Source organism: Channa argus, chromosome 1 (assembly GCF_033026475.1).
Source record: "Channa argus isolate prfri chromosome 1, Channa argus male v1.0, whole genome shotgun sequence".
Classification (NCBI taxonomy): Eukaryota; Metazoa; Chordata; class Actinopteri; order Anabantiformes; family Channidae; genus Channa; species Channa argus.
Window position 1 is genome coordinate 27,316,615 of NC_090197.1, and position 140,513 is coordinate 27,457,127.

General features: G+C 40.1%; 10 protein-coding genes, 1 long non-coding RNA gene and 1 pseudogene across 18 annotated transcripts in view; 4 read left to right on the forward strand and 8 right to left on the reverse strand.

The window, feature by feature from the left end:
• Positions 1 to 1,286, reverse strand: part of LOC137127718 (ubiquitin-like protein 7 pseudogene) — a 2,086-nt pseudogene extending 800 nt beyond the window's left edge.
• Positions 1,287 to 4,677: 3,391 nt separating this feature from the next.
• Positions 4,678 to 7,352, forward strand: wu:fj16a03 (uncharacterized protein LOC335475 homolog). The gene is made up of 3 exons (XM_067510749.1): positions 4,678 to 4,837; positions 6,840 to 6,941; positions 7,131 to 7,352. Exons 1-3 carry the CDS (start codon positions 4,792 to 4,794, stop codon positions 7,214 to 7,216), a joined length of 234 nt encoding a protein of 77 aa, XP_067366850.1. The 5' UTR covers positions 4,678 to 4,791; the 3' UTR covers positions 7,217 to 7,352.
• A 743-nt stretch (positions 7,353 to 8,095) lies between these two features.
• Positions 8,096 to 36,600, reverse strand: LOC137130479 (echinoderm microtubule-associated protein-like 4). Of its 3 annotated transcripts, XM_067510708.1 has the most exons (24): positions 36,237 to 36,599; positions 26,906 to 27,091; positions 26,666 to 26,786; positions 24,312 to 24,518; positions 22,757 to 22,897; positions 22,073 to 22,098; positions 21,817 to 21,852; positions 20,938 to 21,061; positions 19,389 to 19,538; positions 19,232 to 19,301; positions 18,826 to 18,936; positions 18,547 to 18,642; positions 17,998 to 18,132; positions 17,133 to 17,268; positions 14,260 to 14,408; positions 13,998 to 14,123; positions 13,712 to 13,843; positions 13,574 to 13,641; positions 13,382 to 13,470; positions 13,193 to 13,290; positions 12,630 to 12,717; positions 12,464 to 12,562; positions 11,542 to 11,672; positions 8,096 to 11,194 (listed from the first exon to the last, which is right to left on the reverse strand). In XM_067510708.1, the coding sequence occupies exons 1-24, from the start codon at positions 36,259 to 36,261 to the stop codon at positions 10,745 to 10,747; spliced, it is 2,994 nt and encodes a 997-aa protein (XP_067366809.1). In that variant the 5' UTR covers positions 36,262 to 36,599; the 3' UTR covers positions 8,096 to 10,744. The 3 variants fall into 3 exon arrangements, with proteins under 3 accessions (XP_067366809.1, XP_067366823.1, XP_067366816.1); XM_067510722.1 differs by lacking the exon at positions 24,312 to 24,518 and having other exon boundaries at positions 36,237 to 36,600; XM_067510715.1 differs by lacking the exon at positions 21,817 to 21,852 and having other exon boundaries at positions 36,237 to 36,600.
• On the forward strand, positions 19,237 to 20,855 carry LOC137130507 (uncharacterized). Its single transcript, XR_010914857.1, has 2 exons — positions 19,237 to 19,374; positions 20,738 to 20,855. It is a non-coding gene; the product is annotated as an uncharacterized lncRNA (long non-coding RNA).
• An 862-nt stretch (positions 36,601 to 37,462) lies between the features above and the next one.
• Positions 37,463 to 43,373, reverse strand: tspan14 (tetraspanin 14). Its single transcript, XM_067510735.1, has 9 exons — positions 43,223 to 43,373; positions 40,957 to 41,037; positions 39,497 to 39,547; positions 39,274 to 39,420; positions 38,886 to 39,056; positions 38,615 to 38,740; positions 38,473 to 38,523; positions 38,264 to 38,377; positions 37,463 to 38,158 (listed from the first exon to the last, which is right to left on the reverse strand). The coding sequence occupies exons 2-9, from the start codon at positions 41,035 to 41,037 to the stop codon at positions 38,093 to 38,095; spliced, it is 807 nt and encodes a 268-aa protein (XP_067366836.1). The 5' UTR covers positions 43,223 to 43,373; the 3' UTR covers positions 37,463 to 38,092.
• A 10,495-nt stretch (positions 43,374 to 53,868) lies between these two features.
• LOC137130509 (potassium voltage-gated channel subfamily G member 3-like) lies at positions 53,869 to 58,887 on the reverse strand. Its single transcript, XM_067510771.1, has 2 exons — positions 57,452 to 58,887; positions 53,869 to 55,329 (listed from the first exon to the last, which is right to left on the reverse strand). Exons 1-2 carry the CDS (start codon positions 58,024 to 58,026, stop codon positions 54,684 to 54,686), a joined length of 1,221 nt encoding a protein of 406 aa, XP_067366872.1. The 5' UTR covers positions 58,027 to 58,887; the 3' UTR covers positions 53,869 to 54,683.
• A 3,630-nt stretch (positions 58,888 to 62,517) lies between these two features.
• On the reverse strand, positions 62,518 to 67,661 carry prph2b (peripherin 2b (retinal degeneration, slow)). The gene is made up of 3 exons (XM_067481986.1): positions 67,049 to 67,661; positions 65,218 to 65,464; positions 62,518 to 63,782 (listed from the first exon to the last, which is right to left on the reverse strand). Exons 1-3 carry the CDS (start codon positions 67,627 to 67,629, stop codon positions 63,579 to 63,581), a joined length of 1,032 nt encoding a protein of 343 aa, XP_067338087.1. The 5' UTR covers positions 67,630 to 67,661; the 3' UTR covers positions 62,518 to 63,578.
• A 4,623-nt stretch (positions 67,662 to 72,284) lies between these two features.
• Positions 72,285 to 86,043, reverse strand: LOC137130513 (alpha-synuclein-like). Of its 2 annotated transcripts, XR_010914858.1 has the most exons (8): positions 85,747 to 86,028; positions 82,132 to 82,173; positions 81,870 to 81,997; positions 79,840 to 79,908; positions 77,793 to 79,352; positions 74,588 to 74,858; positions 73,271 to 73,484; positions 72,285 to 72,725 (listed from the first exon to the last, which is right to left on the reverse strand). XR_010914858.1 is itself a non-coding variant. In XM_067510791.1 (4 exons), exons 1-4 carry the CDS (start codon positions 85,865 to 85,867, stop codon positions 81,295 to 81,297), a joined length of 345 nt encoding a protein of 114 aa, XP_067366892.1. In that variant the 5' UTR covers positions 85,868 to 86,043; the 3' UTR covers positions 79,942 to 81,294. The 2 variants fall into 2 exon arrangements, 1 of the variants encoding a protein (XP_067366892.1); XM_067510791.1 differs by lacking the exons at positions 72,285 to 72,725; positions 73,271 to 73,484; positions 74,588 to 74,858; positions 77,793 to 79,352; positions 79,840 to 79,908 and adding an exon at positions 79,942 to 81,348 and having other exon boundaries at positions 85,747 to 86,043.
• An 11,468-nt stretch (positions 86,044 to 97,511) lies between these two features.
• LOC137130651 (very long chain fatty acid elongase 6-like) lies at positions 97,512 to 102,528 on the forward strand. Its single transcript, XM_067511063.1, has 4 exons — positions 97,512 to 97,682; positions 98,849 to 98,980; positions 99,761 to 99,912; positions 100,282 to 102,528. The coding sequence occupies exons 1-4, from the start codon at positions 97,579 to 97,581 to the stop codon at positions 100,692 to 100,694; spliced, it is 801 nt and encodes a 266-aa protein (XP_067367164.1). The 5' UTR covers positions 97,512 to 97,578; the 3' UTR covers positions 100,695 to 102,528.
• Positions 102,472 to 109,229, reverse strand: aifm2 (apoptosis inducing factor mitochondria associated 2). 2 transcript variants are annotated; one of them, XM_067511043.1, is made up of 9 exons: positions 108,897 to 109,229; positions 107,719 to 107,895; positions 107,061 to 107,176; positions 106,497 to 106,616; positions 106,268 to 106,360; positions 104,143 to 104,251; positions 103,913 to 104,065; positions 103,245 to 103,448; positions 102,472 to 103,159 (listed from the first exon to the last, which is right to left on the reverse strand). In XM_067511043.1, the coding sequence occupies exons 2-9, from the start codon at positions 107,891 to 107,893 to the stop codon at positions 103,008 to 103,010; spliced, it is 1,122 nt and encodes a 373-aa protein (XP_067367144.1). In that variant the 5' UTR covers positions 107,894 to 107,895; positions 108,897 to 109,229; the 3' UTR covers positions 102,472 to 103,007. The 2 variants fall into 2 exon arrangements, with proteins under 2 accessions (XP_067367144.1, XP_067367152.1); XM_067511051.1 differs by having other exon boundaries at positions 103,245 to 103,445; positions 107,719 to 109,220.
• Positions 109,230 to 111,684: 2,455 nt separating this feature from the next.
• ninl (ninein-like) lies at positions 111,685 to 139,024 on the forward strand. Of its 4 annotated transcripts, none has more exons than XM_067511002.1 (31): positions 111,685 to 112,190; positions 114,096 to 114,307; positions 114,917 to 115,013; positions 115,389 to 115,591; positions 118,548 to 118,614; positions 120,074 to 120,168; positions 120,655 to 120,801; positions 122,659 to 122,835; positions 124,528 to 124,664; positions 125,374 to 125,514; positions 126,577 to 126,751; positions 127,102 to 127,212; positions 128,378 to 128,464; positions 129,109 to 129,235; positions 130,061 to 130,129; positions 130,256 to 130,380; positions 130,678 to 130,758; positions 130,858 to 130,994; positions 131,156 to 131,293; positions 132,083 to 133,582; positions 134,129 to 134,233; positions 134,669 to 134,738; positions 134,840 to 135,007; positions 135,500 to 135,604; positions 135,729 to 135,833; positions 135,952 to 136,098; positions 136,375 to 136,524; positions 136,624 to 136,737; positions 136,835 to 137,008; positions 137,183 to 137,296; positions 137,535 to 138,941. In XM_067511002.1, the coding sequence occupies exons 2-31, from the start codon at positions 114,125 to 114,127 to the stop codon at positions 137,724 to 137,726; spliced, it is 5,241 nt and encodes a 1,746-aa protein (XP_067367103.1). In that variant the 5' UTR covers positions 111,685 to 112,190; positions 114,096 to 114,124; the 3' UTR covers positions 137,727 to 138,941. The 4 variants fall into 4 exon arrangements, with proteins under 4 accessions (XP_067367103.1, XP_067367094.1, XP_067367119.1 ...); XM_067510993.1 differs by having other exon boundaries at positions 111,690 to 112,190; positions 136,835 to 137,044; XM_067511018.1 differs by lacking the exon at positions 132,083 to 133,582 and having other exon boundaries at positions 111,975 to 112,190; positions 136,835 to 137,044; positions 137,535 to 139,024.
• A 48-nt stretch (positions 139,025 to 139,072) lies between these two features.
• The window catches only part of gins1 (GINS complex subunit 1 (Psf1 homolog)), a 3,599-nt gene continuing 2,158 nt past the window's right edge, over positions 139,073 to 140,513 (reverse strand). The window contains exons 6-7 of the mRNA XM_067511075.1: positions 140,499 to 140,513; positions 139,073 to 139,269 (exon numbers count right to left, since the gene is read on the reverse strand). The exon at positions 140,499 to 140,513 is cut by the window's right edge and continues 60 nt beyond it. Coding sequence (XP_067367176.1) covers positions 139,201 to 139,269; positions 140,499 to 140,513 — 84 coding nt within the window. The 3' untranslated portion in view covers positions 139,073 to 139,200. The remainder of the gene's footprint in view (positions 139,270 to 140,498) is intronic.

A 140,513-nucleotide genomic window follows, 5' to 3' on the forward strand; every position in this document is an offset into this window, starting at 1 on the left:
TGTGCTTTGACTTAAAGAACACTACGTTTCTTTCTTTGATAATTTTCACAAAGAAAATATGTTGATTCCATTTGCATAAAAGCAGGCTGGGATTAACCTTTCCCTTGAGTCCTTCCATTGTCCTTTTGTATGAATTCAGCTGCTGGGCTGAGTGGTTAAAACACACCCATAACCTGTGAAAAAGACACCCATAACCTGTCAGTCTGATTGACCCACTCGAGTGTTGTTCTGTTCTGCAGTGTGGGTTTCTCCTTCTTGCTGATTAAACTCACGATAACCAAGACTGTGAGCTGCCTTTTGCCTCCTAAACTTGCCTTACAGTCTTTGCCACAACATAATATGGTGTCAGAAGTGGGATGGATGCATGCCTGGCCTCAGGACAAATAGTAGCGGTGCGCACCAGGTAACAGCTGAGTCCTTCCTATGGTGTAGAAGCTGTCCTCCCAGACCACCAATCTAATCCGGGAGTGATAAGGACCATAATAGCAGTGGAGAAACACTAGCAGAACAGAAGAAGTTGTTTTTTGTCTATGTGCCCGAGGGAGTATAACATTCATGGAAGGCTTTCCAGGGGGAGAAGAAATCCTCTCCACCCCAGTATTGCCACCAATAGATGTAATCGCCTGTCCAGGATTACTCACTTGTGAAGGGAAGGGAGAAATGGAATCCAACCCCAAAACTCCCACATCTGACCAAATCTGGCCATTTATAATGACCTAATTCCTTTCCAGTTTTTGTAAAATCTTTCAGCTTGAATCCTCCAACTTAGTGTATGTTGTAGAGTGTGGAGTGTGTTGTAAATTGTAGGTAGGACAGACTAAACTCACACTGATACAACACTTGAAACAACACCTATACTATATTAAGCGAGCAAACAAAAGAACTGAGTTCTATGTTCACTATGGTAGTCATGGCAAAGACAGTTTGGTGATTTCAGGTTTAGACCTCTACAGCTCAACAACTGGCAGCAGAAACATGTTGGAATAAAAAATTACAAACTGATAAACCTATTGAATTGAATGAAGCTTAAGGAGAATCTGCAGGTGATCTTTATTTTTGGTGCAGATTTAAGCCAGAGACTTGAGTTGTGGAAGGCTGAGTGAGCATAGTCCAGACTACCATCGATGGTATTCTGGACCCTCCTCCTTTTTTAAAACTGAGTCACTGTTAAATGTGGTAATTTTTATAAAAGTGGAAGGAGAGAGCCTGCAAGCCCGTGCTATAGACTTGTCCATTTGACAGTCCCTTTTTTAAGCTATTATCTTTCCTAACTCCTAACCTGCCATGCTACAGGATTCTCTGCTGTTTCAGATGTTTTGTTTTTAATGAATCATCTGATCACAAGACTTGAAGGCCTATATGCTATGTGTTTTCCATCAATTGATCTTGGACATACTAATAGAAAGCCTTGTGGATCAGGTGCTTATTTTTGGTTGGCTTGTGATATGCTTAAACAGGTGTGGTAATTGTCTCCTTTTGTTGGCCTACCCTTTATATAGGGACGTTTGTCTGTTCATTTCCTCTTGTTTGCCTCTGAAGAAGTGACGTAGTCACAAAACATTAGGATGTCTTGCTTCCTTTCTCTTTCCTTTCCCTTTTGTGGGAGACTAATGAATTTTAACAAAGTGAGTTTGTTCTATTATTTATTATTACTAGTTATTTTTAATAGATTTTTTTTCAGAAAATGTTTAGCGGAATGGTTTGTTTGGTTTCTCTTTTTATCAAGGGGAATTGATTTGATTTTTTAAACAAGAACCAAAATCACTCTGACATTTATTGAATCACTACATGAACTTGGTAGATAAAACTACATTTGGAGTGTTTTTTTAAAACCCTGTGAGTGTTTGTTTTTTAATCTGGGCTTGGCATGCAATTCCCAGTTGTTTTTTGAAATTCCACTGTTTGTTTGAGTGAATTGGTATCTTAGTGATTTTTTTCTACCCCTCAATAACGATTCTATAAGATACAAACAATTCATTATTTTAAATAATGGTGAACATTCAGACAGAATTTCTTTTTAATTGTTTTCAAATAGAAAATTTAAAAAGGGATTATTGAACATGACATATTTACCTATTTTAGAAAATGGATTCTCTCGTTTATGGTTTTTCTTTGTAGCTCGCTCTTGTATTGATGTTTCATCCATTTTTATATGATAATCATGAAATTAGAAAAATTATATTTCAAAATATTACAGGCCATTCATCATGCAGAAATTGTAGAAAACAGCCATAAATCAGGGGAGTTTACTCCAGGTTTGTCTAGGCAGTTTCGCAAATTAACTGCTTTTATTAAACTTCATCTCCAAATGAAGACACTTATGCAAAAGTTCAACTCAATACTGAATCATGGATGCAGACCAATATGTCTATTTTGAAGCAACATTACAATGAAGTGATTACAAAAGGCCTCCAAGCTCGTCCACCTTTTGAACAGTTGGACAAGGCAATTGGCTATGCAAAAACGAGATATAAGAGTAATTTCACTGCTTCATGTATTATAAGTTTTACAAGGTTGACTAGGGAGATGATGCCTACTCAGATGAATCAACTAACATGTTTTGACCCTGCAAGGAGAGATGAGGCCTAAGTTGGTGCCAACAACTTGATTGCAATCCAATTTTGTGTGGCGCTCTGGAAATTCTGTTTCCATAAACCATCAGCATTGCCTCGCTTTCCTGACCCTAACTCTAACCTGCCCCGCTTTCCTATCCCTACCCCTAACCCTTAAACTGCAACTAGCCCTAGGGGCGACTGTGGCGCAGGAAGGTAGAGTGGTTGTCCACCAATCTCACAATTGTTGGTTCAATCCCCGGCTCCTCCGGTCACATGTCGAAGTGTCCTTGAGCAAGACACTGAACCCCAACTTAGTTGCTCCCGGTGAGTGTTGGCCTCCCCCATCGGTGTATGAGTGTGTGCGTGATTGTGAGTGTGAATGGGTAAATAAGAAGCAGTGTAAAGCGCTTTGAGTGCCAATAGGTAGAAAAGCGCTATATAAGTGCAGAAAATTTACATAACATTTACATTTGCCCTGATGTTGCTTGGCGCAGTGCTAACATTCACCAGTATCTTTTCCAATCCCTAACCAGTCGAAAACAATGCTTAACCCTAGTGCTAACTTTAACCATTATCCTTCCTAACCCTAACCAGGAGACATCTTGCTTAACCCTAACAATTATCAACATACCATCACCATCTAGCAATACAAAACCAAAGACCAGGTGCAACCGAATACAAAAAGCCCTGACCCACCTAAAAACTACTCTGTCAAATACAAGGTCAGAAATCAATTGTTTACTTAAAGATCCAATATCACACAGTATCAGGGAACCAGAGTGACATGCATCGGCTCGTGCCATGCCTTTGACTCTCTACTCCAAACCGCCCAGTCGTTGGACAAAGCGGGGAGAGTCATCAAGATAATTTCATTTCACGTAACCCTCTCCATACAGCTGCTCTATCGGTTTCCCTTGGGCAGTTGTTATTAGTGGGGTATTCTCTGGAAACTCACGAGTGTGAAAATACCATGACTTTGGTTTTAATTGTATTTAAAACCAATTTCAGTGTCTGCAGATGAGACTGAACAATATTAAAAGCCGACTGTAAAAATTCTAAGGCCTGTGCAAGTGAAGAAGAGCAGCAATAAAGTATTGTGTCATCAGCATAAAATGATACAATGATAGGTTGTCAAACACACATTATTAATATAAACAGAGAATAGAATGGGTCCTAAGCCCTGCGGCACTCCTTTAGAGACTCCTAGGAAGGAGGAGGTAGAACCAGCCATTTGAACACACTGTGTTCTATTTGAAAGAGGCGGCTTGGTCCGACCAATAGGTAATAAAGATTTGGTTAAAAGTGTGTGATCAACTGTGTGAAATGCCTTAGAAAGATCAATGAAAAGGGCAACACAATATTTTTTATAATCCAGCATCTGAATACGATCACTCAAAACCTTTAGCGTGGCATTAACAGTGCTGTGCTTGTAGTAACACCTTATGTGGTTCACTAACTAACTTTTCAAAGATTCTTGCTAGGACAAATTGACACAGAATTTATGACCATGATTCTGCGTAAGTGCAACACTGTAAGTAACTAAATAAATTCTCTGCTAAATAATGTCTGTGTGGAAGGGAATTTACCTGGTTACTTATTACTTGAGCCAGTCAGCTACAAGGTAAGCTGACAGCCTATAATTGGTAGACAGATCTTTGTTGGTGAATGAAAATAAAATGTTAAACAGAAAGGTTTAGGGTTTTAATTAGATCTAAACTACCAACATTTATATGAATAATACCAAGGACATAATACCAGCACATCACTGTGTGCGGCACCACAATGTTAGGGTAAAGATCCAGTGGACCAGAAGGAAAGAACCAGGAAAAGATGCGAAAATGAGTTTCATTCTTACTGTCGCAAAGGATTATTTGATGAGTTGACAGTGATGGAAGATCAACGAGAAGAGGCCCACACGGACCCAACACTTTGCCAGCAACTTCAGCAAACTGGCAGATTTTCAGGAAGTAGCCTGGTGTAGCTGTAGTAGTCACTTATTACTTCATCAACATTTATGACTCAGCTAAAACTCCAGCTAAATACCCTGACTTCAACTCATGAATCAGCAAAAATCCCCACAGTTCACAGTGAACAAAGTTTAGACAAATATCACAGTTACATGTTTTGTGATGTTGCACAAGTTTAGCCATGGGTCAATGAAACCTGGGGGTGTTTTAGGAAAACATAAAAGCCCAGCTTCATCCACCTTTTCTCACATCAACACAAAACCTGAAACATGAAGATTTATCTGCTGCTGCTGCTGCTTCTGCCACTGTGCTCAGGTATGACAAATTCTAACTTTTTAAACTACAATTACATAATCACAATAACACTGTCTGCATGTCAGCTCTGTTGGTTACATTCTTACAGTTTCTTTTACATGGACGACATATTACCAACTTGTACAAATACTATATAATATGTCTTTAATAGTAAGTGCATTAAAACGTAGCACATTTCATTGGGCATGTCATTGGTTATTTGTGGATCTATTACAGTGCATCCGGTATTCACAGTGCTAAACCTTTTCCACATTTTGTTATGTTAAATAAAATTTATCATATAATTTTCCTCAAAATACTACAAACAACACCCCATAATGACAACGTGAAAGAAGTTTGTTTGAAATCTTTGCAAATTTATTAAAAATAAAAAAACAAAAAACTCACATATATAAGTATTCACCGCCTTTGCTTAATATCATCAATATTTTACTGAGGAGTGGGTGCCATCTGGCCACTCTACCATACAGGCCTGATTGGTGGAGTGCTACAGAGATGGTTGTTCTTCTGGAAGGTTCTCCTCTCTCCACAGAGAAATGCTGGAGCTCTTTCAGTGTTACCATAGAGTTCTTGGTCCCCTCCCCGACTAAAGCCCTTCTCTCTCGATTGCTCAGTTTGCCTAGCCGGCCCACTTTAGGATTCCTGGTGGTTCCAAACTTCTTCCATTTAGGGATGATGAAGGCCACTGTGCTCACTGGGACCTTCAATGCTGCAGACATTTTTCTGTACACTTCCCAAGATCTGTGCCTCAATACAATCCTGTCTCAGATATCTACAGGCAAGTCCTTGGACTTCATGGCTTGGTTTGTGCTCTGACATGCACCATTAACTGTGGGACAGATGTATGCTTTTCCAAGTCATGTCCAATCAACTGAATTTGCCACAGCTGGACTCCAGTCAAGTAATAGAAACATCTCAAGGATGATCAGTGGAAACAGGATGCACCAGAGCTTAATTTTGAGTGTCATGGTAAAGGTGGTGACTACTTATGTAAATGTGATTTTTTTATTGGTTTTAATTTTTAATAACTTTGCAAATATTTTAAAGAAACATCATTCTTTGTCATTATGGGATATTGTTTGTAGAACTGTGATGAAAATAATGAATTTGATCCATTTTGGGATAAGGCTGTAACATAAAATGTGGAAAAAGTTAAGTGCTGTGAATACTTTCTGGATGTACTGTAAATGTTTTTGTTTTTGTTTTTTTGTTCTTCCATTCTTAAGTAAGAAAATAATGATTAAACTCACACAAGCTGGGTGTTTATTAGCATTAGCAAAATTGTATTGACTGTGAAAGAAATTTCAAAGTGTAGGTAACATTGTTTCACAATTTCACACTTCTGGCAGACCCAATGGCTTACACCAGTCACTCCTCACCTTTTGTTGCCCAGCAAGACATCCTGTCTCTAGTTCCACAAAGAAGTGTCTTAGCTAGATCATAAAACTACCTACATCTGAACGTTTGCAGGGAAACCATGGGAACCAGTACAGATGATCACTCTCAAGGACTTAAACAACATTGAAGACAAAAGGACAAAGTGACAAGAACTTGTTAATTAGACTCCTCACCACATTTTATGATGGTTGATTTGCATTTACTCATCCCTTTGTTCTTTGTGTGAACCCGGCTGTTAAGCTAAATGTTTAAAACAACCTACACGGTGGCGTCAAATCTGATTTGGCCCACTTTTGAGTTCAGTTCTGTTCTGTTGCATGTTTTCTCCATTTTTTAAATTAAAGTCACTAAAAACATTTACTTGTGAGTTGCCTTTTGCCAATTAATTTGCCTTACAGTTTTTTCAATTCAATTACATTATTCAAAATGTTTGATTAAACTAAATAATTTGGGTGTTAAAATGGTAGTGTTTTGTTGCTGTATGTGTTTTGTTGCTGTATGTGTTTTGATGCATGGTGCAGATGCACAACATGTAGTAAGCCTGTAGAATGACCTGGCCAAGGTTGTTTCTGGTATTAACTGACCAGGTATTTTTGTGTTGTAGGGGAGCAGTCTCACATCAAGTGTTACGGTCAAGACTTCCTGATGGTCAACAATGTGGTCCTGGATTGCTCTAGCAAAGTGAAACAGGCCTGCTACACCAGAGGTGAGTTCCCTACTTGCTCTGTCAGGCGTAACCCCTCCTGAAGTATTTGCCCATTTAGCAGTGCAGGTGTGTCCTCTATGTGACTTCCATTTAAGTTTGGAGTTTTCATCTTTCTGTAAAAAAAACACTGAACAAGAAGTGAAACTTCAGGTTAGTGTGAAGGCTCTAATAATGCGTTTTCTGTTTCAGATAATGGAGAGAAAGGCTGTGCGCTTCCGAGGTTATGCTCTCGAACAGGTTGGACCTGCTGTTACACAGACCTCTGTAACATCTAAGCCAATTACAGCCCAGGAAACTGACATTCTGTCAAAACGAACATTTACAGTATGTGACATTGACACCGAATTTATGACCATGATTCTGTGTATGTGCAACACTGTAAGTGGTAAATAAATTCTCTGCTAAATAATATGTTTGTGTGGAACAGAACTTACCTGGTTACCTGGTTGCCAGTCAACTACAAGTTGACGGCCTATAATTGGTAGACAGATCTTTGTTGGTAAATAAAACGTTCAACAGAAATATAAATATTCAGATAAAAACAATATAGATTACAGATGTTTGATCTACTATATGAAGACAATTTACATGTAAAAATTGTTTTCTTTGCGATACAAATTCTTACACCAATTTCTGGGCTTCCTAGAATAAAACATCAGGTCATCTGTGAGGAAGATGAAACTTGTGCCTCTATAAGACCTTTTAAAAGACTAATGATTCCAGTCATACCTCAAAGTCCACCAACAAGGGTTAGTTACAGAAGTAGTCCTGGAACATTCTTGAGTGCAGTCATCACACTTGGTCAACATGGAATATCTCTTGTAGGACTCTTGTAAGGTGGTTGCAGTGTACAAAATTAAGCATATTATTAAGTTGGAAGCCATGCTACATGAGGAATAGGACAAACTCATCAGGAACACTGCTTGCATATGACTAGGCATCAAGTTTGCCAGCAGGTTAAAATAGCAAAGGGGTGATGCACAAATACTGAGGATTCTTGTCAGGAAGGTGTTAAATTATATTAAGAATCAAATATTCATTATAAGTATACTAAACTATGGTTATGAAATGTAGCAAGCAGTATACTTTTCATAGCCTACACCTAACAGTAACCCTGGACTGTGAAAGAGAAGGAAGAATAAAAAAAAAAAACATTCAGTTTTCAATACATTTATTTGCATTTTTTTGTTGAAATCATCTGTACAGTCTGTCATCTGACAGGAATGCAAGAGAGAAGACATGATTGGCTCAAAACATTCACATGATCTTAAGTATTAATGTTGCTAATGAAGGCTGAAAAATACTCCCACTAGATGCGCCCCGATTCCTCCCATAAATCAATAACTGCAGCCATTTGACATGAGATGTCTCAATCTAATTCACCTGATGACTTTCAATAGAAATAAAATGTCACAGTTTTACTCTGGAGGTTGACTTCCTGTTTACATTGTTATCACTTGCCGTTTTACTGTCAGATTATGCTCGGTTCACCTTGAACTCTCTGAACTGGGGTTCACCTGTCTCAGGTAAGATGCTTTCTATAAGAACAGATTGGACTGAACTGGACTGGTTCTGACAGTATTGACATAATGTTAATAAATGTATTAATAGATTTAAGATCATGTTTCCAGTATGCTTCACATTTAAATCTGCTTACAGTGGAGGGCTTTTATTGTGAAACGTTGCAATTGGTGTTTTGACAAATAACAGAAGAGTACATTAATGAATCCATTGGTCTGTGTCTACAAAAAGTTTAAATTTTGGGGAATTTACAATTTGATGGTCGTTATGTTTGACTTAATCAATTACTGATCATTGCCATGAGAAATCCATCACTGTTAAAAGGATGTTTCATTATAGCCAATAAAAGCATGATTTCAGGAGCCTTATGTCTCCAAATACATTTAAAAATTTTAAAAAGATGCATAAGACTCATCCTACTCTGCTCATATAGTTGGAGGATCTGTTGCCTAAGACAAACCTGTCTCACCTGTACTGCATTTTCTCTGGTCTATGCTGCCCCCTGTGTCAGACTGAGAAAACACCGGGACCAAGTGAGATTTTAAAGCCATTTAAAACACACAGTTCATCTGTTCTGCTCCAAATCTTTGAATCAGTTATTAAACTTGTGCTTTTCAATTGGTTCAGTTTCAAGTTTTGGAAAAATAAAAATAAAAAGAACAAATAATCAGATATAGCAGTGGAGAGCAGTGCGAGAGCAAGTATGACACACAGCAAAGGTTGCTGAGCCAGATTTAAACCCAGGACATTGCGTTTATACATTAGTCATTAGGGCCATCAGGGCACACCAAAAGATCCTGTTTCTGATCCTGATGCATATTCATATAATATAAGAAGTTGTCTTTCTGTAGTTCATAAATCAACAAGCTCTGCTGTTAATGGTGAAAACACAAAAACTGCCTAACAGTCTGGAGAGGACATGTTGACTATAGACAATTCTGGATCTTATTCTCACCAAAGGGTTGTTAGGACTGTAAAGAGATCACCTCCTATAAAAGGGTCTTAGCACATTTGTTTGAATCTGAACCAGGAATGGTGTGTTTAAACACAAACAAACCAGAGTCTGAAACAAAGCGGCTTTGAGAAAACATAAAACCAAACAGTGAATCTCCAGGTAGCATCCCCTTTGTGGGAAGTCAGTCTCCAGGTGTTTCAAGCTAGGACATAACACGTTTCCTATTAACTGCTTGAAGGGAAATACTATGTCAATCTGCAGTTGCAGGTTTGGTTCCAAAGACAAATTTGTATCTGTTTATTTATTAGGTCCTCTATATTAAATCATCACCTGCCGCCCCCCCTCAACTAACACTAAATCAAACCGGCAACAATATTTAATTCTGTCTGTAGATTTTGTTAAATGTGTACAGACAACTGTCACTAGAATACTCCAATTCTGGGGCTGTCAATTAATTTAAATTGTTAACTGTATTGTCAATAGTCAATCACAATAACCTGAAATGAATTTAAAATTTGTCTCCTCAAATTTTGCTGTAGAGGATAATTTTTCAAAATGTTATACCCTTACCAGCATAGGAGTGGACACATACTGCTACTTTTATTCGTTTAATACTCGCTGAGTTGTACTTGCGTGTAACAATACAGTAAAAGAGTTGTCCACCTGAGTGTCTCACTTCAACTGGGATCTGTCTCCTCATTGCTTCTGCTGTTGCGGTGTGTGTGTGTGTAAGTGGAGGAGCTGCGCTGCTCTCTGATACACAGAGAGCAGACAAATTGCATGAGAAACAACTATAACTTCACATGTCTTAATCTCCCTCAGTGCACACTTTAATAGCAAATGCTGAGAATCGGTCAGTTTTCCTACTCTGATTCGCTTGCACTGTCAAGTTCAGCACTGGTGAGGCAAGAAGTCATCATAACAGAACTTATGTTAACAGCATAAAAAAAAAAATTAGTGGCATTAAAAGGAATTTGCGTTAACACATCACATTAACGTTGACAGCTGAGAAAAAAAAACTTAAAAAAAAAACAAAACATCAAGATTCTGAGTGAAATTCTGCAGCCTCCATTTTCTCTAAATGAAATATAGAGGCTTATTCTGGTTGGATATGAGCGAGAATGATATCCTGACTGAATCATTTCAACATGTTTCATGCCTGCGTCTTCACAGGTCAGTGTTATTTGATTGTACTTAACTCTATCTCACCCTTTCATAACCACCACTGCTTCATGCAGAATGACATTTGCTATGTTGTAAAAATGTCCTCACAAAATGTGTAACTTAGCCTGGTCCTCACAAAGATAGCTGTACCAACACTCACTGTCTATGAGGGGGGGGTCAGGGGGGGCAGCCCCTCATCGCTAGGTGTGGCCGTGTCATCGCTCGGGTCCAGGCTGTCCTTTAGACTCATGGTGCTGTCTGAGGGAGGGGGAGTAGACTCAGAGCATGGCGGGGTTAGCTCTGACACAGGTGGGACTAGCTCTACAGGGGGTGGGGTCTCTGGTGAGGGGTCTTGGGTCCCATTGGTCGTTGGCAGAGAGTTAGGTTCCTGTGAAGATGTGGTCGTGGCTGGTGGGGGTGGGATGGGTGCCGAGTCTGCACGTCGAGGAGTGGAGTTGGAGAGGAGGCCATCGACTAGCAAAGATCTCTCCACCAAACGCCACTGCATTATGCTGGTATCTTTTCCCCCTGTCGAGATCAGGTGACGGTCGTTGTACAGGAAACTAACGTTGGTCACATGACTGCTGTGGGCACTGTACTTATGACTGGGAGCCTGCACACAGATGAGTTAGAACACAGTTTCACTGATGACGTGCTTTTTTTAATGCTCAGTCTATTGTTCAACGTATGTCAATTTTAGGACAAAATTTGTGTTTTTACTGCAAACTGTCTCAATCGCCTGATAGAAACATTATCAACACGGCCACCAGTTTGTTTTGAACGGACCAGACAATTCACACTTGGACATTTACCTGACTAATAAGAGCCTAATATGATCAAGTCTAGGCCACCTGACTTGGGACATTTGTGGGACATGGAACTACTCCAAGTAATCTCTAGTGATCTTAGGGTTACAGTGCATATGTGAAAGCACTTTGTGTGTGTCTGTCTGTTTCTCACCTTAGGGGTGGAGCATGGGTAAGCAAACAGGTGAACTTTGCAGAAGTCGTCAGCCAAAGCAATCACCTTCCTGTTGTGAGACCTGACCAGAGCGTTGATGTCAGTGCCGTCGGAGCCTTCAGGCCACACACCTGCAATACAAGAGACACACAGATTAATGTGGACTGAAACTCATCCATTTGAGGATCTTCCGTGAGAAAAGATCGCCACTATCAACACTGTTCAGTCTTCTCAAATAAAGCTACAGCTGATCCCAGGTCAGACGAATCATTTCAACATTCAGATGAAGTCATTTTATCTTAGTTTGCTAAAGTTAGCTTACTAGTTAATGGAAGTTAGAGAGAACAATTTACCGAAAACATAAAAAAGACACAATCGTTCAGAGTTTCTGTGAAAACAGTTCACTTCAGCAGCAGTTACATTTTCTCAGTTTTCAATATTTGAACATAGTAAAAACTAAATTATAATTATTACTATTATCGCTAGCTCCTCTGCAGCTCTGCTCGGTCCACTGCAATGTTGGAGCAACTTTGATTGACAGGCTACAGGTCACAGACCATCAATCAAAGCTGTCAATTACACTGAGACAACTTTTTTTATTTCATGTAGTAACCTCTTAGTAAGTAATGTGTCAGAAAGATTACAACTTTTGCATCAAGCAGCATATCTGGTGAAAATGAAAAACCACCTTTGGAAAATGTTTACTTAATTTTTACTTTTCAAATTTAAATTTGACTCATCCCATATACTATCATGGAGTGCGTGGGGTTTATGACTTGTTGTGCAATCAGCCACCAGGGGCCACTCAACTTCTATCTTTAGCATCTTCAGTTTAGAGAGACTCATGTTGTATAGTCTATGAAAAACAAACAAAACAAACAAACACACACACACACACACACACACACACAGTTGTACTGACCGAACACATGATATCCCAGTACGCAGGTGTATGTTGCCCAGTCAATGTCTTTACACTCTGATCGATTTCGGATCAGTTTACAGCCGTTTGGAACATCCCCTGAAAATACACAACTTTTAATACACAGTACTACAATACTACATTAGTAAAGTATCAGAGTACTCACAATAGAGGATCTCGTAGTCTCCAGAGTTGGACATAATAAAGTTGTTGTCAGGTGACCAGTCCAGGTGAGTGATGTAACTGGAATGCCCCTGTAAGAAATCATCATCATCACCACCACCACCACCACCACCAACATACAGACTGCGTCAGCAGGGATGAAGTTTGGAATGTGTGGTTCCACGTGTGCAAGGTCTCACTGAAGATGTGAACCAGCTGATTTCTTATGTTACTGTCTGTCTCTCTGTCTGTCAATAAACCATCAAAGCCTTACAGCAGTTGCTGAAGGCACTTGAAAGAAGTCTTAAAAATAAAACACTGCTTCACATTTCTAAAGAAGCTGAACCTTTGACTTACTACTTAGCTAAAATATGCTTCTTCGGACAATATCAAGGTCTGATCGCATTCTCACCACAAACCACTCCAGAGTTCATTTGGGACAGGACTGACACCTACAGAGTTAAACTGGACTAAAGGTAGGTTTAAAAACACACTCAGTGAGGAGCAGCTCAGTCCCTATACTTGTAATGTTTGAAAAACTACTTAACCAGCAAAGTCCAGGCTCACCGTGCACTTTCCATATCGGTTGTACTTCCGTCCTCGCTCTGAGACGGTGTAGAGGTAAATGAAGTTGTCGTGAGACCCAACAGCCAACAGACCACCATCTGACACATAGAGGGAGATGGGCATTCTGGGACATGTAGTTAAAATTCGCACACTGTGTCATTATGGAAACAGTCTGTAAACACCACCCACCTACTGAGAAACGCATCACTGACAGCTGCTCATTCCCATCCGTGTGGATCCCAACCAGGTCTGTGGTCTCTGCATCCAGAACGTACCACCTAAGACCAGTAGGCCAGTTAGACACCAGTTGGTTTACAAACTATGATATGTAGATCTATATACATACTGGATGTGGGGGGGATGTAAATAAAAACCACTGACTTTCCTGAGTGCGTTCCTATAGCAACCACAGCTCCACTGGGATGGAAGTCTGCACAGTGTCCGTGTTCCTAAGTGAGAGACACAGCTGTCAGTCACCTGCCAATCACCTGTGTGTCAGTGTCTCCTCCTTCGTCCCACCTCTAGTGTGCGGCTCCACTGTAGACTGTGATCCACAGAATTCCAGAGACAGACAAGCCGGTCCTGAGCACATGTCAGAAACACTTGTCTGGACGGGTGAGACGCCAAACCCCACAGTTCATCTGTGTGACCCTGAATGAATCAAAAGAAAATATTACAGGGATCCTGAACACATCATAACAGTGTAAAACAGGAAGCAAGATGAAATGGCATCCTCTAGAAGATCCTGTAACAAGTTCAACTGAGTAGCACCTTTAGGATGACATCAGATGTCATGTGGACTCACCTGGACCAGGACCTGGAAGCCATCGTTAAAGGTTCCTCTCAGGATGAAGTTACGAGATGTCCCAACCAGAAACTCATCCCCCTTACCCTCAGACACAGCTCGGATGGTTCCGTACTGATCCGGGACCTGCAGACACACACGGCCCGAAACATACGTTTCTCAATACCCACTAGACCTGCTATGAGACACAGCTCTCAGGAAACAACAGGAGAGAAAAAGTTAAAGGTTGGTGGTGTTTGTATGGTACAGGTGTATCTTTCACCTCAATGTCCCGGTCAGCTCTCAGCTCGTGGTCCCACAGGATGATTTTTCGGTCTTTCCCTCCTCCAGTCAGTAGGGTGCCACTCCTCATCTCACACATACAGAAAATGCTGCCCTCATGAGCTTTGACCTGACGACTGATCTGAAATGCTGTGTCGTGCACAAACATACACAGGTAGTGAATACATCTGGACCTCACCTGCTCCACACACCATCACATGGATGTGGGAGCAGTTTTAATTTTATATTAATACATCTTGGTATTAATTAGGGATATTTTCCTTTGAAGCCATTTTAGTAGCCTAAAGGTTAAAGAAGCAAGCTTGTGACCAGATGGTTGTTGTTTTTATCTAGAAACCAGAAACATAAAATCTGTGTCAAACAGGGAAATTTTCTCCTTTATCAATACATTTGAGGTGACTTTGGACAAGACCCTTAATATTAACTGCTGCTGAGTGGCTACAGGTCAGACTGTGATTGTATTAGGCACTTTCCCTTTATGACTGTCTGTGACTGAGTGTTCTTGAGAAAGTGGAAGAGGCCTCTAAATGAATCTACACTGAATAAATGAAGGGCAAAAAAATATGAGAACCTTCTGGTTTACATTAAAACTGGTATAATTTTACATCTGTATTTAAACAATTTTATCTACATTTACACATTAAACATTTTTACTCTTGTTTTCAGGATTTTTCAGGTGCAGTTCCTGTGACCATCACCAAGAGGCAGTGTCTCACAAAGAAACTCTTCCACTTCCTTTTTGAACAAATCTGCAGCAGAGATTATTTGTTCAACATGAGTTGGTTTGATCTGTGTAACACTGATACTGTTTCATTTTCTCTAAACAGTTTATCTAATTTAATGCCAAACTCTAATTAGAGGTCAGCCCTTTTACACATCTGATTCAAACTTTTAAAAACTTTTCAGAGACTGAGGTATGCTCAGATTAACTCAGGATTCTAATGCAGATCTTCAGATCTGTATATTTATAGACTGGGAGGTTGTGAAGGTTCAGTAACTGCACCTCATTTACACAGAAAAATGTTTAAGTCTTGGCTTAAAATCTCATTAAACCGGTTTAACAACACAACACTAAAACCATTACTGTAACTGGGCCAACACACACACACACCCCTCCACTCCCCTGTGGTAAACTGCACCAGGATCAGTTGTAACACAGTGTTTATGTTCAGTCAGAACTGAAATATCAAGTTGCAGCATGCTTTTCTTTCCCCGTGAGCAAGAACAGTTTAACTGAATAACAATCTTCCAACACAAACACCTGATCTGCAGAACAATCACATAATATTAAAAGATGTTAAACTGAGACATAACTCTCAGATTACTTGACAGAAAAATTTAAAGTAGTCCCAGTAGTGATTTCAGGAGGAACTGAGTAAACGCCTTGAATCCATCAAGTATTGATTTCTCTGATTTGTTGTTCATTATTAAATCAACACGAGTCCAGACCTGCTCTGAGCTGATCACCAAGCTGAAAAATGACTAGAAATTGTAGAAATTCTGGTGTGATAGGAAGGACAGAGACTTGTGTGATAAAACCACAGCAGTGGATTCATCTCATGACCTTAGCATGTCAAGATCACCTCTGTATATGCAGAACAAACCATTCATTGGTTTCTCTGAAGTCAGGAAGTCCAGACCCAGATCAGTGGCAGCAGACCCACATTCACACCTCTGAGCCAGCAGAGCCTTCCCATAGGACACATTACTAATTTTTAGTTTTACACAAACCCTGAGTTCATTTTACATTCCTGAAAGAATTTCATCCTATGAGTGGACATTTTCTGGAGATATCTTAAACATTAAATGTCATGCAATTTCAAGTAAAGTTCTGGTACATATGTTGTGGTGAGCTACAGTAAATCCTAAAAATCATATGGGTTAGAGCCTAAACTTCTGAAAACAGTCTATGTATTGTTTTCTGAAAAACTGGCTCCAAGTAATTCTGCACATGAAAAGAAAATTGATGAACTGTTAAAACAAGGTGATGGAAGTATGCAAACACTGTCTTAATCGATAACTGTAGCAGATGATGTGTCATGTGAATGTTTTTATGTTTTATGTTTTTATATTATAACTGTCTGACATAATTTTGGTAAAGAAATGACAGTTTGTACAGAGAATAACAAAGAAATATTGCACATCTATGGCTTAGGGTTGGATTTCTAATCTGGACTCTCATGAACATGATAAAAACTTTTTTAACACAGCTGAATTATTTCAACTGATGGGGTCTATTCTAATAATTCTATAAAATACAATCTCACTGATTAATATATTTCACTAACTTTTACTCGCTTCACGTTTTTCTATGGAGTTCTACTGTTCTCCCCCTGATGACGATGGTGAGTTAAAATAAATGTTTTAAACATCATTACTTGCCACATTGCCTGACACTGAACGTTTCTCCTCATTTTCAACCCAAGCGCTCTCTAAAGCCTGCACTCCTGAAATTCTCCGGACTTTTTCCAGAGATGCTGTATGTGAGAATGCAACTGTCCAAGTAAGATGCTCCACAGATTATCCAGAGTTTATTCTTCAAGCCTCCTTATTAAAAAGTCCACATTATGTGCATGGGGCATGCTGCTCTGTCTCAAATTGTTGGATGATGGGTGTGTCAAGGACACTTTATTTTGTTTAGATGAATAGATGTTTAGGTCCCACAGCTTAAATTTTCTATTTTTGTTCTTCCTATGTGCGCTGATCCCACATTGAAATTAAACAGAGTTTCTCCCAAAAAACTCTCCAGTGTGTTACATGTGTGAAACGCAAATCCAAGCGAATTTCTCCAGACTCCATCAAGATTTCATATGTGCAAGAGGCTTGACTGGTTTCAAAAGGTTTTGTTCTCACCTCTAGGTCCCTTTGAGTTTGGGGTCTCTGTAGAACTCCTGGTCCAGACCAGCATGACCCCTCCAGAATCTCCAGTCAGGATGTCTCCAGTGCTCAAGAAAGCCAGACACTGAACAAACTTCGGCTTCTCATATTTCTGAAATCACAATGAGAAAGAGGTCAGAGGTAGACCAGGATTGCAGAATTGGAACAGGACATCATTTTAAAATAAAACAAAATTTTTATTTATAAAAACTATTTCAAAAAATCTTAACAAAAATGTTACATTAGGTTCCAGCAGAAGTTCTGTTTGACATGAAGTGATTTGAGGTCTGAAGGACCTGAAATGGTCCGACAGCATTACTCTGTGACAATTTCATCTTCTACATCGAATTCTTTAAAGATCAAATAAAAATGACAGATTTAATTTTCAGATAATTTTTTACATCAGAGAGTTCTGTCTAAAACCATCACAACTGTGTGAACGTTTCATATTTTATCCTACTTTATTTTAAAGGCAGACACGTTAATTGACAAAAACAGGCTAAAGAGTTTATATGTTGTGTCACAAAGGAGGAGCAAAAACCTAATGCCGATTTCGACTTATTATTAAACAATAATTGATCTTGTTCTTTCTACTTCAATTTAACTTTATATAGCGCTAATTCAGAATTAAATAATTTCATTTCTTAGCAAAAACCTCATCCTAACCGTGAAGAGTTGAGTGAGAGATATCCTAGAATTCTATTTGAATTTGAATTCTATTTGAATTAATTAAAATTTTTCTGTTGAATTAAACAGAAAAATCATAATGTGATGTTATGGAAACAAATAAAATAAACCATATATTGATTAGTATTACAATGAAACTAAAACACGTTCTCACCCCAAAGATTCCCTGTTTACGAGCCAGTGAATTCCCAGACCAGGTCCAGAAAAAGATGTGGGACTTTCCACAGGTAACAATGGTGTTTGGATCAGTGGGGTGAAACTCCACAGCTAGGACCACCTCGTTAGTGGTCTGTAAGATACCAGAGACCAGTTAGAATCACTGAGAAGCACCTAAAGACTAGTTAGAACCAGCTAGAGATAGATAAATTCAGTCAGAAACTAGTCGAAACCAGTCATGCCCTTTCTCCACCAAGCCAATTGCAGGGCTGGTTCGGGCCTGGGACCTAGTTTAGAACCAGTTCTTATTAGATTTGTATAACTGCAATGTGATTGATACACTGTATATACACAGCTAATGGCTAAAGTGAAGATAAAGGCTAATACTATAAGGTCAGTGTTGTTAGACAGCATTATAACAGTTTGTATCAAACTCATGCCACTTATGCCTCACGTCGGGTGTTTGGATGCAAAAGTCGGCTCCAGTCTGTGTTTAAGCAAAGCAGTTCTTAATGGGTTTGCAAGTTGAACCAGCCTTCGCCTTCACCTTGATTTCAGCAATCTTTGATTTCTTCTGCCAGTCCCAAACTGTCAACATGTGGTCGTTACAGTCGTCAATCACACTTAGGTGCTGACCAGAGTCCTGACAGGGAAAGACAGGATGTAAGATACCCAAAAAGACAAAGGCAGAGATCTAAAGGACATAAACAGTTGTGTATATGAACAATAATTGTCCTTCCTGGTTTGAGACTCTCACCATGGCCTAAAAATAAAGCAGTGTTTCTCCATGTGGACTACTTCCCATGAATCCACTGGGGATACTCACAGCTTTAGAGAATGCCAGAGAGCCAACACCTCGCTCAAAGGTCCCCAATCCAACAACCTGCAGAGTCGACAGACTGACGCTGTCCCAGATACGGACGTGAGGCTGCAGAGCCTGGAAAAGGGGACAGACAAGTTGGTTTATAGCAACAGTTAATATCATAATTAGACATAAATAATCTTGGTCTTAGTCCTGGATAGTGCTGTTTTTAGTTTTTTAATAGTTCAGGAATAGGATTCTTCTGCTCTTAAGCTTAATTAGTTCTGGTCTTAGCCATGGATAAAGTCTTGGACAGTTCTGATCTTGTTTAGACCTGGTTTTAGTCTTAGATTGTTCTGAACTTGATGAAAAGCATTCTCATTGTCTGAAACATTAACGGTCTGGTCAGAAATGTAATGTTCAGTCTTACCCGTCCATCTTTGTCCACTCCCGCAATCTGTCCTGTAGCGATCCGGATCTTATCAGGGTGGATGGCCAGACTGTCAAAGAAAGATAGAGGACATCACTCGTTTGTCACCAGAGACCAGCATGTGTGAGCAGCAGGAAAGATTGGTATGTTTTCTCACCATTTGACACAGTCAGTGTGTCCCAGGTAATGTCTCTGAGTCCGTTCCTCATAGTTAAACAGAACGACAACGGAAGCAATGAAGTAAACAATCTCTCCAGTGGGAAGGAGGTAGACATTTGCTCTGCAGTCTCTGCCACGGTAACCATACCTGAGTGTAGTCAAGGAAACACCTTGATAACAGCTGGAAGTCAACTCCAGAGGACCACATACAGACTTACTGATGATCTAGGAAGAGCATATTGCTCCTTTATTAGGGATCTACTTAGTTATTTGGGGATCTACTGAGGATTAAATTCAAACTAGTAAAGGTCACTTATTGACGTACTGACAGGGTGTCTACAACTACAACTCAGGTTTTACTAAATTAATCCGGAGAATTAGTTGAACAAAATAAAATAAGACCCAGTTCTGTCTTAGACCTGAAATAACCACACAGTGTCTGAATATGTGTAATGCATCTATCCATTTTATGCAAATTTTCAACATTCCAGTAACAGTGGCAGCAAGTAGTTCAGATGTCACTATTTGCATCAGCATTTTGCAGCTCTCCTCAGAACAGAAGTGATATACAGTCACTGCAATCCAACCTAGCACCTCCGTCATGAATGCTACTTTTAGGTTAGGGGGTTAGGTTATAATGTGTTTATGTTAAAACTGTCAGAAAGGTGATAATTCTACTCTGTTTTGCATTGAGGTCAAAGTGGGTGGTGGAGTCGTACTGGAGGGAATTCTGAGAAGAGAAAAGTGAATGAGGAGAAATTCTAACCTTGTAAAAGTAGAATTCATGGCAGAGCTGCCGTATAAGATTGCATTAGATTGCACAGGTGTACCTAATAAAGTGGCCAGCTAGTGTGGAGATTAGCTGATCACGGACGAGTTACCCACTATTAGAAACCACTAGCAAAATGATGTCTGAGAGCCTTTTGGGACAGATGTAGGAAACTCTTTAAACTTAGCTAAGCAAACATTTAAACCTATACAAAGAATTCAAGGTGACAGAGGTTCAGTTAATTTTTTACAAAAAATGTACATACCTTTAAACATTATTTGTTACAATTATTGTTGGTAAATTGTAAAGCTTGAATCTGTTGTAGCAGTTCTCTACACTAAATGTTCGGTTAACTTGTTTAGGCTAACAAAGCCATAGTTTATAACATAACACTACATCCACTCTTTCCTTATCTGAGCTCTGGTGAACCTGCAAGTCCATGTTTCATGCTGAGGCTGTAATTCACATCCTCTACTTTGACAGGATGCTTGTTGTTTGATTTATACACCAGCTTCAGATACACCAACATTGGCTTTGATTTTGGGTTAAAATCTAATCTACCATATGTCCTTCCTCAGGTCATAATGCAGCTGGTGTGTCCTGGAGAAACTTCCTCACACTGAGAACCAAACAAATGAATATCATTTTGTTCTCCCTCTGAAAACAGAAACACCAACTGAGGATTTTAAACTTTTACCCACAGTTGGTACTTAAAGCAACAGAGTCTCTGAGGAATCAATTTACCAGACCACCCCCCCATGGACAGAGTGAAGGATACACCCATTCTAGCTTGAGTCTTTCTGAAGGAAGTTCTGTCCGTACATCATCGTAGTTCTCCACATCTGAAGGAATAAACATGGTGATTGGTCGTCCACGCATGAACATCTTGATGTGGTTCCCCTCTGCAACAGCAGAAACAAAGACAATGTTAATTAAAGCCTGTTTCATATTAGTCTCGGTAGTGGTTAGACGTCTCTTTATGCAGGTTTCATGTCTCTCTTTGTGATATTTTTTTGTCTGTAGTTGTTGTGTAAACAAATACTTGATCAGATGTTTTGCTAATAATCAACTGAAAGACTTCAATCAGGATCTAAAGCTCAACAAAATCCAACACATTAGATCACGAGCTTGGTGGAAGACCTGAAATTCAGATCTGCTTTACAGACACCAAATCCCTCTTACAGGGATTTACCTATCACACAAAGAAGCTCAGGTTCAGGTGAGCTGTGGCAATTCTATCCAATCAGTTTAAACAGCTAACATCAGCGGTCTCAGTGTGTCTCAGAATAGGGTGAACCCTAATCCTCAACTGACAAGAACCACTTTCAGATGATGTGCAACACAACAGACACACAGGGAATTTACCTCCACGCTATTACAGTTGTTAAAGGTCAATTTGTGTGTGTGTGACATCATTATCCAATTGTGGTGCGTGTGTTTGTATTACTGATTATTCTGTTAATAAAACAATCTGTTTAACTTTACATGGAGGTAAATGATGTCATACAGGTAAGACATCACTGGAATAGAAGAGCAGGGCAGCAAGGCTTAAAACACACAAAGATATGACTGGTTCAAAGCAAGAAGCAGGAAGCGTATATTCAGCTGTTAGCATGTTAGCTTGTTGTTAGCCTGCCAGCTTGCTCCAACCACTTACCTGCTTGGCTGTTTTTCTCTCGGGTTGATATTTTGGCTGTTTAAGACAAAGACATCATGACTAAACAACAACGACACAAACATTACAAATAAAGACAACACCACAAACAATACAAGCAGTCACAGCCTCCAACACTAACAAAACATTTTAAAAATCTGACATGGATCCTATAGCAGCTCTGGCTTCCTTTTAACCATTATACACGGTGATGCTGATGATGATGACTATGGTTCTGTAATGAGAAAGACGTGTTTACCTTGACTGACGACAGGATCTTTGTGTCTGAAAAGAGAACAAAAACAATGTCACAGCCCACGTTACTCATGTTATCTCAGAACATCCAGTGATGATTTCAAATTTATGTTTATTCTATTCCACACGTTTCATTTTTATGAGATCTGACAAAAATGTGATGTTTGGAAAAGTGTGACCTTATCAGTTGATAAAGGTGAACACGGTATCTCTCTGTAATATCTATATATTTTCATTAGATTATTACTTTAGGTTCTTTACTACTTGTTGGTGAAATCAGTCTGAGCTGGCAACATGAATGTAAACACAGGATGAAGGTCCTGTTCTGCAACAGCAAAAAAACTGTTGGAAAACTGCATGGATTCACAGCACAGTTGGTGCTACCACAAAGAGATGCTTCAGACTTTGTTTCAGACTAAACCAGGCAAGTTTGAAAACATCCATAAACACATCAACTAGATGCATCAGAAAAAGGATATTTTAATTATGACTCTGTTAACCTCTGACCCTGGGTTCATTGTTAACACTGTGGACAGAATAAAACCAATGACTGAAATTATTTCTTAAAGCAGAAGAAGCTGTTTTCCTCCTAAGAACAGTATTGCTGAATTAAATGTTAGTGACTCAGATCAGCTGCTGTTGAATATGAAATCCTCAAGTGTAGCTTCATGTGTGTCACTGTGTGTACCTATCAGCTGTCTTCACCACTTTCGCCAACAGTTTGGATGTGGATGCAGCTTTCACCAGTTTGTTCCTGTTTTCCTCTGAACTGTCCCAGGTGCTACTCTGAGAACGCTCCATACCTGAAGACCGCTTCACACTGGGGCCCCTGAAATCACACACACACACACAAACACCCACACACACACAGAGTAAGCAGTGATGATAATGATGATGAGAAGGAGGAGCAGCAGCAGCAAGTCATTGTGAATCACTGAGCTTTTATCTGCAGATAAAATTTGTGTTTGTCCAATCATTTCACTGTTGAAGCTTCTGACAATGACAATTACACCTCCAACTGTCAGAATTCATATTTATGAAAATCATAAAGTTAATGTACATGATCATGTTTAGTTCTATAGCAAAGTTCTTACCCCAAGTGCAAATCAAAGTGCTATACATCAATACAGAAAGAAAACTAGATTAAAACAACTGTATGATTCACTGTGTGTATGTGTGTTACCATATGCGTCCCTAGAATAACATCTAATGTTGCATCTTTGTTTTAAAAACAGCCCCAGTGAATGATATTTGAACTATGAAAAAAAGTTTTACTAACAAAATGCTGTTATTGTGGATCAGATTATTTATGTATTATAGTATTCTAACATTGTTCTTATGTGTTTGGGTTGAGATGTGTTTTAAATTTACATTGACATTTATTAACATTAGACAAGTACAGAAATATGACTCTTTATTTCCTACACCTCTTTTTTGCCGTAAGAGAAAAAAAACTCAGTAAAACATATGACCCATTGTTAGTAGGCTGGAAACTGATAAACTTAAGGACCAGGATGCAGGAGGCCTGTTAAAGAAGGATGACAAGCGGAAAACAGGAGGAGAGAGAGAGAGAGAAAAAGAAGAGGAGGAAGCTTGAAAGGTAGAAGAAAAGCACAAGTATGAAAGAGGAAGAAGTGACAGGCCCTCAGGTAAAGCTGGGAGGAAGTGGTCAGTAAAACACAGCCCTGAGCAAAGACCATTCCAAAGGTTCCAGGATCTTAAGGAGGTCTCAGGGGGTTCCAGGGTCTGGAAAAACAGTAATAAACTCCAGAATGTGAAGGATATCTCTGTAGAACTCCTGGATCCCTAAATACCTGAAAATAATCTCCTGGAGGTTCTAGAATCTTAAGATTTTCCAGTTAGAACAGAGGAGAAGGTCCTTAAGTGAAGCTGTTAGACAAAGTTAGTAATAAAATAGCAACAGTTTTCTACCAGCAAAGAACATAGAGGAGCCACAAGAGACCCCAGAGTACTTCAGGACTCAAAGGAGACCCCAGAGTACTCCAGGAGCCAGAAGGTCACTCAGATCTGCTCCTGAGGAACCACAGTCCTCATACTGCCCACGCTTGATTGGCTGGATCGGTATCAAAGCCAATCAGGAACACCTGTACCTCTAGACCAAGTGTGGGCAGGGCAGAGGACTGAGTCCTCAGGGGCAAGGTTAGTAATCAAAGAGTGATGTCAGAACAGGATCAGTAGGAAGTGAGATCAAAAAGCAGACGATAAATCTGACAAAGTGAAACCTTTTTGGAGGGGCGTGGCCTTTACTGCTGTCGGCTGACTGTGCCGGCCTCTGTGGCTGGTGTGTTTGAGGGATCTGGGGTGTTTGAGGGGGGTGGGGGGAGGAGGAAGATGGGGAAAGGTCTTTTGGGTGAGGAGGCTCCTCACGTTCCTGGATTTCTTCCATCTGAGACTTCTGGCTGCAGACTTCCTTTTTCCTGTCAGCTCCACTGTGGAGAAAACCAGGACCGTGAGACCATAAACAACTGATTCTACTGGTTCTACTCTATGTCCTCTGAGTCTACTTTAAAAGAGTTGATTCAACCAAAATTCATCTGAGATCTCTTCCTGTTGGAATGCATCTGTCGGTCTGCTTCACTGTTGACAAAACCAGGCCTGAGAGTTACAAAATCACCACTGTAGCTCTAAAAATGCTTTTGTTTTATTTAAAACACAAGACATGAAAGAGAACATTATTTACACCCTACAGGTGAGGGCATAACATGGGTATGGGGTCTGTGAGTTGTGTGTTCTGAGGGAGAAGCGTTAGCAACTAAGAAAATAATTCAATAAAACTATATTTTAAAAAGCTTCAGAAATCTTCATTATCATCACTGTCGGTGGCTCCATCACCATCAATATTGCTGCAATTTTGACAAAAAAAGAGTAGTAAATAAAAGAACAATAATTATACTGAAAGCAGTTGTAAATGGGGGGCTGCCAGTGGTGCATCCACCCTGAGCCACAGACCGGGTGTAAAGTGGTTTGAACTGTATTTAGTGCTATTTAAAGTCTTTTTTTTTTTTTTTTGTGACCATAGTGGAAGCTGATCTGGTTTGTGGTGTTTTGATTTCTCAGGGTTGTCAGATGGTTGTTTAGGAATTTCAGATAACATCAGAATGCCACATGCCAATGCTGCAGGTTTTAATGTATAGTTGTTGTTTTTTTATACTGTTGTGTTGTTTTATTTCAGTTCATTGTTTCATTGTTTTTAATAGTGGTTTTGAGCAGTGGTTACATTGTTACAACCTTTGTGTAGTTGTGCAAAAACTCCAAGCTTGAAAAAAACACTTCTGTCACTGTGGAGTGTGACCAGTAAATATAATTTTTACTGATAAAACATTTAAAAGATGAATCTAACACAATGTCAACTTCCAATAGGATTAAGATCAGATAGGAATAAGTCATTCAAATTTGACACAACTATATGAGCAAAATAACACTTCTTGGATGCCCTTCTTAATCAGCAATGCGTACACCTAAAATAAAAAAAAATACGTTTAATTTAACATTAGGCAGACATTTATTGTATGTTACCACCCAATTCAAGAAATTCTACTCTAGCTTTATTGACCTTTTACAAAAATTATTCCAGTTTGAGGTTCTGGAAGACATTACATCTCAAAGGCTTCATAGGTTCTGAATGACTGGACAGGAGTCCCAGGCATTTACCCTCTATGGTGTCAACATCTGGATCATTTGCTGTTAAGACTTTGCTGTTAAGACTGGCTGTTAATCAAGATGTAGAGTGGCTTGTCTTCTGACTATTCATACTGGCACACACTTTATTCATACTACAGCTGGGGGTGTTGAAACAGGGAGACACATTACACATGCACTACAAAACATGGACAGCAGCAAAAAGAAAAAAAAAGGTCCTCTCTTGTATTTGACTGAAAAACATGAAAAAGTAAAAAAATGTAATCTACTTTTCTGGCACATGTGGCACTGTGGACAGATTGTCCATAAAGGGTACGCCCAAACTTATTAGTTCATAGAGGAAAAGCTGACACGAAGAAGACTTTTTACACTACAGATAACTTAGCAGGCATGGAGATAGTATGAATTGGCCTTTAAGGTCAAGTCAAATTGTGAAAGTGTCCCTAGTGATGGAGGTCAGTACTATATACTGAATCATAAAGGACCTGTGTTTAATGAGGATAGGTCCCGTTTATCCTTTACTTCTCTGTAAATAAAACACGAACATTGAGGCCACTGTGGCTCAGGGTGTACAGGAGTCAGCCACCAATCCCAGGGTTGTTGGTTCGATCCTGGGCTCATCCGGTCACATGTCAAAGTTTCCTTGTGAAAGACCTTGAAGCTCAACTTAGTTGATCCTGGTGAGTGTTGGCCAGCTCCCCCATTGGTGTGTGTGAGTGTGAATGGTTTAATGAGAAGCAGTGTAAAGCACTTTAGGTACCAATACGTAGAAAAGTGCTATTTAAGTACAAACCATCTTCTAAAATCACCACTAATTCCAGTTACCGCTGAGTAGTGCCTCAGGGACAAACAGGACTTGGATGAGAGAATCTGCACAGAAATTAAAATAGAATCTCTGACTAGTGGATGTGTCTGTGGATAACTGGACAGTTTTTACCTCTTAGCAGCAGATGACACAGTCTCCTTTCTGGTGACAGATGTGGAATCCCTTTTTCTTCCAGATGTTCCTCCATTAGCAATACAGGACATTGAGTAGGCTTCACGCAGGGCAGCACCACCTGCAGGGGACAGCACATTGTTCAAACCAACTGTAACCATTTACAGACCATCTGAAACCAGCTAATATGGCCTTTGATCTGTTGGTTCATACATATGGTAAAGAAATATCTAATGTTACCTTTTCCTGCATGCTGCTTCTTGGTTGCTGAGGCTACAGAGTCTTCAGAGACCGCAAGACGCCGAAGTACATCAGCAAGAGCAGCTTTCATCACCATCAACTCATCTTCCTGCTGCTGAACACGAAGCTCCAGAGCAGAAAGACGATCAGTGACATCCGAGACACTCGCTCCAGACATGCTGTCGTCTATAAAGAGACATGAATATGGATCTGATTATTCTGTCCTCTACAGAGTAACAGGGTGTGAATACACCTTTCTCTATGAAGACACTGAATTGAATTACCGTGTACCTTACAGAAAAATATCACAATCCCCCAGTAAAACACTAAGCAGCTGATGAAGATGAGACAGAAACTTTTTCAATTTTAAACAAAATGGAAGAAATCTGATCACCACAATGTCTGGTCTCTTGTCAGCGGAGAATGGAAATATCTGTCCAATCACAATAGAGGATAAAACAGTAAATGTAGTTCATCAGTCTGCTTGTATTACTATTTATAAACTATAATTGTGTTTAGATGCAGAGATAAATGTTCCACCCACACATTACCTATTAAGCTACATTCACTCAATCAGTATTTCCCCTACATTAGAACAAGCATTTTGGCCCGCCATGCTTGCACAACAGACAAAACAATAATTTGCCTATTTTATCTAGTGTTGTTACATTAACGACCAATCTGCTTCTTTTTAACTAGGTATGAAGGGATTTGTGAGCCGTTCTTGTTAATGTTGTGCCCAAATTTCACTGCTGTCCTACATCCACTCATCTCTTTTTTACTTGAAGTATGAGAACCAGCCACTGCAGACAGGCAGACGTTGTTGACTTACTAAAGGCCATAGGATTTGTCCATTGTTGTCCTTTAACGCACCATTTAATTGTCCCCTCCTCCCTAGCTTGGTGAGAATGACAGCAGCGCAATCGTGTCAGTGAGTGAATGAAGAGAGGGAGCGGCGTTGGCGAGAACAAATGCGTAAATCAGAGAAATCAAACGGTCCCTGATTAGATAATAAAGATCACAAAATAAAAGACATTGTTGTATAAACTCTATAAAATTATATCAAACAAAGACTACATAATAACAGTCCCAATAAAAAAAAATGGAAAAAAGATCTTACTCTCTCCCCCAACTCTGACTTTTGGATAGTAATCTGTAACAACACCTTCTCCATGACTAGCAACACAAATTGACAACTAATACAATACAAGACCATTCACAGAACCCACATCACTCAAAGCAAAATGTTTAAAATTGGCTTAACAACCGGGGAGTTCTTTCTGAGTAGCGTCGACAGAGACACTCTCCGCTATCGATAGCTGCAGAATGCCCACGTCTTTATCCCTCTGTTTACTTGGAAACATCTCAGAAGTTAATCATCTCCCAAGTTAAATATAGAAACCAAGTATTCATCTGTCTAACAAACACCCAGGAATTAATTTTTCAAAACTGGAAACCACTTTGATGAAGCTGGGAAGCCATTTCTAGAACATTTCAATTTAAACAAAATGCCTGGGACCTAAGCCATACACATATCCAGTCATGACTAGTCATGATCTTTTTTTTTTTTTAAATAAATACTATCACTCCAATTAATATCCATCATCATTTTTATTTGCAGTATTAATTATGATTATTGTTATTATTATTACTATTATTAGTGCTAGTAGTAGCAGCTTTCATTTTCCCCTAAATACTATCTTATACTATATTCTTATCTTATTTTTCTATGTCTTGTTTTATATCCTTTCTATTATTGCTAATTTTGTTATCAATCTGTTGGTTAATATTGTTATTACTATTATTAATGATTATTTTATTATTTTTTGCTATCATACTATAACTATTATTATTATTATAATTATTATATCTGCATGTGAAAATATGTATATGTGTATGTATGTACGCCATTGTATCTATGGACATGTACAAGCTATACTATTTTCTCTTCCATTTCTTTTACTCCTTTCTCAACAACTGCTTTTGTCAATCATTTATTTTTATTATATTGAAGTCAGAGTTTTTCCCCCCCCAAAAAAAGAGAAAGAAATCCAACTGTCTTTTGTGATCATTACACAGCGGTTATGTTCTAAAAGACAAACATGGTCCTGCACGAAGGATTTCGTATGAACACAACTGAAGCACACACGACCTGAAACTGAATGCATGTAATATTTACAATGCAGAGCAGTGACATTAGGTACGACAATATGATTTTGTGCTGTTAAACCAAATTCACACATAACCGTAAATAAATTATAGATGGAATGTTTAAGGTTGAATCTGATATATCAGACTATATCAGAAAAGTGTTGATGATTTTTTTAACTGAATTATAAAAATGTTTATTTATGAAAGTTAAATATTGTCTTTAATAACTGGCGGGATTGGCAGCAATATTTTGTTGTATATGTCATAAGCATAAACAGCCTGTTTTTACCTTGTTTACTTGACCATTACATCCAATTTACAAACCAAAGGTGCTGCATGAGAAATAAATACCTCGAATTGCTATGTGCGCGCAAACCCCTATTATGCTTTTGCCACTGTGCCTAAACAAATTTCTAGGGGAAAAAAATCAAATTATTTTCAAATATTTAGCAACAACTGATTTAGAAGCTGTTAGATTGAAAAATAATTTAAAAAAAAACTAAAACATTTCCATTATTGTGTGATCAGGTTTCCAGCTCTTCCTAATCTCCCACACCGCTGGTTACCATCAGCCACAACCTCAAGTCTCTCCTGAGCAGTTTCCTTCCCTGGTCTTTTTGGTCCTGTCCTCATCATGGGCTTTTTCCAACCTTGACACAGACAAATCCTTGGTTCAAACCCCTGGTTCAATGGCAGGTGGCCACAAATACCCTGTAGGGATGTTTTGAGGCTATGGATTGGAAAACAGTCTGAGACACATGGTGACGACATTGATAGATTTACAGCATTACAGACTACATACTTCTTTCTGTATTGACATCTGTATACCAACAAAAACTGTCTACTGCTTCCCAAACAACAAGCCACAGGTTACCAAGAGCATTAAAACAATCCTGAATGAGAAGAAAGCCGAATTTAGGTCAAGTGACAGGGAAGCACGGAGGTCCAGAGATGGCTGTCAGTGAAGATCAAAGAGAGGAAGGAGGCTTACAGGAGGAAACTGGAACAGAGGTTCCAACAGAAAGATACCAGAGCAGTAAAAATGGTTACCTGGTTTTTGGACTACCTCACTGACCAACCCTAGTATGTCCATCTGCAGAACTATTTGACACTGTTACCTGCAGCACAGGTGCTCCCCAAGGGAGAGTCCTATCTACCTTTCTCGTCACCCTGTATACCTGACTTCAGGTACAACTCAGTCCTGCCACTTTCAGAACTTTTCTGATGACTCTACAGTTGTAGGTTGTATCCAGGATGGAGATATCACAAACTATCGATCAGTGGTGGTGGACAGTTTCGTTAACTAATGGGAACACAGTCATCTCCAGCTCAACATCAGCTAAACAAAAGGAACTGGTGGTAAAAGTCTAGGACTCCTGTCAATCCTCTTTCTATACAGGGAGAGGGGGTGGAGATGGTTTTGGAGTACAAATACCTTGGTGTCTGTCAACTTAAAAAATAAATTGGACTGGATAGTTAATGCAGCATCAATGTACAGGAAAACACAGAGTGGGCTGTATTTACTGAGGAGACTAAGGTCTTTCAACATCTGCATCATCATGCTGTGGATGTTTTCTGGGTCTGTGTAGCCAGGCTACATCTTCTATGCTGTGGTGTGCTGGGGCTGCAATATGAAGGTGGCAGACAGTAACAGACTGGACACACTTATGAGGGCTGGTTCTGTTCGAGGGGAGAAGAGCCCTCTGCATGTTGTGGTTGAAGGAGAATGTTGTCCAAACCCCTCTCAATCTGCACGATACCTCCCACCCACTGTGTGCTGGCTGCACAGAGGAGCACATTTAGCCAAACCGCATTCAAGTGCTCCACAAAACACCACAGGAGATACTTTCTTCCAGTGGTCAAACGGTTCAACTCATCCCCCTTCTGTAAAAAGGAGGGGGACTAAATGGTCTAAAAAGACTTATTTACTTTCGTATTTTAAGTACATTTTTTATTTACCTTATCTGTCTTACTTTGGTTTTAGCTCTATATCAGTAGTATGTATTTGTTTATTAGTCTATGGGGTTTCTTTTTGGTTTGGTTAATATGCCTTTTCTTTATTTCCTACTTTTCTTGCAGACAGCAGCTGTAACAAGGCAACTTAAGTGATCAATAAGGTTGTTTGAATTTTGAATCTGGAATTGATCTCTGAATTAAAAGGAAGTGAAGCAAGGACAGAAATACTTGTGGTAGATTTGGTATGAAGGATAACAGTATTTTTAAGGGATATTTTTTTAATTACAAGAATTTAAATAAACTAGGTTAATGAGTTGTTTGGAACCACAGTCCAGTTCAAAAGGTAACAGTAATGAGCCACCAGTTGGTTGAAAACCACCAAACAAACTGGAGAAGAAGAAAAGGACAAAGGCTGTGGTGTCTAAAAATCATCCCCAACTCAATACATACTGTGTTTACCATTTTGTAGTAGTGTCTGAATGTGAATGTGCAACTATGTGGTGTACTCAAACATTTCCAAGGGGAAAGAACTATACATTCTGCTCCCAAAATGCAATGGTCCCCATTTTAGAGAATACAGTTGTGCAACTCAAGCAGCTATCATCATGTGATGACACAACATGACAACAGTTTGTCTGAAATCCCAACTGACTTTGAAATTAACTTAATTGTGTGTTATATAGGAGTGAATAGGGACTTTTTTGGACAGAAAAGTAGATTAAAAAAAAAAGACAAAAAGATAAAGAATATGGTTGGATTTATACAGCCATGATTCACTGACTCCAGTGAACGGAGGTAAGGATCGCTGCTTTGAAAGCCAGAGTAACTGTTATGGCTGCTTTGAAAGCCAGAGTAACTCTGGTCCCAGTGTGGAGGAAACTAAGAGGAAACGACAGGAGAACAAATCATGGTAAGAATTTATTCTGTGAACAGAGGCAGAGGAAAAGCTGAACAAGAACAAGAGAGCAGAGTCAGAGCAGCTATCGCTAACTGCTGCAGTAACCAGCAGACCTGTGTCAACAGCAGAGGTATTAGTGAGGAAAACAACTGTTTGTCCTGTCTGGGTGTCTTTTTCAACAGTATCATCAACAGAGCACCATCTTCAGCAAACTGAAGGAAGGGTACGATTGTGTAGAAATTTAGAATGAAGCGGCTTCATTCGGCTGGGTTCAATTACATTACTACACCATTTTCACAGACGGAGCTTAGTTTCAAATGCACATCATTGTGTTGGCTGACAATTGTGACACTGTAGCATTGGTAGCATTTGTATTGTCCCTGAAATAAACATACATTTAAAAAGTACCACAGGGCACCTACGATGACACATTATTACACTAGATCTTGTTTATGAAGCTTGTTTCTCAGTCTGATCTGAGTTTTGTTCAGTCTCTTTCAGTCTATAGTTGTGTCTGTTAACTGTGACCATCTAGGTTTTCAGTGTCTTACTGAACAAAATGCAAAGACAATCACAACTGGTTCTAAAATGTATTGTGGCAAGATAATTTTTGTCCAGTTAACATGTTGAATAACAGATATTTCATAAGTCCTGTCACAAAGCAGAGCGTTGTTTTGCTGGACCAATCAGTGTTTACTTTCATTAAATTATCTGCAAATTAGAGCAGGTTGGTCCAAAATAATGACACCTTGTTTCTCAGATACAAACTGCTCCTCATAATATTGGAGAGGTTAAATTTCTATGGCAAAATAATCTTCACTTCTTTCCAACTTTCCTTAGGCATTTACAAGTTGTATTTTTAAAATACAAAGTAAATCCTGCTGTTGTGATATGATGTTTCAACATTAGCCAGAATTAAGATAGAGTGGATCACACTCTGGAGATCACTGACTTGCACATACATCTGCACAGACACAGACTTACCTCATAGAGAGTGAGCCACCATGGAGTTTTGTTTTTAATACTTTTGCTATGCTAAATGATTTTCTTTCCCCAATAAATAAATGTACATGTATTTGATCATAGTGTAACTCAAGATAACAACATGAATATAAAAAACATGAATATACAGTCACTAACTACAGTATTTTGATATCAACTTAATAATTATATACAATAAAATACTAATATTTAAGTAGGAGAGGTTTACCAAAGCCTATATTATATTGGTCCATTGTGACCAACAGCACCAGTTCTACCAGCTAATCATGAGTGATTTTGCCTTTCAAAAGAGGCAGTTTATTCAAGCCTGAAGTGAGTCCAAGTGCTTTAACTGCTGCTAACATGATAATTACTTTCACACCTCTGCCATTTCACCACCACAGTTTATAATCGGGTAAACTGTCAAGAATTAATTAGCTTTTCAGAGGTTTGTGGGGACAAAAATGCCATTTTTCATGCAATAACAGTTTTTGCTCCACACTCTAAAGCTCTATAAATAGTTTCTGGACCTGTATTTCAGACCTACCTCACTCTCACCTAATCCCTGGCTGACTGATCCAATCTGAACAATACATTATGCTCACAATTGCGGTGGCACAAGTCCAAGCACGCACCTGTTCTGGCTGAATATCCATCTAGTCGCATCATTTTAAAGAACGTTGCACTGTGGCTATTATTGGCTATTAACCATTAATTTTCCCTTTGTACCATTGGACATACAGATAACTCACTGATTTCCTGATATCAATGAGGGAAACTTAAAAACGTAATGATTCTCAGGGAAGCATTCAAATTCCTGACTCAAAAGAAACACACAGCAATATACCATACGCTGCAAATTAAACCTTGCTTTATAGCCTATTTGTTGTCATTTCGAAAAGCTAAGTCCACCGAATTACCTATAGACAGTTCTACCATACTATAGTTTGTGAATCGACTAACGAAGGGGGAATTTGCTAAAGATGCCATTTTACACAACTTAATTCACAACTTCTCAGTTCTTGGTCCGCATCTTTTTTTAAATTTATCATTGCTTTGCCAATGACATCAACTTGTCTTGTCCTTTCCACTAGATGACTTCACTGTCTCACGAAACATTTCAGCCTCTATGAGGGACATCTTTAACTCAATCTCTCCAAGACAGAAGTTCTATACCAGGTGTAATCAAGTATGAAATAAGGAGGTCTGGATAGGGAAAATGACCCATGTACAGGTCAGCATCATCATCATATTTAAGTTTACTTATAATTTAGTTATACATTACATTTAATGGATATTTATTTGAAGTAGTATTGTCATTGTATTAACATCTGGACTGTGTGATTCAATGATTCAAATCAAACAAAGAAAGCTGTAATTCAATGCCATTTCAACAGTATTTTTCTGTGAAACTCTCGCTTTAAGATCACTTATTTTCTATAGCCGAATGTAATTTTGTGCTTTGTTTCACATTCCCACTTTTAACCACTGCCACCATATCATAGCAGATGAAGCACAGTCGTTTCAAAAATTTGGATGAACAGTCATTAGTCTATTCCGGATTAAAAAAAGCACAAGCCATGACACAAAATTTCTGTGCTTTTGTTTCACATCTCTTCTCAATTTATATTTTTCTCCTTTCACTGCTGCTGTTTAGACTCTGAATACAGGTTTTCCACACCTCTATATAGTGAAGGCCCGCCCTACTCTGCCAGTGATTGGCTGACTTTCTCACATTGACCAATCTCAGTCCTTGTGTTTAAACCAATGGCAATGAGAACTGGCCCATCAGAGACTAGTAGGATGTCACTGTTGCTGATTAGGGGTGTAGAAACAATGTAAAAAGAGTATTGCTGGTTGAAATGTAGTTTCTGCCAAAACTGAATGAAAACTCAATGATATGTCAGTTCTGGCTCTGTTCTGGATAGAGTCGGGGTCTGGACCAAGACCACGGTCCGCCTTTTAGTGTCCACTGTTCCATACTTTCCAGCCAGATCTTCAATACAATACATCAGCATCAACTTAGGATCTTCAGTGAGGGTTTAAAAAAAATCCAACAGAAATCATAAGTCCTTAATGAACCACTGAGCTTCACCAATCACATCTCCTCTGTAAGGCACCAGATTTTCCTTCTACACCATCAGAAAGATCTTGCCCAACTCGCCTTACCTACTGCAATGCCTAGTTGATAAGCCAACCATTAGCCAAACAGGGACAAACGTCCCACCACTTTTTAGCTTGCTGCACTGGCTTCATCAGGTTCAAAACTCTGACTCTCACTTACAGAGTGGTCGAATCAACAGCAGCTTCCAACCTGAACTAACTCATTCAGATCTTCAATCCCCCCCAACTTTGGTGCAGGAAGGTAGAGCGGTCATCCACCAATCTTGCAGTTTCTTGGTTCGATCCCTGGCTCCTCTGGTTCACATGTCGAAGTGTCATTGAGCAAGACACTGAACCCCAACTTAGTTGCTCCCAATGAGCATTAGCCACCTGCACAGGAACTCCCCCATCAGTGTATGAGTGTGAGTGTGTGTGATTGTGAGTGTGAATGGGTGAATAATAAGCAGTGTAAAGTGGTTTGAGTCCCAATAGGTAGAAAGCACTTCAGGTTTGCTTTGAACATCTAACAGTTCAGTTAGTTTAGTTTAGTTTTATTTTTAAATAATTGTATACATTTTAAACTGTTAAACATAAATGTTGAACATCTGAAAAAAAAAAATTGTAAAACTATTTTGAACTCAACCTAATTTTGTCAAAAATTCATGAAAGATTAAATTAATGCTTTCTGCGTTTGTATGAGCAGTAGGTGCAGTCACATGACCTCTGATCAGCGGAATTATTGATCTGATTGATTTAACATAAGCTGTTGGTTTAATAAAATTTTTTGGTTTCTCTTTTGCAGTGGGCTCAGAGTCCTTCCTGAAACGTGAGCACGGACACGCGCTTGGCCTGGATGAATAAATAAACCGTTTCCTGAGTCTTTGTTCTGCAGATCAGAGTCCACAGGAAGACTAGGGTGTCCAACTTGCGGATCGAGGACCTGCAAAGTCTCACCAACAACCAAATAAGATAAGATAGTTTCGGAGTCTAAATTTGGTTCCTGTTTGTCTGCATTGGTTCATAACAGATCCAGGTCTTTATGCCTGGGGGTCCAGGTCTCTGCAGTCTCCTTCATGATGAGCGCTTGGTATTATGGCCCAGCAGCCGCCAGAGGGGCGGTGCAGATAAATACAGCAGTGACACGTGTAAAGCCGCCAGCGGCGCGTGCGGCTCCTGCCATCCCGCCGCTGCACGGACAGGTGGCCATATGACGTGGGGGCGCAAGCAGAGGCCGGGACTCACCTAAACTGCCGGTGAATCCGTCCATTTTCGGGAAGTAGACCGGGATCCGGGCCGGAGGCCTGCGGGAGGCTGAGCGCACACTGCGGGCCTCCGTCCGGGTTTTTCCACCGCGGCGGGGGCAGGAGGAGGAGGAGGAGGAGGAGAAGGTGAGCCAAGCCAAGCCGGGTCTGTACCCGCCGCGCTGCCCGTCGGGTCCGTCTGTCCGTGAAGCTGAAAATCTTCCGCTTTGCTGCGTGTGGAGGAAGAAGCTGCTCCCGGAGGATCCGACAGTGAAGACCGAGACACAGAAGCTGCGGAGCCGCAGACACGACGGACCGACGCTGCTGCGTTTCCGACTCCGCCCGCCCTGGCAGCGCGCGCTTCCCCCGGAGGAGGAGGGAGGACTGGAGGAAGGGGGCAGGTCCGGTTTCAGATTCTCGGTAAATTCAGGTTAGCTGCCGCTTCGCGTTTTGTTTAGGTTGTGTGGCAGCGCCACCGTACGGACACCTACCGTCAACACCAGAGAGGAACTAAGGAAAACGGCTGAGTGAACAGAATAAATGTTGATTTATTTATTTATTTATTTTACAGTAACTACTCAGAAATCAGGTTTTTAAAGTTTGTTCTCTCCTTAAATTAGTACATGAATTAAATGGAACAAGACGTGAACATTTTAGATTTCTGCACAAACATTATGAGGCTCATGTCAAACAAATGTGGACCAAACTTGTACATTAACGTTATAAACAGTATCCAGTTCAACGGTCTTTACTTTTTAATAAGAAACGCAGAAATCACTTACTGCAGTACTGATAGTTTTGTACTTATTCTAGCAAAGACTTTCTCATAAAGGTATGTAGGCTATAACTTCAGCTGTTTTAAATACTGTTTAAATGTATGAAGTTGACTTGAGGTGAATTCACCAGCTGTCATCAGTTTCTGAGGAAACATCTGTAACATTTGACTGAGTTTGAAGCAGTTGCAGGAAACTGGTGTCAGTGTTATTCAGACTCTGTATCATGTCTTTGTGTGTATATGGATCTAAACAGCTGTTAATGATCCACTGCACTGAGTGCTAAATATCTCATCTACAGTCAGTGGATCACAATTTTAGTCTCATAAATAAATATATTGGATCTGATTCATTTACCTTTCCTTAAGCATTGTGTAATTTTTGTTGTATTTAATTTTTTTTATGATTTTTTTAAATTCATTTTTTTAGAAGCTGCACAAAGACAACTAAAATCAACTTTTAAAATAAAAATGAGAGCTTTATTTGTTGTATATAAAAAGATAAAAATTCATTCACTTTATTAAAAACAAAATCCCTTCAGAATAAAGTGGTCTGATTTTAATTAAACACAAACATTAAAATACTATGTTTAAACATCCTGAAATAGAAAGTTTAGAAACGTGTTAATGAGAGTCCAGTGTCAAAGTTTCCATCAAAACACATGACCTGCAGTAATTTAAAAAGGCAGAGGAAGTCTGGTTCTACTTCTGTGGTGTTTGACTCAGTGTGCAGTACCTGTACATACTTGTTCTAAACAGGATCAGTAATGCAGTACAGACTGATTATTAATGAGTCACAGGATTCTGATACCTGAGGTCAACTGGAAAATAAAGTCACGTGATGTTGATACTGATGAAGATGGAGGCACTGATCAGTAAATCAGGAGAGGCAGTGTTTTGTTAAATGCTAGAAAATTAAAAGGCAGTTTGGTGCAGAAATGAAGAAACATCTGGAACCTCTCAATTTATGTAAACAAACGGGATGCCACCTTGTTTTCAGTGACCACAAAGGAAGAATGCACAGTGACAAAAGAAGAAGGCACGTGTAGGACAGATATGGGCCCCGATCCCAACAGGCAGAGGCTTCAGTAGCTAAATTTCACCTTCTCAATGTCTGAGATCAGAGTCCTGGCCAGGTAGATCCCCACCATCTGTCCATAGACACACAGGGCAACAACAGGTGAGTTAGGTGGACAACAGGTAAGAGACTACACACAATCACAGTAATAGTACTGCGACAGAGAAAGTATTAGTACCTGCAGCAAAGAGATTACGATAAAGACAATGGCCACAGTGTAGAGATTTCCAGGTAACCAGTCTTCCAATGCTGTGATGCAGCCTTTAGTGTAGATATGGTTACTCCACTCAGTCTGTTGGAGAACATTAGAAAATGTTACAAAACATGTTGCCGTGGAAACATTATAGGATGTGTTCCAGTGAAACCTGTTGTTGGATAGGACCTCACATTTGGTTTCTTTCTGACATCATAGCCACACTGAGTGTTCACCACTAAATCCTGGAACAAACAAGGAAACAGGTTCAACCTTCATGTTGTAGAACTAGTTAGTACTGGTTAAATTCGTCTGTTACCACAGCAACAGACTCACAGCTGGGTCAGCGACACAACAGGAGAATGGAACCCCACACTTCTCTCTGCTGCGATGAGACTCGTTACAGCTGAAGTAAATGTTTGTATCCCAATCGGTTGGTCCCTGAGCTCCACAGCAGTAGCTCTGTTAAAAAAAAAAACACATCCTAAAGGGTCAAAGTTTCCAGATCCGTCAGAGCTCCACAGCAGTTGTTACACACACAGGACATTCACTTATTACAAAGTTTGAATTTTCCGCGAAAGTTTAACCAGTAGAAATAACACGTTACCGTCCTCTGCAGGGTGTCGATCAGATTCTGCAGGTCAATGTCTTCTCTGTACGCTTTGACGTTTGCCAGGAAAAATTCGTTGATCCACGCTCTGACCTGACTCTGAAAAACCACAGCCAGCACAGCTGCCGTCAGCTCCAGGAAGAAGATGAAGCAAATGATGCCTGAAAACTGATGTAAACACAAAACAACACCACAACCAAAGCTGTTAAAACATGTAAGGAGTTATATGGCCAACAGGTGTCATAAGAGAGTAGACAGGAAAAAAAATCAGAGATGACATGCAGCAAAGTTCCTTGATCTGATTCTAATTTGGGACAATGTTGGTAAGTGGCATGTACTGTAGCCATTCAGCTACCAAGTGACCGTAAAGACATTTTTAACGTACAAACTTGAGCAGACAGATGTTTTCTCTCAGAGCTCCCACACAGCCGGCAAAGCCAAGGATGAAGGTCACGCCACCGACAACCAGAACAAACCAGACAGGGTCAAAACCCCGCAGCCGAGTCACCTGGGTCAGGTCCAAAAGAATTCCCTGTGAAGCATAACGGACCATTGAACCATAACAGCATAAGACTATAAACCAGTTCACAGTTAGACCAGTCAAGTACCTTCTCACTCCAGGCCCAAAAACCTGCTGCTATGAAGGCAACTCCAGCCAGCTGCAACACAAAAACATCAGAGAATGAATGTACAAGTTTCTAAAGTTTTTCTCAGCAAATCATCAAAGGAGAAAATGTAGTTTTGATGTGTTCTCTCTCATAAACCTCAGTTTAACACAAGCTGTTGTCTGTTTTAACAAACATTATTTCATAAAAAGTGTTGAAAGAAAACAGAACAGCAACATTTCAACAGTAGCAGCAGGAAAAGAAATACACTTCCTGCAAACCACACAGGAAGTGACTGGTCTCTTCTCTGTTCTTGTGAAACATCATCAGGTTCAGTCTGAGAACTGATGCATTTCAAACAGGGTTGGGGGGCGCCTAAGCTAATTGTGTGGAGAAGCTTCTCAAGGACCAAAACTTAATTTCTGTTAACATGGCACTTTGCAATGTTTTCAGAAAGCAATTTTTATTGGCTTTTCACACTCTTTGTGTTCTGATGCATGTACAGTACCAATTAATATGTAGACAGAGAGAGGAGACTGTATCACAAACACAACTACAACACTACTAATGCTGGTCCACCCAAGAAATTTACACAAAACACACTATCACTCCCATATGCGAGTGAAATGCTGGCAGCGTAGGCTGCACGCATGTCTGCAGACATTTTTGGTAATAGGCAATTTGACCACAGACATCGGCCAATTCAGACAGATTAAAAATGTTAAAGACTGCTCTGATTAGTAGGCAGACAACTACTACAGAAAGACTTAATCCACTGGTTGTTTAAAGCTTTTACAGAGTTATACTCCTGTAGACAATTTTTGGCACAGATAGCAATGTTGTGTTGAAGCCTGTTTTTCGACTAACGTGCAGAAAACAAACACATTTGTCCTGTCTTTAATTTAACTCATGGGGTTACCAACAGGTGATCTGAGCTGCAGTTTGACACTTTAAGCAGCAAATAAGTAGTCTACAGGCCTGGTAGAGGGAAGGGAAATAATCCACTAGTTCACACATTCCCAACCCTCATCCTGAGGGAACAGTGCCCTGATTCTATTCTCTAGATAATTGGCAGTGGGTAGTGCAGTTATAGCTATTAAACTTTCAGGGCAGTGTTCCATGAAGATCAGGGCAGGGAATCCACTCTAATTGCCTAATCATGGATATCATTGTTCTCTCAGACAGTTTAAAGTGTTATTGAGACATTTGCTGTACATTGCAGTGAAAAACAAAATTAGAGGCACATCTGCACACTCAGCAGCCTCATTCACAATATGCCAAACAATGATAAACACTAAAATTCTTTTGCACTTAAATGATTAAATTTGTTTTTTTTTTAGGACTTTGCTTTAATGTCTTCTATTTGCTGCTTTGTACCTCACTGACAGTTGCTTTGGATAAAATCATTTGTCAAATGAGTAAATGTAACCAGGTTATTATCAGAAAATAACCATGCAACTTACCCAGAAAATGATGTTGTAGAAGAACATTAAATATTTATAGCAGCAGCTGACCTCTGGGTTCTCATAGCGATAGTAATACATCTGTAATAAAAAACACAGCAGATTTTCTTTGTCAATGATTTGTTGTTTGTTTGTTTTCATATTATATAGGCGATACTAACACACTGAACTTAATGCACAGGGTTATGCAGTGATTTATGATTTACACACACCAACAGTGCTTCTATATACAGAGAATGTGATATTACTTCAGGCCATATTAATGGTTGGGACACAGACACCATCTATGCAGTGGTTAACCGCAAAGCTTTGGTTTGTTTTACTAAAACGTTGGTCAAACAGAGAAGGGAAGAGATGGCTAAAGAGATTTTAAAATATTGGTATCAAATCAGAAAAAATCAAATCAATAATACAGCAAAATGTGAATTTTATACCTTTTCCTAATCACCTGTCATTCCATGTTGTCTGAGAAATACAGGCTTGTTTGATCCCTACATGCTAGGTCCTAAAGTAATTAGTAATCACCGAACAAAATGCACCAACATCTTTAATCATGTACAACATGTCAACCTTGAGAAACAATAAAACTACTGCTGTTCACATTATGAGTCGCAACAGTGCATTATGATTTGTATGGTCTTGATAATGATATGATATGATTATTTTTGTGTTCCAGTGTAGCAGTAATTCCACGGTGGATTAGGTATTGCCATCTTGACCTGGGAAAAACAAGCACACCTTTATCCGCCAGTAAGCCTGACAATATAACCTAGGAAATGAAACAGGCAGCTACTTGACAGCAACAACACACCGTTCTTCCATTTGAGCAGCTAGGAGATCAAATGCATTGTATAGGATGGCTGACAAAGACAAAAAAAATTTTTTTAAATCAAGATATTAAACTACAGGCTGTAACCCACCCACACAAAAAGGTGTTACTTAATGTAAATTATCAGGAACGGCAAAACTTGGGCTAACATTAAACCTATGAGTATCTGAGGAATGCATCAGTCACACTGCCCCTGCCAGCTTTATATGTTGAATCTGCTAATATGATGTGCATGAGAAAGACTTGCACTGGTTTTACTTATAGTCTAGAATATCTGAAAAAATAGCTCCGCTGTCATGACTCTGCTATAAAGGATTTAGAGCCAGGTTATTGGAGTTTATATGAAGACCTGTATGTTTATATAGAGATGCACAGAATGGCAGCATGTTTTATCAAGCATACTTTCGTATTTTTGACACTTTGCACTAGACTAAAAGCAACGGGATTGTTTTTTTTTTCTAGAGTGGCAAATGTGCAGATGCACATAGAATCCTAAATTCAATAATTCATTGAGTTGATTTTGGAGCATTTTTTTTTTTACTTTTTGAATCTCGAGAAATGACAAACTCTGTTGGTACCGTTCAACAATGGTAAAGTCATTAACATTCTGCTCGTTTCTATTTAAACATACGCAGCATAATTTATAGTTAATAATCTGAACTGTTGACAAAACTGCTTTAAGTAACACGAAACATTTGTCATTCACTTTGTAAAACTCCACCATGAATGAAATGTTGAATTATTAATACATGACTTTAGTTTATTATTATTTCTTTATCAGAGCAACAATCAGCGCGGCACTGACAAGAGATTTTGGATGCATTTAGATGACCCTGTGAACGCAGTAAGTGGTTTATTTTTCATAGTCAAATCCACTTTGTAAATTTATTAAAACAGTTTCAAAAGCCATTCTCTGTAAAACTCTTACATTGACCAAATCTTTACGGTAATTAAAGAGTAATTAAACCATATTAAACTATTGGCGTTAAAGTAGACTGAAGTCAGTATTTTTTGTTTAGTTTTACAACTCTACTCATATTCTGTCATTGCTGTTTATTAACTGATTAAAAACCCTAATAACCCTAAAAACGATACCTGACAATAAAAGAAATAAAAGCAAATATTTTAACCAGTATAACGTTGCTTAATTTCCTGTCAGAGTAGCATAAAGCTAACATGTCCACAGTTATCTGTGTTTACTGTAGATTACACTTTTCTCACGTATAAACCATCGAGCGCCTTGTTAACGGAACCGATACCGAGTGTTATAGACCGTTAACGTCCGTTACCGGAAAGTTTGTGAAGAGTTTTAGTTTGTTTGGAGCTAACCGGAAATGGCTTGTGCTAATTCTAACAGAAGAAACAATGAATGACGTGAGTAAACAAAAAGTTAAAACAGAAACTGGAGCCGTTTTATAGCAACACCATCACACTCACCTCAGATCCGTTTACTGACAGTTTTCTCGGTTCCTGGTGAATTAGAATCAAACTTTAATTAAACACAAACACACCCAGCTAACAGCTACCCCCTTTCGTCTGACAGCAACAACTTCCTGTTCTTCTTCTGTTTTGTTTACGAGTTCGTTGCCGCCATCTGCTGCAAAGCGTATGAACTGCAGGTGTAAATGGTTGAGTTTGCGCCAAAACAAAAAAGCTGAAAAGAAAAACACAAGAAATGTAACTGAAAAAGTCAAGAAGCTACAGGCTTATTCTAGGGAATTCTCAAACCTCTGATCGATTATAATCCAAGGCTCTCACAGAAAAAGAAATAAGTGATTTGGATTTAAATACTTAAATATATGTAAAAAATTATATATCCGTGTGTGTTTGTGTGTGTGTGTGTGTGTATATGTACATGTAGTACTTAATGGAAAAAGAGCAGCCAAGCTTGTGCTGTTATAACAAGAGAAAATATGGATAATATTATTATAGTGCTCGTCCTTCACCAGCCTCGACCGTTTGATTTCCACCTCCTCCTCCTCCACATTTTGAAGTTTCCTTGGGCACTTAAGCCCAAGTTTCTCTCGGTCGGCTTAGGTGAGCACCTTCCATGGCAGCCACCATCATCAGTGTGTAAGCGTGTATGTGTGTGTGTGTGTATGTAAATCGGTAAAATGCTTTGGGTACCAATAAGGTTAAAAAGTGATATGTAAATGCACTCATAGCTATGACCCTGCTCTTCAGAAAGGAGACCAGGAATACACAAGGATTAGGAGAATAAACATCAGTCAGGAGTCTGGGTGAGTGAGTGGTGTTAATATTAATCACAGCAGACCTGAGCTCAAATTAAAGGGATTGTTAAGTTCGTTATCACATGATATAATCTAACTATTGTTGGTCTTCTAATAGTGCCAGGAGGATTAATACTGGCCTGTAACATAAATTTTCAATATATGATGAAGTATTCAGCAGGTTTCTGAGCAGAGTCTGAGTTGGTATGAAATATCTGAGTGCAGTGGAGAAGCTGCAGCAGCTGTCACTCTGACATGATCGTGGCTTCAATATCTCATTGTAAACTTGTACAAGTAGTATACAAGTGTATCAAGTAGTTTGAACTTAATCCTCTCATCTTAAATGAGCAGTCTACAGAACTGCAGTGAGGTCCCATTTCTTCACCTGCTTCACACAGCTCCTGCAGCCATGAGCGGGTTATCTTCCAGGTAGCTTGTATTGATGGGTTTGTGAGCTATGCAGAACTCACCATAACAGTAAACAGTGGTAAGTTACATTACTTTACAGTAGGCTGTTGCAGAGTGATTTCCTTATGTTTGTAAGAAAAAGCAGTTTTATGGGCAGTGCTGAAAATCTCCACTTTCCTGTGAATGGAATATTTATGCATATCCAGATAACAAATTAGGTGGACATATCCAAATTATCCATGCAATTTAAAAACAATTTAACCCCCAATACGCACTTTAAACGTTTCATTAACCTGCTGGCTACAGCCAAGGTTTCTTCCCACAGTCTTAAGAGATGCATTCAGGTCAACTGGTGACTCCAAGCTGCCACCGTAGCTTTAAATGAGTGTCTGTCTCTATTTGTAACTCTGTGATACATTGATATATAGACTGGTGGCATCTCCACCACTTTACTGTTATGTTATTGTTGCTGTCATGGTAACATACACTTGACATTCGCAACAGCAAGTTAGAAATTGATTGTTGGTATGTGTAAAAAAAAAAAGGGCTATCTGTTAGTCTGAATTCTGCTGTTACCATGGAGATTGTGACCTGATGCTGTCTGTCACTGTAGAGAATGTGACCTGATGTTCTCCGTCACCATGGAGACAGTGAAGCAAGATTCTGGGTCAGACAGATACATGTGCTCCAGCTATCAAAGCAAAAGTATTTTTTCGGATTTCTACTGCAGTAATTTGTGCTGCTGTAATATGGTAAACAAATAATTTATTGCAGTTTTCTTAAAGATTTTCTTAAAGATTTAACTGTTTCATGTAAATCCATTAAAATATAAAACAGTACTAAAAGTACGCTACATGTGATACAGTACAAGGGGCAGGTCACACATGCAGCTTCAGCTGTTCCTAATAAACTGATCATTCATACTGTTCTATGTGTGATGTGATCTGTTACCGTGATGACTCGCTTTGAGCAATCCATGTTGGTCTCCATGGAAACAGAGCCAGTAATATGACACGCTTTAATGTTTGGATCATTTGGTATCATTGCTGGGAGAGTAGAATGTGTGTGTCTGTGTGTGTGTGTGAGAGATGAAACAGTGTAAATCTCTTCAGTTTCAAAGTGATTTCAATCCTTTCTGTGATTCTGTAAAACCAAACATGTCAGATGGAAGCTTTTCTCACCTTTGTTTTCTCTCACCAGACTCCATTTAAAGAGTGCTGTACTTAAAGGGTGAGGATGAGTTGAAAATACAGCAGCTCTGAGGAATCAGTGGGCGACAGAGTGAGGACTCTTCACTTCGATCTGCCACTTTCACAGGAACTTTCTCTTGTCTGCACACTCACGAGTTCTCAGAATTTCTTGGTTTACAGTTTCTTCGAAGGGACAGTTCAACATTGTAAGACAAAAGGTCTCACTTTGTCATTTATTCGACTCCAAACCCTTTCATATCACCAGGTTCCTTTCTCTATTTTGTGTTAACGTGATGTTTGTTAATGTGTTTTCTAAAACTGAAAGTGATGATATCCTGCAGAAATCTCTGAAATCTCTGCTTATAATTACAATCTCCGACCTGTGGACCACCATCTGACATCTGTGAATATTCTGATCTCCATCTTCCTTTTCTACCAAACCAACTTGAGACATAAAAAAAAACTGTACTCTGTACTCTGACACTGATACTAATCAGTGATACTGATACTTGGTGTCAAAACTCTGAACTCTAATAATTGTGATTCTGGAGAAATAACAACAAAAGCTTTAGAGCAAAACTGAATACAGCAGTCATTGTCCTGCCATCCACAGCCTGGTTTATGTGGCATCTTCCTGCTTCTCTGAGATTTAAATTTGGTAATTTGGCTTTTATCTAAAACGATTTGCACAAGGCAGCATAAACTTAAGGTGAAGAAGAAAACATTACAGCAAATTACAGCTATGAGAAGTGTTTCCATTTCATTAAATAAGATTTCCTGAGATGAGAATATTGGGAGTGAGGCTGCTGAGCATGCAGAGTTTAGTATAGTCCTTTCAATAGTTCTGCTTGGGCTTTTTCTCAGAAGAAACACAATTTCACACTGTAAAAAGGCCTTCACTATTTTAAAATGTAAATTAACAATCTTCTATATTTTAAGTTAAACATGATTAAATATTTACAAGTTACAATTTCAATACAGGAAATTATATTTCTTAAACTTGCCAAGAGTTGAATTTACAAAACTCCATGAAAGCATTTAATTTTAATTTAAACACTTACTAGTTTACAACCATGTTTGAACTGAAGGTGTACTGAAGTCTACTTCAAATGCAGATTATTTTGCTGTGGCCTATTTTAATCCAAGTTTTAGCCAAGTTGAAGAAACACTGCCGAGTAAAGCTGCATGAGTTATGTTGTTTCTTTAATATGCAGTCAACAAAATATGAGCAATTGTGACCCACGCAGAATGAAGTCACAGTTTGATCTAGGTATCTGCTGGGTACTTATGTAAAATGTATTTCAAACATTTGGATTTTATAGCTTTCCCCATGGTAAGCGGTCTGAGATTGGATCCTGGCCAGGCCAGTAGGGGGTAGCAAAGGAACATTTGTTACTGTGTCACTGCCTTCACGCAGAAACAGCTAGCTACTTGTCATTCTGCTGAGAGCGACCTCTCTGACAACAAGTGTTTCTCTCGTAATTTCTCATGTTAAACAGGACATTTATCTCTAGCTGCTGGTGGCAATGGTGAGTATGTCTTAGCTCACCTGAACTGTTCAGTATTATTAGAATATGACGATGAAGGGATGCCAATACTACAAAGACTGGAACACATCATCAGTGTGTATCAATGTGTATCACCCACGTGGGGTAGCGCTTCAGACATTACTTAGCCACACTGGAGAGGGCCTAGTTGCTCCGAGAGACCTCCCACTTCTGTCCTGGAAAGAGTTCAGGGTACATGGGGGCCAGATAAGCGACACTGCATCTGAGATTAGTTACAACAGTTTATGTAAACAGATTGATCAGGGTCTTGGGGAGAAACATGCTGAGAGCGAGTCGATTAGAGTGGTCCCCGTGCAATCAAACCTGGCAACTTCAGGGATATGTTGACAGACAAAGATGATTTGAAAGTGACAGCACTCAAAGCTTCCTCCAATCAAACCTGGGTAAACAAACTGGCACAGAGCTCTTTCAAGACTTGCTGTGTTCCAAACAGCATGAACATGAGACACCTCAACAATTCTTGTACAGATTGACTGGACTACTGTTCACCACTAAACAGACTGATTCAGTGGTCAAATATGATGCATGCAGGTATGAAGATGTCCGACGAGAGCTCAAACCTCTTCTGGCTGACCCTACAGTGTCTGAAGAGGCTTTGCTGCGACAAGTTATAAGAAGTACAACAGAGGAAAGTGAAAGGAAGCGCAGACTTGGCCACAGTTCTACCCGCAAATTAACTTACAGCACCCATGCAGAACCTAAAGAAAAGATGAAAGGTGATTTAAAGGTTAATACAATCAGTAAATATGACACAATACAGAGACCGAGTATCCAGGTTGAGGCACTGACAAAGGCAGTGGAGTCACTGAAACACCTGGTGATGCAGACTCGGACACCTGAGCATCACTGTCCATCCACCACCTACTATACCCCTGATAAACCTAAACCAGAAAGAAAGACACGAAAACCCACTGGCTGCCCAGATGCAATGCACAGAGCAAACTAGATTGCAATCATTTCTTTGCGTGTGGAGAAGAAGGGCATCATGCTGGTGGTTGCGGAAAAAAGAACAGGCTGTCGGGAAACATGATCCGGTCAATGCAGAGGGAAAACCCCAGACCGGTCCTGAGTAAATGTCTTGGGCTATGTGGCTGAAGTATCTCATGAGAAGAACCACAAAGACCAATTATGCCTGTGGAGTCGCCATTCACAAACAAGCAGACAAGACTGGCCTCTGTGACAGAAGAACCCAAAGGAGCTCCTCACTAAAGCCAAGTGAGGCTGGGTATGCTCCCTCTACACAGACTGATAACACAGCGCAGCCATGTAAATTCACAGCCCCACTCATTGGTCGAAATCTCTGGTCAAGTCCAACATGGCTGGCTATGCTGTCACTTTTCTTCTCGACACAGGGGCCAATGTAAGCTTACTTGGCTGAACCTGGAAGAGCAAGAACTTGCCTGAGCAAGCTGTCCGACCCCTTGGCGAACTTATGGATGATGACCTGAATGTATCTGTAGTCACAGGGGATAGGGTAGCATACAGTGGATGGGTTGAGGTTGTGGTAAACCTGCAAGGCAATGATGATCCAGATTTATCTATCCGTGTCCCCTTCCTGTTGAGCTGGCTGAAACTAGAGAGACCACTAGTTGGTTTCAGTGTAATTCAGGAACTTATTAAGAGTAATCAGAGTTGACCTAAGCTCGTAACGATGTTGTCCAATCTCCTCACTGGTGCTATGAAAATAGACGGTGCTAGTACAGAAGCAATAGTAAGTTTCAGCCAAACCCCAAAAAAATCCCAAGCAAGAGCCTGCTCCAATAAACGTTGGCTTTAAAGAGATCACAATTCCTCCAGGTCATGAAACTCACATCAAGTGTAGGGTACCAGCAGAAATAGACCCCTCTGAAACACTCTTGTTGTTTGAGCCCAAGATTGACAGTGTAAAGCTGGAGTCCCTGAGAATTGCTGCAGTACTGTTGGAGATTCAGCGGTCAGGGAAGCGCTTTGTTAAGGTGCAGTTGTCCTATCACTCCAGGCACCGTGTAACTTTGCCTGGCTTAACAGTCTTAGGCTGTATGGAACCAGTTGAAAAGATCATATACACAGACGGGTCAAGCAATGATAATAGAATCCATGTAGACACTGTTGACTCAGTATCATCTGTGTGCAATGACCAGAGCCTGCCCACTCCAAATTTGTGGCACCCACCTGTGGATGGTAACTACCTAAAATATGAACAACAGAAGGCGGTAAAATAGACATTTGAGGAATCAGGGGCCTTTGCATGTGATGATGGTGACATAGGTGACATCCCCAGTCTTCAAATGACTATTAACCTCAAAGACAACACCGGTCCAACACACATATGCCTGAATACCTAAACCACTCTACAAAGAAGTTAAGCAGTATATTCAAGACATGCTTGCTAAAGGCTGGATAGTCAAGTCCAAGTCAACTTTCTCTGGACCTTTAGTCTGTGTCAGGAAACGCGATGGAACTCTCAGACTTTGTATTGATTATAGACTTTTGAACCAGAAAACAGTATCAGACTGCCACCCATTGCCCCATATTCAGGATCTTTTGAACAACCTGGGCAGCCACAGTTGGTTTAGTAATCTGGACCAAGATAAAGCTTACCACCAGGGCTATGTGGCTGAAGTATCTCATGAGAAGAACCACAAAGACCAATTATGCCTGTGGAGTCGCCATTCACAAACAAGCAGACAAGACTGGCCTCCGTGACAGAAGAACCCAGAGCACAGCTTGGACCCAGAGGAACAGAGGAACACACACTAGGCCAAGAACAGTTTAGTGAACAGGACTGTGAACAGAGCGAACAGGAAGGACAAATAGAACAGGAAGGGAATGATCAGGAACAGAGCTGAACATGACCATGAACAGATAATGCAACAGGGACTTAACCAAGCCTCTGTCACTAACAACTGCAAACACACAGCTTCTCAGGGTGAGCCAGTAAGAAGATCAGCTCGACCTAAAAAAACTTTGTGATTCCAAAATGTTTACATTTCTCATCTTTGGTTGCACTTCAGGTTATAAAATATTGGGAGACCTGTGGGGTAAAGTTGGCCAAGGTTTGTTAACTAAAAATCTCAGCTAAAGAGCTGGCAAAACTAGAAGAAACAAGGGACTCAACAAGAGAACAAGTTGCATACGAACCGGAAAACTGGAGCTAAATAATTTTTAAAACAGGTAAGAGTCAAGTATGTAAACTCAGCAAGAAACAGAATCAGGTGGATAACTACTTTACAGAAAACCAGAAGGAAAGGGAATAACTTCTAATAGACAAAGTGGTAGGTAGGAATGACATGAAGGCAACCAGAAAGTCTTGAAGTAGTAAAAGTAGAAAGTCCTGCAAGTAGTGAAAGTGAGGAAAGTTACACAAAAAGGGAAACATAAATGAGCTGTGGAGGCCATTTTGTAGACAAGACAAACCAGCGTGGAGGGAGATTGAAAGCAGTTTAAATAGTGAAAGAGAGACTGAACAAGCTCAACTCCAGGTGAGGTTCGATAGGGCTAAATGAAAGGACAGAAAACAAAACAAAGGAACTGCAGAGGGAAGAGGGTGAGTCAGTGTGTGGTTGTGTGTGAGTAGACTGAGTGCTGTGTGTATGTATGCACAACAACAGTTTGTAATAAAAGTAAAAATAGCCTGAAGCATGTGACTATTTATGATATAAAGAGACAATGTGAAGGACAAGAGACACTGACACAAATATACACAGCAGTTAGTGTCCACACAGCAACCAGATCAGCTGCTCAGGAGGATGTCGCACTCATGATGATCCTAGTGTAGATTGAATGACTGTGACCTCAACTCAGCTGGACTATTAAGGAGTCGTGGTTAATAAACAGTAAAGAGGCAAATGGCAAAATTACACAGTATTGCACGTTAGTTACAAAATTATGTGTAGAAATAATTCTGCCTAATGTAACTTATATATTTATAAAGGCCACGACTAATAAGCCCGGAGATCACTGCTGTAGTAGAGCTTCAGTCACCTATGTTTATGATGTTAGTAAAACTGCTGTTAGCCACTTGTGTGTGTTTGTGTTCCCTGACATTATAACTTTCCTTTTTAAAACACCAGGGGCTCTAATTTTGAAGCAGCGCCATGGAAAAATGTAATTTCTTCTCATTGACCATGCAGGATGCAGAGAGGAATAAGCGTGGTCAGAAGGTGCCACCCACATTTTACATATGGCACCTTCAGGTTTAATTGCTTTTGCTGTTTGCTATCATCTAAGCATGCAGCTAATGTCCAACATTAGTAATAAGTTAGTTAATGCCGCGGGTAACTCTGAGCCAATGATCATCTTTTTTATTCTGTGGTGGATGTGGAGGCTCAGATTACATGATCTCCCATCAATGTTGACATGTTTACAGAGTCACCAAAGCTTTTAACAGGAGTTTAACATAGGCCAAATTATGAGAACAAAAACCAGAAATAAAATAAAGAAATTAGGGGTCAATGAAGCACATAAAACTATTAAAAAAAGTCATTTATGCTGAGCCTCCTGAAAACAATAATCAAAAACAAAATGTAAAAAAAAGATAAAAACAGGATTTTTTTGTATTGTCAACAAACATGCCCCACCCAGTTTGATCTGTCTGACCTCCTCCAGCATGTCTACATGATAAAGGAGGAACTGTATGTTGACAATCCTCCAAGAGAAACAGGAAACGTCAAAATACAAGCTGCAGTTTAATGAAGAAATACAAAGAGATTAATAGTCTATTAGTTCATACAACACAGCTCCAAAGGAAAAGAGAAAGAGAAGAGAAATAATAAACAGTTTAAAGGGACAGTTTGCCAATTTGTGCTTTGGTTTACACTCTGCAGTAATAAAATCCAAAGAAGAAGAATCATCTTTATCATTAAGACAGTATATTTCACAGTCGAGCAGCTTGTCAGTCCTCACTTCCTCTTTCTACTGTTGCCATGGAAACCATGGCCAAATCGGTCCTGGGCCCTGAACATTTGAAGTCCTGAGTCTAAAGGGAAGGTTTACCCTCTGAGGAGTATGAATCAGGTCAGCAGAGATCAGGATGGTCATACGTGATGAAAGCACGTTGAACATGTTTCCTGTGTTCAAATGGAATTTTTTTCAAGGAAAAGTTAAACACAGTTAAAGGTTGAGGAATTCCTATTGAGACACTGAAAAACTGGGGCTGTTACCCAACAGAGGTTTTGAATTGAATGGTAGATGCTACAGCTGCAGTTACATGATTCATGCACTAAAGCTTCATTTCACATGTCTTTGCTTCACTGAGAGTTCCTCTGAAATAAGGAGACGGTTTGTGACATAATCAGTTTAGCTCTTTTTTTTTTCTATTGACACGAAATGCACAGAATTAGATCTCTCTCTATAACTATAGAGAGAGAAGATTTTCTGTAGATTATGTAACATTCATTGCTTTTATTGTTGGTGTAATTCCAAATATTTTGTCAATTAGCGCTTGTGAGGATTGATCTAAAGTAAAAATGTCCTGTTCAGCAATACTGAAAGAAGGTTCCCTTACAGTCAGTTTGGCTCAATACAAGCTGTCTAACTGTGGGTTGGAGCTTTAACTGACGACTCTTGTTTTAGATGCCAAAAATTCTATTCAGTAGAAACTGAACTTGAAACACTTCCAGTTTCTTCCAGTCCAGTTTTATCTCATCTCATCACCATCTCATCTCTCCATCTCATCACCATTGTAAATTTTTCATCACTTCTTACTGAAAGTGGGATCACCTGCATTAGAGCCTGTTTTATTCTCCCTGCAGGAGCTGTAAAATATATTTATACACATAGAACGTAAAAGTTGCTGCCCTGTAGAACACTTCTTCAGTCACATCAGGTGATTTGTCCAGTAGAAACAAACATGGCCATAAAAAACCCTGCTAAATCACTGCAGGTAAAACAAAACGACGCCAGACATTCAACATTAATCTTATATAAACTCTTCATGAATAAATCCCAAGGGAGCCATGAATAAACTGGTCACAGTATGCTTCTGCCAACATCACAGTACAACAGCATTAATGGTACAGAAGCATTAAATCTGTTTACAGCTGCTCAGCTCATGTAGAGTCTGAAACAGCTGTTGTTGTGAATCTGAGTCCCACAGAGCATCATCAGAGTCATGACTCAAGGTGGAACCAGCTCTTAAACTGCCTGTTGAGGGAAGTCCGGACTGTAGGTGGCTCACTAACGGACTTTGAAGTAGATTGTGTAAAACATTGTGTAAAACGCAGTTACACAATGGACACTCTATCTTTTCTGTTCCATTATTTTATTCCTTTTTCCTTTAGCTACTTTCTTTATGTAATCGATTATCTTTAAAGGAATTACATATGCTGCTGTGAAAGGATTGCTTCAAAGAAAAATCTATTTTACACAAATGTGCAATGACAAGAAGGAATTATCTCAAATTATCTTATCTAAGTGTGAGTCCAAAATCAGTGTTCTCCCCCTGGTTCAGTCCTCCCTCTTCCTGCTCTGATAATGCTTTACTTTGCTTGTTACTGTCTGTTACTGCACAGCCATCAGGCAGTAAATTACAATAAATAACAAGCTAATACACCAACTAATGAAGCAGAAATTGCTGCTCATCTCTGATTGGTCAGTAGGTTGAGGCTTTCTCCAAACAAACTGTTTTGTGCTCCCGGAAGCTTTCACTGCAACTCTCATACACAATGTGACTTTAAATTTTTGTTGTCAATGAACAGGACTCTGAGAATCTTCACAGATGTTTATTTGGATATCGATTTTGGACCTTTGAAATCCATCTGCTGTGAGTGGCTCTTAAGTATGAAATGCATGATCCAGGAGTATGTAATAAATAAGACGTAGAAACAAAGACGAAGCAAAAACAGAAATTAAAGTACAGTACTGTACAATAATGTAAAACTAAATTTGACTTTACTAAGATCTGTTCATTGTACACACAGGATGAGAGAAAACTGATCACATGGGGTCACTGATATTGTTTTATTTACACTCTGTGCTCCCTAAGAACAAACTGAAATATTTGGTCTAGCCGTGGTTTATCCACTATTTGCCTGAAATGGTATATTTCATGTAGTTTTACAAACAAATATGGAGAAATAATTTTAAACAACTACATAATTTTTTGGTTGGGTTTAAATTAATCTAATTGTTGTCCAAATATTTAGACCTTACACAACTCATTTTTTATTCTTCCCTGGTGGTATTAGAAAAACTTCTCACTCTGTAACAACCCAAACATTTACCAAAAACTCCTGGAGGTTCTTTCTAAGAAACTTCCCTGGAAATTACCGATAATCTAAGCATTAATGATTGTACATAGACCAAATAGAAATTTCTAAAAACTGAGACAAAACAGAAAAGGCTAAATTGTTGTGGGGCTCATGATCAAATTCTAAAAAACTGCTGTAATATTTAAAGAATTTCCTGCCTGAGTTACTTTTGAAGTGGTAACTCCAGGAACAGTGCTTCATTCAGAATAGTTTGTAGTTGATAAAGTCAGTTGGAGACTTTGTATCAGCTGATGAAGTTGGCAGAGTTGGGGTCAGTTGATGAAGTCCCCTGACAGGCTGCGGCTGCAGCGACTGGACCGCACCTTGAGCTCATGGTAGCACTGGACAAAGCTGTGATAGATAAAGGTGATGGGCAGTGCCAGCAGCACGATCCCGCTCACCACGCAGAGACCACCCAGCACACGGCCTGCCACCGTCACCGGGTACATGTCGCCGTATCCCACTGTTGTCATGGAGATGATGACCCACCAGCAGGCAGCTGGGATGCTGGCGTAATCTTGGTTTCCAGACTCCAGGTCCAGGCCATGTTCCAGCAGCTGGGCCAGTGCACTAAAAATTGCCATGGCAACACAGATGAAGACCAGCAGCATCACCATCTCGCGGTAGCAGCGCCGCAGCGTCAGGCCAAGTGTCTGCAGTCCCAAGAAGTGCCGGGCCAGCTTGATCACCCAGAATATCCGCATCATACGTAGGACACGGAGTGTGACTCCAGCTCGTTGTAGCTGGGAGTTCTCGCCTGTCAGGGTCGTCATAGTAACAGATATGTAGTACGGTGTGATGGCCAACAGATCAATGATGTTCAGAGGACGACGGACAAATTCACATTTATCACGAGACACCAGGAAACGGACGATACATTCAGCTGTGAACCAACCGATACACACTGCCTCGATGACCCTGCAGGACGACAACCAATTAGAGGGGAAGGGGGCACAGGAAGAGTTGATAGAGTTTTTTGTACATTGTAATTTTACCACATGTGGGATCAGTCAAAACTAGGGATTTCATTTAGACGCATGTAACCAGACTACACATTGCCCCTCCAAAAGTGATGGAACAGCAAGGATAAGTCATTTGTTTTGCTGTATGCCAAGGACATTTGACTTTAAGATCAAAAGATCAATAGGAGACAAAAATCTGAATTTCAGTTTAATTTAATGCTACACTTTTACACTCAAAAGAATAATAAATAAAAGAACATTGAAGATTATCTTTTTGTATCATGTCATGCACATTTTATCGCTTGCATTAGTATTAGAACACATGAACCACTGGTTTCTTAATTTAATATGGTTCTTCTCGTTTTACTGCAGCCTCCTTCAGTCATTTGTTTAGGGGGGTTGCTCCTATAGTCTGCTCTTCAGCAAGTTCAGTTGGGTTAAGGTCTGGTGATTGACTTGATCTGAAACCTCCCACTTTTTTCCATCTGACGAAGTCATTGTTTTGGTGCACTTGAAGCTTCTTCAAATTAGTTTTGATAGTTTTCTCTGTAACTTTGCAGATGACACATTTCTGTTTATCTCTGAGATATTCTGCTGTTGCCATCACAAGTTCTATCATCCATAAAGATCAGTGAGTCTGATCCAGAAGCAGTCATGCAGGCCAAACCATGACACCAACTCTACCTCCACTTTACAGATGACCCTGGATGGTTTGGATCAGAGCTGGCTCTTGGCATAGGCCATGTAGACAATTGCCTAGGGTGCCACCTGCTGAAGGGTGCACTGCTGTAAGCCCTAAAAAAAATTAAACAGATAAATGTAATGTTTTGCAGCCCCGACTGGCACCCTTTCCTCGTGCTTTGTCTTGAAAATAAAAAAAAAAGAACAAATATAGAAAAAATAAGCAAGAACAACCCCCCCCAGTTTCTCATTATTTTATTGACCTGGCCCTGAACCTGTCCTGCACTGTGCACTGTGGAAAAGAAGGATGGGATGAGTTGTCGATGCACAACTCAGGTAGCGGTTCCTACATCAGCAACTCTTATTGATATTGTGATCATGAAAAGAGCGTCCGAAGCATCTATCCATTTATATTTAAACCCGCACTGCAACTTTTTGTCACGTTTGATGAATTGATGGACCCAAGTGACACAACGACAGGAGGGATTCTGGTAATTAAAGGGGTTTATTTATAAGCAGAAGCTATCAGGAAAGATCAACTAAAATTCAATCCGGGAGGGAGGACAAAACTATAATCTCACCTAGGGCACCAAAATGGCTACAGCCGGCTCTGGTTTGGATCATGAACAGGTTCTTTATTCCTCTGCACTTTGGTCTTTCCATCACTTTGGTAGAGGTTCATCTTGATCTTATTGGTCCACAAAACTTTCTGTGATCCTCTCTGTACTTTTTGACTTTCTGGTTCCTCTTGCTCGGGAGGAGTTTCCATCTTGTGATACCTTCACCCTGATCGTTGGAAGTAATTGCTGATGTCACTTGATCTTTTTCACAGCTCTCACAGTATTTTTGTCATCTGCTGAACTGTTCTGTGATGTTGTTCAGTACACCAGTAGTTTCTTCCTTTTCCACATTCACAAGGAAGTACAGACAGGAGGTTTCTACTTTGGGTTTTCCTTTTTAACCAGTACACTATTCACAGATGAACCCAACACCAAAACCAACAGTAATTTTAGAATTCTTACAGGACACAAGTGGGTAACTAGAAACACCTGCCGGTCACATGTTCCAATACTTTTGGAAAAGATAAAAAGTGGATGATTTACATCAAAAATATATGAATTAGTCATGCTGTTCCAGTAGTTTAGAAGGGGACTGTAAACAAATGTAATACATTAAGTATTTACATACTAATGGATGTATTGATTTTAGATAAAGACAAACAGATCCTCCTTCACTTTTTTACAGATATTATTTTTGTTAACTTGAAAGGGGTGGGGGTCTCTCCTCTCAGAGGGGGCTCAACTTCTCTCTTTCTTAAAGAGGAACTTTGATCATGATCAAAACAAACAAACAAACAATCAAGACATCACTACTATACAGGGTGGGTCATGTCCTACCTGTGCTGGTCCAGGTTATCAGAGGACTTCCAGTCAGGTAAGGTGCTGGCACACAGCATCACCATGGAAATAACCACAAACACCACAGACACAGAAGCAAGGATCTGTGCTGCCAACGATGACGTGGGCTCCTCAAACGTCCTCCTCATTCTCTCCAGCCAGCAGCTCTGGGGTTCCTCAGGGCCCCGCACATCCTCCTCAGGGAAGAAATGGACAAAACAGTCGGACAAGCGGTCGTCGAGGCGTCGCTGGCAGCAGAGCTGCAGATCAGAACTCTCCAGGCCCCAGTACAGCATCTCATTGTAAAAGGAGAGCTCGCACATGTGTGGCAAGAAGCGCAGCTTCCCATGCTGAACGTACAGCATGATGAAGCTGAAGGCCTCAGAGTGGCGATCGAAGAAAAACTCGTTCCTGTCACGGTCGTAGTCGTCGCAGAGCTCCAGCAGCTCGCTCTCTGATACACAGCGATACAACCGGCTAAGTCTGCTAAGAGGGAGATGCTTCATCAGCTCTGCTGAGAAGCAAAACCTGCGACCACCGACATTCAGGGTGCAAAGACTGCTTCCTAACTTCATCCTGTTTTTTTTAAACACAAACTGCTTCTCCTTAGCTGTGATCAAACTTGTTCACAGCAGCTTATCAATTGTTGATTCAACTTCATCCTTTGTTAAGAAGATCCCCGGCTTCTGCTTCCAAACTGCCTCTTTCTTGTGTGTGTTAGAAACCAATCCACCACATTGGAATTTTGTTTAGTTGTTTTGGTTCTTCAATCCTCAGCTTGTCTTCGTTCAAAAAACAGCTGCAGTGTCTGTTAAAATGCTGAAGTTGGTTCTGGTCATCTGTTAATGAGGCCACATGCAAACCCTAACCTCCACCTGTTTTTTTTTTTTTTATGTTTCCAAATGCCACTGTCTTGTAAAAATCTAAACTCAGCTTTAAGAATAAAAACACAGGCTGCTACTTTCAAACACTATCTTCCACCTCAAACAGAAGCTGTTCTGTCCAGTTTTTTTCAAAAAACATTCACTTTGTTGCCTGAATGAAATAAACAAATGGGTCAGTGACCATCAAAAAGAAGCAGATTTATTTTAGGTTTAACAATCACTGATTTGATGTCAAACTTCAAAATCTCCCAGAATCAAACATCAAGCCGAAAATAATTAATTTAAAGCCATTCACTCTGAGCTGCAGCAGGTATAGACCAATGGACTGACTCAGGATCAGCTGTGATTCATCATCCACAGTCACTCTGTTAGAAACTCACCAGGATTCCGCACTGAGTCACCGAACGTGAAAAAATGTCCTCATGGTAAAACCAGCAGCAGAAATTTGGTTTTAACATCAGAATCCGATCGTGTGTATGGATTCTGTTTTACTTTGGTTTGTTTCTTTTCAGTGTTGAATCTGACACTGAACAGGAGCACCTCCTCCACCACCTCCTCCTCCTCCACTCACTGTCTGAGGAGGAGGATCATAGTTGATGACTCAAACCATCGGTCTGAGCTGTAGAGCACTGTTCCTATTCTCAGTTTCCAAAGACACTTCATCCTCCTTTTTTCTCCTCTTGTCCTAGATTTCTTTGTATTAAATTTCAGCTAATATTCATCATCAGACCTGAATAATGAGTTAGATTTGATTAATTTATTAAAACCTGCAAATGAGTCTGTAGAAACCACTCCCTCTGCTGGAGAGTTTAGGATACTGCACATAATTTTTTTCTATTATTCTGATCAATTCACAAGCTCATTTTGTGAAGAATTTACAAATTAGTTAAAACATGTTTATACTGTAAATAGTAAATTCTGTTGGCACATGGGCCCATTTAACAGTTGAAACAGGATTGATGAAGGATTAGAGCTGCTCAACAGTTTGTGGGAGAAGCCTGTAAAGGTGTGGAGCGAGAGACTCATTCTGCTTTATTCTGCTCATTCTAAGTATTTACAAGGCCATGCAACAAGGCCATGCAACTGTCCTTGAACAAGACAGTGAACCCCTACTTAGTTGGTCCGGGTGAGTGTTGGCCAGCTGCATAGTAGCTCCCCCACCGGTGTATAAGTGTGTGTGATTGTGAGTGTGAATGGGTGAATAAGAAGCAGTGTAAAGTGCCTTGAGTGCCAATAGGTAGAAAAGCCCTATATAAGTGCAGACCATTTACCTTGCTACTCAAAATGTCCCATTTAGACTTGAAAGGTATGTTACACCTATGCTATCTAATGCACTCTTTTCATGATAAATACACCTGTTAGTCCAATACTGTGGATCTAAATCTGCGACTAAATCCTTTAAAATTACAATGCAGTACTAAAAATCATTTACAGATTATTTATAAAGCCTCTGTCCATACGAGGACAGTGTTGGTCTTCACTGTACTTCTTTGTTTTATTAACAAATAACGTTGTCACACAATCCCTGTGTGACACAAAGAAAATTAGTTTGTTCCAGTATTAAGGGGAAACTACAGATTACTAGGACTGTAGCAGTAGTAGAAGAAGAAAAAGAAAAAGAATAGTATTCTGCAGTCTGGTTGCAGATGTGATTGTGGTCTATCGACCACTAGACCAGCTCCCTGAAGACAACAACTCCCCTCATCATCTTGGGAGATTGACCATCAACCTGAACAAATCTCAGGCTGCTGACGTCTTTGCACTATTGAACATTGCTATGCTTATGACACCCAGCTATATCCATAGGCGCTGAAAGTGGGAACAAATGTTGCACTGTTCCTGGAAAATGGGCGTCTGCCAGCCCAGGGACAGGAACAGGAACAGACAGGGCGTTGACCTGGCCGGGCCCCTCAAACCCGCTCTTCAAGAGGAACAGAGATGACAGCAATGATCAGGCCGGGAACAGGAAGAGAAAAAGGTGTCGGTCGAGCCAGGAACAGGGACAGGTGGAGCGTCATTCGAGCCCAGAGAGGGGTGTCTCTGTCACGTCTAAAGATGGCTAGCATCTACAATAATTTAGTCACGTCAGGCAAGTTAAACAACTAGGGTCAGGAATTGGCAATTCGTTCCATCTGTATGGTTTGGCCATGCGTATGTCCAGGTTGCTTGCCAGCTCCCAGGAGTCAGTGAGGTTGGAGAATAGTTGTACAATCACAGAGCACTTTTTACGCAGGTCAGAGTCTGAACCCTGTTCATGAGGCAAGGGGAGGACCGAGGAAAGGAGATGGCAAGAGGAGGTTTCAAACTACGTACAATACTTGATACTGTTGTCCAGTGTCCTCAGGCAGTAAATCAGAAGAGGTGATCTCCATACTACAAAGAGCCATAGTTCTGTTGAGCCCAGTATTCCCTAAACTCTCAGCAGGAATGACTTCATTACTATCTTTGTGAATGAATGAATTGTTGCTATTAGAGAATAAATTCACCAGATCCTCGACTCAAATATTACAGATAGATCTAAAGTTCCTATAGAATCACTTTCCCTCTCACCGTTTACATTTTGGTTTATTCTCATACATAAACCCTGAAGGTTTTAATTGACATGATCATATTAAGCCATGCCTGTGAAGTTGCTGTAATAAAACTGCTACTTAAAAACCCTGTCCTGTTCTAGGCATTTTAGCAAATTACAGACCAATATCCAATCTCCCTTTTATTTCTAAAATCTTTGTAAAAGTAGTTGCAAAGCAATTATGTAACCACCTGTAAAGTAATAATTTGTTTGCAGACTTTCAGTCAGGATTTGTTTGAGTTCATCATAGTACAGAAACAGCACTGGTAAGTTGATCTTTTCTTGCTGTTGTTACTTTGCAACATGAACTTTATGCTGAACACAGATGTCAAACTTGGGTTCACTGCATTAACCAAGCAAGGACACAGCTGGTACAGAGCAATGAACAGAATTCAATTAACTAAATGCTTGAATTCCGTAAAGCTTTGATAATATCTTATGATTAAAGATGTGTTTGAGTAATGTCAGTGCAATTGAAGCCAGAATTTCTGCCACACCTTCAACTGCCTAGGTCCATGGATGAGGGAGGGTAAACTGAAAAGGACAAAACTCCACCAACATATTCAGTGCACTGACAAATACTGCTTTCTTGTTCCCAGTCTGGTTTTATTTAAACTTCTTTGTTCCCTGCTGTACATAAATCCGGCCTTCTATCAGGCGGGTTAGACAATGACCTTGCTGCTCTATGGTGAGTACAAGGGCTTAACTGCAGCTTTGTCTTGGTTTGAGTTCTTTTGCAGGATCAGAAACTTTTATAAAACGGTGAAATTGTTTTTTAAAGTACCCCCTGGGCTCTCCTTGCGTCACTGCTGGTGTCCTCATCTTCAGCTGACATCAACAGAGTTAATCTGTTTCTCTGAGCTGATTATCTGCTCATCTGCTTATAGTCACCTGCACACTGTAAGAAATACTGGAAGAAACAGTGGAAACAGTCAAAATACTCCAATACACAGTTCAAACAACAACATACCTTAAACACTATAAATGTATTAAAGCAGTGCAAAAACAAAGGTCTGGAAACTCTATAAAATACTGCAAACTGTGTGAACTACATGACATAAAATATCACTGTAACCAGTTCCAAGCTGCTGCAGCTGGTTCAGAATCACTTGTTTTTCTCGCCCTCAGGCTCCTCACTACATCTGGATTAAAAATGTCTTCCATCGGCTGTGACATGAATTAGGTTTGAACAAATCTGACCGACACTCAACTAAAAAAAAAAAAGTTTTTTCATTAATCTGAATATACACATACCTGTGTACACACCTGAATACACCCATTCATTGTGCACATTATATACTAGTGTGTACCTGTTTGTACCTGTGTGCTGTTTCTAAGATGTCTAAAAGAAGAGTCAGACAGTCTGGAGTCAGTCATAATCTCTTTATATCAAACAGCAGAGCGACTACGAGCCAACCCACAACAATTTTGTGAAACACAATTCTCCATGTTACAAACATACAAATATTACAACCTGAATCTGAAAACTGAGTTTCTCTTTAAACTGGCCTGTAATCACTATAGAGCTGATCTTTACACCCCCCCCCCCCCCCCAAAAAAAAAAAAACACACACACTCTCTGATGCTCTTGAATAATGAATGTAGTCAGAAGAAACTGGTCATCAAAGTGTGTGTATGTTTGGCAGCAGCTTTACAGTAAAATGTTCCTGTGTCAGTCTGAACCATCAGCACTTAGAAAACGAGAAGACGCGACACGATGTTCAAACCCTGAGCTCGGTCTGCCAGGCTAAGTCCTGCCCCAACAATGTTGTTGGCATCTTTATCAAAGCACCATATAAGAACTGTACCATATAAGAAAAATGTGAAAATTAAGAATTCAAATTAGAACTCTGAGCTGAACACATAAAAAGTTCACATCAAAGATAAAATTAATTTATCTTTGATAATTCGTAGATTGTAACTCTGTATATACCTGTGCATTTACCCTTCTATATCCATCTATTTGCCTTTGTAAATATTTGGAGTGGTGCAACAACAGATGAAACTCCTGGCCAGCAGTGGCGATGAGTGCTTCCTGGTTTTTCTGATGTTCAGCCATTAGTTTCTTGCCCAGTAAACAGTGTCAGAGGCAGATAGGAACAGTAAAAAGAAGAGCCTGGTTGACACTAGACAGAGACATAAATAGCTAAATTTAAACACAAAAATAGCCAATAACAATAAATTCACTGATGTTTGTTTTAACACAAACATGTTTGGCAAGAATACATTTAAAGCTGTGTATTGTGTTTCAGTGCACTCTTAAACAGTCTCTGTCATGCTGGTGTGTGATGAACTTCTACCAGCTGCTCAGAACAGTGCCATGTATCAGTGATGGTATGGTGACAGACTGACTGCCATCTGACAGGAAGCATTAAGGAGGAGGGGGGGAATTTCTTATTTGACTATAGTCTGAATCCCAACCTTGATGTTTTATTTACACCAGCAGGTTTTTGCTCCTGCCTTTTGATAATAAACTCTATTGAGCATATTTACAGAATGGAAAATAACAGATTAAATAACTTGTTCACTTTGAGCATTTTAACACTTGTACGATGGCGTATGTACAAAACATGGACAAGACCTGTCCTTTCTCTCTCCCAGAGTTCTGGGGGAGAGAGGGGATGTGGTGTAAGGGAGGGGGGACCTCAGTCCTTTGTGATGGTTGAGGGTCTCAGGTGGCAGCCTCCTGTGCGTCTCCGCCCTCCTCCACCTGGTTCTTCTTGCCCAGTGTCTTCAGTTTGGCGAGCATCTCAGCGAACGTCTCCTTCACGCCTTTATCAAGCAGCCAACCCTCGCTCTCACACTCCGGGTTTTCTGGGTCGGCCATCGTCTCCAGAGCCGTGCTAAGGTACTTCAGGCCCGCCATGTCCACTGACTGCCACACAACCACAAAAATTTTTATTTTAATTTTATTTACTATATCAAATCACATCATTATGGTGTCGTTAAACCCATTCAGGTTTCAGACCAGAAAAACAGAACAGAGAGATGATGCAACTTAACAACAAAGATTTTATATGAAAGTGCTCCTAAGTTTGACTTCCTCATTGTTGTATATGTTTATCTTATATCCTAAATAGTATCCATGTAGGAAGAGCTGCACATCATCAGCATATTAAAGTACTGAAGTGGTTCTCTGAGACCAGCATCAATCCAAAGTGTCAGTTATTGGAATGCATAATGTAGTTTTAAAATCATCAGGTCAAACTTGTTGTTTTGACCCAGATACTGATTCTCCTCTGTCTCTAAGGGACTGTCCTTTATCCTGATCTGCCCAGAACGAAGCTGTTGCTGCTGCAGAGAGATTAACCCCAAGAATAGTTCCTGATCCTTGGTGAGCCTGACCACCGCTCAGCAGCTTAACATGCCACGGATCCATGCTCAAGTCCACAGTCAAGCATCAGCTGATGTTAAAACATCTCAATGTGTTGGGTTTTTAACACAGTTAATAGTTGTGGCCATACGTGTGTTTCTATCCTTTGAACTGCTTTTATGTATTTTAATGTGCTTTATTTTGATGGTTGGATCTATTCTCCATAATGCAAGTCCCTTCAACCTAAAACAGCATCCTCTGTGGAGACATTAAAAATGACCTTGACATTCAAATATTGCTTCTGCTTTTGCCAAACCTCAGACACCAGGTCAGGTTCTACACTTTAAATCAAAGAAACAATTCATTTTTATATTTTTATATCTTCTTTTATGTCTTCTTTTTTTTATTTCCTTCAGAGCAGTGTAAGTACTAATTGATCACATTGTTAACCTGGTGCATTTAGGATGTCCAGTAATTTTCTGCAGGTCTGCTGATGGGATTACCTGCTTTAAATTCTCAAGCTCAAGACCTGAACTTTTCCTATTGAGGTCGGAATCCTTAGTTAAAAACAGGGGGAAACTAGATTTACCTAAGTTTTCATAAATGTTATCACGATAAACATGTATTTAAACTTTTTGGTTCAAGGTCTATATAACACTTTGTTCCCGTTCTTTTCTGTAAACCCTAATTCTTTTAATGGCCCCAAGCCCATCATCAAACTCTGGCAGGAAAATCTGAAATAATGTAAAAAAATGTGTCCACAGGGAATTTGTAGAAGAACCCAGGTTTCTTTGGATTCATGTCTCCTATGCAGTAAGAAGTCAGGCTAGGGAACCCTGGAGGTTCCTTAAGCATTTCCAGGCTGGCTGCTGTCTGTGTCTCCACTTTTTTCTCAGAGACAAAGAAGTGGATCAATTTACAGTTTTAACCACCACCCAGGCTGGATGCTGACTGGCTGAAGCGGGATGTGTGTGTTGGGGGGTAAGGAGGATTTTACCTCTATGATGAGGGTGAGCATGAAAAGTGCTCCAATGCTGTTCATCATGCTGCTGTAGTAGGAGAAGAGTGCCTCACGGCAGCCCCGGGTCCAGATGTTGAGTTCCTCCGTGCGATGGTCGTAGTCGTAGTGAGCAGAGTTGTTGGTCAGGTGGTGCTGGATGCAAGGGCGGGGAGAGCCAGGGTTACAGCAGCTGAATGGGACACTGTCCATTAGGTACTTCCCCTCCACATTACTGAGGACACGACTAAGGAGAGACAGATGTGATGTTTTCAGAACTCTAGAGGGACGTCAGAGGTCAGATATACTCTAACTAACATGAACTGATTACTGGGCTCTTGTGCAGGGGCCGGACACACCCAGAGCCAATTTGATTCGAACAAAGCTTGTGTTTGAGTTCACTGTTAAAATGTGGAAAGTCAAATTACTACACAGACACAAAGTCTGTGTAGATAGTTCATTATTGGTTACTTTTAACAGAATATATAGTATATGGTTCTATCGTGGGAAACCCCCAAAGCCTTGGTCAGTACAGAATTTAGTTATAACTAATTAAATTCCAGCTGGTTAGTGTGTTAATGCTGAAGTCTACTGCTGCAGTAATCCCTCAACTAGCACTGCGACTAACACAGAAAAAGATGACTTGGTACAGATGACTTTTGTCTGTCTTGAGAGTGGATCTAGGAACAGCATGGACATTTAAATAATGAAGAGGAGATGGGGGAGATGATTTCAAGACATCTGACTCTTGCCACATGAACAAAAAGCTCTTTGGGGTTTGATATAAAACTGTATTAATGAGAAAAGTTGTTGTTTGCGGGGGGTCCTCTAAGGGGATGGGCCGTGAAAGTAACTGACAGAGAGATTGTGATATCTCTTTAATTTATTAACACAGAAAGATCATGTGGAAACATGCAACATGGCTGCAACACACTTTAGAACTTCTGCCAGAGTCTGTTTTTTGAGTCTGATCATACGTGACTTCACAGCTTCTGTAAGTAAAAATATTTTATCTCAGGTGTGTTTTCACTTTTTTTCTGGTGGAGAATTAACCGCTGCCTTAGTCATCTTCTTTAACCTTGTCATGTTAGCGTGTAATCTGCACCAAGGTGGAAATCAGATCCTAGCAGATTATGGACTTAGAGAGTAGAAGCCGGTAACTTTTACCTCCTTAATTCCCTCAGTTATCCTCCACTGACCCTTTTACTAAACTCACTCTTTGAGGGGTTAAAGAGGGAGTCACATCCAAAACACTGCTGAGGAAATGTTTGAATTAGATTTTTCTCAAATTAAGAGCTGATCCATTCTGTTCCACGTGAACTCTGGGTAATGAGACTCACTAGAAAGAAAAGAACTAAAAAAGTTTAACATGCTGATTAGAGTTAAATGGTAAATGTTCTGCACTTATATAGCGCTTTTCTACCTATTGGCACTCAAAGCGCTTTACACTGCTTCTTATTCACCCATTCGCACTCACACACACCCATACACCGATGGGGGAGCTGTAATGCAGCTGGCCAACGCTCACCGGGAGCAACTAAGTTGGGGTTTAGTGTCTTGCTCAAGGACACTTCAACACGAAACCGGAGGAGGCAGAGATCGAACCAACAACTGCGAGATTGGTTGACAACCTTCCTGCGCCACAGTCGCCCCAGTACAGAGTAATGTAAGGATCACATAAACAGACTGATGGTTTGATACTGTAACCTGAGACCAAAGCAGAAAAGCTAAGACCATGAGTCAGACTGCAGAGGATGTTGAGAGACTGATAACTGACTGATTGACTGATTCCTGCTAAACTAACCAATGAATGGACTTTGTGTGTACTTACTCTTTAACCTCATCATTGCTCATGTCCAGGTAGCGGTTACTGATCCACTGCACCTCAAACCAGTCTCTGAAGTTGTTGTTGCCGCAGCACCGAAACTCAATCTGTGTCATGTCCAGTGTCCTCTTCATGAAGCAGCGTCCCGGCGTGTCCGTGTCTTTGTAGAACTTGATGCTGTTCTTCAGGCCCTCAGACAGTGTCAGGTAAACAGCGAACTGCATGAGGAAGCAGAGCAGTGCTGTCAGCAGCAGCAGTATGTTGAAGCCACAGCACAGCAGCAGATACGGCTTTAGCATCGGCTTCCACTTGGCGAACTTCATTGGGTCCAGAGAGTCATGGCACACCTTTCCCCCAAAGGCGTTGGCCCCGCAGGCCAGCATGCCCATCAGGATCAAGAGGTTGGGCACCAAATGACTCTCATTATTGTCCATTAACTCGCTTCTCTTCCGCAGCTCAATCTTGAAAAAGATGCCGACGCTGAAGATAAGTATCCCCACAATGACCGAGAGCCAGTACAGCATCCACAGACCCTGAGCCAGCTTCACCCGCTTCTGCAGGGTGAACTTCACTGACATGAATGGCATTTTAATGTTTCAGTCAACAAACTCTTCGAGTATCAATGACAAAATAGTTCCTTTGGTAAGTGTTGGGAGAATCTGTTTGAGTTTCAGAGGTTCAACCCGTCAAAGACCAAAGCAACTGAAAGTGACAAGACCATGACTCCTGGCTCCAGACCCATTATGCCGAGCTGCTGGTCAGTGCAATCCATGCTGCTGGGGGGTCTGCCATCAAATTACAACCAAATGATCACATAAAGGGTGAGGTGGTCTCAGCAGTCGGCTCCTCACAGAGTCTGTTGAGGTGTGAATGTAAGTGAGCTGCGACACATCATCCTAAACCCTGGACCAGATCTGATCCCATTAGCAGCAGATCAGCTGCTGCCTCTAATCTGCCCTCTTACTGATAATTGGTTTGATGTTAAGCAGCAGCTTCTTCCTCTCAACTCAAGCAGCATTTCTCTTCTGCTATAGAAACTCGGCTGTCCCACCTTACTGCAGGTGTGTCTCAGGGACAGGAAGTAAAGCTGATGACCTGACATGCTGCTGTCTGTCCTATCACCAGAGACAGGAACTTCTGTGAGACTGAAAGAGAAACAGTAGACATTAGTTCCAAGGGTTTGGAATCTATATCCATGGTGAGTTCACGGATAAAAGAAGTCCCACACATGCTGGTGTTCTCAAGATCTTAACAAACTGACCCATAAAATAAAACAATTACTCACTATATACATGTAAATGTCTACAATGACAAATGTTTTCACACCGATTATCAAGACAAGACCCCACACACCAGAAGCAACCTCAACCTGTATCAGATCTGCTCCCTCCTGGACTTGTTTGTAAACGCCACATACTTCACCTACAGAGACTTCTACAGACAGAAACATGGCTGTGCCATGGGTTCCCCACTGTCACAGACTGTTGCCTACCTGTACATGGAGGAAGTGGAGAAGAAAGCACTCGACTCCTCGCTGGGGATGGCACCAACCCCTTAGTGCAGATATGTAGAGAACACCTGGGTAAAGATCAAGGTCCAGGAGGTTCAGGCTTTCACAGGCCACATACATGCAATGGACATTAACACAAATTCACCAGGGAATACACCAATTACAACAGACTGGCCAGACATGGAAGTTGTGGCAACCTAGAAATAGAAATCTACAGGAAGCTTGCACACACTGACCAGTATCTGCGGTTTTACTCCCAACACACACTGAGTCATCAGGAACCTGTACCTCAATGCAGAAAACATTCCCACTTCCACTGAAGCCAAAAAGAGGGACAGCAATAATCTGAGGACAGCTTTAAAGGACTGTGGTTATCCTAAGTGTGCCTTAAACAAGATGAAATAATTACATTTTCTGTTTTTATAAAACATAAAATTGAGGGTTAACAAAAATATCTAATCTCTAGATTTCAAAAAAAAAAATTTAATAACTAAATTGGGGCAACTGTGGCACAGCTGGTAGAAAGTGAGAAAATGAGGAGGCAGAAATATTACACTTCTATAGTGAAGTATAAGTACTGATCACAGGTCAGAATAAAACCAGAGAATGAGACAAGGAGAAGAGAAAAATAACAAATTAAATCTCTATCTGACTCATATACTTATCTCAGACCAAACTCATATTTGTCTCTGAATGCGCTCGTTGCAAGTACCATATGTCCTCAGAATACATTAATCCAATGTGGTCAATGCAACACAGTTTCAACACACAGTTCAAACTATTGTGTTAACTGTTCATCTGTCCAGTTCCTTTCCCTACCTGTTTCAATCATTAATGTGTTGTGATTGAAAGAGTTTTCCACCAGGTGTCCTCATTCTCAACCCCATTGTGCTGTCACTAATTCCTATATCCAGCCATGCATTGCGTTCAGATCATTTTTTCATTAAACTTTTTGGTCAAACTTTGTCTTCATCATACAACCATGTCACTATCACATCTAGTGAAACAAACTGTGCAGAGTGTGTCCCTGTCTGGTTTCTTTACCTACCTCATTTGTCCTGATTAGTTTCACCTGCTCCCCCGTCTTTTTAAACCTGGGTTTCCCCTCAGTCCTTTGCCAGTTTGTTGCTCTGCATGCTCCTGGATCTCCCCTGTTTGTGCTCTTGGTTGCTGCTCTGTCTGATCCCTGTTTTTGGACAGTCTGTTCCTCTTTTCTTACATTGTTGCCTTAGTTTATCCTCACCTATCAGTTTATATCTTGCACCCTAAATTGGTTCATTTCCCCCTGCCTCACATTTAGTTTGATTATTATCTATCCTTGTCTGTCAGCTTCTGTATAGATTTCTTTTCATTAGTCCTTGTTAATGTATCCTTTTACCTGTGTGTTATTGTTAGTTACGGTTCTGTTAGGTCCCTGGGTGTACACTACGTTTTGTCCTGTCTAGTCTGTATCTTGTCTAAGTATGTGTGCACTCCTTTGGGTTAGTTGCTATTTTTTCTGGCAGTCCCCTTGTATGTATATAGTCTATTTCCCTGCTCCCTGGCACAGTCCCAATCTAAGTTGTCCTCCTTTTTGGGTATTTCAGTTTACGTTTGGATTTATTTTGTTTTGTTACTTTGTTCACTTATCCTGCCTGTAAGATCCTTGTCCTCCTTGTAGAGTGATTTTTAGTTGTGTTCACCCTCCTCTATTCCTTATAATAAGTCCCCTTTACTTTGAACTTCCTCTTGCCATCTCCTTACTTGGGTCCTTGTCACTATATTACACATCCCGTGACAAATGATGCATTTTCCCTCATGAATACACAAAAACATTCTCATTCATATACATTTTGTAGAATTCCCTTTGCCAGTTATTCACTTTGAAATGTTCTTAAGAAAGTGTCTACAAGCTTTTCATACTAGAGTTTGCCATTTACGAAAAGAGGCCTCTCGGGGACAATTTTTTCTTGACTGTTTGCTTTGAATTCAGCAGACTTTTATCCAAAGTGACGTTAAACGTTAAAGTGAAGTCCTATCAGAAAAGTGTTTACATTTCATCAGGTGCAAGAAAGCTTTTTTTTTCTTGAAAAGTTAACCATCTCCTCAGTCTCATTTTATGCCCTCTGAAATAAGTTCTTTAAATTTTATAAAGAGATTTTATTGCATTCATGTATTCTCAATTTTGACCCGTCTCCCCGCACCTGCTGTGAGAAACCACCACCATACTTCACTGTAAGTATTGTGTTAACTAGATGATGAGCAGTGCCTGGTGTTTATCACACTTAGAGCACTGCTAACAAAAATTAAGTGTAGGTCATCAGACTACATTCCTTCTGCTCTCAGAGTCGTATAATTTTAATTACAGGCTGTGGCTTCTCTCTAACTACTCTACCTCAAAGATCTCATTAATAGTGTTACTGAGGTGTTTTTCCTGTAGCCAGGCACTCCCAAATCTCTGCAGAGAGACTTTAAGAAGAGTCCTAGTGGTTCCAAATGTGGCTCCCCAATCAACCTAAGCAAGGTTTTTACTATGCTGTCTCTGCCCGGTGAGGGAAGAGATCATCCACCTCTCACACAAATGATCACACTGTACCAAATCTGTCTTTCTGGCTGATATTCAGATCCAAATTGTCAAAACTCAGGAAACCAGTTTCATTACAATGAAACAGAGAACAGTTGTAATTCAAAGTGTACTCATGCTACTGACATTTACACCAACATGTGCCAACTCCACAACTGTAGTCAAGACGAGCATTGAGGTGCTGTCTTATTATTACAAAGAGAACATGTGAGCTGGGCTTGCAGCCCCAGCGAACCACAAAATCTCCAACAGATGAAACCCCCATTCCTCCCCCCAAAAATAGCCCCTTCCTAACTGGTAATCTGTGTTTTACAGACTAAAATGTCGTATCTCCCAAATATAATTAAAAGTAAGAGCTTGTTCCATTCAAATAAAAGAAATGTGGTATATATCTCCTTAGCTCAAATTATCACTTTTATGCATGTTTCTGATCGTTTAATGAGTGTTTGGATAATTTACTCTTAGATCATTCATTTATGAAGCCGAACGAGCACTGATTTTGTCTGGCTGAGTTAAGCAGTAACTTTGACTTTATCTGAGCTGTCTGCTCCATCTCTACTGCAAACAGGGACACTTGGCAGAGCTCCATCCTTTCTCAAACTCACAGAGAAGAAGCTGCTCCACGAGTTAATTTTCTTATTCACTAATGGTGTCTTATTCACAGTGGTGTCTTGAAGAATTTCTATCCGGTGATTTCAGAAAACAAAGATTTTTATTTTCATGCTAATTAACCTTTAAACCTAAATCGACGTATTTTTGGAATTGATTATGCATATGCTTCACCCCACCCCTATATATGTGTTTCATTCAGTGATTTACTTAAGCCAAAGTGGTTGTTATTGCTATAGGTCAGACATTTGGTTTGTACTCTTATTAGTGATTTGAACATTGTAAAGTTTGAAATGACAAAATTATGCTCTTTTCACCATGTCTGCACTACGTTGATACGTCGCTTTCCTGTCGGGGTTGTGTTGCTTTACTGTTATGTTCTACTGTCTGAACAGCCAGGCAAATCGGCCCGTTTACATTTTACAGAAATTCTAAACTTTCTAATTCCTTCCAGAAGATGCACAGGTCTCTGTAACGGTTTCTTTCTAATCATTATAAAAATATAGTTTAACCAGAGCAACTGTGATGATGTCATTTAAAGAACAACAATTCACTGTAACTGTGACATCTTAGACATAATTTTATTATATCTTATGTTTATTATTTCTCATGTTGTCAAATCAGAAGCTGGAATATACAGTGAAAGAAGAATGACAGATGGCATCAAACTGTTAACAGAGATAAATGTGTGATTATAATTCAAAAAGCATCAACATTCTCCATCCCAAGACAAGAAAGGATTTACAGTGGAGTTCCAAAGTATTTGATTTCGAATGTGTTAAAAATTACTGTTCAGTTGTTTCAGATAATGATTTGAAAGCTTGTGTCCTGGTGACATTAGTCCAAGCATAGAGACTTTAAAGGTTTTGTGGGTACAGATAAAATAAAGTACAGATTAAAGTGCCTGTTCAAAGTTGGTTTGTGTCAGAATCAGGTTTTCTGGATATGGTCTGCAGGTTTTCTGTTTGAAGAGGTCTCAACAGCTGTCACCTCATCCATCTCTGAGAGAAGGGACAGAAAAAGACAGGACAACATTACTAAGAGCTGTTTTTTATGAAACATGGCACCAATGTCACTCTTTATATTGTTTACCTGAGCTTTCCTCATCCAAACTGTCCCTTATCCTCACATTTGCCCTGATTAACATTTCCACCTACAAACTGGACTAATGGGCTTTTTCAAGGTGAAATCCACCTGCACGTGTGAGGCCAGTGGCAATGGGCCTGTACAGCCCGCTATGTACCCTGAGAGCTCACTACAACCTGCTACGACTGCTGGGCAGTAGCCAGATGGTGCGGAACCAGTTGTTCACCTTCTTTTTACTCTCACCTGCCGGTGTTTGGTTCATTTTGTTCAAGGCTGAGAGAAAATAAACAATTAGCTCAGCTGCTAACAGGAATAGAGCTAAAACAGTTTCTGGATCAGTTGGTGGACAGAAGAACAAGCAAAAATGAGGCTTTGTCACTGTCTAAGATTCTGTAGATCAGCTGAATCACGGAAATGAAAACAAGACCAGGACCACCAGCTGCTGCTGAGGAGGACTCACCTTCTGTCTCCATCCTACTTGAGGACGTCTCCAATATTGAAACCTCCCTTGCCGCCTTCTTTTTTTCCAGTGACAAGTGAAAGGGCGTCATCTACTCCAAATCCTCCTCCTCCTCCTCCTCCTGCTCCTGCTTCTCCTCCTCCTCCCTCCTGCTTCTTATCGTCTTTCTTCTTTCCACCCATGGCAGTCTTCACCGTGTCCTCCACCAAAGTAGCTGCAGGAGAGACACCAATGTTTGGTTTGGGTGTGACTGCGGCCAGCTAAACCTGACACCTGACAGACCAGTTTCACAGAAGAGGTGTAGTGGTTTTTACTTAAGCGTGAATACATTTGGAGACTGTGTTCACAATTGTAATGGACCAGCTCATGATTATGAAAAGGACGGACTCACAGAATCAAAATGGGACAGAAAACTTTATTCCACTGAATTAAGAGCTCATGTTCTATTTCTTGTATCAATATTATCAATATTATGACCTTTTTCCAACGTTCTCCGATAGATTTTACTCCTGAGCTGAGCGGTAATTTTGATCTGCACTATTTAAATTATTCTAGAGTCCTCTCATAGTTTAAATATTTATTTGACTGAATGTACAGACTCCTGTATATATCAGATATGATGGTTCAGTTTAGATTTTCTAAGAGCTGTTAAAGTCATCTGAACATGTTTTGTCCTCAGGCCATCTCTCAGATATTTTCAAACAAAACATCAGCGCTTGATTTAACATCCGTGAATCACCAGATGGGCGGGGAATTAAGAAAACATGATTTTACATAAGACTCAACCTGAGTCTTAGACTCTCTACAGATAGAAAAAACAATTCGGTTTATTTTGCAAATAGTGGAAGTGACTACATGTTTCATAGTTTATAAGCTCATGACATGAAAGATGATTTAAAGTTGGAAAACAGACCAAAATATATATATATATATTTTTATATCAGAATAAACTAATAAAAAAAATGAATTTGAACTTGTTTCCACAAGAGCTCAGTAGACCCCCCCGTAAATCCAATCATTGTGGAGTTTTCCTTATTGTCTCATTATGTTCCAAAAATACTGTGTTAATGCTCATGTTTACAGTAAACAATGATTCTCACACACACTCAAATCCAACAAAAAGCCAAAAGAAACCACACAAACCCTCAACCCAATCAAATCCTAACACTGTATCTTTGAAAATGTTCTGCTAAAAAATAAAAAAAAACTTCTGCAGGTTAAACACTGTTAAAGTCCAGTTTAGCAGAAACAAAAGAGCGTCTGAAAACTTCTGCACCAATTCAAACAATCCAATGCTTTTGTCCGGTTCACACTCACCCGCTTTCTTCCCAGCCATTTTTGCAACGCCATCGGCCCCCACCGCATCACCCAGGAACTTATTCATGTCTATCAATGTGATCGTGATCAGTTCGGACTGTGTTCCCGGATGGAAGAGGCTGCTCTTATAGAGGCAGGTGTCCTGCAGGTGACGCCTCTCTTGTCTCACCCTGCCGAGGAATCAGGTCTGGCTGCAGGGCCTCATGCAGAGCCTCATGCCAACCTGTCTCACAGGTATGAGAGTCCCAGCAGGTGCAGAGGGTGAGAGACACTGAAATATTCCATGTAAACACACAATCTGCAGTTTAGTGATGACCTGAAGCCCTCAGTAATGACTACAGGTTCTACCACTTCCTGGACCGGTCCTCCTCCCTTTCGAAGAATTTTAATATAACCCTTCGTGACTCAACACAACATTCACTTTTATTATTCTTATTCACATTCATATAAAGGCTCAAACCACTGGGACGGCCCGGGTAATCGGCACTGCTCGTTGCTGATGACACACAAGTCCTCTATGTTTGAGTCGCTGTCCAGGTTTAAATATAAATGAGTTCTTATGTTGTTCACACAAAACTATTTCGTCTCTGCAGTTCATGTTCTGACTGTTAATGGTGGGTCTCAGGAGGATCAGGAGCAGGTCTTGCTAGCTGAGACAGGTCTGGACACCTCTGAGACAGGTGTGGTTCATGGGTTTAACAGGTCCCACCCAGAAACACCCAGAATATTTCTCTAGACCTAAAGTGATGGAAGTGAGGGATCGTACAGGTAGTGGGATAAAGTCCCATGGTTTCTTTATCATCCATGAGAAAGTCATTCTAATGACGTTGAGAAGAAATTATGTACCACTGAATTTTTCCACTCCATCTATTTTCTATCAGGCTGTAATGGCAGAGGTCCAGATGTCCCTTTGCCTAGCATCAGTTTTCAGCTTTGCCTGAGGAGGATTTGAGTTGAATGCTCAGATGGTGTAGAGGGCAAAATGGACGAGAAGCAGCGAAGCAGCGAAGCAGACAAGGTTATACAGTTTGCATGTCCCATTTCTTTGGGGAAAAAAAAAAGGTTGGACTTGAACCTACAGCCCCCAGGTCCAGAGGTGGATTCTTTATCTATTAGGACACTGAGCCTCTGTAAATTGTGGTCCAGCAGTAAGTGATAATGTTTGTATTTATCTTCTTAGTTCTTAGACTCTAAGTCCATCAGCAGGATAAATTAATATTTGAGATGAGATGTGACCAGTGACTGCACAAGGAGGAGTTGGGTTTCATGTTTAGAACTGTAGGGTCTGATGTTTCTGATGTTGTAGAGGGAAAATACGCTCCCTGAGAGACACAGGAGATGTGGGCAAAAAAGTTCAGTTCAGATTTCTGTCAGGCTTAGTGGGACAATCACTGAAGAGTCGATGCTGATGTTGTTTTGTATTGAAGATCTGGCTGGGAAGACTTGAACTTCTGTCTTGGGGAGATTGCGCTCAAGATGTCACTTTTATCCAAGAGGGGTTGCCAGAGAAATGGACAGAAATGTAAAGGAGAGCTGGGTGTCATCAACATAACAATGACAGAAAAAGCTGTGTTAGCTGATTATAGAACCCAGAGATGAGCTAAAGTTTGAAAAAAGGAGAGAACCAAGAACTGAATCAAGTGGAACATCAAGACCTGATGTCAGGCCAGAGCTGTACCACAGATGCCCAAGTCAGAGAGTGTGGAGGAATTGGTGGTTCAGTGTTCAGTGTTTTCCGATCAAGTAGGATTAAGACTGAAGAATGAGCTGCAGCTTTTGCATCCTGCAGTGATTCCAGAAGAGTCAGAAGTGTTTCTATAGAATGACCACATATTAAGGCAGACATGCAGTATATTTAACACAAATTCATAAGCATTTAAGAGTATAAACAAAACCACGTTTAAAGTAACTTATATCCTGCATCATGTTCACATGGATTAACAGCTACAGCAGTAGGAGTAAGTTTTATTTTTCATTCATGGCTCACACGCACATACTTTCTGTTAGGTGAGGCTGCATCAGTTTCAATGACAGGAGGCTGAACCTGTTTACTGGATAATAACAAGGTTTGTTTGCTAGAATCCGATACACAACACTGACACTGCACATCATCAGTGCTTCTCACATTACAACACAGCTCAGTTAGAGAGTCAGAGGGTTTCAGTGTAAAGTCTGCTAAACAGGAGATCATGGATTCAAATCCCAGCTCTGTCCTAATGTGTAGTTAGGACAGCACAAACTCTTCCTGTTTATTTCAGTCTTCAAATAGTTTAAACTGTGTAAACTTCCTGAACTTTTATTTAGTTTCTTTTGACATGTTCGTCTGTTTGCATCGTGTTTATTTGCTTGTGTTTTTTTATCTTCCCAAAGTAATTTTTGTTGAAAAATAGCTGAAGCTGTTGTACTGATTTGCTCGTGTTTTGTCTCTGCAGCGTTCTGACCTCTCAAAGAAACCATAGTAGAGACTTTGTAACATCAGGACATGTCCAACTGTGCTGCACAGCGTGTGATGTAAAGGTTTTATCCAGGAAAATGTCAGAAACAAACAACTGGCAGCACTTTTTACAAAACAAACCTGATAATTCATCAGATTTCATGGCTTTGGACAAACACAGTCATTGAAAATTAAGTACATTTACTGCTGTGCTTAACTGTGTGACGTCCTGATTTTGACGTGTGTAAGTGTGCAGAGTTTGTAAAACCACATTTAACCACATGATGGCAGAAGTGAGATAACACAGCAGGAAACTAATAATACACTCACACACATCCAAAAGTCTGAAGCTGTAAACCTGGAAATAATAAGAAAGTTTGTGGATCTAGAAACAACAAGTTGGGTCCTGTTATCTTTCAGGCTCTGAACTCTTCCAGGGTCAGAAGCCAAAGTGTTAAGTCCTTTGTACAAAGAGTTTTGTCCACTGAAGCTCAGGTTCAGGTGAGTCTAAGGTGTCACCTGTTAGAAATGTGACTGTGCTGCCAGTTTCCACAGAACGTGACAACAGACTAAAGGTTTCTAAGATTGTGGCTCTACCACCCTTTGTTTCATTCAGAGACCAGGATCAGGCAGCAGCAGTGAACACAGCATCAGGACATTTGTTCAGCTGGAGACAGAAATCACTGGTGAAAAAAGCAGTAGCAGAGTTGAGTTCTGTTTCCCGCCTTTATCCCACATTAACACGCTTGTGTTTTAAAGTTAATTTTGTACCTGAATGTTCTTCATCTGTTCGCCCGCTCACTGATCATGGTCCTGCTTTGTGCCACGACAGATGAGATTGGTATGTATGTATATGTACTTGAACTCAGCTCAGTTTTTGTCCTGTCCTATATCATATGCATCCTGTTGTTTGTAGAGAAAGGATCAGGCGCAGGCGCAGAGCAGAGGAGGCTGCCAATGCAGAGAGCGTGTAAATAAATCAGTGTGACCCAGTTTCTCCAGCCAACGTCCTGACAGAAAAGATGATGCTGCTGTATGAATATTACATTTACATCAAGGCACTGGGAACAAGCTTCTGTCCACACTCACTAACAAGTGAGGAACAAACACATTAGTGTGGGACAGTGTGTAGTACAGGGTTAATACAATTTAAACTACAGTTGACAGTATTGTAGTAATTCATGTATTTCTGCTGTGGTTTAGTATGAACTAAGGCCTGTTAATCACAGAATGTGGACAAAATAATCAGGAAGATGTTTTAATCTTACATGTGCAGACACAGATATAACAAAAAGAATAGTGTTACAGTCCTGGCCCTATGTCTTTGTTCCTTTTAAGTTGTGTTTTGTGTGAATGTTTTTGAGAGAGAGTGAGTACTCTTTGTTTGTGTGGATGTGTGTGTCGGAGCTGTAGAAGCCCTGTCTGATTGGCTGGATTGGGGGGCAGTACTGGGAGCTGATTGGTCCATTGTGCACTTCCTGGAGTTTGAAAAGTCTTTTTCCCACCACTAGCTGGCTTCTCTGGCAGCAGCACCTGTTCTCTGTCCTCGACCTCCCAACTCTTTTGTTTGTTAGCTAGCACTTTCTTTGGGAACTAGATTCTTTGCTGGTTGTTTTGGCCTTGGTTCACCCTGAGTTATAGTGCTGCTTTTGTATCACATTCTCTTTGTTGTAGAAATAAATCACACACTTAATTGCACAATTTGGATTCTTGATTATTTAGCCTTATTTGTCCTTGTATGTCGCACTCCTACTCCCTAGACGGGCATAACAACAGTAAATTAAATGACACTGTATGTGGATTTTTCTGGAAAGATGCAGCTGAGATCTTTTAAAAATCATGGACAGGAGGAACTGGGTTTTACCTGCAGCTCATTGTACAGGTGTTTACTGAAGGAAACACAAAGAGCAGAGGTGGATTCAAACTCCTCTTTATTTCACAGTATTATATCTATAAAAGAAGAAGTTGGGTCTGCAGCTCAAATACTCTCAGACACCAACTGTGAGATTAGTGCACTGCCACATGCATTCATTTAAAGCTTCAGACACCTGTCTGACAGGGGACGGGGTAACACAGGGACACACCTGTCACATGTAATGTCACACTGACTAATCAGCCTGCACACCTACACACCTGATGTCATGGAGCTGAGTTTTACAAACTAGCAGGTGGAGGCAGTGTAACTATGGCAACAGGAGGGAGGATGGTTAATGAGGTGATGTTACACACAGCAGACAATATTGATTTAGCAAAGGTCAGAGGTCAAAGGGCTGAGCCACAGCTAAAAGAGAAGCTTCCTCTTCTCTGCAGCTTTGGACTTGAACAAAGAGCCTGAGAGAGAGAGAGAAGAAGGATAGTTAAAGATTTAAACAGGACATGTAGATAAAACATCTGTCCAAAAAAGTGGTTTTATATGTCTGGGATCACATTTATTGTCCAGTCAAACACCATATTCTCACTTGTTTCCAATAAATGATGGAAAGAACAAGACCATATGACTTTAATCTCAGCTATAACAGAGAGTGATGGAGCAGCCTGAGAGCTAAATTGTGTCCTGAGTCTGGCTGAGGAAACTCAACTAAGTAAAACACAAATGTCTCTTACTGCTCTCTGACAAGCACTAAATTGTCTGTTTCTTTCTCAGGAACTTTCAACAAATGAATCCTGGTCCTGTAATATAATGTGTTCCCATCTTTCAAAATGAAGAATATTTTCTATATCCTACAACACAGACTGACTAAATGACCAAGGGACAGGAAGAGGATATCCACTGCTGAAAACAGTCCCCAACAGCCTTGTGTGATAAAACAATCCTTACCTACTGTTCCACTTGTTCCACCTGTTTCACATCTTCTCCTCCTGCCTGGGTTTTTGCAGGGCGCTCACTCTGAGGAGACACAGAGCAAAGCTTTCAGGACCAGCTCCATCAGTTCTTCCCCATATAGCTTTACATGTCACCCTAAGCTAGCTAACATGCTGCAGCTGGTCTGACTGACAGAAACTACTTACAGACATATATGATGTATTCCCTTTAGTTTCCCCACATTAGAGCTGTGGTCTGATCCAGTCACAGGTTGGTAAAATACACATAATCATTAAACTCTGTGACCAACATTTCACTGTTTATTCCGTTTTCAGCACATTGTCTTTTTTATGAATTATGATTCTGGATTTACACTAACAGGTCCCAGTGGGAACTCTCTGAATATACTTATTTCTAATCCTGCATCTCACTGTCAGCTGATGTGGGAGATGTGTAGTTTTGTACAGCAGGAGGCTGTGTTTAGCTGAGAGAAGAAGCCAGAGGTGAAGCTCTTGTTAGTTGGTAGAGCAGAGACTAGAGTTTTCTCATTGGGCTGGTAAATATTTTAGCCTTAAAGGGCTGAATGTGTGTGTATATGTGTGTGTGTGTGTGTGTGTCTGTCTATAGGACATGTCTGTTATAGTGGACAAATTGGTGAGAGGGTTTACCAGGCCTGGACAAACAATTTTGACAGAGAAACTAAAGACACAAATGGCAACAAAGACTTTTGGTTGTGTGAGCTATTTCCTGACTTTGCCTGGGTCCCTTTTTGTCCTAATCCAACTACAGCTAAAGAACTACTACTACTACAATAGTTTCAAATTACTGCAGTACACATCCTGTTTTTAAAATTCTACATGAGTAAATGTACAAGTGTTATCAACAAAATATACTAAAAGTGTCCCATAAGACTAAAGAATGTTACTTTACGCATTTAAAACTGATGTGACAGTTTTTAAGGATTTTACTCAATTTACTCAATTTCATAGTAGTTATAGTGTATGTTGGTTTAACTAGCTGGAGTTATTAAATTTAGGTTGGTGACTGTGGGATCAGGATAAAGCTGAGGGGTCATCTGATGAAACATTATACAAGAGCTGAGTAGAAGGGGACAAAACTAAATTAACTTATGTAAAATATTAATCGTTAGCCAACATTCCCCTAAATCTAAAGTCTGGGAGGGAGATTGTCTGTGGAGCAGCTAACCACCAACAAACAACAGGCAGTTTTTCAGTAAAAAGACAAAATCTTTGGAAACGACAGATTTAACCATAACACTGTGTTTATTCTAAATGTTAAGTAGCTAAAACTGTTGGAGTGGAGCAGATGCTTGTAGTTCTAGGGTCTGACATGGTTGGTAAGTTATTTCCTGGAAATGAAGCCGACAAAGCAGCAGAACATTTATCTGAAGGTGTGAGGTGTAAAATTTATCATTAAGTCGATTCAGCCAATGTGCAGTCAGTCAGTCATTCAGTCACTCAGTCCCAACCAATCAGGCACCTCCTCAGCTGCTGGTAGTGCCTCCTGCTCCCACAGATTTGAGGATGAAAAACACCAAAATTGAACATAATCAACACAAGTCAGACTAATATTCATTATCAAATAACTGTAATCTTTGTGCACAAAAAAGTGGTAAGTTTATAACTTACTAGATATACAGGAGAGAAAATGAGAATTAATTTTGTGCAGAAAAAAAGGTTGGGAACAAACAATGTTACATCCATATTTATTTTTGGGCCAGCATGCTCAGGTGTACAAAGTGTAACACAAAACACAATGTGTGGAACTAAAAAGACATTTTTATTAGTAATATTAATATATAATATGTATACATATATAAATATAAAGAGAGAGTGTGTGTATAAAAATAATGTTAAAATGATGAAAATTTGTGCAAATTAGCTTTGTTTTACTCTTTTTGTCGAAACAAATGCAAAGACTTGAGCTCAAATGTAAATTAAACAAAAAAACATGATGAACCACTGCTAAATATGCAACAATCCTTCTTTAGAGAATTGAACAATAAAAACACTAAAGTCACTCACTGTGCTGATGAAGCCACTAGCCACTGCTGCAGCCTCCACCCCCTCCACCGTTGCCTGGGAGACCTCATTGGCTCCGGTAACAAGGGTTTCGCCAGCCACGTTAGCCTGTTCGGTTGTCCTTTGGGCAACTGGGTGACAGGAAACAGGATGTGTACATGTTGCTGACCTAACTAACATCAACACATTTACCAAGCCAATGCTTCAGGGACACAGAGGACAGACATCCCCTTTGTAAATGTGTAGAAGAGAGCAGTGAGTTTACCTGTGTTCACACCTGTCACCACTCCCTCCATCGTCTTACTTCCTAGAAAATCAGAAAAAACTCATGGTCACTGAGAAAGAATCTACAGAGCATCTCTGGACTGTTCAGACTTTAGTATCCACATCATCTACTACTGGTAATAAAATAGTGTCTGCAGCTTAGAGAGGCACACAATCAGTCATATCTCAGTATTTCCTGCTTTCTGATCTGCTCCTGTTTGAATGTTGACACAAACTAAAGAATTGACACATAAAACCATGTCCACGGCTTAGTTTGACAGCAGATTGAAGCTTAGATCTTAAAACTAGAATTAACATTAATGGTTGTTTGCCTCCATGAGCCAGTCAAACTTCAGCTAACACGTCTGTCCACACTCATATTGTAATCAGTTCATCCATGAGTCCAAATGGACGTTTGGACCAGGTGTGATGAGATTCCTATATTGAATAAATTCCTGTTAAGAAAACTTGTATTTTTTACTGCTCTGAGTAAAATAAATGGCTGTACACTTGCAGTTGAGGGCAGTGCAGGTTCAGCAGCAGCTTTTGGAGCAGTGTGGATCTGGATCTGACCTGGTTCCCTTTGCAGAGACAAAGGCAGTTCAGCTGCTTTGTGGATGATTAATTCATTTCACCCAGTTTACAGATACACACCTAGCACACAAACGCCTGCATGGAGCCCAGGTGATTTTACCAGGCTCTGATTGGACAGCTCATATCTGGCAACAGCATATCATCCATGTTTTTTAAGCTCTGGAAATTCAGCAAGTAGACTTGACATATAATTCCTGAACTATTAAAAAAGTAGTTTTCTTTCATAACTGTAAAAATAACTTAAAATACCTAAGTACTTTGCACCACTGTGGTTCTCCAGCATCTGAGGAGCTGCAGTAGCCACGTTGTCATTATTGTTCTTTGCCCCAGACTCAGATCCAGAGTAATGTTTCACCCATTTGGCTGGTCAGGCATGTGACCCATGTGACTGAACTGAGTCTTTGTCTGAGTAAAAACAGTCTGAAAACATCTTTGAGCACAGACACACAGCAGCTGTTTCCATGTGGGACTGATGCTGTTACAGGAAGAGGATATATGATATATAAACATATATGATGCATAATAAATGAGGCTGCAGTTTTTATCTCCTCTAATGGATTCTGTGGATCACTGCAGTCACAATAGACAAAAAAATCAATAAATACTTTGCATCCAAGATCAGCTCCTCTGGTAACAGAATAACCCATTAAACTGAACTGAGCTGCTGAGGTTTAACTGAAATAATGTGATGCTGCTTCTTTTCCTACTGAATTCTGGCATGTTTAAGACACAACAGGGTTAAAGGTCCTCACTGTCATAACTGAGGGATCAGTGTGATGAAAAATTGTTTCCACATAAATGTCTGATGCTGTCATCTTTGGTAATTTGACAAGTAGGAAATTAATGAACTTACTGATGGCACAGTAGAATACAGTAAAGTTCTAATTTATAGTTGATTTATATGACAAGATCAACCTTTGTTCGTCCCACAGTGGGAAAATGTCCATGTCACAGCAGCAAAATGTGCAAATGTGAGGCAAACAATTTTTGTGCATTATGAAAAAATCAATATAAATTAAAATTAAATATTATATTATTATTTAGAGTCTTTTGTCCACCCCAGGTAAATCAGCGAGGATGGATAACAGATGCAGCACGGCTCAACATCAACAGAAGCCACAGCCTCCAAAACGACATAATGAACAAACCCTAATCCATAAGTAGCCGACTAATGTGAGCATTTAATTCCACATGTCTCTAAACTTTGGTTTGAACCTCATTTATAAAAGTACAGAACCTGAGAAAATCTGAAAACATTATTCTGTTCGTGAACACCTCCCTTTATTTTCCTCTGGTTTCTTGCTAATAACTGGTCAGCTGTGATTGACAGCTCCCTCCTCCAATCAAAACAAAGCTGTCACAACTGGCTGAGGCTAAGAATCCATGAGGCGTTATCAGCCCATCCGTTCCTCCTTTATTGAGCAAATGTTCACTTCAGAGAAAACTGTCATACTTTTAAATTCTAAATAATATTGTAGAGTTTGGTTTTGCTGCTTTGATGATTAAATTTTATGTAATATAGTAAAATAGAATAAGGGTCTACAGGTAAACAGACCCTGTGACAGCGCTTACTGTGTTAACTGAGTCAGGTGTAAAAGGGGCGGAGGCTAAAGAATTGCAGGTGAATGAGTGGTGCAGACATTGTGGAGAGTTGAGTTAACTCGAGCTGGCTGGCGTGTTACTGAGACAACAATTTTGGCGGCTAAGCTTATTAGCTTATTAGCTGCCTGCTAACATGAGACAGCAGGAAGCAGGATGGGGTGGATGCAGGTTTGCTAACCTGACGTAGCAGAGGAAGGTGGGACCTCTTTGAACTCTATATTGTGAATTGATTTAAAACCTGTGTGAAGTGACAAAGATCAGTGTTGTATTGTGTGTTTGCTTGTAGCTTCTCATGCAGTGGTTCTGATTGTGTCTCTAGAATCCACCAAGACTCTTCCAACCATCTGGATGATAAAATATTCAGTCCATTCAATTATTGAAAAGAGTTTGTTTCTGAATCAAAACAAAGATGGTGGCCCTTAAACTGCTGTGTGGGATACGGGTTGAACCTGTTTCATCGTTAACCTGAGAAAGTATTTTAAGATCAGAAGGTTTGAATTTTGGATTTTTTTAATTATGGGAGCATTTCTGGTTTTGATGTTGTTCTCAAACTGTTTCATGTTCTTAAGTACCAATAATAATACTTATAATGATAATACACACAAGTGCATCTTAATGTCCTCTCCCTCCCTTCATCACTTCATTCATTCCTCCCTCTTTCCTGTTTTAAATGGACTTCCATAGCCTTTTCATTCAGGTTCTTGTCCTCAATTTATCGCTCTCCTTCTCCCTTAGCTGGTTGTTAAATTTCACTCCTCTCTTGTTCAGTTTTCACCAAACGTGTCAAAATTCTGATGTTGGTAGTTCTAAGTAAATGTACTTCTAAGTAAATCTCATCCTTAACCTCCACCTCTTCCTTTGTCCTTCCGCCCCTCTCTCCATCGACCCATTCCTCCCTCCTCCCTGGTACAAAAATACTTCTACATCTTCACATTTAATGCAGTGTCATGATGAATTACTCCTCCTCTTCTCTCTTTCTTTTTCTGATTTTAATATTTTAAGACTCAGCTTTTTATCCTCCACCTCTCTGTCCTTCCAGTCATTTAATGTCTCTCTTCCTCCACCCATCTCTGCATCATGAAACATGTCACAACTCGAGAACTTGAAGTGTGAATTAAGCTTTTCTTTTTAATGTCTTCAATCCTTCATCTCTCCATCTTCTATCATTCCTTCTCTCTCATTCCTACATTATTACATTGTACTTTTCCTCCAGGTCCCTTGTCTCTCTTCTGCTTTTGATGGTCAGGATTCAGCCTCTTGTCCTCCACCTCTGACTTCCTGTATGTCTCTGTCCTTTTTTCCCCCCTCAGCCTTTTCTTGTTCCTCAGTTTGTTTTCATTCCCACCACAAAATTACTCACCTTAAGAAAATTAATAACAGTTTCTAATTTCACTTTCCATTTTATCATCCATCCTCTCACCAACATAGATGACCCCCTCCTTGGTCTTGGCAGCAGCCTCCTCCACACCAGCCTTCGTCTTCTCTGCGGCGGCCACCACTCCATCCTTCGCCATGGAGAATCCCTTCTTCATGAAGTCCATGATGCTTCCCCTGCTCAGCTCTTTGTCTAACTTCTGTTCTTCTTTCTGGGTTGTTTTCTCTCTGCTTTTCTTCTGCTCTGTCTGCCTCGGTCGTCCCTTCTCTTCTCATATGCAGGCGATCTGGTCTTCCTGCTAATGGATGAAAGAGAGGGTGGAGAGAGAGAGAGAGAGAGAGAAAGAGAGAACTCCTACCAGAGAGGGAGGGAGAGAGTGTAATGAATTGGAGTAGCTTGTCCTGGAAACAGAGGAAAGAGAGAAAAGTGGCGTTGAGAGGACAAGAAAAAGACATTTCTGAAAGAGAGGAAGAGAGGAGGAAGCTAAAGGATCCTTCACAATGAATCTGGAGGAAAACCTGCATTGCCTCTATGAACATCATGAATCATTAACAGATCAGTGATTCTAAGAAAATTGTGTTCAGACAGATCAGTGATCAGTGATTCTAAGAAAATTGTGTTCCGACACAGAGCGTGTTTAGTACAGCTATTCTCTTTGTTGTGCCTCTCAACCAAGACTGTGAATTATTTAATTAGTCACTTACTGACCCTGGCTGAACTTGGTTCGACCACTAGTCACAAAATTAATCACATTCATAAAAACAGCCCAGTGTGTAGTCACTCCTTTTTCGCTGCGGTTTAAACACCTTCTTTTTGTTAGAATTTAGAGAGGAAATAATTTTAGGCTGCAAAGGGCTAATTTCTTGCAGTACCAGAATGTGACCTGAAAAGCAAAAGGACAATTAAGACCACGGTGGGCAGTGAAAATTTTAATGCAAGACAACATAATTGACACTGCAACATGAGCATCCACAACTAACGAGTTAAGGAAAACACTGGGTCTTGACCTTTATCATGAAAATATCCTTTAATCCACTTCCTCTAACCCTTTGTTGGTTTTGAAGTTAACACTAAGCTTTATGTCCAGGCCGTCACTGTTAATGTCACATGGTGTTATTGACTACACCAAAACATTTCTGAGGTTGGAGGAGGAGGAGGCAGATGTTACATCACAGACTGGATTATATCCTGTGACGTTTACCTCCAGGTTTGAACAAACATGTCCAATATGTGCAGTGACATTACAGAGTTAGAGCTTTGACCATCGTATTGTGTAGCATTATCAAACTGAAACTAACCAAACCAGCAAACAGATGATCCAGATCCAAACCGAGTGAAGTGGTTTAAAGGATTCACTGTGACTCTGTGTGGCTGCATCTGAGGTGGTGGTCTTTCAGAGAGGGGAACACAGCCTGAGGGTGACATCAGAGCAAAATGGCCGCTGTGTGTCTGCTGAGGACGCAGCCATCTTTGATAAGACGTAGCTGCTTGTCGATCAACCGATTATAAACGCGTAGTGTGAGACAGCACATTGCCGACAGAGTTGTCAGCAACACACAGCATCTCCACAGCTTAACATGGCTGCTGGGGGATGGGTAAAGGAGGGGGAGAAAGGAGTGGAGTAACCATTTCGCGTCTCCCCTGTGTCCTGACAGGAACCTGAGTGTGACTCAGCAAAATACACACTGTGCCTCACCCCTTCTCTGATTGGCTGACGGCCAGAGCTGGGCTATTTATAGACTCTTTTTATTAGATTTTTGTTCAGGAGGAAGGATCGGAGACAACACACACGGAGTCTCTTCAGAAACAAAATCCTCCATTGATTTCAAGAATTCTCCAGCAGCAGCAGTACAAACCAGGAAATGATGAAGGAGATGAATAACGGTTCTGTTATTGTCTTTAGACTGTCATATGTAACGCAAGTGTTTAAACAAGTCTGCTGTGGAAGAAGTATCCAGATGTAGAAATACAAGTGTGTTAAAATACTGTATTCCAATAAAAAAGTCAAGAATTGGCAGATAAGTAAAGTAAAGTATCATATACTGTTGGATCATCTTCTATAGGTAGAAGTACTGCGTTACACTTCCCAACATGGGCGTTCCCCTCCAAACAGTCACCAGACTGCACCTAAGCCTGTCACATAGACGCAGTTATTGTTTTAGCTTTTGACCATTACTAGTTAAATCAAACAGGTTTTATTAGTTCTGCTTTTAAAGTTAGATACAATGGAAGAAAATAATCAATATTTCCCTCTAAATTTTCACATTTGAAAATTTTCTATTGTTTATATGTTGGCCCAGTCTATCCCAGTCTTCAGTTTGGTCCTTGGGCCCGTGTTGGTTTTGGCAGTGTGTGTTAATGGTAAATGTTCTGCTTACATAGCTTTTATCCAAAGCACACACACACACCGATCACCTGAAGTAACAGGGAGTTCAGTGTCTTGCCCATGGACACTGACCAGGATCAAACCACTGACCCTGTGGTTTGTGGACGACTGCCTTAGTGCGTTGTTTGTGTGTGTGTGTGTGTGTGCGCGCACTAAACTTTATCAAATGTCTGATCACTTTTGTATTTTGTTCTATAAATCTGTTCCATAAATGTGTGCAGGTTACCAATCAATTCCAACTCTTCTGACAGACATGTACTTACAGCGCTGACATCTGCTGCAGCTGGGAGATGATGATGACAAGTCTGGACAGTAGCAGAAACAAACTTAACAGCAGCACCTGCAGTCCACTGTACAGAGGCTTTATGAGTTTTTGTTTGTTTGTTTTTCTTACAATGACCCATCATGATTGGACTTTTTTGACTCTTTCTTCCACATCTTTTCTGGGGGATTAAAAACATTCCAAACATGGCTTTCTTCTCCTGACAAAGGTGGTGGGATGTAACCTGAACCACATGAAGTTATAATAGTTTACTGCATTTTATTTATATGACATAGCTACATCAATACATGAACTCAGAATCATATCAAAGATGTGCTGAATGCTGATCTTTGAATACCACAGAAACACAAAGCCAACTGGGCACTAATTTACTGATCATTAATTAATAAATGATTATACAAAGAGATATGAAACGATAATACTGGACTGTCAGGGGATGTTTGGTGTAAAAACCAACTAAATCAGATGGTGATTTGTGTGCTTCTCTGGGGATCTTAGGTCAGAACATCTCGCTCCAAATCACCTCTTTGAGAAATCCAACAAATGCCTGCTAATTGATAGAGGCAGTTCTCTAATGATGGTGTGTGTGCGTGTGCGTGAGTGTTCCCCACACGTCTGTGTTCATTTACTTTACATAACAGTAGTGACTAGTTCCAGTCAACCTCTACCAGCTGAGTGGGCAAGTGTGTGTGTGTCTGTGTGTGTCAGTGTTTGTTACTCTGACATTACAAATTAGTTATAGTCACTTTGTGGCCTCCACAGTGCACATCTGTATTTGTGTCTGTTGACTTGACCTAAAGGAGCTTAAATAAACTCTTCACTTTTGTGTGTTATAGTTTAATTTACACATTTTGCTGATCGACAACAGTATCAGAGAATTTGTCACACAATGAACATCTGCAGGCAGAGAAGTCCGACCAGGTGATGCACACATGCAGCCTGGTCCATGTGGGCAGTGAATAAGGGGCAGGAAAGGGGACGGGAACCTGTGGTGGCTGGGTGGAGGTTTGAATCTGTGTGGGATTCATTTCAGCCAAAGCAGACACAACAAGCAACACTGTTCAATGTATGACACTAACAAGTTGTAAAGATAGAGATGTTTTTTTTATTGTTAATGGACAAGAGTTAACCTGTTAATTGGGACCGCGTTCCTCAGAGGAATTAAAAAACTCATGTGCAAAGACATAGTCCTGTGTTTGGGTTTTATTGTTTCATGAACATGAACTTTTCTCCCACATATGGAATTGCAAATGCAGTTTCATCCAGATCACCAACACAAGGGTAAAGGATGAAATTGTGAGACCAATTATGACCTGATTGACACTCTGAACACCTACAGCAGTTTGCAAATGTCTTGGGACACCATCAGCTTTGCAGTTTTAGCAAAGATGCATTGAAATGAAAACAAATGGCGACATCTGCTGGACAAATGGATGGTTTTACATGTGAATGATGGTGCCTAGTTTCTATATGATACTGATCCATTCAGTCTAACGTCCTAATGCTAGTTACCTCCTACCTATTTGAGAACATGATGTGCTGAGGCTTAACCTAGACCCATTTACCTGTTCATGCTTGCAACCAGGTAATGCTCAGAGACTTGCTTGTTGATGCAGCTACTCATTCAGACCCCAGGCTCTCATAGTGTGGACTTCAGGATTTCCATACTAACCTTCACACTCATGTCTAGTCCACCACCACCCCTCTCCTCACATATTGTATTTCTCTGGATTGGATTAATCTCTCCATTAAACTCGTTTTCACTGATCTTCAATTAAATCTTTGTGTGATTTTCCATATCTCATCCTTTTCTCTGTGTTTTTCTGAAAAACTGGTTTCTTGGCTGCTGTTCTTCCAAAAAGACCAGTCCTGATCAAGCTCCTTCAGACTGTAGACGGATCAAATTGGAATCCAGATGAAGCTGCCAAATGCTGAATCAGGTCCTTGCAGGACTTCTTCTGGTTTTTCAATGAGGAACCTCTAAGAATATAGCAGATTTTCAGTTTTCTTGGTCTTTCAAACTTGATTTTGGCCCAAGAGAGTTCAAGACATGCCAAGAGCTAATAATGAAAAGTATAGAAAATGTTTTTTGGATAGTTTTTTTTTTTTTTTTTTACATTTTTGGCTATATTTTAATATTTCTAGTTATTTCTAACTGTATTCTAAGGAAAATATAAAAATATATGTTCACAGCATTGCTAAGACCATATGTTGAGTGGTGGCCTAAGACTTTTGCACAGTTCTGAAACTAAACCTGAACTACTGCATTGAGGTTTTGTGCGTCCGTGAAGCAGTCAAATGGCAATTTGCCTTTGAAGACTATTTTTGTAATTAGTTAATTTGTGAGTCCAAGTGGTCTTTTGTTTCTGGTATGTAATAAATTTACAGCCAGGTGTTTCTGGGATACTGCGTTCACAAGACTGGACATGATGTCTTAGTAACCTTCAGCCACCCAAATGTAATTTGTTCATCCTCAATGGAGGTTTAAACCAAGTAAGATCCCACTGAAACTTTGGCCCCGTATCTCAAAGGTTGCTCTTCTAATGCCCCTTTCAGACATGCACTGGAATCCAGACATCATCCAGACCATCTATGGCCCTGACATTAGCCCAACTTTACCCAGGTGGCTACCACAAAGTCTGGATTATCTCCAATCAAGCTCATTTGTGAATAGAGGTGGTATGTACGTCAACTCTCACAGGCATCTGTGCAGCATTTCTCTTCTTACTCAAGATTTTAGCATTTGCAAATAATTAACGGCATATTCTTGTTCATGTGGGTTAGGGTTAGATTGACACTTAACCTTGTGATTCTTTAAGAGTTTCACCATGCTTTTATTGTCAATTCACAATATGTACAGGACATACCGAACAACGGAAATACCATTTCTCACTGTGGTGAGAAAATGTTGTGCAACAAATAAGACAAATGATAATATATGAGATAAAGAAACAATTTAAACCAATATATATCAACCTATATAGAACAGTGGCGGTACTGTACATGCAGTAGAAATGGAGCTGCATGTGAAGTGCACATGGACAATAGTGCAATGACCAACAGCAGCAAAAATGACAAGGTGTAAATAGTTACAGCACAAGTTTGCCAGTGGGTCTTTATGTGCAAAGGGTCCTGATGTTAATGGGTGAATTATAGTCAATGAGCAGGGGGAAAGGGGCGCTAGTGGGCAGAGTTCAGTGTTCTGATGGCCTGGTGGGTGAAACTGTTTCTATAAAAAGGACTTAGTTTAGAACTGCATAGGATGGAGGCTTGAAACGCTGTCGATGTCGTTCTCTTTTGCAAGATAATAAAACCCTAAAAGACATCCTGGATGTTGAAGCTTCGTTACAGATTAGACTTGGTGTCTAAGACCAGATATTGTTATTTTTGCCAAGACAGGGTGCCAACGATCCTGTTGGCTGCGTTCACTATACACTGTTCCGCATGATGATTTTGGCATGAGGTTTTATGCCAGATGCGCTTCCTGCTGCAACCCTCCCATTTTATCCGGGCTCAGGACCAGCATCAAGGTGGCCCTTGGTGGACCACACCTGGTTGGGTGGGATTCAAACCCACAGCCTTCTCCATCCCAACCCAATAGTCTACCACTGCACTACCAGGCCATTGGTCCAAACCAGATGTGAAAACTCCAAAAAAAAATAGTGTTGTGTCATTCACGAATGAGCCAGCTCTAAGAGTAGTAGTAGTAGAAGTAATCCTTACTCCAGGCTTTGAAGCCTAGGACATACTAAAGTGAACCTCCTCCTTTACATCAATATTTGAAAAGAGATCCATCTATCTCAGTTTTGGTTAAGGGAGGACCCAAGTGAAGAGACTGAGAGGGATTGCAAAAAACAAGGGGCTTTTATTGACAGATTTAAATGGTGAACAGAAGTCACACCTAACAGGAGGATACTAGAAACCGGATTCAGAACAGACAAGACTCAGACAAACTAACCAAAGGGACCAGAACACGAGGGGATTTAACTTAATTTACCTAAATTAGGACAACAAAGGCTCAGGAATAAATGAGGCTCGAAGAAACATAAAAACTACTAAACAGGTAAGTACACGGGAAAGCCAAAGGAAGTCATCTTATAGAATATACTTAACCAGAGAAATGGAGCAGGGAACACAACTACAAAACTGGAGGGTGATTAAAAACACTGGAGAAAATGTTAACCCGAAGAAACCTAAAATAACACTGAACAGAAATCCGCAAGGTTAACAAAGGAGATTCACAAGCATAAACAAAACCCACAAGGTTTAACTTTAAAAACTTAGACTTAACAGAAATGTAGAGGCAGGAATAATCAACTAGACAAAACAGGAGTACAAAGGACCAAAACCACACGGAGAACACAGAGTCCAGGATACCAAAGTCCAAGATACAGGAGTTCAGATTTCCCAAGACTTCAAGAAACATGAGTTTAGGCTTTACCAAAAGTCCAGAGTCTACTGTGGGGTTGGTGAGGGTAACAACGACAGCAGTGACCACAAGGATCTGGCAGGGGAGTGAAGGGAAGACTGAACTTAAATAGGGGAGGGAACAGGTGCAAACAATGAGGGACAACAAGGGCAAAGCTGGGCAAAATGAACCAGGCACAGGAAGTAGGAAGTCCAAAACCAGGAATTAGACTGTGACCATGACAATATAATGACGTGACAATGTTTTCAAACTGTGGCAGTGATAACAAGAAAGACACTTTATTGATTTTTATTTAAAAACAGTGTTAAGCAATTTCTCTTTTTTAAATTGACTTCTCCGGCTTTAGAAAAAATTTAAATGTTGGCAGGGTACAGATGATGCACAACAAACATTTCGCCTAGAAATAAAAGAAAAGAATGTGAAAAATAAAGTACATTTTAATACAAACATAGGATCAGTGGATGTTTTACATGAACAGTTCACACACAATAGCCCATAAAGATACAAAATGAATTGAGTTCACAAAGAAAAACATCTGTGCATTTAGAGTTACAGTGTGCAGCAGCTTTCATGCACATAAGTTAGGGATTTTGACTCCAGTGACAAACTCACTTCTAAAGGCCTTTTAAGTGAGGCTCACCCTACTTATCAATCAGGGAAGAGCAACATCTTCTCCCTGATTACTCCGTTTAATAGCTTCTCATTTGTTGTAATCTGATAACATCTGATGACTACCTGTGCAGAGTAAAGCTGCAGGACTGGACAGTTCTGGGACAACTGATTCACCTTAGCTTTAGTTACACACTGCAGCTTCAAGGTTCCATGTTCTTTGGTTTGGTTGCATGAAAGAACAATTTGTTTTCTCGCTGTCTGATACTGTTGAACAATGTGTTAGAATAAAGTAAATAAAAGAGCCTGATCTGTGCTATGTGGAACAATGTGTGAAGATTACAGTGTGTCTAATCTGACAGACTGACGCACACTGTCTTTGTGTGTTTATTCTGCACTGTTGTGATGGAAGAACAGTAGAGACCAGAGCCTGAATAAATGATTGAACAGGCCCTCTGGGGACAGGTCCAGCCTAAGAGACCACGGGCCTCTGGATTATTGCCTTTATACAATGTGTTCACATTTATTTTTATTTTGAAGACTTACAACGTTTAGGAATATATACACAATATGACAAAAAATAAAAGGAAACACAAATAATTAAATATATGTAAATCTACCACAGACTCTAAATAACTAAAAGAAAATAAGCCCAGATGGAGGAGTTCATGGTGTATTACAGTGACCTGTTCATGTCTTTGGACAGGGGCCCTTTGTCCATCTCTGGACTTGGATTAAAAAAGGCAAAATTTTAAAAAATACTGTATATAGTATATATAATGCAACTGCAAGGGGGCACAAGCCAGTGTCTTCTTGTGCCAGTCCCAAGTCTGGATAAATGCAGGTTAACAACGACTGCCACCGGTGCTGTTAACCTACAGGGTACCGCTAGAAATTGGACTTCTCTTGGTCGAAGACGAAGAAGAAGAGGAGGAAGGTGTGTTCGTAGGCAGAGAGAGAAGAGGATAGCTAAGATTGTAGGACTGATAGTAGGGACTTTGAATGTTAGGACTATGACAGGGAAGGCTAGAGAGTTGATTGACATGATGCAGAGAAGGAAGGTGGACATACTGTGTGTCCAGGAGACCAGGTGGAAAGGTAGCAAGGCTAGAAGCTTAGGAGCAGGGTTCAAGTTGTTCTACCATGGGTCAGATAGGAAGGGAAATGGAGTAGTTATCCTGAAAGAGGAGTTTGTGAGGAATGTTCTAGAGGGGAATAGAGTATCAGACAGGTTGATGAGTCTGAAGCTGGAAATTGAAGGGGTGATGTTCAATGCTGTGAGTGGTTATGCCCCTGAGGTAGGATGTGAGTTAGAAGAGAAGAAGAAATTCTGGAGTGAGTTAGATGAAGTGATGCAGAGCATCCCCAGAGGTGAGAGAGTGGTGATTGGTGCAGATTTCAATGGGCATGTAGGTGAAGGGAACAGAGGTGATGAGACTGTGATGGCCAGGTTTGGTCTTCAGGACAGGAACGCAGAAGGACAGATGGTGGTAGACTTTGCAAAGAGGATGGAAATGGCTGTAGTGAACACTTTCTTCTAGAAAAGGCAGGAACATAGGGTAACGTACAAGAGCGGAGGTAGAAGCATTCAGGTGGACTACATCTTGTGTAGACGTTGTAATCTGAAAGAGATCAGTGACTGTAAAGCATTGGTAGGGGAGAGTGTAGCCAGACAACACAGGATGGTGGTGTGTAAAATGATGCTGGTGGTCAGGAAAATGAACACGACAAAGGCAGAGCAGGGGACGAAGTGGTGGAAGTTGAAAAAGGAAGAATGTCAAGTAGTTTTCAGGGAGGAGCTGAGACAGACTCTGGGTGGTCAGGAGGTGCTTCCAGATGACTGGACCACTACAGCTAATTTGATTAGGGAGACAGGTAGGAGGGTACTCGGTGTGTCATCTGGAAAGAGGAAAGTGGACAAGGAGACTTGGTGGTGGAACGAGGAAGTTCAGGAGTGTATACAGGGAAAGACGTTAGCTAAGAAGAGGAGTACAGGGAGATGCAGCGTAAGGTGAAGATAGAGGGGGCAAAGGCCAAACAAAGAGCATATGAGGACTTGTATGCTAGATTGGACACTAAAGAGGGAAAGGTGGATTTGTACAGGTTGGCCAGACAAAGAGATAGAGATGGGAAGGATGTGCAGCAGGTTAGGGTGATTGAAGATAAGAATGGAAATGTATTGAAAGGTGCCAGGAGTGTGATGGGAAGATGGAAGGAGTACTTTGAAGAGTTGATGAATGATCATGGAAAGGGAGAGGATGCCCGAGGACTGGAGGAGAAGTGTACTGGTGCCAATTTTTAAGAACAAGGGAGATGTGCAGAGCTGTGGCAACAACAGAGGAATAAAGCTGATGAGCCACACAATGAAGTTGTGGGAAAGAGTAGTGGAAGCTAAGCTAAGGGCAGAGGTGAACATTTGTGAGCAGCAATATGGTTTCATGCCTAGAAAGAGAACAACAGATGCAGTATTTGCTTTGAGGATGCTGATGGAGAAGTACAGAGAAGGTCATAGGGAGTTGCATTGTGTGTTCGTAGATTTAGAGAAAGCGTATGACAGGGTGACGAGAGAGGAGCTGTGGTATTGTATGAGGAAGTCTGGAGTGGCAGAGAAATATGTTAGAGTGATTCAGGACATGTATTAGAGCTGCTGTAGGTGTGACAGAGGAGTTCAAGGTGGAGGTGGGTCTGCATCAAGGATCGGCTCTGAGCCCCTTCTTGTTTGCTCTGGTGATGGACAGGCTGACAGATGAGTTTAGACAGGAATCTCCATGGACTATGATGTTTGCAGATGACATTGTGATTTGTAGTGAGAGCAGGGAGCAGGTGGAGGCAATCTAGAGAGGTGGAGGTCTGCTCTGGAAAACAGAGGAATGAAGCTTAGCCGCAGTAAAACAGAATACATATGTCAGTGAGAGGGATCCAGGTGGAACGGTGAGGTTACAGGGAGCAGAGGTGAAGAAGGTGCAGGACTTTAAGTACTTAGGGTAAATGGTTCAGAGCAACAGAGAGTGTGGAAAAGAGGTGAAGAGGCGAGTGCAGGCAGGTTGGAACGAGTGGAGAAAAGTGTCAGGTTTGTTGTGTGATAAAAGAGTATCAGCGAGAATGAAAGGAAAGGTGTTCAAGACGGGGGTGAGACCAGTGATGTTGTTCGGCTTAGAGACAGTAGCACTGAAGAAAAGACAGGAGGCAGAGCTACAGGTAGCAGAGCTTAAGATGTTGAGGTTCTCTTTGGGAGTGACGAGGATGGACAGGATCAGGAATGAGGACATCAGAGGGACAGCTCATGTTACATGTTTCGGAGATAAAGTCAGAGAGGCCAGATTCAGGTGGTTTGGACATGTTCAGAGGAGAGACTTTGAATATATCTGTACAAGGATGCTGAGGTTGGAGCTGCGAGGCAGGAGGTCTAGAGGAAGACCAAAGAGGAGATTTATGGATGTAGTGAGGGAGGACATGAAGTTAGTTGGTGTGAGAGAAGAGGATGCAGAGGATAGAGTTAGATGGAGGCACATGATTCGCTGTGGCAACTCCTGAAAGGGAACAGCCGAAAGGAAAAGAAGACTCTATATATTATATGGAAAAATAAAAGCTACAAAAGCTACATTCAGCATGTTATTGCTGAATGTAGCATTAACATGCTACATGTTAAGTCTATGTTAAGTCAATACATAGAAATAAAGAGCATATAACATCAAATTTTAAACTAAGGTTATTAGAGCAGCTGTCATTATGAGCCAAATATCATAATTTTGAGGATAAAAAGCAGAAAGTATGACATAAAAGTCAATGTATAAGCTATGAAGTTAGAATGTTAAAATTAAACATCAAACTAATGATGCAGTTGAATGTTTTATTAATAATGACTTAAAATTTCATTCCTCAAGTATGAGGGAAAAAGTCATAATTTTTAGATTAGACATTTTTCTAGTCACTGGCATCACTTTGGTTTATCAAAAAAATAAATATGTATTCGTTTTTATTTCCTGTTTTTTAGCTCCATGAGTAAAGCTGAGAATGAAAAAGAAACACCCTGTAGGAACGGTCACCAGGTGACTCAGCGAGAACCCGCCCCCTGCTAATAGGCTTTAATTGGGACGGAAACAGGCGTGAGAACAGAACACAAAGGGACCAGAGGCCGGACACTTTCAGTCAGTCTAACAGAGAAAAGACATGCTGCAAGTGAATGAGACGCACCTGGAGCTCGCGCTGGCCGAGTACAGCTTCGAGCGGTGGTTCGATGAGACCGGAGCCATACGGTGGATGCAGGCCAACTGGTGAGTGAACTCTTTGATACCGAAATGGACCTTTGTTTGACTTCTCTGCTTCCCCGGAAATGGCAAAACTGGGGCAGTGCGTTCCGAATATCATTGAAAGAAGTTATTTTCAATTTACGCTCTTCTAGAGAAACTTCTGTACTAAGTAAAACAGGTTTGAAAGCGGTTTTCGGAATGGATGTGGTCCCCTCTATGGATCGACACAGATCTTACCTGGTTTGATCGATACTAGAGCTACAATGTGAGGCGAGCGCGTCAGGAAGCAGTGATGCTGTGTAAAAATCGAAACCACAGCTGTTTCTGCTGAAATAAACTTAGTATTGATCCTCTATTCTTGCCGAACGGAGCTGGTGGTTTTACTTTGTCATAATATAAACTTAACTCCGTGTGTGAGGCATGTTTCCTACACAGAAGTAGGAAAGGTAAAATCTCCTGATTTCTAAAGAGGATTTGACGACTGTTTTTCTCCGTATAGTGTCATAGATTTAGGGCAAACTGATAACACTAGCGTTTTTTACGGAGGCTGCAGGCCAATCTCGGGTAGGTTACACCTGCCTATGTGTGGTATGTACTTCAGATCCAGTCATTCAGGTATGAAAGTTTCAACCTGAGTCTCACAGGAAATATTTCACCTGCTAATGAACAGGAAGGGAAAAGTCTTCAATATGTTTTCAAGCCTTTACAGGTTTCACTTCGTAATGAGAACAAGGTCACAACAACCTAAAAGAGAAATGAGTGAGAATCTCTGATTGAGTCTGTAAACACTGTTCAGGTTTTCAGTCACACCTATGAACCAAATGTAGTTTCAGCTTGTAGCAAAGTGACAGGTGGTGACGTTCACCTGAGGGTTTATAAAAGTTCAGCTCTTCTCCCCAAAAATCAAACATTTGTTAGTTTCGGTATGAATGGAAACTATTAATTTAGTGATTATCAGGTTACTAACGAGGATCAGTTAGAAAAAAAAAGTTTGAAACTCAGAAGTGAATAAAACAAAAAAGAAATAAAACTTAAATTATTTATGGACTAAAACTAAAGCCAAACAAAGTAAAGGCAAGTAGAGACGATCTGGAGGGTTTAGCTGAATATTTATTAGTGATCTTATTCCACTGAGCTATACAGAGACTGTCTGAGGCCGGTCTCATCTGCAGCTTCTGTTTGTCCTGCAGGAGCAAATCGTTCGTCTTCAGCGCTCTGTACGCCACCCTGGTCTTTGGAGGTCAGCACTACATGAAGCCTCGGCCCAGAATGAACCTCCGCAGGCCACTCGTTCTCTGGTCGCTCAGCCTCGCTCTCTTCAGGTAACTCTCACCTTCACACAACCAACTCTGTGTGGGTCTGTGTTTGTAAATTGTGACCAATCATGCAGCACAAGTGCAGAATCTCCTTTTTACAATTTCAGACTGTACTCTTGTCGTGCAGTACTTGTAGCTTGTAGGTCAGTAGCAGTTTCACATAAACAAAATTTGAAACCTTCATTTGTACGTTAGGACTCTGAAGGTCCTGATAAAGTATTGTTCTGCTGCTTTGTTTGATTTCACGTCTGAGTGAAATGACTATGGGTTTTACTCAATGTAGTTCCTCTAGTCACTGGCATCACTTTGGTTATGTAGCACCATCTCCATGGTAACCTTGAATCTATCAGGCTGGCAGCAGTAACTACAGCTCAGGTGTGTTTACTCACCTGTCTAAGGACAAAGCATGTCAGTCAAAAGAGATGAGTGTTTGTGAGAATCTGAAACCTGAACCTGCTCTGAAAACCCTCAGTACTGGACTGATGTCTGTCTCTCTTGTGGGAGACACAGACTGTGTCTTTGTTTGAGCATGTAATTTGTTGCTGAATGTGAACTGATCTTCACTCTGTTGGTTAAGTGACTGAAGTTTGGTCTACTTCTGAATTGGTGCTAAACCAGCACAGGAAGCTGCTCATTTATAGGAACATGTAAAATACAATTCTGGTCTGGCTCGTCTTACACAGGAAAGAAGAAAAAAAAAATTATCAGTGTTCTCCGTGCAGTCACATGATGCAATTTCCTGCTCTGTTGTTTCATGGAATTTTCTCCTATGATTTTGTTCTTCAGTATCATCGGTGCTGTTCGGACCGGTTCCTACATGCTCCACATCCTAAGCAGCAGTGGCTTCAGACACTCCATCTGTGATCAGAGCTTCTACAATGGACCTGTCAGCAAGTTCTGGGCTTATGCCTTCGTCTTAAGTAAAGCTCCAGAGCTCGGTTAGTTCACTCTCACACACCTTCTGTTTGTCATTATTAGGGGTTTAGAGGCTGGACCTGTGAGAACCATGGGCCACTTCAAAGTGGTCACTGCCTCTAATGTCACATTTTACAAAGGAAACTTGGAGCTAGAACTGAGTTTAGTGTTGATCGTTCCACTTTTTAAAAACAAAACTTTTCTTGTGACGTGAAGGGTTCTGAATTCACTTTTGTCACATCCATTATACTATGAGCAGTACCAACAGTCCCATACAGACGTTTCTGGGACCATATAAGATTCCAAAAGTTGGGTCTCTGGGTTGAATCATGTGCAGATGTCTGATTGTCCTGTTGCACTGACATGTGGACATGTTTGGCGTGGTGTTTCAGGGGACACAGCGTTCATCGTGCTCAGGAAGCAGAAGCTGCTCTTCCTACACTGGTACCACCACATCACCGTACTGCTGTACTCCTGGTTCTCCTACAAAGACATGGTGGCCGGCGGTGGCTGGTTTATGACCATGAACTACGCCGTGCACGCACTCATGTATAGCTACTACGCAGCACGCGCAGCCGGACTGCGCGTGCCGCGGCCCTTCGCCGTGCTCATCACCAGCGCTCAGATCGCTCAGATGGTCATGGGGTTGACTGTAACGGGGCTGGTGTACCGCTGGCTGCAGCACGGAGACTGCCCCTCCCGCATCGACAACATCACCTGGGCCGCGCTCATGTACCTCAGCTACCTGCTGCTCTTCTCAAACTTCTTCTACCAGACGTACCTGCGCCGCCACAAGACCGAGTAGATCAGGTCAGGACCGTGACTTACCGCCGTGACTCCCGCTGCAAAGTATTCAGTGTTTGTATCTCCACAATCTCCGTCATGATGAAAGACCTTCTGAATCCTCGGAGCCTCATCGTGCCGTTATGGTTCCTTAAAGAACCGGACTCCAAACTGCAGCTGTTGAGGTTACAAACCTTTAAGGTCTCGTAGATTTTCACTTTAATCTAGTTAGAACCACAGAACATTTGGTAACCATTCTTTAATTCACTCATTAACCAGCCTGTAAGTTCATCTTCTTTGCGCTACAGTTGGGTCTTAACATGTGAAATGAAATCACAAACTCCTAAAGAAAATCAGTCTTTCAGTTTTTAACTGCAACCAGCAGCTTCAGCAGAATCCAGCATCATTAAGATTCCAACTGCTGGGTTGGTCTGGAACATTCCACCCCCCCTTCACATACCAACCAGCCACTCCCAGCCTCCCTCTTCACTGGTTCAACTGGTTTCACTTAGTCACTGTCAGTGAGTAATCAGGTGCACCGTACTCGGGTTGACCCCAGTACCACATCCACAGGTGGTTTGATCCTAAAAACATGTCCATTCACGGGTTTAAAAACTTGATTCTTTTCTTAAATGACAGGAAACTGGATATTTTTTGTGTTCTGGAAACATGTTGGTCCCGTCACCTTTTTAATGTACAATTTCCAATTGTTCATTAGTTACATGAGAAAATAAGACTTTATTTAACAGTAACTTTTTTTTCTGGTTCCTGGTCAAAACTAAGTTACAGCACAGTAATAAAACTTGAGTAAATCTCCACAGTGAACATAAAAAGAAAAAAATGAAGCAAGGTGGTTTCAGCCTCAAATGAACACTGTTCTAATTTAACCAGAATGGTCCTGGATGATGAGACTTAGTGATTTGAGCTAGTCTGTCCTCTCAGTCAATCTAAAATAAAGGTTTCCAACTCCTCTGCTTCAGTCAAATTTACTCTGTACTTTTATGTGCAGTACAAACTGAGTGTCAGAACTCAGGAGGACTATCTCATCAGGTTTTTTTTTAAATTTTATTTAAATTGCAGTGTACAGTCACATTTCCTTCCTGAAAACAACTTTCTTTACATTAAATAACTTAAAGTTCCTCTCAGTCACTTTGTTTTACGGTGCTGGAGACTGACAAGTGACATTCAGGGCTTTAATGCTTAATAGATTTTACTGTGAAGAACCACCAGTTCTTTTGTAATTCAGTAGTTCTGATCCCACATTTAAAACTGAAAATCCCAAAAATCCCATTTCGTCATTTAAAATAAAAGCATCTAATCACATTGGATCAAAAATTTTACCTTCATTGATTAGTTTTTTCTTTTGTCAAACTAATAATCCAGTGCAGAGTTGAAGTTTACCATGAGTCAAACGTATGTGACCCAGTCTTTAGTCTGTTTCAGAGGGTTTTCCATTGCTGCTGCTCACCCTACAAACATTTCTGTATTATCACCCTAGAAATCCTTCACCTGGGTTTCATTGACACATTTGATGTATGTTGGCCACTGGAAAGTCTCCAGAGTTTTAAATGCAAATGTTAAGTCACATTTAAACTACGCAAAGCACCTGGTGAATATTTGTGGTTTTCTACTTGTGGTGTTGGTGCTTTGCATCAGAAATTCAGAACATGTTGTTCCTCACAAACCAGTTTGTGTGACATGAATATTTCTGTCTGAGTTTAGAGAAATGATGATGGGATTTTCTATATGAACACACTTGGTTTTTTTAATTCCTGTAATAGGTTAATGAAAAACAGATCTTAATCATAAACATGTATTTATTAAATCTATAATAAAGATGGTTTAGATTTGTACAATGTATGTTTGGTTTGTTGTTCCAAGCTGGGTTTTCAAAAAAGGTACATGGCACAGTTGGTACAGTAATTAACTGCAGATTCAGAGGCTTTGCATGATGCAGGTATAAAATCTTGAACATCAAAGGTACATGTTTTAAGTTCACTGTATAAAGAGGCTCTTACTGTAAACCTTTGCTTGCAAATACAACATGTATAATCCACCTTAAATTAGAAACATTGACCTTTCTGTGAAAATTATCCCCCCCAAAGTCATTTAAAGTAACATTTCATCTACAGACCTGAGAAGTTAAAGTGAACTCGCATTGAGAACAGAGTAAGTTAACAGCATTTGTTCTACGGTAAAAGAAATCAAAATTTAGACTTGTCCAATGTAAATAAAGTCTAGCTAGTTATATTTTTTTTCTCCTTTTGCCAGTTCCTACTTTTGTTCAGTGCACCTCCATGGTGATACCTAGCAACAAGCAGACATACACTAAATGTTAGGGTTGTTTCTGCTGCATCTCCTTCCAACTTTTCCACAGCAACAGATCGCGACTCTTCCCCAGAGTAACAAGGAATCGAGGCAACCTAAATCCGTTGAACTGGCCAACGCCATCGTTCCGGCCCATTGCCAGCAACATGGTGATGTTACCTAGAAACCAGCAACAGCACCGCAGTGTCAGTCAACAAGCAACTAAGCTGCAACTAAAAACAGACTGTAACGGATGTGTGTTTACCTGTCTGATAAGATGTCAGCTCCTTCCCACTCAGGCTGTTAATGATGTTGTTAACGGCGATGGCCGCGTGCAGTCCGGCGTGGTATGCCATCTTGGGCTCCCTAACATTAGTGCAGTCACCCACAGCGTAGATGTTGCTGAAACCGTCAATCTGCAGGTGCTGGTTGACCCTCAAAGCTCCATTATCAGTCATGCAGCCAGCTGCTAACAAAAAGACATTTGATGACGGATGAGAAAGTAACAGTGACTCACATTTGTTACCTTGTTGTTTTGTTACTCTGATCTGAAGAAAATCAAGACATGTTCAAAGTGTCAACTCTGACTCACTTTTAGGGTTCGATGGAGGATACTGCATTTAACAGATTAAGAATTGTTCCACATGTTCTTAATGAAAATTTTCTGCATATATCTGAAATGTTCAGGCTTTCATTAAAAGCACAAAGCTGCACAACAAACTTAAAATATCAATAGTAAAAGTACATTCTGCAGAAAAGAGAATAACTGATGTGTAAACATTCATGCATCATAATGCAACATCAGGTGAAGGTGGAGCTGATTTTAACCACTTTATGTCCTGACTTCTTCTTTATCCACAATAATAAATCAACATTTATTATCATTATTCATTAGGTTCTGGTTTGAAGCGATGGTGTGGGAGGGAAGCTCACAGAGGGCGGATGCGTAGGCTGCAGAGTTGACCCTGAGCCCAGTGCAGGAGATGATCAGATCAGTTGTCAGAGTTTCTCCTTTATCTGTGGTGACCTCAGTGTTCTTCCTGGTGACATTCAGCTGCAGCTCAGACAGATTGGACACCTTCTGACCTAAAGACACAAACTGGGTCAGGAGCTGTGGGAGCCAAAAAAAAAACTGGACCTGTGTACAGTTTTAGAACAGGTACCCAGGAGCAGCTCCACTCCTTTCTCTAGCAGAACCTCTTTGGCCTGCTGTCGAACGCAGGGCAGCAGCTCTGGGTCGGCCAGTCCGACTTTGGAGTGAATGAGAACTACCTGCACACAAGTGAAATATGAAAAGTTGAAATGTGTTACTGTGGATTCTCTAAACTGCAACCAAAGACATCTGTGATTCTTAAAGGTCTACATCTCTTTGAGTTTCACTAATATTTAAAGTATGAATCAGGAGTTTTCAGAGAAACACAGATGAGTCGGGACAGAGTGTTTTTGTGCATCAACGAAACCTGGTTACTGGAAATCCCTGTATGCATGCAGCAGAAAAGTAACAGAATTTCTCCTCCACCTCTGACTCATTTTGTAAGCCTGGCTTGCAGATTTTAACTGTACAGTGAGAGAATACACTCTTATTTCTGTCTCTTTGCTGTGATTGTGTCTCTGCAGAGTGACAGCTGCAGGGGGAGACAGACACACCGTTGATAACTGTCTGAAAGCACCTTGATTACACTTCTATGAGCCACTTTGTGGTGGTTTAATTTTCAATTTGACTTTAAAAACAAGGCAGCATTGGTCCTCTCTTTCATTGAGCGTTTCACTGCTCTGTCTGCAGCCTTTAGTTAGACACACACACACACGCTGTTGGAGGAAGCTGATTAAAAACGTGATTACTATATATATCTGCATATGCCTTACCCTGATTTTGCAAAACAGCTTTGCCTTTTAAAAAAGTCAATACATCACTTTCCTGAGAAAGACGACCGTAACCTGCTTACTTACAGCCACGTAAATGCACTGACTGTTACAGGCTAATCGTAGTCTGTTAACTCAGTTGTCACTGGACTGATAAAGATGATTGGTTTTAATCTTAAGGAATAAGGACGATCTTACCCTGTACTAGGTGTCTACAGGAGGAGAAAAAATATGTCACCACTTAAAAATATCAGCACCCTTGCAATTGTGTCAGAAAATGCTGAAAATTGTTGCAGTTGCAAATGTTTTGGTATTCACATTTATTTATTTTTTTGTTTGCATTGGAACAACACTAAAAAACAGAAGTAAATTTAAATCTGATACAATTCCACACAGAACCCAAAAATGCACTGGAAAAAATTATTGGTACCCTTAACTTAATATTTGGTAGCACCCCCTTTGGAACACAACGATATCAATTGGCTCCTGTAACCATTAATGAGTTTCTTACACCTCTCTACTGGAATTTTGGACCACTCTTCTTTGCAAACTGCTCCATGTCATTCATATTTGACAGATGCCTTCTCCCAACTGCTGTTTTGAGATCTCTTAATAGGTGTTCTATTGGATTCAGATCTGGACTCATTGCTGGGCATTTCAGAACTCTCCAGCACTTTGTAACCACTTCTGAGCATTTTTTTGTGTTTTGCATCATTGTCCTGCTGAAAGACCCATGACTTTATCCACCATTCAACAATCGTTCGTTTTAATTTTTCATTAATTTTGCTCCACCGTCCACATCCAGGGAGGTTAGCTACAGTGCCATGGGCTGTAAACCTCTTAATGATATTGTGCACAGTGGACACAGGAACATTAAGATCTTTGGAGATGGACCCATAGCTCTGAGATTATTCATGTATTTCCACAAATCCACAGACACCTCTTTCTTTTCTCCATGCTAAGTGTGACACACAAAACATCTTTTCTCCATTTTAACTGGTTGCAAGTGTGATTACTATATTGCTCACACCTTTTACTTGCCACAGGTGAGTCTAAATATAAATTGCAGGAGCATCACATGCTTGAAAAGCAATTTCTTCTTACAGTTTTCAAAAAAGGTGCTAATAATTTTCTGTGTGAATATTTCAACAAGTTTGACTTTTATTCTGTTTGTTTTGTGTTGTTCCAGTGCAAACAAAAACAATAAGCATGTGAATGCCAAAACATTTGCAAAGTAGCACAATTTTCTGAGAGATGGGTTGCATTTTCTGACAAAATTGCAAGGGTGCTGATATTTTTGGCCATGACTGTACTTTTACACCAAGTCATTTTTTTCACTTTTATCTAAACCAGTAAAAAAGATCAGAGTTTTAACAGTATTGGATAGTGACACTGGGACCTGATCATAGTTCAGTTTGTCGTCACCTTCTTGTCTGGGTACTCCGTCTTGATCTCTGCAGCCATCTCCACCCCTGTCGACCCCCCTCCAACCACCAGCACTGAGTCTGCAGCCTGCACCTGAACACACACAAATACTGGTCTCACTAGAGTTGTGAGGACACGCTTTTTACTGCGTGTGTACAGTGTATGAGTACACAGAAGCAGAGAAGACAGACGTACACACCCACTTCTCTGGAAACCTAAGTGTTTCTACCTTTTTGATAAAGTCCTCATATGCCTCAACAGCGGTCTGATACGAGGCGACTGCATTGTACTTCCCAGGGAATGGTCCATCTGTTCCGGTACAGAGGATGAGGTGGGTGTACTGGATTTCCTGCAGCATGAAAAGGTACAAACTGTTTATTTTTCCATTGAGAACAGAGTAGAATAAAAGTGTTTCATGTCATAGCACAATAGGGGTAAGACAAATTTGTAGGTACTCTGACCAACAATACTGCACTATGAGATAAAAATAATAAAATAATAAAACACACAACATTAAATATAAATAAAATAGCCACATTGTCTCCCATCTGTCCCAGTACAGAGGATGAACTGGGAGTACTGTATTTCCTGCAGCACAAAGGTACAAACTGTTTACTTTTGCTTTGAGGACTTATGATGAACTGTACAGAGACTGTAATACAATACTTTTACTTCTAGTCTTTCAGGTCCATCTTACTCATAAGTATTTTTACTTAAGTAACATTTTGACTTCACAATTTTTCCTTGTAAAAGAGTATTTTTGAGTAAGCAGTGACCTGCTCCTCCTCCTCACCCTCCCCCCCTGCAGGACGACAGTCTGTCTCTCTATGTCGACTCGTTCCACTCTACCCTGAACAAAACTGTCTGCAAATGTCTCTGCATATGGAATGAAGGTCCTCTGAGCAAAGCCTGCAGATGAGAAACAGACTCAAAGTTTGTTATTATTACATTGCTGACTTCTAGACGCTGTTACATCAGTCACCAGGATAGAGATCACGGCAGTAATAGTCCAAAGAAATACAGAATTATTATAATAACAACAACAGCAGATCGGTACCATTAAATTAAAAGGAGGAAAACAACATATAGATATTTATAAGCCTATATAGAAAAAAGTAAAATATTAAAAGTGCTTATGTATATTAATGAATGTCACTGAATTGTATCAATAAACCATAAGTTTCTCCTACAATAAATAAATAAACTCAAAATCAATACTGACAACAAAAAGATAATAAAAAAAAAAGACAAAACCATTAGGATAAAGTGTAAATTTAAAAACATAATTTGCATGTAATAAAATTCCCATAAAAGTAAAATCACAAGTAAAAAAAAAGAAAAAAAAAGGGAACAATGACATTTTTAATTCAATGATAGTAAGACCTGAGAAAAGAAAACACAAAACAATAAAATAAATGTTAAAATGGACAAATAATAAAAGCAGGAGTGACCTGGCTGCACAGAGGCTCGGAGTGCAGCCACGTTGTGGTGAAAAGCATCTCTCATGTCGATCAGGGTGAAGCTGAGTCCTTGAGATTTCAGATGTTGAGCAGCTGCAATGCCCCCAAACCCTCCACCCACTACTACCACATGGACCCCCTCCACCTGGGACACCTGGCCCCCCATCACTGTGGGCACACAGATCACACCTTGTTTACACTGAAAGGAACTGGAAGAAGAGCTTCTACAAGGCTTTTAAAGTATTTTAAATAATAATTAGAAAATGAAAAAAACTTGGAAAAAACTTTTTATGCAGGACTTTTCACAGAATATTTTTTATAGCTTGATATTATAATACACCACTTTTTTAAATGTAACAACTCTTTAAACCAAACATTTTACTAGAGATACAGTATTTTTAACAGGTTGATATTATAATATTTTTATTATAGTACCTTTACTAATTTTAAGTACTTTTAATGAATTAGCACTTGAATCTCTAATTATTTCACTAAAATATATTTTCAGCGACATGCAATTGAAACGGTACATAACAAAAACAAAAGTTTTAACAACCAATTATGCGTAATTGCCTTAACAAATTAAGGACTTACACGGAAGCAGTGTGTCTGTCTGGACAACGCGAGTTACTGTGAAGTTCGGCAAAAAAGAAAAAAAAAAGAAAATGAAAAACTAACGTTAGCCAACAACTTCTGTCCAGTATTTTACATGGTTTACGGTTTGAATTAAGAAGTACGCCGAAAAATGTATTAAATTGATTTTCTTTTATGTAACTTTTAGATGTACAGCTAAATCTTACTGTGTTACTTTATTAGCAAATATATCTTAAAAAATTAATTATTCTTCACCCAGCATTTTTGCCCAGTAACTTACATAACGTTACGATGAATTCTGGAGTGAGCTGCACACGGAGCCTACGTTGGGCCAAACATAGGTATTTAACTAGTAGGAAGGATTAGCTATTTGATACACAATTTGTGTATATTTTGTGCTATCACAGGATCTGACTAGTAGCTGGTTAACAGTTACTGTGGTATTGAAAAACTCTTAAAACCTGATTATTCAGATTAGTTGTAAAGTTGTAATGTAATTACGTGATAATTAAAAATAGCTACGAGAGTGTCGGTTTGTTCTATGAGTTCTTTACACGAACAAAATGCTGACTCACCTTTTGCAGGTACAAGAATTGCACTGTTAGAGGTTGGGCTGTCTTAAGTATTCACTCTGTCGTGACTCAGAGATTCTGATTCTTCTTCTGCTTCTTCTTGTACTTCTTTTTCTACCATTTTGACAGCTGACATCCTAAATGCTGCACTGCTGCCACCCTCTGGATTTTCTCTGTTTCTACACTAGTTCCACTGAGCTGCGTCTCCTGTGTTGACCACCTGACTTCACGACACCCTTTAACTTTTTACCTCTGTATGATGTGTCTCTCAGCTCAAATTCACATGCTCCATTCTTTCAAATACCTGACACCCCTCACAAAGCCCAGACTATCTTTTTACTATTTATCTTTACTTATTATCTTCCATTTCTTCCCCAGCACTCTGAGGTAGAAAGTATAAGGATTTAAAGTGGTACTTCAATTTGTATAGGAGTAGTTTTTATTTAATTTCATAAGAATTTATTTCCAGTCTTGACAATTAAATAAACATTTCTCACGCAGCAGTAGCTCAATTATTAGGGTCGTCCACAGACCACAGGGTCAGTGGTTCGATCACCGCTCCCGGCTATATGTCGAGGTGCCCTTGGGCAAGATACTAAACTCCAAGTTGCTCCTGGTGGGTCAGGTGAGCACCTTGCATGGCAGCCACCGCCATCGGTGTGTGAGTGTGTGTGTGTGAATGGGTGAATGGGAGTCGACATTGTAAAGCGCTTTGGATAAAAGCGCTATATATGTTACCATTTATCATTTACCATTTATGCATATCATTGCATCTTCGTATATTTACCATAAGTATTCTACTTAATGTCCTCTTAAACGAGACCGAAAGGGACCTGGCTTAAGCCAACGTTTATTTATAACCCTACCCCTTTTTAATCACCTGGACTTATATCGTTCTATTATTCATCTTTATATCCCAGATAAAGAAGACAATAAATAAAATAGTAAATGGTCTGCACTTATATAGCGCTTTTCTTCTTTCAGTTTCTTTCTTACTGCAGTCAGTCTGCTGCACAGCACCCAAATCCCCCCAAGGTGGTTTGAGGGTTTTTGATAAAAGACATCTAATGATAATTCTTACAGCTGTAAAATTAAAATTTGATTAGTGTGAGTTTTACAGGCATTTCCCCAAACCTTTACACAACAGCTGACGTATGGAACAATAACTGAACAACATAAAGCTTTGTCATGTAGAAGATCTTTAACTTTATATAAAAATGCAGCTGTGTTTTGATTTCACTGAATTTGTGTCCAACTCATCTTTTTATCACTGATAATGCCCAAAAACTTTGTATCATTTACTCCTTCAATTTCAATACCATCTGTTTCTATTTTCATATTTTTGTTCATCATTCTGTAGATAAGTATCATAAATTTTGGTTCAAGGATTTTTTTTTAAATATCAAAACACAATTAAATATATTTATTTCTCTTTTCACTTCATTAAGCACACTAAAAATGTTTTCCTAAAAAAATAAATGTGTATCATCTGCAAATAAAATTAAACACTTTTGATACTACACGAAGATCGTTCCTATAAAAATTAAATAACTTTTGTTCAAGACGTTTGTAAACAAGTACTCACGCTTTTGTTTGACTACTGAGTGGACGTACGTGTGCAACCTGTGGCGTTTTTGTGGACATACCGGAAGACAGCAACCTGTATCTGCAACGCCCTCTGCCGGAACCACTTCACGCGGCACCATCATTTAATTGGACTGAGCATCGTCAAGACACAATAGGGAAATGAGACCGGAAAATCCCATTTGAAGGTGCTTAGGGGAAAAGATCAGCGACAGTTTAAATTTTCACTTCATAAATAATTAAACTTTACAATGCCTGTCCGTTGCTTGCAGATACAGCCATACTATTTGGTTTTGACATTGACATGTGGTTTCACTGCCACTAGTATGAGTATTACAGGCAGGAGGGAATAAGAGGATGTAAAAATGTATCTTCAGGTCCCACAATTCTCTATTGTTTCTCTGAAGTTAACAAATTAGTAGATGCACATTTATTAAAAAAAATAACTGTGCTTTTGGTGTTTATTATAAAGTGGTCACTGACACGTCATTTACTCCAATCCAGTTTGTTATTCAGATCTCGTCCAAAAAAAACAGATAGGGTTACACGTTAAGATTTCACATGTAGGGAAGTGGAACAATGAAGTAGTGATTGTAAATACTTCAGTAGTAGAAATTCTTTAAAGTTGTAACTATGTAACTTATACAAAAAATATTGTTGATTAAGTTTCTTCTTAATCTCATCAGCACAGTCTTTTTAAAAACCATGAATGAGGTTTGTTTTGTTCCTTGTGTGATGCACTTTATGTGCCAAGAAAAACTCTTCAGCGCAATGATCCCATGATGGTGGAACTACCAAACTCTGCAAACTCACTCCCAATATTAAAAAAACTGCTGAAAACAGAACTCTTCCGCATCTTCCTATGCACTTAAATCTAGATATATAAAAAGATTTCTTCCTGCTCTTTCTTATACTTCCATCTCGTGAAATGTAAATATGATAGGACTGATAGGACTTTGCTTTGATGTTTTTTCCTTGACTTAGATTTGTGCTTACATTTAGATTTAGTCATTTAGCAGACGCTTTTATCCAAAGCGACTTACAAGTGAGGTACAAGGCAAGCAAAAATCTAAGTCAAGGAGAAAACATCAAAGCAAAGTCCTATCAGAAAAGTGTTCCCAGTTCACGAGATGCAAGTGCGAGAAAGAGCAGAAAGACTTTTTTTTTGTGTGCTGCCTTGTACCTCACTTATAAGTCGCTTTGAATAAAAGCGTCTGCTAAATGCATAGAAACCAAAGACACCCAATATTCTCTCAAAGAGTTGCAAAACTACAGCATTTAATACAACTATTACGGGTACTGCTACTTTTAATAAGCACTAAATATAACACTTCATTCAAAAAAAAAGTCGGAAAATATTGGGGAAATTTAGACCCCTAAACTAAAAATGAGTTTTTATCCAGATGTATAAATCCAAATAGAGACAGTGAAGATTTTAGTGAGCCACTGTTCTGAACAGTGCATGAGTTTTAGAAGCATTTGTTTTGAAAGGTCTGACCGGAAGGACCTCCATAAACACAAACGGTAACGAACAGTCTCACTCGGCAGTTTTCGGTGAGTTGCTCGGTACCGGCCTGTTGCTCCGTTATCCTCGGTCTTTGGTTCGGTGGTTTAACGGTAGACGGTCCGGAGTTCCAGGAACACATTCATGGAGGAAACGTGAGATTTTACCTGGGAGGAGAAGAAAAGCAGGAGTTATTTACTTTTCCCGCGGTAAGAATTTTAAACCCTAACGTTACGTTACAGCTAACGGTTAAAGTCACCGTTAACTAGCTTAAAGTTAGTCTCAGTTTCAGTAACCGAGCAGTTACAGGTGTCAAACGGAGTAGAGACTGCTCTGCTGCTGCTTTGGGACTGAGTTGCGCTCAGTCTTAGGGTCCTTTTGTTCCCATGGTGAAGCTCCAGCAGCTCGCGAGACTCACCAAGACAGAGCCGGGAAGTTACCGGGCAAAGTCGGTTGGAGAAGTAACGTTACGTTACACACACCAAGTTCTCAAGCAAAAATGCAAGCACAGAAGTACCACTTCTGATTCTTTACTTAAGTTAAAGTACTGCATAAGCTACATGTTGTTATATGTACTTTAAGTCTAAAAGTTGCAGTACTGCAGTAAGAAAGTGATTTATTTATTTTTATGAGTTACTGATAAAAACAAAGCTTTTTCACATATGCCTTATGAAAATGTTATTTATATGTTATATATTCTAACTCTTGAATAATTAACGTTAATGTGTAAACATGAGTACTGTGTCAGTAAAGATGGATTTGATTTTAATCACTTTATAGAGCAGTTAGTAGTTTATTACGTTTTTAAGGCACTATTCATTTAGAAACAAATCTTAAAATGCTACAAGAAAAAGGAGCATAAAACATAGAGACAATTATTCTAAACAAACAAGGTTATTTAAAAGTTATTTAAAAGCTTTTTTAAAGAGGTAAGTCTTCAGGTCCTTTTTAAAAGCAGCTACAGTCTGTGGGGCCTTCTAATGTTATTAGATTATGTTCAGAAAGGGAGTTCCACAGGTGGGAATGGCTGATTAGAAAGCTTGAACTCCCATAGTCCATAACTTAGTTTTGGGGGTATGTAGGAGGTAGGCGCTTGTGGAGATTGTGAGATGAAGTTTGCTGAGTGATAAGCTCCTTGAGGTAGGCCGGGGTGTTGCCATGGACACACTGATGCGTTAGTAATGCAATTTTATATTGCATTTTGGACCAGTGAAGTCAGCGAAGGGACTTAAGAATAGGAGTTATATGCTCATATTTATGCATTATCATCAGGATCCTGGCAGTGCTGTTTTGTATATGTTGGAGCTTTTGAAGACCCTTGCCATGCATCCCAATGAGCAGGTAGTTGCAATAGTCAAGCCTGGAGGACACAAAGGTTGGATGAGCCTTTCTGCATCCGATAGGGTGAGAGTGGGACAGAGTTTGGTGATGTTTTTCAGTTCTCATTAAACAAAAAATTCTGCTGTGTACAGAAAATATCTGTGTTCTTCACCTTTCTGTTATTATTCATTATCAGTTACTGTATTACATTTGTTTCTTCTTCCTGTTGTTAACTGTACAACCTCTGTGATGACTCATTTATTTACTGCACAGTTTCAAGAAAAAATAAGTAATGTCAGTGTATGAATGAATTGGTCATCAAATGTGATCTGATCTTACCCAAATTCACAAACATCAACAAATACAAACAATATTTACAATCTTATAAAACACAAACTCTCATGAAAAATCATATCTTCACTGAACACACCCCTTAAACATACCAAGTGATGGTGAAAAAAGTGATGGAAACTGTGTTTTAATAACTGTAATGACACCATTAAATCAGAAACCTCATGTTGGTGTCACTTTTTCCACTGTCACTTTGTATGTTTAATGGGTGTCTTCAATAAAGATATGACTGTTTTTATCAGCTTAGAAATATTGCATTTATAATTTTGGTGAAGATCAGATCACATTTAATAAACAATGCAGACAACCAAGAAATTACAAACACCATTGTTTTTCTTGCGACTTATTTGCAGCATAAAACTAGGAGAAGAACTAGGGTGTAAGTAAAGAAATAGCTAATAAAATCTACAAATTAACTAATATCTACAAGTATTTTTTTGCAGGTGTAGCTGCTGCAGCGTGACGTGCTGGGATGGAGGAGGTGGAGCACAGCCACTATGTCGCCCAGCTGAAGGCCGAGTTCGACAGCTGTGACACGACAGCCACCGGCTTCCTGGACAGAGAAGAGCTAACGGTGCTGTGCCACAAACTGCAGCTGGATGCTCATCTGCCTCTGTTGCTTGACACGCTGCTGGGAGAACACACCTATGCCAGGGTACAACACACACTGATACAAAACCACACTACTACTACACACTAACACGCACTACTGGGAGAACACACTTATAAATTAAAGTTTACAAACAGTCATCACGGACATACGTTCCATAGTAATATTGGTCTTTTATTAATTTTTCGTTACTTATTATTCATTATTTCTTTCTTTCTTACAGAATGATTGCACTTTTTTTTTAATAAACAAAAAAGCCAAGAAAATCCACAGGGTTTAATTCGTTTGGAGTTTTCTGTCATCAACACAGGCTCAGAATTATACACACACATGATTAAACCCTTTGCACCAAATGTTCAGAGTTCTTATTTAATAAATGGTGTGTACTTTGTGTGTGTGCTTAACTCACTGAAATTTAAAGGACAATATCACTAAGTCAGTCATGTCATGACTAGTATACGCAGTTTTGTTTGCCACTCTATGCAAGGGTAGAGGATGACCTCAAACTCTGTTAAATAAATCATTGTGTTACTTTAATTATGATTTATCAGGGGTGTGTTATGTTGTCTGATGCTCTGTAGTGTACAAACTACAAACTACTGTAGTGTACTTAGTGTAGGACAATATTAAGTGAGTTATCTCTGTGACTCTCAGGTGAACTTTGAAGAATTTAAAGAAGGCTTGGTAGGGGTCCTTTCTCGGTCTCTTGAGTTCAGCACATCAGAGGATGACTGCAGTTACCTGGAGCCAGGTAAGATAGAAGGGGGTGGGACAAAAGAGATAATCCCTAACACTGCTAGGATCTTAGCTTTGGAGATTCCTTAGTTAATAAATAATAATAACAATAAATAGTAAATTAACTCAGAGATACTGCTTCCTGGAAAAAAGAAATTGTTAGCAAATTTTATTTCCCCATGCACCGTGAAGAAAACCTCTGTGTGTCATTAAAGCTGTGTAACCTTGGTTCTGCTCTCTGCCTATTTAAAGTTTTGGTTCCTGTCTCACAGATTTTGGCTCCAGCCTTTAATTTACTTCTCTGTTCTATCTCCCAAGTTTCCAAAGTGACTCTGCAGCGTCACAGTAGTAACTTCAGCCTTTTCTGTCCTATTCCTTTTCATCTCTCTAGTGGTTCTAGAAGAGGTGAGGCCAAAGTTTGTGAAGGGAACAAAGCGTTATGGCCGCCGTTCTTGTCCTGACAGAAAACCTGATATTGCTCTAAACTGTGACTCTGAGGACTCGCCACCTTCCAGACCAGAGACTGCAGATCCGTCACCGCCCGCTGTCCGCAGGGCCAAACTGAGGCGATCAACATCTCTGGAGAGTGTTGAGGTGAGACAGTTGATTAATGTCCTTCTCTGATTCGTACACATTCCTCTAAACACTTTTAATTAATGTTAATTAATTTGTATAAAGTTGTATAAAGACATACAGTTTAATGGTATGTCTGCAGTAATTAAGCGAAATTCTAAAATTTTATTGGAATTTTTTTATGCAAAAAATGACACCGATATAACAGCCCTTCTACGATTTTCAGGAGAGAAAATGCATCTTTTGTCTGAGTGGAGAGAAAAATGTGTGTTTAGGAACTAGGGTGGGGTAATGGGGATGTACAATCACTTCATGAAAAAGTCTGCAGTGGCCTTCCCTAAACTTACAGATAAAACCATATTAGTACAAAACAGAACAAAAAAAAAACATTTTATTATGTGTTTGCTAAACCATCAGTCTGACAAATTTGATAGTTGATGCATGGTACTGTTATTCTATCCAGTAAAAATACTACTTTTCACTGCTGCAGAAAATAAGCTTTAAATTGATGTTGCAGTGATATTAGATGTTGATGGACCTAGACTCATAGTGACAGATGCCGAGGTTCCTTTAAACTGTAGTATGTAGAGTTAGTTAATGAAAACACATCTATAAAAATGAGGGTAAAATGGCAGCATAGTTATGCTAACCCGATGTTTGATAAAGTCCTTAGTTTACATTTTGATGAATATTTCAGTTTTTTTAATCTGAACCATATTAAATAATTTTTGCCTGCACAATCCAGAGATCCAAATACTGTTAGTCAGGCTTTTACTGCATACAGTAAGGCCTACAAAATTCACTGCTTGTGATTTACATTATTCTGCACATAGTTTCTATTCATCTCTTTTAACAATTTGTCAAAAAAGTTATTAAAATATTTATAGCCAATGTGCACAACTATTTCTTAAATCTATTTTCTCTTTTCTATTATGTCTTTTTTGAGAAAGCCCAGATCCATTTTTACTACTGGGGAGAGTCAGAGGGGAGAGGTTTGGTGATTTTGGGGGTGTTGGAGGATTTTCAGGAAGTGGGATTCTGAGGAATGCAACTGCTGGCAGACGGCCGTTGCTGGTTTGGCTGCTGCACAAAGGTGATCACCCAGTTTCAGTGGAATAGTTTCACTTCACTTTCTGTAGAAAAGAAGCTTCTCTGCTGCTTTTTATGCTATTTTAATGAAGGTCAGAGGTCATCAGTGCTTGAATGTATCTAAGCACATTTATTCAACTACTGTATTTAAATACAGGTTGGAGATACTTACAGAGATGGAGACAGCGGTTTGAGAGCCCAACAACAAAACTGTAGCAGAGTAAAGTCAGAGTAGAGACAGACAAGTGCTTCTGTTACACTAGACTGAATTTACTTTAATTTCTGGCTCTCTGTTTAAACTATCGAAGAGATTTTATTTAACTGCGCAGCTCTGTGATGAAGCAGATTAAACACTGTCTCTCTGTAGATTCTCTGGAGCTCCAAACGCTGAATCTGCCCTAAATAACTTTTTACAGTATTTAGTTACATAATGAGCTTGAAAAAAATGAAGAAGCACTTCATATATGCACATACACACAGACAGAGGTTATATTACCAGTCAGATATGCAATTTGCTGATGAGGATGGACAGATGGATTTAGAGGCTTTTGGGTGGGAAGACAGAAAGGTCAAACTCTGTGTTATCAAGAACCAAATAAAAACATTCAGTTTATGGAATTTACTCCTCAACAAATGAACACATGATGGGCATGTGAACATTATAAGCTGTGGTTTATGCTCCAGCTGCTGCTGGATTATTAACCTCCTTTACATCACTGACTACAAACAGCCACATACAGCAGCTACACGGTGCTACATCAGAGTGTGACATGCTGTCTGTGGGAAATGATGATCTGCTCATCCACATTCAGACAGGAACATTTACAGGCCACTGATTCATGTTCCATAAAGGTTTAGAGTGGTAGGCTTTTGCAGGGTAGATAAGGATTTCTGTAGCTCCATATAAACTGATGTGATGGTTTTCAGAGCTGTAAAGGTGCATGCTCTTCCACTCTGCCCTCGTTTTTTTACTAAAATAAAAACTAGTGGTTAGAAACTTTGAACTCAGTACAACAGAACAAAACGGTTAAAACTGGGTGATCCAGAGCAGGGACTAGAACATGTTTTTGCACAACTCTGTTTGTTGAGAACAGGAATACAACCTGTTTAATAAATTTATTTTGATGTTCATTCATACAGCCTGTGTATGGTCTGGGATGCAAACATAAGACTTTCTTATGGAATTTGCATATTAAACATTAACAAACATGCCTCACTGTCTCCTGCAATGGAAAGAAACTACTGATAAGAATAAACATATAAATATTTAAATAATAATTTAAATTCATAATAGAGATATGAATAAAGTGCAAGGTTTCACATTATTCAACATTAAAGTTTTCCAGATGTTCTTACCTCTCCTTAAGTTGATGTGTCCACACTAGCACAGTTCTTTTTCCAAATTCCTGCAGAGGCTTTGTCTATGTTCTCTCATAGTGCATTTCTGTGCTTATTTTTAGCCTCTGTGTTTGAAAAATAAAGCTGCTTTTCCTGATAACGCAGTGATCCTGGTAGTTGTTTGTCCACAGTCAATGAGTAGCAACAGATTCTTCATGTTAAACCTCCAGTCACATGGCTTATTACTTTCAGGGAGTGTTTAGTGGTTTTTTTTTTAATAAACTGGATCGTCTGTGACAATTCAGCTTAAGTGAGTTGAATGTGGTTGGAGATTCGACCGTGATAAATCCTGGTGTGGATGGAAAAGCCAAAGGTTCACTTTCCCACACACGTCTGACCGATGGGTGGAGTTTACATATTGAGCTCTTTAGCATGACAGTGGGGTCTACACAGTGGAAATACTCACACACACAAACACACCAGACCAGTTTAACGCGCTCATTAATACAGAGAAACACATCAGTCAGTGACCTCCATGTTTTCTCTTTAGAGCCTGAAGTCTGATGAGGGGCCAGGAAGTCAGAAGGAGAACACCCAGCCAGACTTACAGACTAAAGGTACTCTCTTTTTCTGTAATGTAAGTGTTACTCAGCGTGACCACCAGCCTATAAACCTGTTCTACTACAGGACCTAATCTGCTTTCTCTCTTATCTTGATCTCTAAGAACATTGTAACTCTCTCTTCATGTTTTCACTGTGTTTTACAAACTGTGATAAATAGTACATATACAGGTTTATACATGTGTTCAAACAGAGTAGTATACTCATTCTAAACTTTATTGTTTTACATTTAGAACACAAATTTTTTTAAATATTCAGAGTGATACTGTTCTTAATTGTGATGCTGCAGGCACTTATCACATCAGCACAGCTAAAACTCACTAAAGTAAACAAATATATTTAATCTATATTGTATATCTGACAAAACAATGTTGCGGGGGTTAAGTATTTTTGTAGGTTAATCCAGAAGTTCTAAACTTTGAGCTCATGGGTTCTATAACCCACTGGGTTTTCACACAGTTCTTTGGATATTAAAGAAAATAAGCTCTGTTTATGATGTAAGTTTGGACTAGCAAGATCATATTCACAGGTGAACACAGCTTTTGTGTTGTTGTTTTTTTAAGCCTAAATACAATCATCAGAAGTAAAAAGCTATTAATGAACTACACCATGGTCTCTTGACATTTGATTTAGCACATTTGATTTACAAAAACCCTTTTCTCCTGCCATGACCTGATCTAGCCAGTGCTCACAAGAGTAAACGCAACAGGCTGTAAAATTCTAAAGTTGATGAGTGTGACATTTATTGTTTAATTTAGCCACTTAGGTAAAAGCTCAAAAAGTATGAGTCACGTATTTACTTATGCCATAGATTGAAATGTGAAACGCTTAAGCGTAACCAAATATCTTATTACAGACTTTTAACCAAATTCCTGTTCAAGAAACTCTGAGACTTCAGGATAAGGAAACTAGAAGTATAAAGGTGCTAACTGATTTCTTAGTTTTAGGGATCATTCCTATGACATTCTCTAACTTTATTGAACTTTAATTAAAAATAACATTTTTGTTACATTAGAATGATATGGCCAGCATTTATGCTAAGGTAAGCACATCAGCAGCTGCCCATACCCTAGCTCTGTCTACTGTACACACAGAATTGTACAGAATTTCAGAAAAAATGTACAAATTGCTCTTCCATAACAACATCACATGACACATGAAAAGACATTTCACAATGTTTAGTTCATAACAAGCAACATTATTATGATAGTTAAAGTTTGAACTAACAGGGCTATCAGGAATGATCACCTTATGAAATGTAACTATCACAGTATCAGAAGATCAGAAATAATCAAGGCTGTCTATTTGAAGTATTTGAGATATGAGAAGATGTTCAATTGTGAGTTTGTTCTGGTTTTGTTTTCAGAGGTGTCAGACTCTCTGATCATGAGGTTACCACAGTTTGTGGAATATTATTTAAAAAGTTTAATTTTCTTTGTTTACACCTGCATGTTAGGTCCTCAGCATGAGGAGGTAGAGCTGGGAGTGGTTGGAGGAGGAGTACTGATGGCAGTGCATGATCACCTTGGGCTGCAGCAGCTGATCACAGGGGTAAGAGCCCCTATTACCAATAGGACCTGCACATATCTAAGCCTGTTTCACAGGGGCCACTGTGGCTCAGGAGGTAGAGCAGTCATCCCAGGGTTGTTGGTTAGATCCCCGGCTCCTCCGGTCACATGTCAAAGTGTAACTGAACCCTTTTCAGTTGCTCCAGGTGAGTGTAGGCCACCGATGGGGGAGCTGCTATGCAGCTTGTTGTGTGAGTGTATGTATGTGATTGTTAGTGTGAATTAAAATGAGAAGCATAGCATTGTAAAACACTTAAGGTACCACTAAGGTAGAGAAGCAGTGTGGAAAATTTACATATCCTAACAATATCGAGAGTATTCACCCTCTGACATTGTCTAGATTTGTGCTTCACATGTGTAAGTAACAGTTGGAGATGGCTAAGCAAGGAGAGTCACCAGTTGGATTGTGATCCAGTTGCAGTGTATAGTTCCTTGTTGCTTTGACCTTTGACCCTATCCCAACCTGCAGGAGCTGGACTCACCATTGAGAAAACCAGACACTGACCTGGAGGGCAGAGTCAGTATCAGGGACTTCCAGAAGATTCTACGTGGATCTGCCCCCGTATCCTGCTCCACCCCTGTACAACCTGCTAATCTTCAGAGGGCGCGGAACAGGGTCAGACACACACACACACACACACACACACAACCACACATACACAAAGGTTTGAATTTGTACTACAAAACAAACAAACACGTGCCATTTATATTATATCAACCCTGTATGGGCTCCATCACATTCACACTGACCAGTACATTAAAAAAATATATATAGAAGGCATCTATGATTCTTTGGTGTGTCTAGTGGGACTCTTGGAGGAAGTCAGAATATCCACACAAACATGCAGTGCATATGCAACTTTCTGCAGCTTTCCCCTGCTCACTGACACCCTCAAACCCAGAAACAGGCCACCAAACCTAGTTAGGCTTCTTGAAAATGTGCCTTATATTTTTCTGGGTCATATCATGCATATTATTTTCTGGGTCAGATAAAACAGTTACACCATGTAACTGAACACACATAAATAATAAAACCTGACCTGATAGCCTCTTGATGTTCTGCTTCTGCTCTTCTAAAACTAAATCACATTGGGAAGGTGTGGGGAGTAAAGTAAAAGGTAACAGATTTCACAGCTTTTTGTGGGGAGTTAGTATTACTAACTAGTATTACAGTATTACTCGGCTTTGTTCTAGAAAACAGCACAAAAACCAATAAGAGAATCACGGTGAACACTGCAGGCCGGGTCCAGGATCTGCTGAATATTGTCAAATGTCGATAGTTCAAGGCCAGTTAAGTGTTCAGTTTGTGAAAATCTTTTGGAAATTACCAGAAAACTCACACACAGAAGGCAAAAAGAAAACGAAAGAAAAAAATATTTTTTTATAGAGCAAATTAAAACCACAGATTTCAAAGTGCATCACACAAGCCAAAAAATGAAACCCAACAGTTATCGAAAAAAAAAAAGATATTTAAAATATGAGACCGGCTAAACATTTCCTACTGAGGACAAATGACTCGCAGCGTCAGAGATACAGAGTTTCTGAGAAGCCCCTGAATGCAGCATTACCTCTCCTCCTAGCACACATCTAGTCAAGAGGCTGAACTGCAGCTGACAGTTATCAGTCCAATCTGAGCTCAGACAGGTGCTGCAGGTGAACAGGCACCTGCTTAGACACAGACAGGGAGAAACTACAATGTACTGCACGTCAGGTTTGATCGCAGGCTGTGGGTTGTTAACGTGGGTCAGGACAGAGAGCTCAAGTGCCCATTCACGGACATTCTGCTACACACAGGTGAATCACTCCAAACGTTTCAGGTTGATCTGATGTGATGAAGTGTATATGTTGGAAACCTCTGCTCTGAAACATGTGCATAAACATCTTCTTAAAAAGAACCTGGTGTCTGACTATGAGTCGAAACAGACTAGTAATGTCTGAAGGTGAGAAGAAAATGTAGTGTCACATGTTTATACTTTACTTTATTTATTATTTTACTGATAAATGTTTAGAAATCTAGATGTTTGTTTTTTAAACTCATTTAAAATTGTACTACATCTGGATGGTAACCTTGGAAGTGCACGATGGATTTTGTTTCTGATTGTTTTTTCAATTAAATGTATTTTAAAAAGACAGGTGGGTGAAATGTGTTGAAGCAGAACCTTGTTCTTTGTTTTCTGCCACTGCTGCTCTTAAAGTTAAGTTAGTATTAGGTAAACTGAAAGAGGCCAAGTATAATTGATGTCCAATCAAGTCAATTTTCATCATGTTAACTGAACAGCTTTCACTCTGCAGGGACAAGTTTAATGTTAATGTTTTGCAGTCTTCGTGTTCTGAACTTCGTGGGATGTTTGTACTTTTCTCTGTAAAAATCTGAGTTATTGTTGGAGTCAAAGTAAAAACAGGCAGGCACACCTCACCTCTAAGGTTTGAATGTGGACTAACAAATGGTTCTGGTTCCTGGGGATCCATGCAGGCGCAGGCAGTGTTGGAGGAAGGCTCGGTTCGCTCCACTTTGCCTTCCCTTCTAACAGCCACCGTGGGTCAGAAAGTCCTCAGCCGGCTAGACGATGGCTCAGGATGCACCAGCCCAGAGCGGGTCATTGCCCTCTGGACCGAGGAGGGCATCAGAAATAGCCGGGACATCCTGCAGGTCAGTGCAGATCAGGACCAGGGTTCCTGGCTTCAGTTAGATCTGTAGCTGTCAGTGAGAACACAGTTTTTTGTTGTTGTTTTTTTGTTTGTTTGTTTTTGTTTTTATTTCCTTGTAATTGACAGACCTGAATGCATTTTACTTTTTATGATTTACAGCTACACACTTGTTTGTGTCCTGTATGTTTGTAACCTTTTTAAAGGTAGTTTACATTAAATGTCATAATTTTAAGACCATAAATTTCAAGGTATTCTTGTCAAGGTTCATAACAGTCTGATAAATCAGTTGTTCATCAGTTGTCCATAACAACTCTAAACATAAAACTATCTCTCTGTTCATTAAAACAAATATAAGTTGAAATAATAAACCATAGAAACTTGTTTTAAGATGTACAATACTTACTCATTTTCATCAAAAAAGTATTGTTTACACTGCAGAAATGCAAAAGTTAATAAATAAAGATTTCAACTTAAATATTATAGAAACATCAGTGCTATTATGTACAGAAGGAAAACATGTTACAATTCTGCTACTGAGCTAGTTTAGAACTGTTGTTTAATGCTGATGTAGAAGGCTTAAGGTGATTTGATTCAGTTTAGTAAAAAACATAACTTGACACATTTTGTCTCATACAGTGCATTAGTCTGTTTCCCTCATGGCAGTGTCTCTGTCAAGAAAACCTTTTGTTTAATCTGGTTATATATGAAAACTTTATCTTTGTCTTGGAATCATTTTACTGCCAACATATTTTTCTTTCTCGTTTGGTAACATTACATCTCCTCTCTGATCCTTCTCTCCTTGTGATTTTAAGGAAGGACGAAACCAGTCTGTCTTTATTTCTTATTGAGCTCTAAGCCAAACCACCTCATAGGTTCTGTGGTTTGTGCTGTGAGTCTCAGGGGTTTCCCAAACCAAGCTCCTCCTCATTCCTCTCATTGTGGAGACTGAACAGATCCAGATGTTTGTTCTGTCTGCCACATTCCAGGACTCAGTACTGGGGCTCTTAAGCAGAAAGATGTTCCCTCACACAGGACAGATATAATTTAACATCATACCATACGTCACTATTGTATATTGTGAGTCGTAGTAAACATTTAACTTAATAACTGATGCATTACACACTTAAACTTAACACTCAATAAATAACTGTATTTAAATGCTTTTATCCAAAGCGCTTTTCAATGTAGCTTCTCATTCACCCATTTGCACACCCACACTCACACACAGATGGTGTTGGCTGCCATGCAAGGCTGACCAGACCCCATGGAAGTAACTTGGAGTTCAGTGTCTTGCCTAAGGACACTTCAACACGCAGCCAGGAGGGACCGGAAAATAAATTCCTGACCCTGTGGTCAGAGGACGACAGCTGCACATCAACTGTTGCTTTGTGAAAAATCACAACAGTCTGTTACAAACTAACTTACAAGATACTTTTTGTAAAAATACTTACAAAATATTTAAGTTTTAATAAAAGAAATATAATTGTGCCCCATCTAGCCCCACTACTTGCATTCCAGGACATCAGATGTTGATCCCTGTTTATGCTCGGTCCTTCATTCAAGACTTCCCCCAGCATCAGATAAAGTGACCAAATCAAACAGGGAAATTTAAAAATGAGCCCTGTCTAATAAAAGGTTTAGTTCTTGCTGCAGGTGACAAAGTTTCAGTTTTTTATGTTGTTGTCCCCTGCAGACTCTGGACTTCTCTCTGGAGGAGCGTCTCAGTCTGGCAGACCTGACTCTGGCTCTGGACAATGAGCTGCTAGTCAGTGGGAATGGTATCCACCAGGCAGCGCTCATCTCCTACAAGAATGAGATCCAGCACCTGCAGTAGGTCTTCACAGCTCACCTCATACTTTTTTTTTTTTTTTTGTCCTTTTGGCTTATCCCGTGAGTTCAGGGTCGACACAGCGGATAACTCCCCTTTCTTACGCAACCCTCCCTAATTTCTACTGGGCCTGGACCCGCACTGCAGAGCTGGGGAGGGGAATGGGCTGTTAGGGGTTCAGTGTTTTGCCCAGAGACACTTCAACATATAGGCGGCACCGGGGATCAAACAACTGACCCTGTGGTCCGTGGATGACTGCTTTACCAACTGAGCTACAGCCGCTGCTTCATCAATTTGTATCATTGCAGCTCGGTGTTCCAGATCTGCAGACAGAAAACAGCAAAACTTCAGCTTGTCCTAAAATACATTCATTAAAACCTGATCTTTACCTAATGAACTAACTGATGTTATTTATTGCTATGGTACATACAGGCAGTCAAACCTCTAAGCACCAAACCAACATGCAAAGCAAAAGGAGTGGAATAAATTACATAAGCAACAGTGTGCATCAAAAAATGGAAATAGAAAGTTTTTATTGCTTTGAAAACGTGATGCATTTTTATAAGTCAAGTTCATTTAGAAATACAAGAAATTGGGGTTCACTGTGAAAAATGTACAGAAATCATTAAAAGGTATGAGGTTTTCTTAGATAAAGAACATCTGAACTGAGGCGTTTTATTTAACTGCGTGTGTGTGTGTGTGTGTGTTCAGAGTGATTGCAGAGCAGGCCTGCAGAGAGCGGGACAAGGTGAGGGCAGATCTGGAACTGGCTGATCAGAGGAACCTGCAGCTGATTAGAGAGGTGGATGACCGGCACACCAGCATGGAGACGCTGAACCAGAGCAGGATGAGGTCAGTGCAGGTGCTGTTGAGTCTCTGTCCTCCACACATGGTTATGATTCATGCTATAAAAATTGCCGGTTTCTATTGGTTGTTTCCATAAAAGCTGACAGGCAAGCTGCAAACTTTTTACTGTAAATCATAAAAATCATCATCATAAAAAATGGCGGAAAGTACTGTACTAAAGCACAAATTCAAGGTATGTATCTCCACTTACATTAGAGGGAAATATTGTACTTTTACTACACTACGTTATTTGACATCTGGAGTTACATTTCACATTACCGTTTTTAGACACTTCAAAACATGTGTTTCTAAACTTAGAGGATTTCTTTGGATTTGGATCAGTGGAGCAGATTGCCCTGCGATTGCAGGGTTGGTAGTTCAATTACCTGCAGCTCCTGTTCACATCTCAAAGTGTCATTAGGCTAAACGCTGAACCATAAGTTTTCTCAAGGCCTGAAATTGCAGGTGCACATTTATTCAGAGTGGTTTCTTGCTGTTTGTAAATATTTGTAATATGCAAAGAAAATTTAAGAAAGACTTTTCTGCAATATAACTACTTTTATTTTTAGTACTTTAAGTACATTTTCATGCCACCCTTTACTTGTACAGAAAATACTGCATAAAGGACTTTTAACCTCTAACAGCATGTCTACACTGTGAAATGGTAAATGGTCTGCACTTATATAGCGCTTTTTCTACCCATTCGCACTCTCAATCACACACTCATACACCGATGGGGCCAGCACTCACCGGGAGCAACTAAGTTGGGGTTCAGTGTCTTGCTAAAGGACACTTTGACATGTGACCGGAGGACATGTGAACAACAACTGTGAGATTTGTGGACAACCACTCTACCTGCCTGCGCCACAGTTGCAAGTGGGTTTAATAGTTTTACTTTCTGTAAATTAATTATCTGAGTACTTCTGCTATTGCATCGAACAGTAAGAATAAAACCAAATATTCTTCAAATCATTCTCAAACATTGATGTTTGACTATGCAAATCAGAAATCCCCACATAAAACCTACAGTTATGAACGAGGTGTTGATGAGCTGCTCTGTTGTTTCAGGGACCTGGAGCAGGACTTCCGTGATCGGCTGGCGATTCTGCGCAGCCAGATGGAGCAGGAGAGCGAGTCTCTGCTGCAGCAGGTGGAGACAGAGCGTAGCATGCTGCAGGATGAACTGCAGCAGTTTCGAGCGCAGGAAGCCGAGCTGCAGGAGGAGCTCGGCAGTGCCAAACAGGTCTGTACTCTGTGTCTGCAGATATATTTTAAACAGAATTATATTAAAGTTACAGACATCAATTTACTAGTTCTGATCAGAATATCACAGCCCTAGAGAACATCTGCAGCAGTGCAGAAACAAAACTCCACAAACCTTCTCATTAGTAAGACACCTGTCACATTTTATCAGATACGGTGGAACACATTGTCAGAGCACAGTTGACATTACTGTATTTTACCTTTTTAAATTGTGGTTGGTTATCAGAACCTATCCCTAACTGAATCTTCATGCTGACAACACGTGGAGACTGATTGTTGTGTAAATGTGAGACTGTATCTTATTAAAGGGTTAACATGTGTGGGGTTTAGGAGAACAGTCATGTGGAGGAGGAGTTGAGCACTGTCAAGTTGAAGCTGACTGAAACAGAGAGTTCAGTATCCAAACTGCAGAGAGACCTGGACCAGCTGCTGCACGACAAGGTAACATAACACCAAGCCCAGTTTGTTAGGTTTTGTCCATTATGTGCATCATGTAGTGAACGATCAGAGTTGACACTACTTATTTAACATTAACACAAACTGTAAACAAACATACTTGATTCCCTATTTGTGACAGATTTGTAGCATTTGGCTCAATTTACAAGGTAAAGTCAAAGTGGCCTTCAAGCTGAGACCCGATGTTGTGTTGCTGATTCATGTTTGTCAGTGGAATGTCAGTTATGGTGTGAATAAACTGCCACAGATGATCAGATCAGTTTCCTTAGATGCTGCTGGGTTCCTTCTTGTTTGTCTAAAACAGAATCTTTTCCACAAATATCCAACAAGTGTTCATGTCCTGGTCTCTGTTGTTGATCTCTTCCATGTTTCTTTTTACTGGCTCAGGAGCCAACACAGAATAAGTAATGTGTGCTGGGAAGGGAATTCTGATCTAAACACTCTGGCTGTGGTCACGGAACTATAGATCAGATGTGATCCAGGACCACATATAGAAGTGAACCATATTTGATTTGGTTTGTAGGGAAGAATCTAATTGGACTGAACTAGATGTTGCTTATTAGACACACAGTTATGTAATTTATTTGTCTGTTAATTAGGGACGACAAAAAATAACCACATCAGAAATAAACCAGTTAACTGTAAAGCAGTCAGAACCAGTTGGTAGTTTCTGCGACAGTGCATGTGAACAACTGCATTTTTTTGCATACTAATGTTTTCTAAGGGAGCAGTGAGTGTGTGAGTGGGTGTGTTTGTGTGCTACATAGTGAAAACCAAAAAAAGTACTTTATTAAGAATGAGGAAATTTTTGAAAAGTGAGGACATATTGACTGGTTCTCACTACTTCAAAGAGCCTTTTGTGTTGAAATTGGGTTTAGGTAAAAGTGTTAGGATAAGGGACTAGGGACTCCCTTATATCATTTGGTGACCTCCTAAGGGTATGTGTGTGTGTTGGGTGTAAGGTAACACTTCTCTTTGTAGTTGGGAATTATTAATGAAAGTTTCCACTCCGACTTAATTTCATTGTTGTTCTTATCCTTTCTGCTCTGAATGCTCTAGGTGACTTTTGTTTTTCAACTTTTATTAGTTGATTGTTGATGTATTAGTGTGCTGTTTTAACCAATGAGATGGATTTTGTTTGGATTGACAGTTTGGCAGCTTGGATTCAGCAGGAACTGGTCTGAGTCACGAGGAGCGGTTCACAGAAGTCATCAAAGACTATGAGCTGCAGTGCAGGGTAAGAGAGTCAGTGTGTAGGAGGTACTAGTTTTTATTCTGCTGTAATTCATTATTCACATTTTACTTGTAAACTTCAATTTTGAAGCTCTGCTGTTTGTGGTGTGTTTCACCATAATTATTTTTATTATATTCTTTGTTCAGTGCACCTGTAACCACTAAACTCTAAAAGAAAATCCAACTAAAGAATTGAACATTACAGCTATAAAAATTGGAATTCAGATTTATCTTTAAAAGAAAAAGGTTTAAAATTGATGAAGGTGCAAGCATAAGTGAGACAAAGAGGCATTTATTATAAACATCAAGTTTAATGTGAAAGTGGAGTTTGACAAAAAAAAATTCAGAATGATGCACATGTGAAATGTATTTGTAGAAATGTAATAAATGTACAGATTAAAATAAACCACATAAAGTGACTGCATTGTTTTGTGAACTTGTGACTAAGGTGCCATGGCCTTGTTCATTGAGATGATTTTAGACAGAAACTTGTGTTCAGTGTAAGAAGTGAGTGATGCAGCTCTAAGCTTTGCAGACTGATTTTGGTTTGTGTGTCTGCATGCTCATCCTTTTCTGAAGCTGCCTTCTGTAACCACAAAAACTCTCACTCTAAGTTAAATAATCTTTATAATTCCCTTCCAACACCAGGAGCTACAGGACAGAAACGATGAGCTAAGCTCAGAGTTGGAGCTCTTGAAGAGTCAGAAGAGTGACAGACAGGCTAGACCAGCACTAGAGGGTATTGCACTGAGCTGGACCCAGGAGTCAGACTCTGGTAAAACAACATCACACAAACAAATACAGCACAACAAAGCATAGTCAGAATCTGGTAGTTATTTTCTCATACAGAAGAGTTCTCTCTTACACTTATGTGTGTTTGAGTGCAGTAACATGTTCCTGACACAAGGTGGAACTACTTCCTCTGGGTAGTATGGAAACATGTTAATGTAGATACACTGTCAATAAAGATCAGTAAGCTGGTAAATAGAAACAATATGTGTGTATTACCATGTGTAAGTTAAAATAAAAACAAATCTGGGATTTCTAAACTAAAAGTATCAAACTTCCAGAAATTGAATCAGACCAGAAACCTAAATGGTTTTTATGGAATCCAGGACCTGATGAGCAGGTCTGACCTGTTTAGGTGGACACAGAGTATTGTTGGTCTTACTATTGTTGTGAGGACACTCCCTGACAGAATGCATCCCCTACCCCTCACGCGAACATTAATCAAAAGTAAATCTCTAACTCCAACACCCTACACAAACTGATTGTGGTTCTAAGCTGAACCCTAAAAGAAAGTCTAGGCCCTAACACAGACATTTGAAGGTCTGAGGACCAGACAACATGGTGGTATTGAACTGAAATCACACACAAACGCCTCCTCCTGAGTGTGAGTGCAGGGCGAGACTCTGTTTCTGTGTCATTGTCAGTGTGGTTTAGCTTCATCATGTCTCACGGTAAGTCTCTCTCACTGAATAATTCCTCAGCTTTATAATTTGTTTATGATTTTTTTTTAGTAAGATCTTGGATGTCTCTTTCAGGATGATTCTCTTTCAGAAAGAGAATTCAATCCTTAACCGTATCCTTCTTTGTTCAGATGAATCTGACATGAAGCGCAGCTTGTCTCCTCTCATCCGGAGAAAACTGCAGCCAGCTGATAAAATTGGTAAGAAACACAACCTCAACACATGTACACACACGGCTACGATGCCTGTCAGTGAGGACTAAAACTCTTATCATGAAAATCGTTGAGATGAAGGTGGGTGATCTGCTGTTTCTGTCTGTGTGTCAGCTCTGTGTTCATTGGACAGCGTCTCCGGTCCTGCTGTCAGTATCCAGACTGAATTGGCTCTGGAGCAGCTCAAGCAAAAACATAACCAGGAGCTCCAGCAGCTTCACATCCAGCTTGACACACAGGTACACCACAATACAATTAGATGAAGTCATAAAGCTAACTTAATTATTGTTGCAATCATATTGACCAAGTACTGCAAATAAGTATAAAGTTTAAGCTGTTGGGTGCTTTGTTTCCATTTTCTGCTACCTCATATTTTAGTAATTAATTTAAGTTATAATAATTAAATTGATGTTAATAGAAATAGCGTAGAAAGTACTGTAGCTTAAAAAGCTTTACTAGGATGGAAGGTGGAAATAAATGAACTATTTTAATAATGAATAAAATGAAATAATGAGAACTCTCCTCCTCCTACTCAGGTGAATTACTATGAGCGCAGTCTGGAGCTCATGAGACAGAGCATGGAGGTCGAACGAAAAGACATCTCTCAGGCCTTCAAGGTGAAAACCGATCAAATAGTGAATGAAATAATGAATTATTATGAACTAAATATGAAACACTTTTTCACTTGAATTCTACTATTTCTTTATTGGTTTCAGATGGAGATCAGTGAGCTGGAGGAGCAGAAAACTCAGGTAGAGCAGCAGGTGAAGCAGCTGAAGGAGACTGTTGACAAACTGCTGAGTCAGATTCAACATGGAGGAGGAACAGGGTGGAGCAATGAACAAGAGCGCAGGTGAGTAGGAGAAAAGGTAATCTCCTGTAGCTTGACCACATCCAGTTTCATCCTGTAAGTGAGGACATGTTTTGTCCTGGGGTTTTCGTTGTGACTCAGACTACTAAAGTATAAGGAGATAACCTGAAGCAGTGTTTTAAAACTAGTGTTTGTGCTCCCAGGGTGCAAAGGGAGCGGGCAGAGCTGGAGCAGAACTTTGCCAGAGAGATCAGTAATCTGGTGCATAGGCTGAGTGCTGAGAAGGACCAGCTTGAGGCTGAGCTAAAGCTGAAACTGGATCAGGAGGTGATGCTCGTCAGGTGGGTGCTGACCTCATGTTGCCTAATAAATATTTAGAATTAGGGCTGTCAATAGATTAAAATGTATAATCCCAGATTGTCCATTGTTAGGTTACGTTATTGAGGAGAATCTACTCAGAATTTGCTGCTAAGGATTAGATACAACAGTAAAGTTACACTTACTGTAATGTCTCTTTATGTACACAAAATAAAAAATAGTCCCAACATTAACCCGGGGGCGAGGTTTGAAGTGATTTATAGAAATCAGTCACTATCACTCACTGATCCTTTTTTCTTCCTCTGATGTGGTTTACTGGTTTAGCTGTTAGAGGGAGGGAGTTTATTGTGGAGGCTGCTGACAGACTCCACCAGAACTCGTTCAGTAATTAATTTGACAAATCAGTGTTCTACTATGGTTAGCTGAAGCAAAAAATTATTTGTTCATAGTTATTAGAGACAGATTCCCTATGGTTTAAACTTGCTGAGTTGTAGTTGTGTGTAACAATACAGTAAATTGCAACTATCACATCTGTTTGTTTGCACTCAGAGTGAGATTAAACGATGATAATCAGTCAGTTTCCTACTTAGTCACTCACACAATTGAGCTCATCAGAGATGATGCAACAGGTCATCATAACAACCTGAATTAACAGAGTCAAAAGTAATTATTGATGTTAAAAGGTATTTGTAGAGCTAGGATCTTAAACATAGTCAATAGCATCTCTACTAAACACTTGAGCCGGAGTAAAGTTTTCATCACTGAACCTTAGAAAAGGTCTATCAGCAGCTTTACTGAACCTGTGTGAGCAGGGAGGAATCAGAGCAGAGCATCGCTCAGATGAAGCTGCAGCATGCCGAGGCTCAGCGCCACCTCCTCCACCAGCTCCATCTGGAACGTCAACGCCTGCTGGAGCAGAGTGCATTATGGGAAAACCGGCTCATCCAAGTAGAACAGGAGAAGCTGCAGAGTGAAGAGAGATCTGGGGAGGAGCAGGCCAGCATCAATAGCCAGTTCTCTATAGAGAAAAAGAGGATGGAGGAAAAGCACAAGGAGCAGGTCTGTCAACTGAAAGAGCAAGTCTCCAGTTTACAGGAGGTCATACAGAGCTCCAGCCTGGAGATCAGGCTTTCGGAGGCCAGTTTAGAGGAGCTCAGGAAGCGCTGTGGTCAGTTAGAGGATGATCTTACAGCCTCTCATGGGAGGTGCTCTAAGCTGGAAGCCAGACTAAAAGATACCTGCTCTCAGCTGGAGGAAAGCATCACTTTCCTAAAGCCTCAAGAGGACCTGAGTAAGCGCCTTGACTCCGAGAAGAGCTCTGTGGACAAGGAGCAGCAGCTTGTGAGGGAGCAGGAGAAGCAGCTACTGGTTCAGGTGACCCAGCTGAAAAAGGAGCTGGGGAACCTAAAGGCTGTGTCTGACAGCATCAGGCAGGACCGAGAGGTTGTGGTCGATAACTGCAGCCGTCTATCCCATGCCTTCGTCCAGTTGCAGGTCCAGCTCAGAGCCAGGGACATGACTGTGTCTTCCATGAGGTCTGAGCTGGAGAGTCTGCAGGAGACTACGAGGACCAAAGCTGACTGTGTCTCCAAGCTATCAGCTGAACTGGGCTTATTAAAGATGGACCGTGCTAGGCTGATCCAGGACCTGAAGGATCAGGCGATGGCTGTGGACAACCTACAGCTAGAGCTGGACAGAGTCTCTGAGGAGCTGGACAGGAGCAGGTGCACTGAAGAGGGTCTGCTTGAGGCTCTGGAGCAAGAGCAGACCAGGACCTCAGAGCTTCAGTGTGGTCTAGATGAGAAGGAGGCGCAAGTGGGTCATCTGATCCAGGAGAATGGTAGCTATGCCCGGCTGGCCGACCAGCTCTCCACCCAGATTGTGGAGATGGAAGAGGAGATAACCTCCCTCAGAGACCATCTCCGAGACCTCAGCTCCCAGCTCAACAACACTGCAGACCTGGTCCTAGGCCTGAGGAGGCAGCTCAACCTCAAAACCAGCGAGGTAGATAGGCTTCGGGCCAAGGTGGAATACCTTACTGATTTGGTACAGAAAGCCAGGTCCTCTTCTGAGAAGCATCATAGTGAAGTTCAGCTGCTCACTGCTCAGCTGCAAGCCAAGAATGTAGATCTGGATCAGGGAAGAATGCAGGTCCACCAACTGCAGCAGGCTCTGCAGGACTCCCAGAACCAGCTTAGGACAGCAGAGGAGGAGTTTGATGAGGAGAAGAAGAAGATGACACAACAGTTAATAGAACTGGAGAAGCTGGTCTTGACTCTGGAAGAAATTATGGACCCAGGCAGTCAACACAGGTTTGTGGAGCATGAGCTGACTCCAAAACCTGGTCCGAACATTAACTAACCTCCATCTGTTGCCAAGCTCGAATCCCTGAACTTCATCAACTAATCACCTGACTGAATTTTCCCTCCACAAGTAGATCTTTATCTCCCACAGTGCACTGCTGCAGACTGAACCTGATTGACTGTCTGGAATGCTTTAACTCTTCATCTCATCTCTAACTCAATGACAAATATCTAAACGCATGAAGACTGTGAATAACTACCTTTCTGTGTCAACCTCTCTGTCATCAGCACCTTCTGTTCTTTGTGTTTCACTGTAGAATCTGATATTTCCTTATTTTTACTTTAGTACATGCTCTTTATTTTACAAGATTCGTTACCTGTGTGAAGCAGATTGTTACCAATCTACTCAGGGTGGCAATTATTTATATCATCACAGTAGTTTCTTTATTGAAATTTCTAACAGATGAACTGTGAATGATTTTACCTTCTTGATAAGTATTTTAATTTGTTGAGGTTGTTTCAGGATCAGTTTTTAACTTGTGCTGTTGGCTGTAGGACTCAGCTGGAGGAGATTCGATCAGAGAATGGAGCTCTGCAGGAGAGACTAAAGGTCCTGCAGCAGGAAGTCCAAAACCTGGAGAAGGATGTCACTAAGAAGAGGTGAGGGGAAAACAAAAAGATTCAGTATCAGGAATGGCCAGTAATTAAAGGGCTGGTATACATGACAAGTGTTAAATTATTAAAATATTTTGAATCTAATTAGTAAAAGAGAGGTCACACCAGCTCTAGTTCTTGGTAGAATAACATCTTATTTTTTTCAGCCATATAAACACTTGACTTTAGAAAGAAGAAGAAATTTCAGTTTCTGGGTTTTAATAAATTTGCAAGAAGTTATAAAAATGTTTTTGGCTTTCCATTATTGGTTATTAGGTGTAGATTGATGGACAGAAATCGCAGTTTAATGTATTTAAAGTTAAATATGCAACACAATAAGGCTTGCAGCCGAGTTCTACTACTGCCACAATTCTGAAGCCACTGTTGATTTTCCTAAACATAGCTGAACATTAATATAACATCTAATGCTTCTGTTTTCAGGAGGAAACTGGAGGAAATGGAACGAGAACACCAGAGGAGCAGAGATGCGGAGGAGAAGCTGCACAAAGAGGTGAGAAGTGGTGACTGGATCCTGAGGCAATGAATCGTTATAAACTTCAGACTGTGACCTCTGACCATTCAGTGATTTTTTTTTCTTGTGTGCGACTGCAGAACTCTAAATATCGAGAGGAAGTTCTGGATCTGAGCAGCAGGAACCTGCAGCTCAGCAATGACAATGCTGAGCTGAGTGCTTGTCTCCGTGGAAACCAGGAGTCTGTCCAGGTGCTGCAGGAGCGCTTGCTGGCAGTCTCTAAGGAGCAGGAAATGGGGAAAGCTAAGGTAAGAGACAGTTCTGATATTCTATCTTCTATTTTTTTAGCTTACTCATTTAAGAAACAGAAAAATAAAATTGTACTGTTTTTTTTTTTTTTTTCTTCAACACTTTGCTGATTTCTCTACCACATATATATTTAACCAGATTGCTTGCTCCAGAATGAAGTGCACATGTGCAAGACAAAAGTCTGCAGACAAGGAAATTATTGTCTGGATTAAAATGTCGAAATGAAACTAATTAAGTCAGTTTTCATTGAGTATTAGTTTCTTTTGTCACCAAATTACTTTTAATGAAAAGATTTATTAGCAAGTTTTGGACAGTGTGGAATCCTTTGTTTCTTTGTCCCACATGGCCACTCACTGAAACACCTGTTTAAATTCTTTTTTTAATTTCAACAGATGTCCAAAAAAAGTCTCAAAACATTTACATTAAACTTTTAACCAAAAGTTAACCAAAATGTACAGCTGACCTGATACTGATTTGCTGGTGTGTTTCAGGTGCACCAGCTGCAGGAAGCAGTGATTCAGCACGAGAAAGAAAAGCTGCAGCAGCAGGTGCAGAGACAACTGCTAGAGAGAGACCTCAACTCCTACAAGGACAAGGTGCCTCAGTCAATGCGCTGGTGGACCCTGAGTTATGATTATGGACTCATACTCAGTGTATGACCTTCAATTCCTAACTCTGTAGAAATTAATAAATTTTAATTATTTATTTTTAATTTCTCAGATAGGTGGTCTGGAGCTGGAGCTCAACAGTGTTATTCAGAAGCAGCAGAAGTTGGAGGAGGACAAGACAAAGCTACTAAGAGAAGCAGACAACCAAAACAGCAAGGTCGCACCTCTAGTCTAACCTCTACATGAAACATAAAGATCATCGCAGAATAAAACAGGATAATAATTTGCCTAGGTTGCCTAAGTTTGCCTACTGCTGAATGTTTTGTTCCCTTCAGGTGGGGCAGCTACAGCAGTCTGTTCTCTCTCTGGAGTCAGAGGTGGAGTTGCTTCACACTCAGCTCAGTGCTGTCAGTCAGGAGAAACTGAGCCACACACAGGAAGTGACAGAGCTGCAGAGGCAACTGCAGGATTCTCTAAACAAGGTCTGTACTGAAGACATGTCCATCAGATACACTGATATGATCATTTACAGATTTTCTGTTCATACAGAACAACATTTAAATATTGATTGATTCTTCCCTTTTTACAGATTTTTCACCTAGATATTTATTGTAAAATACTTTTTTAATTTTACTCTCTTTTTTACAAAAACAAACAAAAACTTAATTTAAAGCAAGAGACAGAAACTAACACCAGAAATTATTTAATATGTCAAAACCAACTTTTATAAAATTCAGCTCGCTTTCCTTTGTTTTTAGGTGGAGGAGTTTGAGGCCAATGTCAGGAAGCTGATAAGGGAGAAAGAGGAGCTCCATCAGGCCCTGGAAGAGCAAAAGGAACAGGCCTCATTCACCCTGCAGGAGGAGACCAAAAAACTGAGACTCCAGAACCAGGAGTTCGAACACAAGGTACCAGACAAAACACAGGATTGATTCAAAGTGTAACAGTTGGTCTTTGGTGATCCTCCTCAACATCTAATGTACATCTGATGATTGTGTTGTTGTCAGCAATCGGAGCTGCAGGTCCAAGGTCTAAAGGTCCAGAAACTTACCCAAGAGCATGAGAACCTGAAGACCAAATTGAGCGAATTGGAGACAGCCCGGATTCAGGCTCTAGACAAGGTCAGGACTGCAAACACAAACCATGAAGATAATGTTTTCATCCCTTCTCCTTCACTGCAGCTCCCAGCTCACTGTCTTGGTCTACCTCCTCCTGTAGGCGGTGCGGGCGGACACGGCTCTCAGTCTGGTTCAGGCGCAGCATGTGCGGCAGCTGCAGGAAATGCAGGAGCGGGTGGGTGATGGCCACAGGGAGCAGGTGGAGCTTCTGCAGGCCCAGCTGACAGAGGAGCAGAGGAAGGGTCAGCAGCTGGATGAGACACTGAAACTGCAGGTGCAGCAGAACAGCTCTCACCTCAGCATCAAGCATGTAAATGCACTGCAACATTTTTATTCACTCTTTTGTCTTTTCAGTTTGAACTAAACTTCTGTCTTTGATATAAGTGGTTAGTGTTTTTACAATTTGACCTGTATTTGTCCAGGAACAAATTTATTATCTTCTGTTCAGGATCAGTACGAGAAGGCGATGGCTGCCCTGCAGGAGAGGGCAGACAACCTGGAGACCAAACTGAAAGGAGTGCGTATGGTTCTGCAGGAAAAGGTTGAGCAGCTCAAAGAACAGGTCAGTCTTCAAACAGGATCTGATCACACCGACCAGAGCAGGTCTCTTCACTCTGACTCTGTTTTAATAATATCTGTTTAAGTGACAGACTCAGTCGTAAAGTGTTAGAAACAGAATCTGATAGGTGACAGCTCCTAGAGCAGCATATTACGCACTATCAATTCATGTATCCAGTGTAATGTTGAGGTGATCACTTACTTTTGACCACAGCCTCACTGTACTTTGATGTCCAATGCAGATGGCAAAGAACAGCAAGTCGAGCGCATTGGTGAAGGATCTGTACATAGAAAACTCTCAGCTGATGAAGGCTCTGCAGGTCACTGAGCAGCGGCAAAAAAATGCAGAGAAGAAGAACTTCCTGTTGGAGGAAAAGATCCACGCCCTCAACAAACTGCTAAGAGACATCGTCCCCGTGGCGCTGGCCACATAGCAGCTGCTCCGAGCTCAGTTTCACTAAAGCAGGGATGATAAATGTGCAACATATGCAGAAAGTAATGAGCACACAGGGAATCAGTGCTCTGATCAACTTGTCTGTTGTCTCACCAGTCCAGCCAGGAGTTAAACCCTGTCAGCTCTGTTAAATGTGCACAGATCTACAGCAGAAATGAGACGTGTTGAACTAAGTGATTGTACAAACTGATCCAGTCTTGGTCATTCAGCGCTGACTAACTCGACAAACTGGTAATTCTCCAGCTTCCAGTTTCCATCTGTCCTATTACAGCCTGCATCCCAACCTCCATACCTGGCTAGACATTCATCCCAATTCATTAACTCACTCCTAAGGTGTGAGCTCCTTCCTGACAGTCACAGTTGGTGTAAACAACCCAAGGTGGAGACAAGGGCAACTTGTCCAGACTGAGGTCGAACAGCAACTTGGGCCACAGCTGCTTAGCTAAGTCTGCTAGTTAACTCTCCAGCTATAGTGCTATAGACTTCCTACTGATTGGCCACAACTAGTCTGCTGCATCCTTCTCAGCTACTGCACCATAGTGTCAGTCTTGTTCTGTAGATCAGGGGTAGCAAAAGTCACCAACCCTCAGAAGCTGCTGTACTGTGATATTTACATAATCTGATCATTATTATAATTTCATTCTTATAATATTATGATTTATTAGATTTATTATTATTATAAAATATTTTTAGGAGGGTGAATCTTCACTTAGGACAAATATAACCAGGTGTGACTCTCAGGTAAAGGTGGTTCAGCAGCTTTTACATAATTCGCCTCTGACTCACTTGATATAAAGTTCAACACTTGTTCCACCTGAAGCTGCTTTAGAGAAACTGAAAACCAGTCGGACCACACGCACGGACATACACACAGACTGGAATGCTGAACAGGTCAGCACTAGCCTGAAGTATTTCTGCCATGATGGTATTATATTTCTTTATACATTTATATTTAATGTAAAAGTTTGAAGTTGTAAAGGTCAGTTGCTTTAAATTTTAAGTGAGACCAACCAACCCACTGCCAACCCACTCAGCTGTGTTTTGTCCCCTCATCTGTTCAGGTATTAAAACCAAATCTAACCCGTGTGTATGAACCAGATACTGACCTTGATGTATGATAACATGAAAACCACATTAAATTATGTTTTTATCTTTGTTTATATAAAAGGTTTTTGTCTGATGCTGTACTCAGTGTGTACTCCTGTACTGAGCCTGATCAGTTCACCCTAATGTTGCTGTGGTATAACCGCATTGGATCCTGGTTAGTGAACAACACTTCTTCAGGCAGGACATTATTTAATTAAATGAGGTTTGATCACCAACGAGTGAAAGGCTTTTAAGAAATTTTATTTTTACATCAGAATTTAATCCTCTATCATGTCAACAATCTGTGATCTAATTTGAAATGAAGCAAGAATCTTTCAGTTAAGGTTTGCTTGGACATTGTTTCCACATCAGGACACAACATGCTCCAAGATACCCTGACGAATCAGCTGTTCACATTTCCACCGTGGCAGGAAGTGCTGAGGACAGAGACAAATGTTAATGACACAACTTCCTGTGTTGACACATCCAGACGTTAAAACCACATTACTAAACCTGTAAAATCTGAGACTGAAGAAACTTCATATTTATCCAACCAATGAAAGTGGATTGTACTAACCGCAGCTCAACATTACAATGGTTTATTTTGTGGATGCAATTCTAGTTTGTTTTGTTAATTTTAGTTGAGGCTAAACATCAAGAACCAGTAATAGATTATGAAAATATCTATTTGTTTCACTGATATTATTTTAAGACTGACATAGCTGCAGCAGCAACAGCATATTTAAACGCTAGGCCACGTTCTGCTCCATCATGCTGAATTTCTGATCAGTTTGATCAGATACTGTATGTTAGGTTTTCTTTTATGTACTGTATGTGGACAGTACTGTAGGCCCCTCCGGTTTATAAGTAGGTGGGCAGATAAAAGGCAGGAGGTCTAGACGAAGACAAAAGAGGAGATTTATGGATGTAGTGAGGGAGGACATGAAGTTAGTTGGTGTGAGAGAAGATGCAAAGGGCAGAGTTAGATCGAGGCACATGATTCGCTGTGGCGATCCCTGAAAGGTAAAAGACGAAAGGAAAGATGTACGAATCCGGGAAGGTTTTTTTTTTTTTTAACCATGATACCTGCTATCTCTTGTTCTGATTTGTTTGCCTGCAAACTTTACTGGTTCCCACAGTTCTATGGTCCCGATTGTACATTTGCTCAGAGTTTGAATTTTTGACAAATTACCACTACATTGTCTCTGTGCCATTGTAACATATGTTTTAATATCTTGCACAAGTATATGCATGAATATTTTAAAGGATTATCTTTAGTGCAGCTCCTTGCTGCTAGGTTTTTAGTTTTACACATTTTCTTGTCATTTGGATAAATATTTCTACATGATTTAAAGCTTTTGTAGCTAATGGTGAATCAAAAGACTAAAATGTTATAAATTCTTATTGGTTCTTTTTGGCGTAAAATTCCCCTTTATCAGATTCAGAACATGTAAAGTGACCATATTAAATAGAACAATTAGTGATGCACAGCAGCATGGACGGGTGTCGACAGCTGATTCAAATTCTTAGATTTACATTTTATATGACATGAGTGTGTGTATTGTGTCCATCAATCAGCTCTACTACTTTTATAAGGTGTCTGAGGATGCTGTGGACCTTTGTAAAACAGCCGCGATTTGTTCAAATCAGCAGCTTTTGTTCTTACCTGACTGTTCTTCTT

What these genes read in the sequence shown, in the direction of transcription:
- wu:fj16a03 (XM_067510749.1), top strand. Translation starts at nt 4,792, where the DNA reads ATGAAGATTTATCTGCTGCTGCTGCTGCTTCTGCCACTGTGCTCAG. An exon ending in GCTTCTGCCACTGTGCTCAG is followed by an intron (nt 4,838 to 6,839) that starts GTATGACAAATT and finishes TTTGTGTTGTAG; the next exon opens with GGGAGCAGTCTCACATCAAG. An exon ending in ACAGGCCTGCTACACCAGAG is followed by an intron (nt 6,942 to 7,130) that starts GTGAGTTCCCTA and finishes TTTCTGTTTCAG; the next exon opens with ATAATGGAGAGAAAGGCTGT.
- LOC137130479 (XM_067510708.1), bottom strand. Translation starts at nt 36,261, where the DNA reads ATGGACGGATTCACCGGCAGTTTAG. An exon ending in AGAGAAAAACAGCCAAGCAG is followed by an intron (nt 21,062 to 21,816) that starts GTAAGTGGTTGG and finishes CTGCTGTTGCAG; the next exon opens with AGGGGAACCACATCAAGATG. An exon ending in GTAAACAGGGAATCTTTGGG is followed by an intron (nt 17,269 to 17,997) that starts GTGAGAACGTGT and finishes TTGTGATTTCAG; the next exon opens with AAATATGAGAAGCCGAAGTT.
- tspan14 (XM_067510735.1), bottom strand. Translation starts at nt 41,037, where the DNA reads ATGTATTACTATCGCTATGAGAACCCAGAGGTCAGCTGCTGCTATAAA. An exon ending in TTTGGGCCTGGAGTGAGAAG is followed by an intron (nt 39,421 to 39,496) that starts GTACTTGACTGG and finishes TATGCTTCACAG; the next exon opens with GGAATTCTTTTGGACCTGAC. An exon ending in GTTGTGTCGCTGACCCAGCT is followed by an intron (nt 38,524 to 38,614) that starts GTGAGTCTGTTG and finishes TGTTTGTTCCAG; the next exon opens with GATTTAGTGGTGAACACTCA.
- LOC137130509 (XM_067510771.1), bottom strand. Translation starts at nt 58,026, where the DNA reads ATGAAGTTAGGAAGCAGTCTTTGCACCCTGAATGTCGGTGGTCGCAGG. An exon ending in GATAACCTGGACCAGCACAG is followed by an intron (nt 55,330 to 57,451) that starts GTAGGACATGAC and finishes GTCGTCCTGCAG; the next exon opens with GGTCATCGAGGCAGTGTGTA.
- prph2b (XM_067481986.1), bottom strand. Translation starts at nt 67,629, where the DNA reads ATGCCATTCATGTCAGTGAAGTTCACCCTGCAGAAGCGGGTGAAGCTG. An exon ending in AGCAATGATGAGGTTAAAGA is followed by an intron (nt 65,465 to 67,048) that starts GTAAGTACACAC and finishes GTCTCTCCTTAG; the next exon opens with TCGTGTCCTCAGTAATGTGG. An exon ending in TGCTCACCCTCATCATAGAG is followed by an intron (nt 63,783 to 65,217) that starts GTAAAATCCTCC and finishes GTTGTGTGGCAG; the next exon opens with TCAGTGGACATGGCGGGCCT.
- LOC137130513 (XM_067510791.1), bottom strand. Translation starts at nt 85,867, where the DNA reads ATGGACTTCATGAAGAAGGGATTCTCCATGGCGAAGGATGGAGTGGTG. An exon ending in GGAGGGGGTCATCTATGTTG is followed by an intron (nt 82,174 to 85,746) that starts GTGAGAGGATGG and finishes CTGATTTTCTAG; the next exon opens with GAAGTAAGACGATGGAGGGA. An exon ending in GGTGACAGGTGTGAACACAG is followed by an intron (nt 81,998 to 82,131) that starts GTAAACTCACTG and finishes CCTGTCACCCAG; the next exon opens with TTGCCCAAAGGACAACCGAA.
- LOC137130651 (XM_067511063.1), top strand. Translation starts at nt 97,579, where the DNA reads ATGCTGCAAGTGAATGAGACGCACCTGGAGCTCGCGCTGGCCGAGTAC. An exon ending in CGGTGGATGCAGGCCAACTG is followed by an intron (nt 97,683 to 98,848) that starts GTGAGTGAACTC and finishes TTTGTCCTGCAG; the next exon opens with GAGCAAATCGTTCGTCTTCA. An exon ending in CTCAGCCTCGCTCTCTTCAG is followed by an intron (nt 98,981 to 99,760) that starts GTAACTCTCACC and finishes TTTGTTCTTCAG; the next exon opens with TATCATCGGTGCTGTTCGGA.
- aifm2 (XM_067511043.1), bottom strand. Translation starts at nt 107,893, where the DNA reads ATGGGGGGCCAGGTGTCCCAGGTGGAGGGGGTCCATGTGGTAGTAGTG. An exon ending in CCGAGCCTCTGTGCAGCCAG is followed by an intron (nt 107,177 to 107,718) that starts GTCACTCCTGCT and finishes TCTCATCTGCAG; the next exon opens with GCTTTGCTCAGAGGACCTTC. An exon ending in CGGAGTACCCAGACAAGAAG is followed by an intron (nt 104,252 to 106,267) that starts GTGACGACAAAC and finishes ACTTGTGTGCAG; the next exon opens with GTAGTTCTCATTCACTCCAA.
- ninl (XM_067510993.1), top strand. Translation starts at nt 114,125, where the DNA reads ATGGAGGAGGTGGAGCACAGCCACTATGTCGCCCAGCTGAAGGCCGAG. An exon ending in TGCAGCAGCTGATCACAGGG is followed by an intron (nt 120,169 to 120,654) that starts GTAAGAGCCCCT and finishes CCCAACCTGCAG; the next exon opens with GAGCTGGACTCACCATTGAG. An exon ending in AGCTCGGCAGTGCCAAACAG is followed by an intron (nt 126,752 to 127,101) that starts GTCTGTACTCTG and finishes TGTGGGGTTTAG; the next exon opens with GAGAACAGTCATGTGGAGGA.